The sequence below is a fragment of the Gavia stellata genome, chromosome 2 (assembly GCF_030936135.1).
Source record: "Gavia stellata isolate bGavSte3 chromosome 2, bGavSte3.hap2, whole genome shotgun sequence".
NCBI lineage: Eukaryota > Metazoa > Chordata > Aves > Gaviiformes > Gaviidae > Gavia > Gavia stellata.
In genome coordinates, this window is record NC_082595.1 from 57,184,551 (window position 1) to 57,328,729 (window position 144,179).

General features: G+C 39.0%; 3 protein-coding genes across 5 annotated transcripts in view; 2 read left to right on the forward strand and 1 right to left on the reverse strand.

Annotated features, from left to right (window-relative positions):
- Positions 1-13,442: 13,442 nt before the first annotated feature.
- Positions 13,443-94,206, forward strand: FAM184A (family with sequence similarity 184 member A). Of its 3 annotated transcripts, XM_059835565.1 has the most exons (18): positions 13,443-13,610; positions 42,038-42,892; positions 45,835-45,970; positions 49,724-49,905; positions 50,506-50,703; positions 54,583-54,705; positions 58,450-58,611; positions 59,416-59,541; positions 59,733-59,879; positions 79,530-79,742; positions 80,873-81,026; positions 81,441-81,568; positions 83,845-84,029; positions 84,519-84,665; positions 87,617-87,734; positions 88,434-88,538; positions 92,160-92,362; positions 94,100-94,206. In XM_059835565.1, exons 1-18 carry the CDS (start codon positions 13,443-13,445, stop codon positions 94,179-94,181), a joined length of 3,432 nt encoding a protein of 1,143 aa, XP_059691548.1. In that variant the 3' UTR covers positions 94,182-94,206. The 3 variants fall into 3 exon arrangements, with proteins under 3 accessions (XP_059691548.1, XP_059691549.1, XP_059691551.1); XM_059835566.1 differs by lacking the exons at positions 13,443-13,610; positions 84,519-84,665 and having other exon boundaries at positions 42,239-42,892; XM_059835568.1 differs by lacking the exons at positions 13,443-13,610; positions 84,519-84,665; positions 88,434-88,538 and having other exon boundaries at positions 42,239-42,892.
- An 8,012-nt stretch (positions 94,207-102,218) lies between these two features.
- MCM9 (minichromosome maintenance 9 homologous recombination repair factor) overlaps positions 102,219-144,179 on the forward strand; it is a 49,112-nt gene continuing 7,151 nt past the window's right edge. Inside the window, exons 1-10 of the mRNA XM_059835509.1 lie at positions 102,219-102,528; positions 106,398-106,714; positions 108,580-108,661; positions 109,607-109,807; positions 112,781-112,906; positions 114,140-114,259; positions 137,132-137,306; positions 139,246-139,448; positions 140,432-140,635; positions 142,149-142,231. Coding sequence (XP_059691492.1) covers positions 102,219-102,528; positions 106,398-106,714; positions 108,580-108,661; positions 109,607-109,807; positions 112,781-112,906; positions 114,140-114,259; positions 137,132-137,306; positions 139,246-139,448; positions 140,432-140,635; positions 142,149-142,231 — 1,821 coding nt within the window. The remainder of the gene's footprint in view (positions 102,529-106,397; positions 106,715-108,579; positions 108,662-109,606; positions 109,808-112,780; positions 112,907-114,139; positions 114,260-137,131; positions 137,307-139,245; positions 139,449-140,431; positions 140,636-142,148; positions 142,232-144,179) is intronic.
- On the reverse strand, positions 123,041-134,504 carry ASF1A (anti-silencing function 1A histone chaperone). The gene is made up of 4 exons (XM_059835601.1): positions 134,233-134,504; positions 130,437-130,552; positions 125,812-125,988; positions 123,041-123,519 (listed from the first exon to the last, which is right to left on the reverse strand). The coding sequence occupies exons 1-4, from the start codon at positions 134,339-134,341 to the stop codon at positions 123,307-123,309; spliced, it is 615 nt and encodes a 204-aa protein (XP_059691584.1). The 5' UTR covers positions 134,342-134,504; the 3' UTR covers positions 123,041-123,306.

The window sequence follows — 144,179 nt, forward strand, 5'->3', positions numbered from 1 at the left end:
ACCTCCTGAGGTCCTTCCTAACCTGAATTATTCTTGGAATGCTTAGAATTACAAACCTGTCTGGGTATGATTACTTTATGTCCTAACTACTTAGCAGAAACATACTTATCTTTTGGTTTAATAAAGGAATTTTAGCTGACGTGGTCTATTGACTTCATGTCTAATGTTAAGATTCCACAAGAGCTATTCCACATTGTAAGAGCTGTTAGACAATGGAATTGCCAAAAAGGGGTTTGCGCTGACACCTGGCCTTCCATGTGAAACCCTGGCTTTTCCTTGCAAGTGGCACGGGGAAGTAAAATTCATGAAATGAGTTTTGCACATAATAATGCATGAAATTGCTTTCATTCTTAGATGCGCTTATTGCCTTAAAAAAGAACTACAGAAGAGTAAATTATGCTAAAATGAACTAACATAGGCATATACCAGTTATTTCTGAGTGATATGTAATCCTGCTTTTTAGCAGTTGTTTTACCAGAAAACATTACAAGTATAATTTCTCAAGCAATTTGGAATATAACTTTGGATGCATTTCTTTAAAGCCAGTCCATTAATTTTAAGTTTAAATTTGTAATATTTGTGTGAAATATGTTAGTTTTCAAGTGGAGACAGTGGCACTACAGTAGAAATGTTGCAGAGGAGAAAAATAGCTTACAAAGAAAATAATAATGAAAGAAATATTTTAGAAGAAAATGATGGAAGACTCATTCATTATGTGTGCAAGACTGAAAAGGGATGAGTGACATTCTGCAGTACAGAGGCACTGCTGTACAGAGGTACAGAGGCACCGTTCATTCCTGAAGTGTTCGGGAAGTACAGAAAATATCTCAGAGAGAATGAAAGGATCCAAGAAAAGAGAGAACTCTCTGCTTCATTATATAATAGTGAGGTTGTAATACTTGGTGAACAAGTAATGTAAAATTATTATAGGGATTTCTCACTTGTTAAGATGTCAAATCTTGATTAGATTAGTATTATGTAATTAGTCTCCTAGATCTGTTCTTCTTCTGTACACTTGTCTTGGGATCATAACATGAAACTGATATCAGAAAGAACTTCTAACAGCATTGTAAAAATAGTCTTCTCTAGGTGATACAGATGGAATGGAAGATCTGAAACTGTCTTTGAAAGAGAAGGATGTTCAGTCTCAGTAGCTACTCTGGTATCCTGCCAAACAAAAAATAACCATTGCCCATACTCTAAATCAGCTCTACACTATTAGAACAACTGATTCTTTGAAGTGCTAGGTGCCAGTTAAAGGGGTTTGTCAATGTTTTCGATACGGAGCTGGTACAGAATACCAATGCTGATAGTTTACTTGTTCCTCCTCTAGGAAAAATGATGTTTGGCTAGTTTTGGATTCTGTAGTCCAGGACTAGTATCTGGTGAAGCTGGCCTCACTGTGCTCACTGAGGAGGAATAAAATGCAGAAGCTGGAGGAATTCAAACACACGTTAATATTCTTCTCTTCAGCCATGTCAAACCCATTCCATTTTTCATACTTAGTTTCTCAAATATGGAAATAATTGGAGCTGCAGAAATAATCATCTCTCCTGAGTAAACATGCATCTTTTCTGCATATGGCTTTCTCCTCTCTTATTTTTATAAAAATGGTGTGACAGAAGAACATGTTTTCAAAAGCACATTACATAAAATATTTAAAGTAATTTTTTATAAATGGATTTTAAAGTTACTTGGTGTTTGGCATAATATTTGTTTCTTTAGCATGGATCTCCTAACTGATACTGAGAGAGACAGAAGTGTGCTACATAGCACACTGTAGAAATTCTAAGATATAGGCATAGAAGTGAATTTGTATTTATACACAGGTACAAATGTATAATCAGCTGTAAACCTTATTATTAAAAAAGAAATTAATTTAATTCAGCTCATAATTGAAGGTGTTGGTAGCCCATTGATGGCATAATATTTTTTTTAAAAAACCTCTTTTCCAGCCATCATACTTTCATAAGAGAAGTAGTTGAAAATAAGCATCTTAATATTCTTTTTAGTATTAAGTTCATGGATTTTTTTTTTCCTAAATAATCTGACAAGGCTAAGCAAGTTCTCTCAGCTGTAATTTGGAATTAGATTTTTCTTTCTCCAAGGGGAAGTTTAGCATGGAACTAAATACCATGACATATTCCCATTGAAATGGATTTTCCTTTTTCCACCACTGAGGGAATGCACCTGCACACTAATTTGGACTCTCTTAGCTATTGTGTAGCTCTTTGAATGACACTAAAATATTTACAACGAACACAAAATGTCCTTTAACTAAATATTTATGGACTAACTAAAGTAATTGAGGACTAGGATCAAAAATAGGCAGTACTATAGTTTACTTCATTCTCCATCATTGAAAATGAAAATAAATGGAAGGTAATTTACAAAGCAAACACAATGAGAAGTGCATGATAATCCTGTAAAGCTGACTGGTAATTCTGAAAGCTGTTTTGTGATGAAAATTGAGTTTGAGTGGTGGGCACTATTTCTGAATCAGACACCTTTATCCCTGAGTGATGTTAGATAAGAGTTGAGCAGCTGAATTATGTATTATTATCAAATAAATATTAATTTATTGCATGAAGAATTAAAATGCTCTTTTAATTAAAAAACAGCTGTGTACAGATCTTCCAGTAGTTTTCAGACTTTGCATATCTACCAGACGACAACAAACTCTCTATATTCTTTCCCCAAATATGAAGTACATCTTTTACTAGACTTAGATGTTCCAGATTTCTCAAAAATAGAACCAGGATTGTGCCACAGTCTTTTTACTACAGGAATTTTATTTTAGAGTACGAGTATCATATTCCTGTGCATGTCAAGTAAGTTGCAATGTAAACTGGAAATCTGCAATTACCTGTGTATTTACATAGTGTAGTTATGAGCAATAATATAAATTAATGTTTTATTAAAGTGGCCTTCCACCTAGGCAAGCACAAGTTAGTATTTTTCCCCCATACATATGTGGGTTACATGTGGCCCTAAAGGTCTTCTGTAACACTAGGATATTATAGAGATTTATCTTTTAGAATCAAGGGTTTTTCCACTGTTTCTGCAGGAGATGATCTGAGCCTATTTTTATTACAATTCCCGCTCTGGCAAATTTGACATCTCTCCAGAGTACACACTGTATGACAGCTACATGGAGTAGAATCAGTCCTTTACTTCTCAATATCTACTTGGCCTTGCTCTCTGTTTTGGGTGGACGCCAAATTGAGAGCTACCTGTTTCTATGATGGACGCATTTGTGCTGCAGCAGAAGCTCTGGTTCAGAAAAAAGCTTCCGAAAGGCAAATGATTTTGCCCTAAATTAAACCAAGTGTTAGAGATTTAAGATGTCTTTATGAGGACTGATACGATTTATAATATATGTGAAGCTACCATACAACCTTTTTCCCCAGGTAATTTCCCAAGATCCTCTCTAGGTAGTCATTAAGTAAGGAAGTGTAGTCTGGCATCAAAAAGCTTCTGTGGCAAATAGTGCAGAAGCCAGCTGCACAGCGTATGGGAAGGTAGAGCTTTCCATAGATGTGGAGTTTATTTGTTATAGGAAATCTTTAAAACAGTAATCTGGTTTTAGTGAATGAAAGGTTATCCTCAGTTACTATTGCATATGCACTACAGCTACAGTTTTAAAATCTTATAAGCAGAAACCTGGCACTTGAAATTACACAGATACACTTCCTAAAGTACTTTAAAAGAAGCTAGGGAGTTTTAAAGACAAACTGGACTGTCATAAACATTAAAATTACTGGATTTTCTTCAAACTTGGGTTTGAATATTAAGTTTGAAAAGCCCACAGATTTTAGATTCCAAAAGATTAAGGTGTAATTATTCCTAGTAGCTTTATTGTGCTTTTTGGATTTTCAGTCTCATATAATTCAAGTGGTTCTGATAAGCTTGGCAAGAAGAAAAAAATCAAAACACCTTTAAACTAAGATTAAGCCCTATGAATGTCATATCTGAATCATATTAGAGAAAGCCATGCATAACTTAACTGTGGAGAAATAATACCCCTAATTAAAACAAAATCAAAAACCTTTTATCTTTCTGTAAAAGGTTGATAAATGGGATCTCTTCAGTTTAACTAGATCAGCTGGGAAGAGGGTCATTGTTACTAAATAATGAATTAGTTTTTATTTCTCTGACTGATTCCCATTCTAAAATTCTCTGAAAGTTATAGTAGGCTTGATAGCAAAAATACCTAGTAGAAGTACATTTCTGCATTTGGCTGGTAGAGTTGTGTGGCAAGACTTTTATCAGGTGAAAGCTGATCTCAAAGAGATTACTTGAATACTCAAAGCTAGGCATGTACCTGCTGGACTGAGGCTCTAATCACCAAGCTTACTCTAACTGGATGAAGATTTTGAGTGAATTCTTTTTCTTGCCCTTCAGGTTTCCTACTTCAGGGGCACCACATCACTTCATCACAATCTTTGACTTTAAGAAACGTTTTGTGGAGTAACTCTTGATACTCAAATGCTGGGTTTTATTACTTTCCTTGCTAAGTGTTGTAAATATTTTAGTTTCATTTAGTTCTAATCTTACAGATCAGGAAACAAAACATGGATTTATGTGAAAGTTGATAAAACTCTGCTGTGAGTAACTAGCTCAGCATACAAAGAGCAGTAATAAAGATTTCAAAATTATTCGTTTAATATCTTACAAGCAAGTAAACTAGATTTTATTATAGTAATTAGGGAGACTTGTAACTAAGAACTAAAGTAAAAATGAACAATGATGTAAAAAATTGCCATCAGTGATATGTAATCTTTACAATTTTGCCCTAGTGTTCATAAATTTCAAAAGATGCTCAAGAGCGTTTTATATGCTATGTGTGGAAAAACATAGCTCTTATTCACTTGGTCTAAAGTGCCTGTTCTTAAACTTAATAAGCAATAATTTGTAAATTTAAGGACAATTCTGGTCATAGAAATCATCTGTATCTTTTCTCTCACTCTCAAGAACATATTTCAATAAATTATTTACAACCTTTTTCCATAATAATTAAAAATACACACATTTCTGTGCTAATAAACTAGCTTGATTATGCACCAAACAGGATACTATGCCCTTTATGAAATTTATATGCATGATATACTGAAACACAAGTTTATGCTGATTTTGGGAAGCATGTATTTTAGCTTTCAAAGGTAGCCCATTCTCAAAGCAAGTCTCTTACCTTGGTCCAGAATCAGGCCTGCGCAACACTAATCCTGATCCCTTCCAAATTTTTAAATATTGTTGAGGGAGTTGGGTTCCTGTCAAGAACTGGGAACCCAACATTCTGCTGAGTGAAAGCTGTGTTGCTGTTGATTTGAGTTTGAGCATAGTGGGACATTTTCAGGCCTGATGCACTTGAATCCAGATAGCTGATGATCCTGTAGTATTGACTATTCAAGTCAAATCTGGATGTCTGGCAAGCAGGTCTCAAAACACCACCTCTGTGAATAATAACAGTACAGTCACCACATAATACGCACGGTCACCAGAACTTACAGTTATAGCAGGTTATATTATTCAGGTCAGATAAGCTTTGCTCTTTTTCCCCTACTCCTGATGGTTTTAGTTACTGTATCAGTTTCAATGGACTACACTACAATTAAGAGGTATGCCTCTTGATTTTGACAGGTTAATTGAGGATCAGTAATGAACTCAAAGTGCTCTTATCCCCTTAACCACAATTTTTATGAAACACTTCTATAAAATGGAACTTTGTCAGCAACCTGCATATGCAAATTAATCTTAAAATATTGCAGTTTTCAATAAATTTCATTTCAAAAGAAGCCTTCAACTGTTTGAAAGTAATAAAAACTTTACAAAAGCCATTTTTATTTTAATATTGACACTTATGCAAAGCTTTTGGGGCTTCGACACAATTTTAGCAAAACCATAAATCCTCCACTGTTAATTTTCTGGAAAGATGCCAGTCTATCTTTCTTCCTTCTTGAAGCATAACCAAAATCCTCTCTAGTCTCCAAACCTTTATGCTCAAATCCCCCAAAATACATTGGCAAGATGCAGCAATTTGAATTCATATGTGTCAAGGAAGAGACCGGCGATAACTATGTGGACCAAAAAAACACTGAACCAATGTTGGAGATTAATTAGCCACATTCAAAGTAAAACCCTTCAAGCAACCAAACTCTCCATTTCCAATACCATCATAGTGAGAAATACAGATTATAAATGTTGTCTCTCTTGCTCTGCAGAATGACCCTGAGGGCAGGATCAGAGCTACACAGCCATCTGTTTGAACTTTCCTACTGGAGTGCTTCTGTGGCTGCTTCCAAGTGATCCTGTTGGTACTGACAGAGAAGGAAAACCTGAGCAGTCCTGGTGCTTTTGGTGCCTTTACCTGCACTGTAGATAAGATGTGTCACTCAGTGCAGTGTTCAGTTGTCCCATCCAACCTTCCACTGATGACCTGAAGAAGAAAGAAATACCTGCATTTCATCCATTATGCCTGTTGCAAGACTGCATGAATTTTATAGGCATCCTCAAGTCTGAATGAGTACACATGTGGGACAATATGAATGCCAGCATAGAAAGCAGTGAACTAAATCCTTTCCTAGCTTAACTCTGTACCAGTGCTCCTACAATGAACAGGTATCTGATGTTAGATCAAGCTGCTGAGAGCAGTGACACTTAAACTGGAGGCTGTTGCTATAGCTGCTTTTTCCTACTGATGATTTTTTCCCTGTAGATGAATAAAATTTTTATCAGTCAGATTTTTTTTTTATATTTTAGCCTATAAAGCTGCTTTTCCTCCAAAACGAAAACGAGTGCATTACATTTCTGTACAAGTCCAACATATTTAAATAATGTCAGGACTGATCTAAGCAAGTCTTACTAATACATCAAAATAATGTTTACCGGTTGCTACTGGAAGGCCATGGCAGATCTCCTTGTGTTTGTCTCCTTTTTGAGTTCATTGTAACATTTGCATTAAAATAACCCAGCCCCACTCACAGCACTCCCTTGCATTTAATTCTGTCCTTAGAGGAACATTACAGAAGTTAGCAAGGATACTTAATGCATCCCTGGAAGAAGCTCCGATAATATACCAAAGGTCACTGCTCCTTTCTATAGGAATGCTTTCATCCTTATGAAGATAAATATGAATGTATTAATTGAATTAACTGAAATGTATTCATTTTTTACTCTGAACAGTCTCCTAAATGAGTTATTGTAAGAGGAGCGTAAGAATGTAAAAGAGCAACCATCTATGATAAAGACCTTCAAATTCAACTGTTACTTAATACATCAATTTTCGTCCTATCTGCCATTTTGTCCTTGAGCAAAGCCAAAAACACTTTCTAACATCCTTGGATAAAAGTGTCCTAGGCAGCTGATTAAATTTATATTCCAGTGTAGAAAGCAAGACTGGATCCCTCCTCTGCAGTAGAGACGTCAGCATAATAAGAATTATGCTAAATTTAGCATATATTGATAAAATTGTGTTTTCATGTACAGAAATGTGCCTACAACTTGAGTTTGAACAGAGAAATTAAATGAAGCTTTCTTTGCATCCCTAAATTTATTTGTAGCATAAATCTAGAAAGATTAACTTGAAACATTGAGATCAGGATTTGGTCTGCCTGTGTTCCAGGGACTAGAAAACAAGGTTTTACACAGGTTTTGCAGGCAGGGATGGCAGTTCTTTTAATGTCTGCCAAATTCCCCATTAGGGTCCTGCTTAGCAGACCTGGTTCGAAAAGCAAGTTCCTTGGCCTACTATTCCTCGCCATAAAGGCCAACCCTGCCCCAGAGGGCCCAAGCTTACACAATGAGACCTCTCTGTTCCCTTCCTCCTGTCCATTCACCATTCTTCTCAAGTACTTGCTCCCAGTGGAGCTGCCAACTTCCCTGGTTTAGGTCTGATTTTTTCTATCTGAAAAAACATGCATAATTTGAAAAAGGAGAACAACATAAAATGAGAAAAGTTGTTAAGAAGAAGCTTGAAGCAGTAGCTAATATGTTAAATCTTTCCAGGTGATGTGAAAGGCTATAAGGACTATTATATCCTGTTCAAGGACTTTATTGGCAACTTAGAGCAAATGCATACCATTTATCCCCCCCCAAAAAAAAAATCCTTGAGAAAAGGCAAAATGAAACATTACGTAAAGTAAGAAGGCTTACTTCAGAAAATATATTTTGTCAGCCAAAATGACTCCAGAAATGAAGTGACTAATTACTAAAAGCCTGAGAGGTTCCATAGTATTACATGCTACATCTTGATGCAGATGGCTGGCACAAAATATTCTGTAAGGCTACTATTAACACTTACAGAGTATTTTCAGCATGAGCTCTGGCTTCATAATGACTAGTTGTCTTATTAATTTTCTGTCCAGTGGTGAGCACTGATAGGTTTAGTTCTCTGTTTTGACAGGAAAAGCAGAAGAGTAGGTTTTTTTATGTGTCTGGCTACTTTCTCGATGTTGGTAAGTGCCTTACTGTCCTGGTAGATTAGCAAGGGACTAGACTGAAACAGCACTTTATAAAGAAGAAGTTACGAATTAATAGAAACACTAAGATTCCTACTTAACTGAGGATTCATCCAGTTTTCCCCATCTGTGCAACTAAAGAGAACAGAAATGTACCAGCTAATCTTTTCTAAAATAAGAGAAAAAATATTTTATACTAGGTAGACTCTTAGAGCATCTTTTACCCAGCTGTATCTCAGCAACTTCCAGAAAAGCAGTAAGTGATACGTCCAACACTTACATTGTGTGACTCCCATCTCTAAAGGACAGTCATGTGTAAGCAGTGGGACATTTTGCCAAGGTGTTAGTTTTCCTTTGTTCCCACTTCTCCTGCTGCTTTTTTTTCTTTGTCTGTAAAACAGATCTGTGTTTTCTCTGTAATTTTTGTTTATTTTCTTTAAAATATGGCTTCTGTGCTACAAAAAAAGTGGATCAAGCTTAAAAACCAAAGTTAAAATAAATTATAAGACAACACAAGTATTAAAAACAAGAGCTGTTTCAGAAGATAGAGCCTTACAGCTTACACACTCATTATCTACAGCTAGCAGAAGAAGCCCTTGTTACTTGTACACTTTCAAAACAAAATTGGTTTGTATGATTTCTTACACAGAAATCTCAGCATCATAGATTAATCTCAGCCTTACCAATGAGGTCTTTATGTTAAAGTAGGACATCATGGGCTTATTCAGTTATTACATTCCATCACGTTTGTTTGGACCAGAAAATTAAAGCAGGAATGACAGATATGTTTAATCTGTATTGTTATTTTGAGTATTTTATACTATTCTTTTCAATGGTGAATTATTACTTTATGAAAATAATTAAACCTGTATATAAACTTAAGGTATGTATATAATAAATGGTTAGTTCAGCGTTCCAGTAGAAATAAATAGACTTTTTCTTATGAGTCTCCATATTTTAAGTATTTAGTTACTGAATACTTGCATAATTCAACGATTCCATGAAAATTAAAATGAGAATTGTGATATAAACACCTTTGTTCATGCACATGTGCAAAAAATTTGAAAACTCACTGTTCAGGATTGTAGCTGCAACCTTACAAATTAAACAGCAGAAACCTGCAAATACCAGTAGGTCAAATTTCTTGTTAACTGCCCTTTCAGCAAAATCTGCCGACTTTCTGACATCTTCAGAGTTGTCAAGAAGCATTATCACGAAGCAAGCTTAGCCCCTGTAACACTTTCTGTCTATGAAGAATCAGAGAGGGAATTTTGTGCCTATGGCTTGAAAATAAGGCATACAGTGATTGCACACATTTATCTCAGTCAAAGCTGTGATGAGATAAATAAAGTTTTTTTTGTACACATGGAAATCTGTAATCCATAATATTCCCAACAGATTGAGTGTACACTAAATTCTTTCTTGGTTTTGCAAACCTCAGTAATGATACTTAATAATTTTAGATAACATACACACATACCAGAACATATGACCATCAAATATGCAGATAAATAGGCAGTAGAATACAAAAAAAGTACAGGTAGATTTCCACGTAGGCAGTGTTGTTGACGTTACATCAGAAAAAGCAAAACTATAAAGTCATTGTATGTCTTGCACATATGCTGCTATATAGGCATAGCAGATACATAAAAATGCAATTTTAAAGCATGTGTTTATTCACTAACAGTATTTTCAAATCTATAAAAAAATCTTCCATATACATATACCAAGAGCACTCCTACACAGTGCCTATACTCACATGGAGACACTGGATAGATACAAATTGTATGTCACTTACGTAAGCCCATGGTAATAGAGACACCAAAGATTTCACTGCGCAGCTTTCACAGCAGTGATACACATCAAGAGCCCTGCCTCATTCCATTGCTTTTTGCACCCTTCCGCAAACCCAGAGCACTGCCTCATCATTTGCCTCTGGATAGCCTCAGCCCAAGCCCTGTGAGACTTTTGGACCTACAGATCCTACTACACTGACAAGACATGAAATCCCATCAAGGAAAAAAAGCACTAGGATCCTGACTGTTCTGCTGCATAAAGCCTCTTCTCAGCAGCAACCCTGAAGAAAACGGGCTCTATGCTGCACATGCAGACCTGAATGGAAGAGAGGTTCTTAGCAGTCACCATCTGAGCTCTAACGGCGTAAGATGTGTAAAGAGAAGCTTGAAAACAATTTAAATATGAAAACTACTGCTAAAAGGCACATGAAATACTGGCAGAGAATATTTAATCACTTTTTCGATTTAAAAGCACCTAGACAAAACTTAGTATTTAGCAACTCAGTACAAGAAGGAGACAAAAATTAAGCATATTTGACTGCTTTGTCCTAGCAGATGTAAGTCACTTCAAAATGCTTCAAAACAATTATTTGGGGCCAATATAAACCACAACAAATATGCATACTTCTCAGAAGAAACTGAAAAAATAAAACAGTGAGGCTTTTTGTCTCAGAATAAATGTTCATAAATCCAAACCACTCTAATTTATTTGAAAAATAAGTCTACCCAAAATATTTAAAATGTGTAGATTAAAATCAAAATAATGCTTTCTGTAACTTTTGAGATTTCTAGGAGCAAAAATAAATTGAGCCAGCCATTCCTTAATATCAGAGGCATTATTAGGTACACTAAAGGAAGTGCCCTTTTGCACAAGAATTAAGAAGCTTGCTTAAGGTCACACAATCAGCCAGACACAACCGTTGACTGTAACCAAGTCTTCGCAATCAGTCTGCTGCTTTAATTAGTAGCTTGACCTTCCTAGACATGGACAATCACAGTCTCCTCTGCCACTGAATTATTTTTTAAATTGAGAAAACTGAATTAACAGTATGTGCTATTCATGGATGTCATCTATGGACATAGATTTGAAACAGATGCTCCTAATATTCATTCTTCCCCTTATATTTCATTTGTATGAATCACTGCCTGGGTAGGCACCATCTGTCCTTTGTTCTCTGTTGCCAGAATGGGCCACTTCAGAAGGAAAAAAAATATCAGCGTCCGAATTTCCTGAACAATGCAAATTCTGAGCTTAAGGCAACACAGCTACTCAAAATAGTTTGGGTTTATTACATCTTTCAATATAAGACTCTTTTTCCAGAACCTCTGTAGTTCTGGCCCTTTTTTAAACACCTTTCCAGTGCATTGGCAGATGGAAATTACAGACCCCAGATCTCGATACAAGTATTTCTGTTGCACTCTCACAGACACTCAGTACAAAAGTAGCAACGTCTAATTGTACCTTCTAGTTAGTGTCCCGTCTATACATCAAAGAATTTAATTTGCCCCATGACCTCAGGCTTGCACTGGCAGGTCATGTTGAGTTGGTTGTTTATCGTACTGTATGAGCATGAACCTCCATAAGCAAGTGAGACATGCTGCTCTGTAAAATGGATCTCCTCTTATAATTTACTATTCCACCTATTTCTATCATTTGCAAATTCTAATACTTTTCTCCATACCCTCATTGAGAACAACAGATTTTGCCATGTATTTTTGTAGTTTACCTCTTTGGTATTTCTGCCTACAAAGAATGCAGGCAAAGAGATTTTTAGAGCAGAAAAGAAAAGCAGTAAAAAGATAACCTACTCAACAGAGAGCACCACAGACTCTGTAAAAGATGAGTGCAGAGGCTGTTAATCAGGAAATCAAATGTGTCCAACCACATTAATATATCCTCACAAGGCCAGAGCCTGGCAAAGAGACATTAAATTGTTAAAGAGGGTGGCTATTCTCAGGAGTTGCACAGAATGGAAACAGAAGAAGAGAGCAGTCAAATCCAACCTAAAGGACGTACTAAATTCAGCTGTGAATTCCTTCTGGCAGGGACCTTTATTCCGTACTCATCAGCTCACGGGCCCGTAATCGCGGTCTGCAGAGGCTGTGTCTGCAGCAACGGGAGAGACTGGCCAACTCACATGAATGCCTCCCCCTTCACCTGGCCGGGTCACCGCACGATCTGTGAGCACCGTGTTGCTTCTTCCCCCAAAACTTGAAGTAATTGTGCAGTCAAGTGATTATCTAATTTGTTACCTACTTCAATTTTAAGACGCTACTTGCCCCTACCACTTGCTACTGTGAGAAAAGGGCACTTCGTCGCAGACCAATACGTACCCAGGGGCCAGCAATACCTCACCCACTATTCACCCATGGACACCGGACTGTAGTATCCCTGGCGCCCTTCCAGTGCTGGGGAGCTCTGCCCTAGCCCCCCCCGGCACCCACTGCATTTTCAGGCCTCTCACTGAGGAAAAGGCTTAGGCAGTTGGCGTACAGGCCCCGAGCCCTGCCACAGAGGGGCAACCCTACCGAAAACCTGTACCCCCCTCCCGCCCTGCGCCTGCCCAAACCGGGGCGCCCCCGTTGCGGAAAGGGGCTCTCTCCATCCCCGCCCGCAACAGCAGCCGCGAGCAGGAGCCGCGAGCAGCCCCCGAGCAGCCGTTAACGGCTCCCGCCGCCGCCAACGGCCGGGGGGGCGGGGTAGGGCACGCAGCGCGCGCACCGGCCGCGGGAAGGCGGGAGGCGAGGCCCCCCGGGCCGGCGCACGACCTCGCGCGCTGGGCGGCGCGCGCGGCCCCAGCTGCTCCGAAGGCGGGGAGGCTGCGGGCGGGCGGGGCCGGCGAGTGACGCGGGGCTGCGCGGCGTAAACAGCCCGCCGGCAGCCCGGCACGGTCGCCGCGACGCCGCCGTTCCCGCCCGGCCTCCGGCCGCCCGAGGGCCGGACCGGACCGGCCTCCCCGCCCGGTGTCGGGCGGAACGGACGCGGAGAAGAGAAGCTGGCGCTCCTTCTCGCAGCGGCCCCGAGGGGCTGACGCCGCAGCCCGGCGCGGCAGGTGGGGACGGCGGCAGAAGGAAGCGTCCGAGACCGGTCTCGGGGCGGGAGGAGTCGCCTCGGGCAGCGGTTCGCGGCCGGTAGGGCCGGTGCCGGCGGAGCCCGAGCGGCGGCGGCGGCGGGGGCCGGGCGGTGAAGATGGCGACCCCGGGGATGGGCTGGCAGCAGCCGCAGCACAGCTACGGCGGCGGCTCCGCGCCCGGCACGGGAAAACTCGGCTCCGGCTCAGCCCCGGCGGGGCTGGGCGCCGAGCACAGCCCGGACCTGCACTTCAAAATGAGCAAGAAGATTGCCCAGCTCACGAAGGTGAGGGAGCGTCCTCCCCGCCGGGCAGCGGGAGGCGCGCCGAGTCCTCTGCCGCCTTTTATTTCCTCCTCTTCTGTTTTGTTTCCCTTCGCTCCTTGCTGTCGCCTAGGCAGAGGTGTGCCTGAAGAGAGGCCGGGTTTCAGGGCTGGTGTTAAATCCGAGTGAGATGCGGCCGGGTTTGTACCCCGAAGGCCGGGCCCGGAGCGGCCGCCTTGTCCCGGGAGCAGCCTCGGTCCCCGGGGGGCGGGAGCGCGCCGTGCCGGGGACCTGCAGGGGAAGCTCCGGCATACCGCAGGCGTGGAGACCGGGAACAGCGGGTGTTAGAGACGAACCGTTCACGGGAACTGCCGCAGTACTGCTCCCAGTTAGTTGTGTCCAAATTCCGCTTAGGACAGCCAGGTGTCTCGGTGTGGGGGAGGTGTCCCCGATTGCTAGGCTGATGCTTGCTATTTAGTCTATTAAAATTGTAGCTGCTTTTCTAGCGCTTTTGTCAGCCGTTCTCTGAGTCTTTTTAAATAGAGACATTCAAGTAATGCTTACTCTCCTTTTGCTGAAGAGAAGTACTGTAATTTAAGGTGTCTGGTAGCATCTTAAATGCCTTCGATGGTGAGGGCAAAGTGTGAGAATATCTCTGGTCTTGTATTGCTGATTGAACAGTTTTCATTATGTCATCCCCAGTATAGAAAATGGACTGTGTTTTTGTTAAAGGCTGTGGTCAAACTACACGGTGTTTTAAAAGCATATTGTTAAGGCTGGTAGGCCCCATGTTTCAGATGTGATTGTAGCTATGATTTACTTAGGATAACTTAAAAAAATGCTTTGGTGCTGTAATCTCTCTTATATGACACTTAAGCCTTAGGTGAATAGCATTGTTTAGGAAATGAAAGGCAGATTATCTTTGTTAGAAAGCAGAATAAGTAACTTCTGTCAAGAATTACATAGCTGAAACATTTAAAGGTGATTTAAAAGCACTGTAGGAACTGCTAGTATTCTTCAAATGAATGCTAAAATGGATGAAGGTGACATTTTGTTGGAACTAAGAATGAAGACTGCTGGCAGTCTCACAGTGGAGACAGTTCATATTTATGCACAGTTGATGCACTGTTGACCAGTTAAAAATAGTGTTTATTGTGGAACACCGTGCACCTTAATGTATTGGAAAACTGATGACTGAGGGGTATTTTGTCTTGTCTTTGGAGTCCAATTTTGTTATATGTTAACATCGGTGGAACTAAAACTGTAATTTCATAAGGAGAAAAGTAGAATTAAAATAAGCTGAAGAATCACTTTAGTTTTATTCCATGTGCATACAGATTATGAATTAAAATATTAAAGATACTACTACAGACTTGTGCTCCCTGAAAGGTACAAAAAGCACCTGGAGACCATAAATGTATTTTAGACTTACTTTAAGGCCTAGTGCATATGCAAAATAATACTTTCAAAGAATAATTTTTATTTGTGTCCTTTGATGTATTGCCCTTTCTTTCTCTAGGAATTTACCCAGCAGTTTATAGTTGATTTCAGAAACAGTGTTCCCCTTCTGTTGGGAAGTCATTTGTGTATACCCGTGAGTTCCACATCACTGGGCATGTGCCCTTCTGCTCTCTGAGTTACTACGTGTCAGATATCTTGAGGCAGATGTGAGTTAAATATGGATTTAAATGCATGGTGCTAGAATATTTTGGACTTCTGTATTGGAAAACATGAAGAGAGTGAAAGTAAATACTGTGGTTTTTCATAAGTGGGTTTTTTCATGATCCATAGTAGGTTCTTCTAAAATTTTAGAAATTGTGTGCATGTCTGTCCTGCCAAAGACTTCAGAGTAGTGCAAATAAAAGCTATCAGTTGTCTTCTGCTTGTGTATTTAAAGCAACTGTAAACTATGTGCTTGTACAAGTTTACATGTGAATTAGACTTTTGCAGGACTGGAATCTTGTATTTGTTTCTCAGTGACTTGCAGATTCTGGTGATGTTTTAGTTTGTGTGTTTGTGTTCTGTTTTCAAGTTTTAGGGAGAAAACTTGGAAAATCAGCTGATCTTTATATTGACTGAAGGTCTGGAGTGAAGAACAGTATTTTTAGATGTAAAATAGGATGTGTAATAAAAATACTTCTCTTGCACCTACTGCTACAATAAAATTAAGAATTTAAAGATTGAGATTAAAAAAGTATTGTATAGCATTAATTTCATTGAGGTAGAGGTGCAGATTTTGACAGTTCTGTAGTTAGAGGGTTCGGGTCCTACATTTCTGTTTGTCACTTGACCTTTCAGAAAGGGAGGCTTAAAAGAAGTATAGAAACTTCTGGGTAAAGTATAATCTAAGCTTTCTAACCTGCTCTAGAATCTGAAGCCTGATTTGATAGATGGCTGGAGAAATTAATCCTTGAGAAAGGACTCCAGCTACAGGGGAAAAATATAAACATGATACTTAATTTCTGTAAGTGAGAGTTAACTGTCAGAGAACAATTAACTTCACTTTGCGGAAGATTTCTGGAAATAAGCTGATGCAAAAAAGGTATTAGGATATTTCTATGAAGGTCTTGTGACCAAATTCTGCTGTTCTAGCTTTGTCAAATGCTTAATAACGTACGTGGATAGAATGCCTCTTCAGTAATCTAGGAACTTCTTATTAAGAATACCGCTGCTTAATTGTGCTTCTCATTGTTTAATGTCTTTATATGTAAGACACTTCTCACACACCTTCCAACTGTTTTTCCCATTTATTCATTTTTTTGTCTTCCTACTCTTCTCTAAGACTGCCTTGAAGATGTAGTAAGTCTGTCAGTGGATTTAGAGCTGAAGTCAGGTGCTTTACCAGGTCAAAACAAACCCACCAGTATAGTCTAGTAAAAGGAGATCTAAATATGCATGCGGCATTGCCAAAGGGATATACATAGTTAAGTTACCCAGACAGGTTCTGTCTTCTGACAAAAGAAATGTGGCTCATTAGTTTATTTTTGCCTATCCTTGTACAGTTTGTATTACGAGCTGTGAGTAGCAGCAGCAGAAGATGCTTTCCCCACAGAAAATGCACGTCACTCATGAAGTAAATGTGAAATTCCAAAATTAGGATACCTCTGTTATGTTTTCACATTGCTTAGAGAATCTGCTGTTTCAGTCAAAATAATGCAGGAACACAAAGAAAAAGGTGAAATTTCTGTAATAACCAGATTTAATCAGTAGTTCAGAGTGAGGCAAAAAAGATACAAATCCATTTCAATAAGCACAACACTTCTGAAGTGCTTAACTATGTTTTTACTTTTGAGGGGGTGGGAGAGACTTACTTGATTTGACTTTAATATGCATAATTCACAGGGGAAGGTAAAACAAGTAGTTAGAAATGCAGCTTTAAAAAATAAGATGATATTCCACGTCATGTTTAAAGACTGCGGTAAATTCTAACTGAAGCAAATTTAGGTCTTCCTCTTCAGTGTAAGCTCCTTATTTTTAGGCGTTTTGAAAGATCTGTGTACCAGTTTGGGGATAGCATCTGACACAAAGATTAAAGCCAACAAGAAATAAACTGCAATTATGAGATTGCATATGTGTGTGTGTGTGTGTACTACTGCATGCTGGAGTGCTAATGTAGTGTTGAATTATGCCTGCTGCAGATGAAAATATGCAAACTAATAAAATATATATGCATAAGACGACTGGAATAGAAAACAAAAAGCAAGTTGCTGCTATGCTTGCATCAGTAGGGGAGAATGGGATTATTTTTTACAATTGCCAGAAGAGTACATGTTCAAGCTTTTTTTTTGTCTGCGTGAGCTGTAGTTTGCAGCTTGAGCATTTGTGATTAAGAAATCCATATCCTAAATGTGTCTGCAAAGTCTGTTGTGCAAGCTTTGTGACACTAACATAAATAAATAAATAAATCTTTGACTTCTACAGAATAACTGCATGATCCATGCTGGGATTATACAGTGAAAGTCTTCAGCATTGATTTGGTTGCAAGATGTTGGTTGCAGAAATTTTACATTAACTGGAAGAAGAATCTGTTAATGCCATGGCAGATGATACATACCCTACAGTGAGAGTTTCTATCTATTTAATAAAAAGAAAAAACCTGTACAAAACTCTGATGTTTTACCCTGGTACATGCTTAGAGCTGGATAGTTCAGTTCTGGAAAGGTTCCAAAGAACTCAGCTAGTTCAAAGGCTAAGGCAACAAAGTTATCCAAGGCACAGCATACTTCAGTAAACAAGAAACTAGAGTCTGGGACTCCTGAGCTTCAGGGTCCTACATCAGCTTGTTGTGTAAATTTGGGAAACTGTTTGGTTTTTGTGTTTTGTTTTTTTTTTTTTTAATTATTTAAATTTCTCCTTTGTTTTTCTTTCTGTCTTCCTACAATAGAGAGAAGTACTTAGAGAATAGATGTTAATGTAGTAGTTAGCCCAGTGAGTTGCTTGGGGATGTAGATAGTAAATTTATTTCAAAGAATAAAGAGCAAATTTGATGATCCTTAATTCAGATGCTTATGATTCTTACTGTGTAGACTTTTTTCTGGGATGGTTAAAGGTTTCCCTCAGCTATCGCAGAATGCAGTGCTATGGAAGTAAGAGCTATAGGGTTTAAGTTATATTAATGATTCTTACCAAAATGTTTCCAGTGAAACTTCATCAGTTTTTATTTGGAAGTATTCTGCCTCAGGAAATAAAACAATTAAACCTTTTGCAGGATGTTCCTTGTGCATAGGATTATAAGAAAACTTAAAAGAAGAGCCCTTAAAAATAGGGAAGAAAAGAGAATCTAAAAAACCCTGTAGAGCTGTTTTGATGTTAGCTGTCGTCATGTGGTAGTTGATGCCATTAACAGTTTTGTAAAAACTTGCGTTTTAGTTTTTTAAGCAACCTTATGTCATCTCTCCAATGTGTGTTAACATTGGCAGCAGGCCAGTATTTGCTAACAGTTCCAGGATTGCATGAGAAGAACTGAAATTTTGAGGTGGGTGTAATTTGAGTACATATTTGAATGTCAGAATTTTTGCATATGCTTCTGACTGGTGATGTGGGAATAAATGTTATGTTTTGTTATTACATAAAAATAGTTTTCAAGGACTAGAAGGTATGAAAATGTAACATTAGTTATTCAATTCTTTTACGTTTCTCTGGAGATACTTAATTTTGGTTTGTGGTAATTATTCCGAAGATAGCTGAAGTAAGTTCTCTGAGAAGGGAGACACTCCAGGTAGGAACTGAGAAAGTTAGAGACAATATTTCTGAAGCAGGTATCTTAAAATTTTTCTTTTTTAATTATGCTAGTATAGTCTCTCCATCTTCCTTTTCTGACTGTGTCCATGTGGTGTTCTGGCTGTGTCCTCATCCTGCAGTAGTTATGGCCTTAGCAAGGGATATTCACAGAAGAGAAGTTTTCTGATGGTATAGGGACAAATATGGGACAGGGTAAAAATGGCATGTATTTAATACCATCTGGTATAGTTCAGAAAAAGTAAGTAGAGCTTTCAGGCTCTCAAAATCTTCTTCAGACCTTAAGTAAAATCAGCAGTTACTGTCTTTATCTGAATACTTGCTGATTGAAGCACTTAGAATTGCTTTAAAGCAGCTGTGGCTTCTAATTTAGACCTGAAGAGGTCTTTCATACCTTCCATGTTTTGTAGGACAAAAATTACGGAATTTGGTGCTTTAGTTAATATGCTCTTTGTCTCTGAAAAGAGAGATTGGGGATCTAAAAAAACCAAACAAGTTGACAGTCTGGGAACTCTTATTTAATGCTGTTTTTTCCCAATCAGGATTAGTTGAAAAAAGTTAATTGTTCCGATACTTTGAAGACCTCAGGACCATGTATCCCTTGAATACTTCTTCCATTCATTATCATTGCACACCTATAAGGTGAGACTGCAGGAGTGCTACATGGACCTGATAAGGGTATACTTTCGAGCTCAGTGTTGTGGTATGTGTGAATTAGGTCAATGACTTTACAGTCTTTTGTCACAAGACATCAAGAAGAAAGAAGCAGGACAAGAATGAAATATTTTTAATATTAAAAAAAATTACTCAAATGAAATTCCTTTCCCCTCCACCTGCATAGACTTAATGGTTGACTACTAACTCAGAGTTCTTCTGAGACCGCTGACAGCTTAATGTTCTAAAGAGATTTTCTGTATATGTGTGTAATTGAAAGTGTGATGTTGTTGAAAAACTGGTCACATATTCACATAAGCTACTAGTCTAAAATGGCTCTTTAATCTGCTCATGCATATATTGGCTTCTCTGAGATTGTTTTGGGTTTTGGTGGGGTGTTTTTCACATTTTACAAACATCCAAAAGAATAATCAAAATGAAGAGACAAATAAATTGGGGGAGTGGATTAATAATATGATGTGGCACTTAGGGATATGGTTTAGTGGTGGACTTGGCAGTGTTACATTTACAGTTGGACTTGATGATCTCAAGGATCTTTTCCAACCTAAATGATTCTATATGTATCCTCTTGCTCTATGCTTATTCTTATTTATTGCTATAATTAAATAATACAGAATTACAAGGAGCTGGAAAACTGTTAAGATGTCATCACTCTGACATGTACTTCGACTGTTAAATCTGATACATCAGTACATTAAGGATATTTAAACAAAACCTGAAAGATGAGGATTTTAGTACAAAGTTCAATGTTACCGACATGTCAAAATTTAAAAAGAAGAAAGAACTTGCAGGCCGTAAATTAATCCTGATATGACAACATCCATAAAGTTTAAAATCTGTCAACCTTTAGCTGCTTTTTACATATGATGATATAAATCCTATGAAAAAATTAAGAAATATTTGAAATTTAGTTTGATTTTTTTTGCTGTTGTTACAGTTTTCCAATAAGTACTGCATTATGAAAGAAGGCTTTTGCTATTATCTTGATTGAGATAAAATCAAGTAAGTGCCAGTTCAGAGTTAAGAACATAAGACTGAAATGCTTTGCTCCAGATGCAAAAGTTGTAAACAGGAGAGTCTTTTATGTATATTTGAAAAAGAAAATCAATGGGTGTACCATTGTAATTGTACAATGTATTTATAGATTAAGTTCTTTGTACACTTGTAAATTAGCATGGATACAGCACTTTGAAGTACTCAGTCCTGCAAGGAGTTTTGATTTGTCAAGTCTTATAAAAATATATCAGTTGAAGACAGTCTTTTTCTTTTTTTTAATTAGTATCTGGCATACCATGAAAGTGCAAAGAAAATGTTTCAAAGTTATGAGTCTTGCCACTTCTTTAGAAAAAGTCAGATTAAATTGCAATCTTAGTCATAGCGGTTCTGTACTTTTTTCAAACACTGTGAAACTGTATTTAGTAACAGCATTGTTTGTATTTGGATATTTCTATATTGTCATGCACCCTATTGGTGTAACGTACTTTATTTTTTTTAATGTATAGAAGTACAGTTAGATGCATACTGCATCTAATAGATGTGTAGAAATGTTATTTGTCATAAGTCATTGTATTGGTACAGTAACTTCCAGCCTGAAGTTGCTTCTAACCACTGAAATTCTTTCAATATCTCATTCTCTAAACTTAGGCTTTGGCTTTAATAAAAATAGTAATTTTGTCAGTGATACTATTGTTTCCCCACCCCCCACTCTCCAAGTCGCCATTGAAAACTTTACTCTCCTGTTAACTATGTGAAGGAGAGGGGCATTACCTTAAATAGTCACTAACTTTTTCTTACTGTTTGCAGGCTTACTGCTAAACAAACCCAGCAAATCTCAATGTAACATTATGAAATCAGATGTGTATGTGTCTTGACTGATGCAAGTTTGGCAGTAGTAAGCCAGGTTTCTATGTATTCTTCTAATGACTGGTGTCGTACCAATAACCAAAGGCATTGCATTCCAAAAATAACCAGAAGAAACAAAAACAGTCCAAAGCTATTCACCATCTTGTCCTACTTTAATGCATATTACCTGGTTCTGTTTCCTCAGTAAGGCTTTTCAACTGAATCTATAAGGCTATGAGGAAGAACAACCTTTTGCTGAGATTGTCACTTGGCTAGGTTGAAAATGACAGCCTTTAAAAATAGCTGCTGTTAAAAAGTTCATGAAGTCCTTCTTGTTCAAGATGCTCCCGTTAAATGAAAGACAACCTTTTAGCTAAAAGTATGAGGTGATTATAAGAAATACTTGCTTTCTATTCTCATTTTTATGAGGTTAAAGTAATCTTTCCAGCCAGTTTCCTAAAATTTCATTTCTAGAAACCTGAATGGTAATGTGTTTAGAAAACAGGTGTTCTATAATCCAGAGATTTTTAATTGAACAGTGTTTTTGCTCACAACATGACTGAAAGCTATAACTTTTAGTAAAGGGTGTCTGACACTGTTTTCTCAGATCTAGTGTTTTGCAGTATGGATGCTGATGTGTTTGGATAGGTTGCACTAAAATGTATTTAAGTAATCTCCTATGACTGTCTTTGTCCTTTTAAAATTTGACAAATGAAAATAGTGGTAAATTATTTCTGTAATAAAGAAACACCTTGAAAATCTATGTATGTCTGTCTTTCCAACATAAGTAATGTTGGCAGTACGGGTTAATCTATACTATTTACATTATTTATTTTTAAAAAAAAACTTTTTGTTTTGTGCCACTGAGTGGTAAAACTTTATTTGAAATTTTTGATCCACTATTTTGTTTGGGTTGTTCACTAGCTTTCCACATCGTATCTAACATTATAGCGTTAACTTATAGTTCCATTAAGTTTCTATGTCACTAAAATCAGTCAGTCTTTTTCTTCTTTTTTTCTTTTTTTTTTCCTTTTTAAAAGCATATGGCCGTTTGCTTTATGCTGAGATAGAATTTGCAAAAATATGTTCTAAAGCAGAGACTGGACTTTGACATGAAGGTCAGTTTGTGTTCTTTGAGCTGGTCTGGGAATATTGTGTTGCTGTTCTCTCTACTCCCATGATTCTTGTCTTTATTTCCATGCTCTGTTTCACACTTTGTCATGTGTACCTTTTCAATCTACAGTGTAGACCATTCACAATTTGGTGTATTGGGTGTATTCTGCCTTGCATCACCTCCAAATACCTAGATTGTAATTCTTGTCATTTATGTTTGGGCAGGCACTGCTATATTAAGTATCCTTGCACCTTCTGTACAAGCAAAAAGCCTGAAGCAAGTTTCGCGTCTGTTGGTTTGTATTATTTTCCATAGCTATGAGTTGATACTCTAGAATAAACTGCATTCCAAATCCCAGATTGGTTTTTTGGGCATAGCTGTTTGTGTAATAGACTTTTTTCTCTAATGGCAATTTTTTTTTTTTTTTTTTCCTTCTCAGCCTGTGCTCCCAGTTTCTGAGGGAAACTAAATTTCCTGCTTTCAGAAGACTGTTAGTTTGGCAAAGTTGGAGACAGAAGTAACATGTGCTCTTACTGTGAAATATGCTTCTGTTTGTGCCTATATGAAATTCTGGTAAATGTGGCCCCTTAAAGAAAATCTTATTGAAGTCCTGACTGATGTGCCCGATTTTACTCTAGATTTATTACTAATTCTTGAGCCTAAAGGGATTCTTATAGGTACTTATAGAAAAGGGAAGAATTTGTTTAAGTGTACAGAAAGAAGTAAAGAAAAATCTCTCATCCAGGAAGCATAAAAAACCCAGTAGTTTGTCAAAGGTTTGGAAGTAGACTCAAGTTCATCTACAAGAACTGTTTTTATCAAAGAACGTGATATATTTTAGTGAAGTCTGAGGCAGTACTTGCTTTTCTTGGAAGACTTGTGAAGCGGAGCCTTGTCTAACGTTTTGCCTGTCGGTTGTGTTGGAACTGTGTTGGGTTTTTCTCCTACCCCGTTTTCGCTCCGTTGCCGCGGAGGGTGGGGAGGGTAAGCGCCTGCCGCTCCCCGTGGTGCTGATCGTAGGGCGCGGCATTCGGCGAGCGCCTGCCGCTCCCCGTGGTGCTGATCGTAGGGCCGCCTCGACGTTTTAGCTTCACTGGCACTGATATCAAAAGCAAGTAAGTTTTATTTGCTGTTATGCAAACCAGTACATTTCCCTACTAGCAAGATCTCTTTAGAGGCCCAACTTACATAACTGCAATTGCCCAATCCTTTTATGTACTCAATGTGGTGAGCTATAACATTGATTACACTGAATACTATGAAGGTAAGTGCAGTGAATTATTTGTCTGAAATTTTGTGCTGTGCCATTTTGTAGTGGCATCCCAAAAACCTGACAAAAAGACAAAGAAGTGAAAATAAAAACAAGCACTCGTATTTTTCAGGTAGTTCTGTCAATTAGCAAATTAAGAAATGTTTGAGAATATTTAAATGAGGAGCAGCATTTTATTCATATTGTCAAGACTCTAAAAGAAGGGTTCAAGTTTGATTTCCTAAAGCTGACTTAAGGACTACACAACACAAAGCTTGATGATTTCCTTCAGGATCTATACTTGGTTTAATTCTGTTCTGAAATAACTGCATTCTTACCTTTTTAAGGATTTAAAAAAAAAATTGGAAATGCAGTAGTCTTGTCATAGAATTCATTAAAGGTATGTAATCTATTTCTGGACGTTGCCCAAAGTATCTTAGATTCAAAAGCCTTTGTAGCTCTCAAAAGAAGAGGAAATTGTGTCTTGAAATTATATGCTACTTAAAAACATTTATTTTGATGATTAATCAAAATCAGTGATACAGGTCTGTAAGATGACTACCTTTTTCAACCTGTTTCTCCACTTCAGTGTTGCTACTTCTTGTTTTGGGAAGCTTTGAACTTAATATCACTCTGCTGAGAGAAAATTCATTTGTTTGTATATGGAACAATTCTTATAGAGTGATGATCTTTGCTATGTTGTTTGTTTGTTTTGCCAAGGGCAAAATTATCTTCTCAATGCAAAGTCACAGTATCACAGAATGATAGGGGTTGGAAGGGACCTCTGGAGATCATCTAGTCCAACGCCCCTGCCAGAGCAGGTTCACCTAGAGCAGATTGCACAGGAATGTGTCCAGGCGAGTTGTGAATATCTCCAGAGAAGGAGACTCCACAACTTCTCTGGGCAGCCTGTTCCAGTGCTCTGCCACCCTCAAAGTAAAGAAGTTCCTCCTCATGTTTAGATGGAACTTCCTATGACCAAGTTTGTGCCCCTTTCCTCTTGTCCTGTCACTGGGCACCACTGAAAAAAGACTGGCCCCATCCTCCTGGCACCCACCCCTAAAGTATTTATAAGCATTAATAAGATCCCCCCTCAGTCTTCCCTTCTCCAGACTAAAAAGACCCAAGTCCCTCAGCCTTTCCTCATAAGAAAGATGTTCCAGTCCCCTAATCATCTTTGTAGCCCTTTGCTGTACCCTCTCCAGCAGCTCCCTGTCCTTCCTGAACCGGGGAGCCCAGAACTGGACACAGAACTCCAGATGTGGCCTCACCAGGGCAGAGTAGAGCGGGAGGATAACCTCCCTCCCTCGACCTGCTAGCCACACTCTTCTGGATGCACCCCAGGATGCCATTGGCCTCCTTGGCCACAAGGGCACATTGCTGGCTCATGGTCATCCTGTTGTCCATCAGGAATCCCAGGTCCCTTTCCACGGAGCTGCTCTCCAGCAGGTCAGCCCCTAACCTGTGCTGATGCATGGGGTTATTCCTCCCCAGGTGCAGTACCCTACACTTGCCTTTGTGGAATTTCATAAGGTTCCTCTTTGCCCAACTCTCCAGCCTGTCCAGGTCACGCTGAATGGCAGCATAGCCTTCTGGTGTGTCTGCCACTCCTCCCAGTTTTGTGTCATCAGCAAACTTGCTGAGGGCACACTCTATCCCTTCATCCAGGTCATTGATGAATATATTGAACAGGACTGGACCCAGTACTGACCCCTGGGGACCACCACTTGTTACACGCCTCCAACTAGACTCTGTGCCACTAATCACGACCCTCTGAGCTCTCTCTATCAGCCAGTTTTCAGTCCACCCCATTGCCTGTTCATCTAACCCACACTTCCTAAGCTTGTCTATGAGGATGATGTGGGAGGCGGTGTCGAAAGCCTTGCTGAAGTCAAGGTAGACAACATCCACTGCCCTTCCCTCATCTATCCATCCAGTCATGCCATCGTAGAAGGCTATCAGATTGGTCAGACAGGACTTCCCCTTTGTGAATCCATGTTGACTACTTCTGATAACTTTCTTTTCCTCCAGATGCTTTGAGATGACACCCAGAATGAGCTGTTCCATCATCTTCTCAGGGATGGAGGTGAGGCTGACTGGCCTGTAGTTTCTTGGGTCTTTCTTTTTGTCCTTTTTGAAGGCTGGAGTGACATTGGCTTTCCTCCCATTCTCGGGCACCTTGCCTGTTCTCCAGGACCTTTCAAAGGTGATGGAGAGTGGCCCAGCAATGACTTCTGCCAGCTCCCTCAGCACTTGTGGGTGCATCCCATCAGGACCCATGGACTTGCGGATGTCCATTTTACTTAATTGGTCTCTAACTTGATCCCCCTCAATCAAGGGAAAGTCTCTGTTACCTGCAAAGTCTGGGATTCCTGAGGGCTGGCCGGAGCAGTGAAGACTGAAGCAAAGGCCTTCAGTAACTCTGCCTTCTCTGCATCATGTGTCATCATGGCACCTGTCTCATTCAACAGCAGGCCCACATTTTCTCTAGTTTTCATTTTGCCTCCGATGTACTTGAAGAAACCTTCCTGTTGCCTTTGACATCCCTTGCCAGGTTTAATTCCAAGGAGGCCTTGGTTTTCCTCGTTGCTCAGCTCTGAGAACTTTCCAATTCCAGCATTGTTTCACAGAGCCTAAATACCCACAAACTGATGCAATACAAACGCACTACCATAAAATCCTATAGGGATCTCTATACCTGAAACGCTCAAATCAAATATGCGAATATTCAATAAATAAATCTGTAGGAAAATGCAGCTCGGAGACAAAAACACAATTTGGAGTACCCTTTGGCCTATCCTGTTTTTAGATCTAATCATATAGCAGCTGTGTCAACTATATTCTAGATAGATGATTAGAAGGGAAATGTGATTCTTTCTCACCAGGAGGCAGAATGGGGAATTTGTACATCTGTCACTAAATATTTTTTCTGTTTTTTTTTCCTTCAGTATGCTTCTCAAGATTTAACTGTCTTAGGAAATTGCCTAAAGCTAACTGTGCTACAGATTTGTAGTGTTTTTTTTCTGACATAACCTGACTGGTAGAAGTTAACAACCAAGAACTGAAAAAGGGTTTTGATTGGGTGTTGGTACTGCCACACCTCTCCCAGCACAAGGACATTGAGTTGCAGTTGCGAGTATAGGCTAAACCAGTCTGTAACAGGAGGAAATAGTTGAATCAAGTGGTATGCAGAACAAACACCTAAACTAATCTTGTTCATTAGAAAGCTGTGAAAGGCTATTTTTGCAAGTCTGTCTTTTATCACAGTGGAATTTTCAATCTCTGAAAATAAGTATACTTGAAGTAATTTGATTAATTTAAACTTTTTAATTCAGGTCACTGATTTATTGCATGACAACTCAGGGATTATAATGCATATGTCTTTTCTTATACACTTGTGTTTGCCTTTATAAATGGTACATTACCTGCTGTATGAGAGTCCAAGTAGACTGTATCACATGTTGAAACAGATGAATATCCTGGCAGTTACACCTTCACCTCAGTTTATACCATCCCTGTGCTTGTTTTCTAAAGAGAACTGCATTGCTTCCAAACAGAGACTACGTCATACAATAGATAGCATAGCTGATTTTTTAGGTAATTTTTGTCTATTCTCAGGCAACTGGGACAGGGTGGAAGCTGAACCTACAATGGAAATTTCACTTCTCAACATGTATAGGGTATGGGGGGTATGGCTTAGAGAGCTTCAGCATTAACAGCTCATTTCATATCTTGCTTTCTGAAGTATGGTATAGTATTACCAGACATGAATCTTCCACGTAATGTAGCTTAGAGCCTTGTAAGGCAGCCTGTATTGCTTTCCTTGCAGATGTTCACAAAGCATTGAAAATGAAAGTTTTCTTTTTTTACGTCACCTGAGAAACTCATACGATCAGGTTTCTTTAGCTTGTGTTGGTTCTTGGTTTTTTGGTAAAAGAGTAAAAAGTAAGTCTAATTCCTGGTTAAGTGCAAGGAGGTTTATGTTTACTTAATACTTCGGTAATCAGTCCTTTACTGCTTTTTGCTTCTTTTTAGAATGTTGATGTTTGGGGCTGGGGGGGTATGTTCCGTCTTTATTATGATACACTGGTGTCACTAATATTCCATTTTAATGGTGCTTCAATTAATTCGTTGCAAACGCTGCACTGAGTTCTAGTGCATTTTGTATCCTGGTTCTATGATTGAAGACTACCCAAAATATAGGAGGTATATTAGGAACTTAATGAAAACCCTATGGCAAACTAACAAATGCAAGCATTTATTTACGTTTTTATCTGTAAAAGGAGACATTTCTGAAATGTACGTAGCTCTGTTGGTATGCACTGAGCTTGTTCATTTTTAATGTTTTTTATCATAAGTAACCTTTACACTTTCATGGAAGAGATGTTGTTTTGAAAGCTGTATTGTACACAGTCTTTCTAACCCTAGATTAGAATTAGGGAGAGGGTCTGCTAAAAGCAGAACAGAAAGCTAGGTATCAAAATATGTTCCTTTCATTAGAACCATTCCTGACTGCATTATGGGAAGAGGAGTGCATTAATTGCTGGAGATACTTATGCTTACTGGTTTTTAAGAGTGCTATTATTAAAAAAAAAAAAAAAACCCAAAGCAGAAATGCTATTTGCTGGCTAAATTGAAATCAAACTTTGAAAAAGTATTTGAAAACTTCAGCAGATTGCTTGTTCACTGCTAAATGTTTTAGTTTGCAAAGCAAATTGTTCTGTACTGTTTCTTAACAAGTTAAGACATCCTTTATAACTCTATGGAATTAAAACTGGTGTATTGGAAGCTGTGTTGTACATACAATGGTCTTAAAATGTACCTCAGAATAATTCTATGAAAGTGTTCTTTGTATATGGCTTTCTCAAATCATTCTTAAGTTTTCTCTTAGCTAATGGTGTATTTTGCAATATGCCACCAACTTAGCTCATTTCTTTAAATTTCATTTTTCATATAAAAATGGAGATTTTTACAGTAGTAGTCAGAACTAGGCATGTTTGTTTGAGAGACAGAATATATATGTATAAATTGATATGTGCATGATACAGACCTGTACCTACCTCAAGGCCAGAGGCCTTGAGCTAATTATTTAATGTGAAGTTGGACACAAATGCTCAGTAGATTTTTTTTTTTGCGATTCTGCTTCTATGTGATTTATGTGTGTTTCTTGATTTAAGATTTCCACTATTTTCTCAACTGCTGAATTTTCAAAATATTTTTTTTTACGTATGTTGGAGAAAGAAGACTTCTTGGTTTTCCTTTAATCCTCTTTCTCTATCATATTAGGCATCACAGATTTTTTTTTTTTTTTTCCTTAGGACAGCTTTTCATGCCCAAAACTTGAGGTCTTGACAAGGATCCTTGTTTGGTATGGGGAATTTTTGTTGGAGTTGGAAAATTCTGAACACATATACCTGTATACTTTTGTATGACGTATTGCTGGAACAGTAGGAGTTAACGTCTTCCATTGAATGTGGAATAAAGGAAGTATTGTAAAAGAGGCAAATCTAGCAAATAGTTACAATTTAAGTACCCTTAAAAAAACCACATTGTATTCCAGTTGCCAGACAGAAGCAATAGTAGAAGCCTTTGTTACAATTGCATAGGACGGCTTTTTAAGAACATTCAGTAATGTAGCTCTCCAAAAGAATAGATCTAACTGGATAACCATAATAAGAAAATACAGGTGTTGGACTGGTAACTGAGCATTCAGATGGAGGAGCCACAGGATTCCCCTTACTATATTTAATGTGAGGAATGGAAAAGAGATGCTTTAGGACAAATCAGTAGAATTGTATGCTTTTACCAGGACATCAATTTTGTTGTAGGTCTCTAATGGAGATACTACAATTTTCCAACTTAAGTATACACAATCTTTCTTTTTTTTTTATTCTTCTTTTTAATTGAATGGTTCAGAAAACCTGTGGTAGAAGGAACTGCACAAACTTTAAGTAACTTGATAGATAGAGACTAGGGAAAAAGTGTATTCAGTCTTTTTTTTTTTTTTTTGTGGGACTGTTTATAGGAAAATTAAAATTAGATGCATCTTCACTGCTGTTTGTCATGTGCCTGTGTGTTTTCTCCAGGTGTATTCTAGACAAGTAGACATTAAGGTAGACTGAAAACTAGCTGAACTGCTGGGCTTAAAGAGTTGTGGTCATGAAGCCCAGTTGGAGGCCAGTCACTAATGGTGTACCCTAGAGGCTGATACTGAGGGCAGTACTGTTTAACACCTTTGTTAGTGACCTGAATCATGAGACAGAACGCACACTCAGCAAATTTGTAGACGATACAAAACTGGGACAAGTGGTTGATAAAACAGATGGGTGTGCTGCTATTCAGAGCTGGACAGGCTGGAGAAAGGCACCGACAAGAACTTCATGCAAAGGCCTGCATCTGGGGCAGAATAACAAGTACGTGGTTGGGATCGACTGGCTGGAAAACAGCTTTGCAGAAAAGGCCCTACGGTCCTGATAGACAACAAGTTGAACATGTGCCAGCAATGTGCCATTGTGGCCAAGAAAGCCAGTGGCATACTGGACTGCATTAGAAAAACTGTCACCAGCAGCTCAAGGGAGGTGATCCTACCTCTCTACTCAGCACTGGTGAGACTCACCTGGAGTGCTGGCTCCAGTTTTGGGCTCCCCAGTATGAGAGAGACATAGACGTACTGGAGCAAGTCCAGCAAAAGGCCACTAAGATGATTAAAGGACTGGACCATCTGTCATACTAAGAGAGGCAGAGAGCTGGAACTGTTTAGCCTGGAGAAGGCTCGGGGGATCTTATGAACGTGCATGTATACCAGATGGTAGGGAGTAAAGAAGACTGAGCAGGCATATTTTTAGTGGTGCCTCATGAAAAGATGAGGCAATAGGCACAAACTAAAACATAAGAAGTTCCATTTAAACATAAGAAAACACTTCTTTTGCTGTGAGGATGGTCAAATACTGGAACAGGTTGCCCAGAGAGGTTGAGGAGTCTGCTTCCTTGGATATATTCAAAACCCAGTTGAGCGAGGCCCAGCATAGTCTGTTCTAGCTGACCCTGCTTTGAGCAGGGAACTGAACTAGATGACCTCCAGAGGGGCCTTCCAACCTCAGCCCTTCTGTGATTCCATATACATGTTGTTTCTATAATAGTGTGTCAAACCTTTAAGTTGTTGGCGTGAAATGACAAAACTTATAGCCAGTATTGTGTAAATACTGAGAGGTAGCTAGGAATTATAAATGTTTTTCATTGTATGATAGATACATGTAGGTTACTGGAAAGTATCCCAGTGGGCCGCTGCAAACTTGTCCTAGATTCATGTCAGGCTGAGCTTTGAGAATAAACTGTCAAGTGGTGTGACTTGAGCAAAAGTGACTGTGCCACCTTACTTGCTTACTTCATAGATTTGCTCCTGTAACATAAAAAAAAAAAAAAGAAGAGTGGAAGCTTAGTGATCAATCCTTAGTTTGAACATGAATTTTATTTTTTTGTTTAAAATCTGGATAATTTTTTCCAGAGAAAGGGAAGAGAAGTTACTTCAAGTTAGTATGATATTTCTGGGGAAGTGGCTCAAATTCTTCAACAGTTATTAAAAATTCCATGAATAGACAAGTTTCTGGCTGGAGTTTCCTTTTTTCATTCTGGAAAATTAGTATTTACCATTAAACTGCCAGAGATGATTTGTAGTTAAGGCCTTCCGTAAAGTGAAAAATGCTGTAGATAAAAATACTGAGTTGGGAGCTTTGCAGTGTATGCTTTTCACTAGTATTTCTTTCCTGCATAACTGCATACTTATTTGGAAGGCTCCATGCCTTTCCTTCTCTTAAACAAGCTTGGAAATTAGAGAGACAATTACGAGCAAGAAATGGACTTGTTTTCCAGTGTGTCATTCAAACCACTGGTAAGGAATTCCTCTTTGCTCCACAGAGGCTGCACGATATATTCTTGTCTGACTGGTCTCTTCTGCTGTGAAGAACCACTAGATACTGGAATTGTGTAGAATCTGCAGAAGTTCTTGATGAAATAGGAATCAAAATAGATCAAGCATTGAGAGGAAAAGACCTGCAGGCAGAGAGAGTGTGAAAATGAACTTTGTTTTGATGGGGAAGAGAAACTGGGAAGATGTTTTCTCTGGCTTGTCATACAGATGGAATACAAGAAACCTTTTTCTAATGTTTTCGTCAGCTCAACACTTGAGGACTCATCAGTAAGAATGAATAATAGGATGTGTAAGTGATAATAATGCTGACCATGCCTTGATTTCAAGTTTATAAGCAAGCTAAGAGGAAGAGAGATCAACTTTCTTTAGTGTCAACTTCATTTACAATTTATTCTAAAAATAGTTGTGACGTGTTCAGGTGATGGCACTCAAAAATACTGCTTTGGATAGCCTCTAGAGCAGATTTGAGAGGGAGGTGCTTCATTTTTAGTTTACATTTCCACAGTTGTTGTTCTGTCTCTACCACCCCTGCTTTCCCCCTTTCTCCCTTGCCAAATAAAAGAAAAAACAAATCCCTTTCATTCTAAATAGTTGAAGTTTTTAATTCTAGCTTCATTTTCCAATATTAGTGAGTACTTCCACAAAAATTATTTTTTCTTAAAAAGCAAGACAACTTGTCTTACATACTCTTAGTTATTTAAAAACTATGTGTTTCTAGCTGGGCTATGTATGGAGAAATACAAAACCAGTCCATGACCAGACAGCTTTTCACCATAAACATCTAGCGAAAACTAAATGTTTAAAAACATGACACTTCAGATGGTAAAAGTTAATAGGGGGTTAGGTTTGAAGGTGGACTAGATTAACATTTAAGAATAAGTTTTTAGTCTTGAATTATAATGAAAGTCAGCGTGAATGATAAAGCAGGGAAATACAATTTTGAAGGAAACAGGACTGCGTTTTTTTAGACTTCGGATTGTTTTGAGTCTTATGACTTATTTTCCTATCTAGTACAAATAACTACATGACTTCATTTTTATCAGAAAGAAATACTTAAGTTGGTGAAAGTACAGATGTGATTGTATTAAGAATAATTTGGCCAAGTCTAGCCAAAAAACCAGGAGACTTAAACTAGCAATTATATTGACATAAATGATACTGATTGTGTTAGACATTTTTATAGTGGCCCTTTCAAAAAAAGGATTGATTTTAGAACAAAATAGAGGAACTTAAGCTTTGCTTTCAGACAATAAATTTTCAGCTGACTAATCGTACTCCTTTTATAGGAATGTTTTTTTCACTCTAAATTAAGAATCTGTATGTGTGATGGATTTGTTGTTGAAATACTTTTGCAGAAAATTTCAATTTCTATTCATCCTTTTAGGCTCTCGTCACTTCAATATCAGTGAACGTCATCCTTTAAACCATTTGATTCCACTGAAGAAAACTCACTTTTTAAGTGCCATCTCTCATACATTTTGCACCAAAAGACTGGTTTTCTTTTCTTAAGTGGATGCTGTTTCAAGGAGAAATATGAACTGCTTTTTGTTAAGAAAAAGAAAAAAAAGTATGCAATGTTGAATTAGAAAGTGTATGTTTTCCTTTTAAAAAATGTAGAGAGAGGGAGGGAGGGAGGGAAATCTCTGAATGAGATTAAGTCTGGAAAAAAATTTCCAGCTTCATTAACTGTGGCTGGAATGACCATTAACATGTAATTTGATGAAACCAAATACAGAAACTGAAAAAGGAAAGGAGCAACTTACTATGGCTAGCAGGTAATTAAAGCAGATGGAAATACTGCATCTGTATTTTTTCTGTAATGTAGTTCTGAAACAATGCTGATGATACAGGATGAATCAAATAATTTTTAAGTCATAGTGTTGAAGTAGTCTGAGAAGCTTTGTAAAAAACTGCTGTATTTTGACAATGTTTGTATAGCAGAGCTCTCCTTATCAATTATGCAAGTAAGTGGTTTAGGACTACTTATCTTGATTTACAGGTATTGGCTGAGTTAAAAAATAAGTACTGATTTCCAGGGAGACACTATAAAACACTTAAACTGGTTTCTGCTGGTATTTGCTCCCATTCTGACTAAATTTTGAAGCTTTTTTTTAAACACTACTTTCGTCTTTCAAAACAGTCTTTCTGCAATGTGTTCGTCAGTTGAAATCTGTCACCATGAAAATATTTTTCATGTCATAATCAGATTTAAACTTCCATCAAACTCTGTTCTGACTTATTCTGCAAGTTGGTTTTACATTTTGGCGCAGAAAGCAAACTTATATGCAGTTAATAAAACTAAGTGCTTCTTAGTCACGCAGGTAATATACTACTTAGAAATAGCTGTAGTTGAGAACAGCGTAATATGAATGCATGGAATTGGATTGTTGAACGCTGTAAACTTACGTAACTCCATTAGACCCAGTGATGCAAGTGTAGAACAGCTGAGCATTTCTGTCAGAAATAGATGTCATGTAGTAGCCAAGTGGGGGATTACGTGCCAGGTCATACAAAGCAGTAGTGATGATGTCTCCCCTATAACTGGAGAAACAGTCCTGTATAATTTGGTTTATAGTAAAGAGGTGTGCTTTACCTGTATCCAGCTGCTTCTCATCTTTCTGTCAAGGTCTTCAAGTTTACTTTTTCCTCCTGTAAAAACTGTTTTGGTTCAAGATTGTGCAGATAATTCTGGGATGTTCTGCTCCTGAAAATTAGTTAAATTGAATGTGGCCAGTAGGCCGTCCATCTGCAGCATTCTTTAATGGGCATTTTAGACAGTACTTCTAGTCAGTAGCTAATGTTATTCAGCTGAATAGCCAACCCACGTCTCATAGTCCTATGTTATTATCTTCAAATAGCTCTTCCCATTTAATCTGTATTTCTTGTTTTTGTGACATCACATCTGCTTGCTTTGCACCTGAGATTTTGCCTCAACTGAAGATATTCTGAAGGGTGTATTGTATTTGGGCAGTGCAGCATTGTATCTGTCTGTCATGCCTTAGCCAGGCCATGATTCTTTTTAAAATCCTATGTAAAATGAACTTGTATTTCATCAGTGTTTAAGTTGTTTGCTTGTTTTCGAAGTAATTTTGCTATGAAAATCCTGAAAACCACATTGGAAGAGTTTTCAGGATATAGGGCCTGCATGTTGTATCTAATATTTGTTCTCCTTTTTTCTGCTCTTCTATCTTCTCCTTGTCTTAACAGGAATAACAGCTTCACCTGTTCCCCAAGCTGACATTCTAAATTGCATATTGGCAAGTAATTTTTCCTCTTTTTCCCTTCTGTCAGACATTGCGTGCCTTCCATAATTACTGCCTTGTTTTCTGGAAGGGAAAAAACTAGATCTAAGGGCTCCTATTTTTTACTGTATTTTGATAAATATTTGTAAGTGATATCTGCCCTTATTTCCTCTCTCTTTTCTTCCTCAGAAACCTGGGTACAGTTATCTTATCTGGCATGCCTTAACTCCTCACTGGTACAAATTCCTTTGCTCCATTGTAATTTGTTCGGGTGAGGAAAAAACCGCACTTGTCCATTTTCTGCAGCACATCCAAGGATACCCATATAAGAAAAAATAAATGGAATTTCTGCTACCCATAGCAGTATGCCATCTGTTCTGCAGTGCACCCCACACATCCAGTCAAAGACCTTGGTCTACTGAATGGAATGGAATTTCCCCAAATATCTATTTCTGTCAGCCTCACATGTGTGCTAATGTCTCTGTCAAATCCCCTTTTGTCCCCCTAAGGTAGTATTGACTCCTGGCAGCAGACTGCATGGCTTCTGAACTTGTGAACCGCATCTTCCTGTTGTTGCTCGGCATGTTGGTCTATAAAATGCGGTGCAGATAATGTGCTCCTTTTGTTAAATCTTTGATTGCAGAGTGCTCTACAGCTGTAGATTTACCTGCTGGCATGCTTTTGATTTCTGTTACCTGGTTGGCTTGTTAATGGTTATTCCTGTTCCTGGATTTGGACAAAGTGCGTATTTCCAAGATAGGCTATTGTAACATAAAGCTCCTGATGAACTCCCAGAAGGCCTCTCATTTGTTGTCTGGTACAACTCTAGGAGAAAGGAAAAGGGCAACAGTGATGGGCACATTGACCATTCTGTCCTTGTGCCAAGACATGCTCTGAGGTGTGGTGGCTTCTTCAGGTGAGGACATCTCCTACACCATGATTAATTGGAATGTGGCATGCCTTTTTCTAATAATTAAATTTTAAGGTACGGGCCCTGCAAACATTTATAAATATGCTGAGCTGTAAATGCAGATGGATCTTTTCATGCAAGTGAGATTTTCAGGCAAATACTTAAGAAGAGTCGATATTTCGGTGTGGGTCATACACAAACAAAACACAGGAGGGATTGTAAGTCAAGTAGTTAATGTGATATTGATCTGCACTTGGCAGTTCAGAAAGTAGAAATGGGTTATCAGCACATCACATTACAGGTACTTGCGGACCACGTGTTTAGGAGCATGAGGAAAGCGTCTTTACGTGTATGTGCCCCTGTGAGGCTTTGTGCCTTATGTATATGGTATTGAACATCAAGAAACCTGAAAGTACAAAATAAATGTTTTTCCCCTGTTTAATTATCAGCTTAGATGTTAATAAACAGTGCATGTCCTCTGACTTACCAAGACTTCTCTTTTATAGAAAATGAAGTGTGAATGTTTAGCCACAAGTGTGAAAGTGAAAAATGGTTGTCATTTGTTTTCATTCAGAAGTTGAATGTTAAGTAGAAGTGGAAATCTGTTAATGTTCTATTCCTGGAAATAAATTATGCTGAACTTCATGGCATCGTTCTCTAAATATTAGAGATTACTTTGGAGAGCTTGTTGCTGTAATAAAAATAATTCAGTATTTGTTTTCAGCATTTCTAAAGGAGTAAAGTACTGAATTTTACTTAGATATAAATTGAGCTCATGCATGAAGACTGAACAGCTAAAAGATATTTTCATAATACATTTTCTGTGGAAGTATATTTTTTGGGGAAAAAATTTCAAGTTCTTGCCCTCTATGGCTTTTATCTCAAAGGAAGACTGGTATAGTTAGACCAGCTCTTCTGGGGAGATGGTATTGGTGGGGGACACTACTTTCACAGCTGCAGACTATATTTGTCTCTTCCCTGCTCATCATGCTGTGCCCCTATAATGCAGTGGCTCAAGCATTTAAGAAGACTTGCAGTGAACCAGATAGCTGAAGAACAAGTGCCTGCCTTCCACCTTTTCTGTGATGTCGAAGCAATCCTGGCCTAAAGTTCTAGGCTTGTTTCTGTTGTGTTGCCAGCCACGAAAAGGACTGGATTGACAAAGCATCTGTATTCACAGTATTTTGCATAAGGGAACAAAAAGTCTGTCTAGATAAAGGGATTTATTCTTTTTAAATAAAAAAGAGAGAGAGGTGGACATACATAGGTTTTGGGGTTGGGATTTTTTTTGTATATGTAATATGGCTTTTTTAAGGGGGGTTTCAGATTTAGCAATAACTTGTTTTTTTCCCCATGCTCTGAGCAGAGTTGTATCGTAGTTACAATCTAAAGAAAAAAAAGTCCTATTGAAAATGCAACTTCAAAGGTTATTATATGAAAAAATCTTCAGAGCTTATCTTGTGGTGTTCACTGTCTGGTTAGCAATGCGTGAGAAGGAATAAAATGCTGTGTTATAATTGTCTGTCTACTTTGTATGTAGTAATTAATTTCTAAGAATGTACTCTGCAATTGTGGACAGGTTTTCTGAAAGACTGTTTTAAGTAACTTTGAAGTATTTTCTTGCATTACTATACTTTTATAATGTACTAAGGAGCAGAAATTTGGCCAATAAAAATAGTCTTCTGGGTTTTAAATTGGTTATTTATTTCATCATAAATTGATCTTTCATAATATGTACATTTTAAATGCTTAAATATAACATATTTCTCATCATTTGGCATTATTTGGCCAACAGGAAGAAAAGAGGAAAAATTAATGCAATACCTATTGTACAAAAAGTATGATCATTATGGACTATAGTAAAGGATACATTTCTACATAAAATTAATTCGTAATAATGCCTGAAAGTTTTTTGATGTTTCTTGTTGATGTTGTAGACTAAACTTTTCTGTTTGCATTCCACTGAATCTGTGGGGTGTGACTTTTCACAAGAAAACCCTTGTTACTGTTTCCCAGTAAATCTTACTACTTCCTGCATCTAGAGGTTCTTATCTACCCACAGATATCAAGGGTAGGTCAGGCTCTTCGGTCTGTGTGTTCCAAGTCATCAATAGGTTATGCACAAGCAATTCCTTGTTGGCACTGTAGTTGTGTAGTTCATTAAATAGGTGTGCAGCACTGACAAAGTCTTGGGATGTCTTTGGAGGCTCTGGTGTTTCAGACTAGTGCGTGCAGGCGGCATCAGTGCTCACAGGCAGCAGCACCCCAGCAGCACTGGGAACCACGCACTTCACCTGAACTAGGTTCAATGTAGTGCTCTGACCCAGGGACCCGCATGTTAAGTCTAAAATGAAGGTTTGCCAGAGACGCAAGGTCGATGTTTCTGTGAGATGTGCAGTAATGTTTTTTTCTCATAGGTATCAGTTCCTGTTTCCATGTAAAATTAGAGAGAATGGACCACACACATTTTTGGAGATACTTTCAGTGCTGCAAAATGTATTTGGCACCTAATACTAGTGTTAAAGTGAATTACACATTTTTAATTAGAAAAGCATTCCATCATGACTGAATTGCTGGCAGGAGCAGATGACCAAAGTGCAGCTGACCATGCAAGAGTTGGTCAGCTCTCCAAACCATAACATCTGGTTTGGAGTCAAAAATATTTCTCAGCCAAATAGTAAAACTTTCACCTTTCAGCCACAGTGTTGAACACTGATTGTTGTTTGTATTACATGTAGTTCAAGCCACCAAAGCTAATGCAGCAACAGACTTCCTTAACCTTACCACATAGAATACAACTAAAAACTCCAATCCTCAATTATTGGCATGAAAAAGGTTATTACTGTTATCGTTACTAACTTACTCTGTTGTAGTTCTTCAGACCAAGGCATGTAGTATTTCAGTAGATTCTTACTAATAATTAATTATATTACTGTTTTGTGTAAAAAGGATTAAGGCCTTTAGCTGGTAATCTCAGTATTCTTGGAGAGCGTATGGGTCTCTCTGTACCTCTAGAATAATATGCTAACTGAAAATGCAGTAAAGCACAATTTAATTTTTTTTCTGTCACCTGATAAGAACTGTGATGTGTATTATGCATTTAGAGTGGAACTGGAAAAAAAAAGAATTACTCAAATGAGCAGTTTATGCTTCTTAGCAATATGCAGATGTACTGAAAAAGCTACTAGTGTTTTTAAAAGCATTTACAAGCATGCTTAGGAAATGGCTCATGCTCTGATTTAAAAATAGAGTGCAAAACTTTTGCAACCTTACTGCCTTTCAATTTTCAGAAACTTACTTGAGCAAGAACTATTTATTTTAGCTAGAACTTTAAATGTATTAATTTGTTCCAATGTATTTCAGTTTCTGCTTTCATGTCATTGAAATGCGGTTAGGTTGCTTTTGCTTCCATTAGTACAGACTTTTTTTTCTATGTTCCTATGCTAATACAGTGCATCAAATTCTCAAAGATAAAATTTGATATAGCTATTCTATTACTTTAAAAATACTGAGTTTTATAATAGAGTAATTTGGTAGAGCTGGAATTCAGGGCGCTGAAGAACATATGATACAACATTAAGTTGCATGCATTTTGTTTTCTTTTTAAGTTTTCCCTAAGACACCCATGTCCTTCATTTAGGAAATGAATGGTGCTTATTGAATTTGTAGGTGTTCAGTGCTTTTTGTATGGAGTAAGTGAATGATGAGAATTTAAAGGTACCTTCTGAATCTGGCATTGTATACAGGCTTATTTTTCACTTGGAATTTTCGGTGACAGTCCCATTGCCAAATCATAATACCCCTGAAAATACTTTATGAATTATACTTTCTGCAGATTATAGTGCTGCATAAGCTGAGATTGGAATGCTGCCTGAAGTGAAGAACAACATTATGGCACTTTTACGCACAAAGACAAGAGTCAAGGGCTGTTTTGAGCATGGGATTTGACCTAGTGTTCTGCAAATACTTATTATAATAACCTTATCATAAGTGTGGGTTTTTATAATACCCTTTTATCTACATTGTCTAGCTTCTCTAACCAAAACTAAGGCCTCTTCATAGAAGATATTGCATGTACATTTAAAAAAAATAAAATAAAAACCTCAGTTTTCAAAGTATTTCTGATATGAACAAAGGAGTTGAGCACTGGACACCATTTAAATGATAAGGAAACTAACCTTTGGGATCCCATAGCTGAGACTGTATGTTGGTGACAGGAGGGAGGTGAAAGCTTTGTGGTCAGAAGTTACTGTTGGCACCACCAAAGACAATGAGAATATAAAAGGTTGAAACCTCGGGTGAAGGGCATTGCAGTGATAGTTGTGATTCTGCTAACGGAATTACATGTGGTTTTGTTGTCATGTTTTGCAGTGTATTGGAGGACTTTTCTGAGTCTCTGAACCGTGAAGCTCTTTCGCAGTAGAAAAACCTACTTTTTCTAGGGAGGAAGAAAGTCAAAAGTCTACCTGCTGCCTGCAGAGATATTAGCAGCATTAAGAACAGTTTCCAAAACCACGGAAGAGCTATTTTTTTCCCCTCTTTCATTAAATAACATGTACACATATTAGAAAAGTTGAATTAGAATAACGTAAGTTAAACTGGGTTTTGTGATTTTTTTTTTAAAGTTATTTCCTTGCTATGTAAAGATGAGTGAGGCTGTTTAGTTTTTTCTTTCCATCTGATACTGTTTCAGAACTTTTTTATTTCTTTTCTTTTTTTTTAATCTAAAGCCTGCCCTTTTAGGTTTTCTGGCACACGTAACAGAATGGTGTGTGTTTGTTATTTCAGACAATAAAATTTAGGATACAGTGTCTGGACTCTTGGGTTTTTTTAAAAAAAAAAAAGAAAACAACCCCCCCAAAAAAACAACTAAACCACCACCCCACCCCAAAAACAGAGCTAGTTATATTACATGGGCAAAATCTTGAATCTCCTTTCCCTTTGTGAGAACTACTTTGAGCTTTGTAACTTGTCTGAGCACATGACTGTAAACACTTTCTCAAGTCCAGAACACAGAGGTTCTGTGCTTGGTGCCAGGAGAGTGATCAGTTCTGGGCCTTTCATGTTTCTTGGCCCTAAGAGCAAGTCAGCACAATCTTCCTCCATTGCCTAGTTGAATGCTAACGAGGAGAGGTATGGGTTCTGTCCTCACCAAAAAAAAAAAAAAATTCCCAAAGGGCAGCTTTTTTCTAAATTCTCTGCTGCTTCTTGTTGTCCATTTTTGTTGCTCCTTGTTCATTTTTAAGACACACGAAATATACTAATTGGAAGACTTTTTTTCTGTTCAGATGTGTTTTATAGCCCTGTGACATATCTGGGAAGTGTGGGTATTTGCTGGAGTTCTTGGAGCACAAAATATTAAATAAAATATTAAAACCACTTATTGCATGAATAGTTTATTCACTGATACATACACATACACATGCATATGCATACACACATACTTACCCGTATCTCTGTATTGGTTAGAGTACTTCCTAGTTAAAAACCAAAAAGACAGCCTACCATGTTCTGGTGAAGCTGAAACACTGAATGTTAGCAGCTTTGCTGGTATCACAGCCTTCTTGAGCTGCTTAGCTCCCTAGGCTGTTGACTGCCCTGCCAGCTACTTTTCTGTTCAGCTGACTTATTAGCTGGAAAGTTGGTGAGCTTATGGAGGGACCTCAGACCTTAGCAGATCCACATACACAGGATGCCTACTAGATAAGCTGTCAAAACTGAAATTGCATCTGGGCAGCCATCAGGCCTACAAACCAGAACAACCAGTGTTGGCATTTTAGATGTTTCTAAAATGAACTGTTTAAAAATAGTTAGCATTTGGAAAGGAGGAATTTGAGATTTGGATTTTGTTCTGATTTAATTTCATGTTGTAATGTATAATTTGTGTGTGTTACTCTCCGACAGAGAACCTCTGTTCACATTTCTTTTTAGGCTATGCTTTTAATTATTTTAATGAAATATTTTGTTTCTCAACGCATTGAATGTGCTTTTTTCTAGTGGTATTTACAGCAACAATATGCATATAAAGGCAAACCTTTCATCAGGAAAATTATAGGTTAAAAAGTATAGAAAAACCATTCTATAAGATGTATAAGATTGTCATGACTAATACAGCATTTATGCAGTCACATTCGTAATAATATTTGGTGTCTTATTTGTATCATGAAAACATGCCAGATTGTCAAAATAACTTTCAGAGTGCCTAGGTAAACAGAATGCCTTTTCTCTAATATAATATTATTTCATGTTGGTAGGTAATATATGCTTTGAACACTAAAAATGATGAACATGAAGCTGCTATCCAAGCCCTTAAGGATGCTCATGAAGAAGAAATTCAACAAATTCTTGCAGAGACCAGAGAGAAGATCTTGCAGTATAAAAGTAAAGTTGCAGAAGAAATGGATCTCAAGAGAAAGATCCAGGTTTTAGAAGAGTCGCTGGAAGATCATAAAAAGATGAAACATCAGGCCTTGACAGAATTTGAAGCCTATAAGGATAGAGTTGAAGATATGCAGCTTTGTGCAGAAGCTCAGCATGTCCAACGTGTAGTCACCATGTCAAGAGAAGTAGAAGAGATCAGAAAGAAATTTGAGGAAAGGCTACGAAGTTTCATACAGTTGCAAGTGCAGTATGAGAAGGACAAGCGTACAGCTCTGGAAGACTTGAGAGCTGCCCACAGGCTTGAGATTCAAGAACTTCTGAAGACTCAACAGAGCCAGAATGCTACTTTAAGTAAGGGGCAAGAAAAGCTAGAGGAATTGCATAGACTGGAGCTGGAAGACTTGAACAGTAAAGTTGAAGAGTTACGGCTGGAAAGAAAAAAACTCATTGAGGACTATGAAGGCAAACTCAGCAAAGCACAGTCCTTCTATGAACATGAACTTGATTCTTTGAAAAGATCTCAGCTTTTTACAGCAGAAAGTCTACATGCTTGCAAAGAAAAAGAAGTGGAACTAAGAAAAGAATTTCAAAACCAGGAAAGTATGTTACGGAAGAACTTAGGAAAGCTTAAAACTGAATTGCAAATGGTCCAGGATGAAGCTGCCAGTCTACGGGAAAAATGCCAAAAACTTCAGGTGGCTCTTGGTACAGCAGAAAACAATGTACAGGTGAGACCAGTGATATGTTGTTCCCAAGACTGTGAATTTTCTTCTCCTGTTTGTGCTGTCTTTCCATGAGGCTGTTAGGTTGAGGTGATTGGAACATGTAAACTTACTATTCTGTCACTCATACTTGATTATCATCTACTTACAAATTTTTTTATTTATTCATATTTTAAAATGTATTTTATGTGTTTATTTTTCCCAGACTGAATTAGTACTACTTTATATTCCAGTAGAATCTAGAAGCCCCTACCCAGGGGAAAATTTTGGTCTCCTTCCTTTCAGCTGTTCATGAACAGAACTTGGTTGTTCTAGTCATAGTACCCCAAGTATAGTGTACTGAATAGAATACTTAAAACTGTTACCACTTAAAAAACAGGTAAAAAACCCCAAACCAAACCCTGTTCCACTCCACCCAAAGAAAGAAAGAAAAAAAAAAAAGGCAAAAAGCTAAGCAGTATTTGCATCAGGTCTCCACATAAATCGATCCCCCCCCCCACCCCCCCAAAAAAAAAAAAAAGGATTTAGGGAGGGAAGGAGGATGTTGGTGACTGGTACCATTTGGCATGTTATGCTGGCAAACTGAAATGCTTGCTAGAAAAGTTGAGAAACCACTTATCTAGACTGTAGAGTTTCTTGCAGAAAAGTATTTGACAGGAATGTCATACAACTGACGCTATAAATACAATGAATATTCTGTATTCAGTGCAGTCTTGCTTGTAGTGATCATCAGTGACTACCTGGCCTAAACATGTTGGGTCTTAAGAAAAGTAGGTTTGTGGGAGGTGAGAAAAAAAGACGAATTCTGAATTGTTCTAACTTTTTTATTATAACCTCTTCAATGATGTTTTTACAAGCAGTAGCTGAAATACATTTTCAGTATGTACTGGTTTTAGCTGGGGTAGAGTTAATTTTCTTCATAGTAGCTGGTATGGGGCTATGTTTTCAATTTGTGGTGAAAAAACTGTTTGATAATACAGGGATGTTTTAGCTGTTGTTGAACAGTGCTTACACACTCAAGGCCTTTTCTGTTTCTCACACCACCCTGCCAGTGAGTAGGCTGGGGGTGCACAAGAGGCTGGGAGGGGACATAGCTGGGACAACTGACCAAAAGGATATTCCACACCAAATGACGTCATGCTCAGCAATAAAAGCTGGGGGAAGAAGAAGGTGGGGGAGGGGGACGTTTGGAGTTACGACATTTGTCTTCCCAAGTAACCGTTACATGTGATGGAGCCCTGCTTTCCTGGAGATGCCTGAACACCTGCCTGCCGATGGAAAGGAGTGAATGAAGGTCCTTATTTTGCTTTGCTTGTGTGCACAGCTTTTTCTTTACCTATTACACTGTCTTTATCTCAACCCACAAGTTTTCTCACTTCTGCCCTTCTGATTCTGTCCCCCAATCCTACTGGGGGGTAGTGAGCGAGCAGCTGTGTAGTACTTAGCTACTTACCAGGTTAAACCTCAAGGCAGTGTTATTTAGATACTAAAGTTTCTTGTCCTTAAAGAAGGGCAAGACATCCCAGATATACAAAGACTGATTTTTTTTTTTTTTTTTTTTTTTTTTTTTTGGGGGGGGGTGGTGGGGGTTGTTCAGCAAAAAATAGGACTGGGTATGCTGGACTTGAAGGAAAAGATTCTGTGAAATTCTGCTCATTTTTTGGTAGCTGTGCTGAGGCCTGAAGAATAGTAATTTCTGTGGGTAATCTTGAGTATTTTGTCTTTTGCATTTGTAGTTCCTTCCCAAGTTTCAAAGCCAAAAGTACCTTAAATGTGATGGTCATAGCAATTTTGGAAGCATCATTGAGTAGAGCTGAGATGGGCCATAAGCTTTTCTCATTTACAATCTAATTCCAGCCCATCTTTTGGACTATCCTTCCTTGGGTAACCGCTACAGGGTATAGTGAAAGAAGACTGCCAACTTTATCAGATGTTAAATTCAGAATACCTTTTTCCAGTTTCCCAAGGGGCCTTCCAAAAGTTCGTTTCCAACTCTGTTCAGTTAACAAAGCACGACTCTTGCCTTTCAATTCACTACACCAAGGAGATGGGGTTTTGGCAAGCTGCAGTGAAGAGGAAACCCGTTGTATGTTGATCATTCCTGCAGTAAAGGAGTGCCTCTTGGTTCCAAAGAAGAGGAAGAGTCTAGTAAAGTATTCGCAGCAAATTTTAAAGTCAGGTCCTGCTCTGATCATTGTGGATGAGGTGATCAAAGGCACAATCTCGCCACTTCTGGTGTCCATGTTTCATTGCACGTCCTGTCCATTGTCTTCCCCAATTCTATATCCTGCTTTACTTTTTAAAATGGCCCTTTATTATTTCAGTGACTTGAGTGACGAGAAGTCTAGCTTTCCTTTTAAAACAGAACAAGATTTCCTTTTATTTCCTGCATGGCTGAGAACACATCATCACACTACCCAAGATATGGTATTGTGAATCAGTACATCAGACTTAAAAACATACTAAGAGTTTGATTTAACTAATTGCCTAGCTCTCATTTTATGTATATCCATGCGCAGCTTAATTTTTGTCAGTACTAAACACTCACTGTTGCAACAAGGGACACTGTAAACTGCTGTGAACATACAATGTATTCTTCAGTGTGAAGAACTCTCAGATACCAGAAACCAGGTTTCTCAAATTGGCCCCCAAACAATGTGGACCATTTTGCCGTTTTTATTTTTCATATACATTTTTGAATATTGTCACATTTCTCTTACGCATTCTTGTCATGCCATATATCCAGTATCTTGTAGTGCTTCAACAATATTTTTGGAAAAACACATAATACAAAATGAATATGATGGTAATATTACAAGATTTCAGCTTTTGTATGAATAAAACTTGTTTGCTGAAGGGTCTTTTCTGTACATTTTAACCGAAAGCTCATTTAAATTTAAACATGATTGTATATAATGATAACAGGTGTTATACTGTATTTTCTCTAGGTTCTTCAAAAACAGCTAGATGATGTGAAGGAGGAGGAGATGTCATTGTTAAGCAAACACAAAGAAGTGGAAAGTGAGCTAGCAGCTGCCAGAGAGCGCTTACAGCAGCAGGCCACTGATCTTGTTCTCAAAGCCAGTATGTATGTCAGTAACTTAATCTGGAAATGAATTTCATCTGTTTATTCTAGCCTTTCCTTTTTCTGTTAACCTTGTGCAGGTTTAGAGTGCCTAAAGACTGTTCAATGCTGTCCATAGACATTTCTCACAAGTTTTGGGGTTTTTAACTGTTTTGATACCACATGTATTGTACTTATGATTCTTTTTTTGTGTACTTACTTGTGCAAATGTTCTACTTTGTATGGCATGTACACATTTTCCAGGCCTTGGAATTTCTTGCCTTAACTGCACTTGTACAGAATGCTTCTGCTGTGTATCTGTTTTCCATATAATCACTGAGACCTGCTCCCTCTTTCTCCATCCTTTTTCAGTTGCCTTGTCTTTTTGCTGAGACTGCTGTACTTTGCTGTACACCTACTATCAGAAGACTTGCAGCTTATCGGTTAATAAATCTGTTAGGGTTTTCTTTATAGCTGTTTTCTTGACAGTGTTTTCCCCAGTTATATGTTCTGTGCTCGTTGACATATGGAAAGGCATAGAAAATGGTTTTAAGATTTGCCTGTACACATGCAGGTTTTAACTTACTGGCATTGTCTGTCTAGTAAACTGCTTAGTGGTAGGGCATGGGCCCAAGTACTTGAACTTGCTTAACTATGCTATAGGTAGGACTGTAGGCTAAAAATAAGCCCCGGCTTATCTTTGACCTTGTACAATGAGACCAATCGGAGAAATACCTGATTATTTTCCACACAAGTTAGCACAAGCCCAGGGGCCCTTCCCAAAAGTTGGTTTGGGTAAGATCACCTTGTTTTGAAGGCTGGGATGTTGCCAGACTGTGCCAGTCAGCATTAGGGCCAGAAAATACTTCACAGCATTAACTTGGTAATACTGTAATAGTTTACTATTTATAGTACATACTATATACAATATTATATTTACTATTACTGTAATAGTTTGCTATTACAAATGGCTACATGTGGCATAGCCCTCAAACTATGTCTGTGAATGTGGCCTGTATCAAGATTTATTTCTGTCCTTTAAATAATTAAGCAGTTCCTACAGATGGACTGAGTGTGTCTGCTGCCTAGGAGAGCTTCACACCTAGGACAAGTGGTATAGATGAGCTAGCTAAGGTAAAGGCTAGGAATAGTCTAAGCTATATGTTTGGGCAATATAGAGGCCAGCAGAGACCCAAGACTGCAAGGTCTTACTGCATGTAAATAGCTAAAAGGAATGGACTTCCTGCTAAGAACATCTCAAATCATGAATCTCAAAGGGGAGACCCTTGAAAAAGTTATGTGTGAGGCATTCAGAAAAATTCATGACTTGAGACTGTTGGGGGAAAAGAAACCTGTTCTTGTACACTCCTTGACCATTGCTGTTTCCTTCCCTAGGCAGAAGCATGGGAAGCATTCAGCAGCCAGCCCCAGATTCAGTGGAAACAAACTTAAAATATCCAGGCTGTTTTTCCATGTTACTGATGGCATGGAGTCAGCTAGCCTATGAGTCCAGCACTGGTCTCCTCTGGCATTGAGGTTTTTAGCTTTACCAGAAATTCCAGTGTGTCCACACTGTTACTGAGCTCAGTGGCACTGTCAGTAGTACATCTTTGCTTTACAGCACCTTGCTGTGCAACAAGAACCAGCAGCCCTGTTCACAGTTGTGCTACCAAGCCTTTACCATGTGGTATAATTGATTACCAGCCTGTTTGGAAATGGTTTCTGACGCTGGCCCACTGCCATCTCCTTTGAATTTCAGTTCACACTTGGAAGTAAAAAATCCTGCCCCAAAGAAACTAAATTCTTATACTTAATTACCATACAAAATATTTACTCATTGTATTGCAATTTGAGAATGCTGTATTAAGTCTATTATCGGAAATTAATATATTCTTCTTCCATTTATCCTGACATTCCAAACTTGAAGGGAAACTGCTGCGTTTCATACCTTCTGTGTAGAGCATGAGGAATGGGAAACCTGTATTGTGTGTCAAAAGCTCTAGATCTGTGTGTGTGTGTGCTTACAATAAGATATGCATATGCATAATACTTCCTGACAAACTTGAAATTCTTGTACAATTATTCTCCTTGTTACATTCTAAAATCTGGGTTTGCAAATACCTTTCTTAAATGGCTGAACTTCTGAAACATGGTAGTTTTTGAAATGTTACATGAGTTAAGTGTACCAGTTATCTTAAGTTTTTCTCTTCAGTTTTAGTTTTATCAAACAAAAATACCAAAATGACTCTTAGAATTTTTCAAGCTTAGTACAATTAGAGGTGAGCATCGTTTATAAAAATACTACTAATTTTGAAGCATTTTTCATGGCCAAATTCCATTATACATGCCACTGTCCTTCCCTTCACATCAGTGTCAGCAGGCAACAAAGGCTAAAACAGTTTCCTTTTTGGGTCATGTCTTGCTTTAACTGCAGATGGAAATGAATCTGGAGGCTCAGTGGTTTTGTCTTGTGAGAAACAGTGACACACAGTCCACTTTCTTAGCTATTTCTTAGTAACTTAAATTTAAAAGCAATACGCTGTTATTAAAACTCAACTAATCTGTCATTGTTTGAAGGTTGTAATAAAATGGGGGGGGAAGTCTCTCCTAGACGTGGCTACAAAAATAATAAAAAAAATTATTCTGAGTAAATAATACAGTTTCTTATCTGGATGCTTTCTTTATGTGAAACTGTTAAGGGTCTCTGTATAATGCTTGAATGTCTTTTTAGTTACTACTTCATTTTATCATATGCTAATTTTTAAAAGGCATATTTCAAACATATCTAGGTCATGCAAATTATGAAAGGGGTAATAGGGTGTTTCTATCCAAAGAATCCATTCCAACGTGGAATGTCAGCTTAGGTATGATTTCATGATGCTTCTACAAAGATGTTAAAATAATGGGACAATATCCCCTCTCTTGTCTTTCAGTTGAACAAACCCAGAAGCATCCTCTTTTCCAAAATAGTCTTCTATCCCCTCCTAAGCCTTTCCTAGAATAACAGGAGTTTCATTGCTTTAGTCAGTTACCTAGTAGTAGTATTTTCAATACTACAGTTATAAATTCAGAAGAACAAGGACAAAAATTTCTCAAGTCATAAATCTTTTTCCACTGGTGATGTGAAGGACAGATGATTATACTATCTAGCTTTGTAGATTTTTTTTTTTTTAAATATATATAAGAAATTAAAAGCAAGCCTCTAACTGGCAAGGATTTAGATACACTTTACTATGGAGAGAATGAGTTCTGTTACATCTTTTAGTCATATCCCTATAGCAAAATAAACAAAGCATAATTCCATAAGTTTTACGTAGCTTAGCCGCTCTACTTAGCATGCTGGTTAAATTATGAGTTTGGTAAGACAGCAGCATCTTTACCATTAGACTTCAATGTTCTGCTTTCTGTTGTGTAGCTTATCATGGGGTAAAAATGTGTGGTTTTAGGTGGGGTAGGTTATTCAAGACAGACTGTCTGTGTTCATACTATTGCCTACCTCTGCTTTCTCTTGGACTCAATATGCAACTTTGAACCAGGAAAATTGAAACTAAAGGAGCCCCAGCACCAAGCACTCTAACTATTGCTGGACTTTTTACAATAAAACTAAAAAAGGGAGAAGTGGAGGGGAAGGTAAACATTGCAGTGAAGATAATGGAGATCCATATGAAAGCTTCTGCTAGAGTTGTACTTCTAGAAATCACTGAAGTATGAATGTGTACTTCAATTATGTGAAACCAATGCTGTGAGGTTTTAAAGACCTCTTTTGTTTTTAGGTCACATTGGAATGCTTCAAGCTACTCAAATGACTCAAGAAGTTACAATCAGAGACTTGGAATCAGAAAAGTCTAGATTAAAAGAAAAACTATCTCAACTGGAAGAGGAAAGAAATTTATTACAAAGCAAAACACAAAGTCTGGATGAGCGACAAAGGCAGCAAATCCTGGCCTTGGAGAAGGTTGAACAGCTTATTGGTTTTAGTTGAATAAAAATAAAGGTCTTAGAATTCTCAGAAAAAAAACTTGATTATGTTTTAATTTTTGTTTTATGTGACTGGACTAGGACCAGTAATAGTATGTTCCAAGTATATCTCATGTAGCAACATATGATGAGTAATGTAGAGTGTAAAGTGAGAGTAGAGGGAAGTCAGATTAGATGATGTTCAGACTGCTTTGGACGTCTTTTAACAATGTAGTTTCATTTATGACCTTGTGTGTAGATGCCTAGTATCTAAAGTGTCTCAGTAAGGAGAAAGGTGAAATGGTTAAAGAACAATTAAAAAAGCCATTCTCTGAAAATGTGCTGAACACGTTTGAAAATACTGAACTGAAATTTTCTATAGATTTTAATAGGTCTATATTGCTTTGCATGGATATATGGAAACTACCTTTTTGGTTATTGAATTATTTAATCAGTGCTTAGTGTTTGCTCAGTTTGTTTTGTATGGAAGTTAATTTTTGTAGATTTATGTCACCAGTAATGTTTTTGTATCTTTCCTCCTACTGTTCCAATTTTACCAAGTGATAGTAATAATTTTATTTTTCTCTGTCTCTTACAGAAAGTAAATGAAGCAAGGGAGACACAACGTGAATATTATGAGAAGGAGCTGGTGAAATTGCAAGCAAGATTGGAAGGAGAGGCTGCACAGTTAAAGGAGGCTCATTCCAAGACCTTAGAGGAATTGGCATGGAAACACCATACTGCAATTGAGGCTGCACACAGTAGTGCTAATAAGGATAAAAAAAAACTGCAGATGGTAGGTTTGTGTTTTCTTAATAATAAAAAGTATTGCAAAAAGCAAATGTTAGAGTTTGAACCTTGTACTGCATGGTTTTGTTGTATGGCAAGTTTTATTTGGAGATACCCACAGATCTGCTGCGCCTCTCTGAAGAAACTGCTCAGCCTTTTTTAAAATAACATATATATTGCCAAAAAAAGAGCATTTGTACTGTCATTTGTCTGCAAACAGAAGAGAAATTCTCAACTCAATACAACTTTCTTTTCGAGTATAGTAGGTGTGTTTTTCCAGGTTTTGTGACCCATATTCAGAAAGGGTGGTATATCACTCAAGATCGGTTCTTCTGGAGGAGATGAAAGATTATGTTACTCTAATACTTATCTAAAATTTTCATTAACAGTCTAGAAGTACAAAAAGATATTATATTAGTATGTCACTATATGCATACTCAGAAGACGAGAACAGCTGTTCCTAACTTACATCATAAAATTATGCTAACTGTATATCAAATATTCATTTACCTTTGACTGGAATCCTGAAACTGAAAGGCTTTTTTGTTTCTCAAAATTGACCTTTTCTTTGTTGGGATAAATTTTGAGGACCAATTTTGAATTTTCCTAATCTGAATTTATTTCCTAATCTGATTATATGTACATTATACACAAATTTTGCCTTATACAGTAAATACAGGATAAATAGTAATTGTTTGTTGTGGTTTAAGCCCAGCTGGCAACTAAGCACCACACAGCCGCTCGCTCACTCCCCCCCTGCTCCAGCGTGTTGGGGGAGAGAATCGGAAAAGTAAAAGTGAGAAAGCTCGTGGGTTGAGATAAGAACAGTTTAATAAGTGAAAAGAAATGAAATAATAATAATAATAAATTGTAATGAAAAGGAAAATAACAACAACAACAACAACAATCAAGAAAGAGAAATGATGCAAACGAAAACAATTGTTCACCACCCTCTGACCGATGCCCAGCCTGTCCCCAGGCAGCAGTCCCCCGGCCAGCTTTCCACCTAGTTTATATGCTGACCATGACATCATATGGTATGGAATATCCCTTTGGTCAGTTGGGGTCAGCTGTCCCAGCCGTGTCCCCTCCCAACTTCTTGTGCACCCCCAGCCTACTCGCTGGTGGGGTGGGGTGAGAAGCAGAAAAGGCCCCTTGAGTCTGTGTGAGCACTGCTCAGCAGTAACTAAAACATCCCTGCTTTATCAACACTGTTTTCAGCACAAATCCAAAACATAGTCCCATACCAGCTACTATGAAGAAAATTAACTCTATCCCAGCCAAAACCAGCACATTGTTTAATTTAAGGCTTTGTTATGCTCCTCTGGTGTGTTCACAGGAAATGCACCAAGACAGTCAGTTGTAGTTAGTGATGTGCACCTTAAACTGATATTTTTTTTAAATGTAAATTATTTTACTAGTGTTGTTTATTTTGAATAAATCCCAAAGATTTTCTCATGTCTCCCAGTAATGGAAGTAGTTCTGAGACATACATGCATCTGATCTTTCAGGTTTACTTTCTTTGTAACTTGAAACGTGCCTGTTATTAAAACAGTCTCTTAAGGGTTTCTGGGAATATTTTCCTTTTACTTCAGTAAGGTGTGGGGTTCTTTTTGTTTTGTTTTTGTTTGTTATTAAAATAATATAGAGAATAAAACAAAGGATATCATAAAATGTTTGTTCTTAAATGATTAAATCAGTTAAAATAAAGAACAGCTCTATAAATGTGAAACTTGATTTTAGCAAGGGAAAATTAACTATGAAAAGATGTCAGGGTCAAGATCTCAGTAAATCTTAATCAGCATACTGTCTCCTCTGTCAAACCTGTCTTGCTAAGCACATGTTGTGTTGTTTGAGTAATTCAAGAAAGAAAGAGTCAGTCTCAAATGTGGAGAAAAGTTGAATTTAGTATGAGGAAGAAGCATGGTACAAGGAGCCTTGGGATAGAGGACATGAAGATTTATTGGGACTGGAAGACTGGAAAAGGCATTTGGGGTTTGGAAATCTTGGAGAAAAAAATGGAACAGAAGAGAATACTAAAGAATTATAATAGGACTCAAGAAATGGCTTAAATACATATCTTTGCTTCAATTCTTCCATTACAAAATGAGCTATAAAAATGGCATCAGTTCATAGGAGGATTATGAAAATAGAGCTGCTAATAATTTTGCAGTACTGACAAGTAGCCATACTGACAAGTATCATAAGAGAACTAATTACTCAGTTATCAGAATAAGTTCTGAATAGCACTAGTGAAATTTGCAGACAGCAGATTTCACAGTGCGAAGAAGAAAAATTGAGCAAGTCTCATTTAGCAAGCATCATTTGTCCCATGTGGTGATTGATCTGGGCCGGGTGAGGAAACATGCACTTGTTGAGTTACGCTGGATGTCAATGTATTATTGAAAGCGTAACCCTCTGTTTCGTCACTCTGTCCAACCTCTACCATGAAAAAAGAGATTGTGCAAGCAGTTTATACACAAGTCATTTACATTGACCCTAATGGAGCGTTGGAACTAACAAGCTACTAAGCTTAATATGCTTACCACCCCCAGCAAAACACTTGAGGAGTCTCTGGTTTTGGTTGAGGAAGGGTTGGCCTCCGTTGCTTCTGGGAATGAGCTGGACGACACTAGGTTGCTGTCTTCCAGCTCCCCGGTTTTTCTTAGAGTTTTATACCTTTTCATGACAGTCTTTTTCCACTTGAATTCTTCAGCACTTAGCTCTCCTTGTCTCCACAGTCTTACCAATGCCTGCAGTTGTACTTTTTGTTTCATGCATGGCTCTGTTCAATGTATTTTCATAGCTGTTTCTGAGATATTATTGATTTCTTAGAAATCTGAGCCCAGAGCTACACAGGGGCGCTGAATTGATGCTAAACCTTGCATTACAGCTGAAATCGTAGGAGGGAGTTAATAAAGGAGCCTCTGTAGCTGCATAGAAAACGTTGAAGTCTTATATTACCTGGCTCTGGAGCACCTTACTTGGCAACCTTAGTTTTCTCCAAGACGACTTTGTGGTATAATAAATTGTGTAGTATACTCCACTGAAATATATAATAAAGCTCTTAATTTTAGCATGTTTCCTGTTAAGTATTTTGTGACAGAAATTGTTCTTCTGAAAATATATTCTGAAAATTAATAAAGCTGAAGGATAAATTCATAGTTTTCCTTAAAAAAAGAAAAAAGTTTCCAACAAATACGTATACAACATAGGCTCATGTAAGAGAAATATAGTTCATCCAACAGAGTTGTTTTTAGAATTTGGCTATTACTCTATAGAGATTGAATGAAAACAGAGGTGTTATTTGAGCCTTTCTATATAGTTGAACTTGAAGACTAATTTGATTCTTTCGGTTCTCCATAGATTTTATAAATATGGTGTGAGGCTTTTTTCGTTTATTGTAACAGCCTGAAAAACTTCCCAAAGCTCCATCTGGATTTTAAGCATTACTGTTTTCTGTGGGGATTATGTGTAGGAGAGAGATGGGTAAAGGCTAAAGGATAAGCATATTACCAGTGTAATTTTATAAAAAGTGAAAACTGCATTCTGTCAACGCAGACCGAAAAACTGTGAAAGTAGATCTAGTTTTCATAATTTTGATAATTAAGTGCAAAATGAAACTAATAATTGAGAAGAAAGTCCTGTTTGTCTTTATTTTGTGATTAATCAAGCATGTTACATTAGAAAAGGAACTGAAAAAATAAGGCATCCATTGTAAAAGGAAATAAATGTTCATGTTTTAACACTTTAAGGAAAGGACAATTCTTGGTTGAGATCAGGAATATTTATGCCAGGAGGAATAACTTCGATGTGGTGCATCTGTACTTTGCCATGACCATATGGCAAGTATTTAATGTTTCTTCCATCCTTCTTATTTCTGAAGGAGTTGGAGCAGCAGTTTGAGAAGGAGAAACTGCATTTGGAGGATGATAAGAATCAGCTCCGACAGCAGCTGGAAAACCTGAAGGAAGAGCTGACAACAAAACTGACTTCTGCCAATCAGGAGGCAAGGGTTAACTTAATTGTATCAGCTAACGGTCCTGTGCCCTAGACCACATTTCATCAATAATGATCTTGTGCTTAGAGTCCAGTATGGAGCTAGGACTACACTGTTCAGTCTGTTTAGTGCCTTATTTCTGTTTAAAGTGGAGTATTCTTTAAACATGATAAGTTACTTGATGGCTTCTAAGCACTGATTTTGTTGTCCTTTTACAAAATTAACAAAGCAAAAGAGACTGAGGTACAAAACAGTTGACGTAAACAGCCTTTCTTGTTTATAACTCTGCTTATTTTTTCATTAGGTACACAGACCTCTACACAAAATACCTCAGGAGGCAGAGGGAAAATTAACTGTGTTTAAACCCATATTTGTTCACAATTAACATATTGTAAATTCTGATCAGCTTCCTGACTTGCAGATGATCTTCATATATTTCCATCAAAAGATGACATAAAAGACTTATTTATAAAAGACCCAAATTATTTGCAATGTTTTGATGGATGCAGTCAATGTTAAATGTATCATATGTCAATACAGTTTTAATTTTTGAGTTTGAAATCGCCACATTTTCATAGTATAATATTTTTAAATTAGAAATATATTCTTACTGATATAAAAAACATCAATCTATTCTTGTCTGAAACTTTTGCCTTGTTTCAAGAAAAGAATTCATCAGCTTCATTGTTCAACAAGTCATAGGATTTCAGTGTGTGCTTGAAGACAGACTTAAGCACTAATTTAAGTACTTTTAAGTACTTTTCTGCAGTGTTACTTTTCATTACCATTTTCGATACCATACAAGTTCTGGAGTTGGCAGGTGTTTGTCTAATTCTGGTGGCTTGCAATTTGCATAAACGTTAAACTTGCGCTAGAACAAATTGCTTGCTTTTAAGAAATGGGAAAGATTGTCCTTCTGAAAGTATATGTTAAATTATTGTTATTATATTAAAGTATATATTTTATAGATTAAATATTATATATTGATATTACTATATCAGTACATTGCTATATGAATGTTAATGTATTAAATTATTATATATTAAAGTATATATTCTGAAAGTATGTATGAATATATTAATATATACTTGCAGAGTAGTACCTACCAGCTGTGTATATATACACTCCAGATAAGACATACTACCAGAGTAGTTGAACATACCATCTTTAGAGCTCGGCAGCACTCTTGATCAGTCAGTCGTGAGTACCTGTTAAACAGGAGACCGTACTTCTTTCTGATAGTTGTGAGTGCCTTTGCCAGTACTTCAGACCTTGGAGAAGGTGTAAATTGAAGCTGGAATTGCTCTTGCTCTCTTAACAGTATGCTTACCTACATCAAATTAATGAAAATGTGATGTATTTTGTTATATATGTTAACAAAATCATACATGGGTTTATTTTTCCTTTCAAAATTACAGGAAGTTTTGTTATTTCTTTTCAGTATTAACTTCTCTGTATGTTAACTTTCCTTGTTGCTGGATTAGATCTGAGGAGAGCACTATTGTCGTTCTGTTGTCATTCAATGCTGTAGGTTTTAAATTAGTTACTCTATCAACTTCTCTTGGGTTCATGAGTAATAAACTTGCTGCTTCTTTGAAGGAAATCACTTCAAATGTTTTCAGAATGAGTTTTCATTATCTAATGGCTATCAAGTTCAGGCTTGGAAAATTCATCAGTACACTGAATTAAGAAAACAGAGGCATAGCTAAGGAATAGAAAACTCTAACATAAACTAAAATAAGGAATTAGGGCCAGCTGCTGTTTAGTAATTGAGCTTATTATGCCAGGATAAACGTAATACAGTGTATTTTGCGTACTGAGAGAATGAGAAGGAAGCATACATGCAATAAATTTGGAGTGGGTGGTAAATCCACTCTCTGTAATACAGAAGCGATAAGAGTTTCTCAATGTCTTCTGTGAAATGTCTGGCACATCTTTAGCTTAGCTCTTACATTTCTACTGCTGCTTCCTTTTTTGTTTGTTATAGATGTCATTTAACAGTAGGCATATATTTACTACTTTCTGTGGATGTTAGCTTAGTTCTAGCTTCCCTGCTGAGAAAGCTGAGTTTGAACCTATGCCATCCTCTTTTCTTTTTGACAGACTTTTTGATAGCAATTATCTTAGCTAAAGGATGAGGAAGATTCAAGCCTCATTAGGCTTGCTCCTAGTACCAAGCTGCTTAAGAACAGTGTAATCTTAAATACTTGCCAGAGATTTTTTGAGAGTTCAGGTTAAGTCAAGATACTGACTTTCTCACGTGTATCTCAGGATGAGGCTGGCTGTTTGCTGTATAGATTTGCTTCTTTTCACTGTAGACCAGCCAAGACTTCTTAGAAAGTCTCTTGTTTGTGTCACTTGACAGAGTAGTCTAAGGACTGGCCATCTGCATGCAAAGGATTTCCGATGATATTACTAAGGATCGTTTTAAACAGCTTCCAGTATTGCTTTGTCATCAGTAGAATAGACCTAAGCCCTATGGGTGGCATTCCTGCATGATGTTTCCATATCCTTTATAGATCTACAGGACTGCTGTTCACGTTTCATGCAAGTGGTGTGCTACTACCAGCTGCATAGACAGTGGTGCACTTCGAGGATATCAATACAGTTTTAGGGGCAGTTTTTCATGTAGGGATTCTCCTTCAGGTACTAGTGCTTTGCATATAATGCAAAGGAGCACAGAGACAAGCACTCAAGATTACATTAGTTCTCTGAGATCTGTCATGCCAAAGAAATTTGGGATTCTTTGCTGAGAGGAAAGGAGGAGTCCCTCTTTTTAAACACTTCATGAGTTGCATACAGAGGGAGAGAGTTCTGGGAGGTGGGGGGGTGTGTGTATGTATGTGTATATATGTGTGTGTGTGTGCGCCTGTGTATGTTATAAACAGAATTTTCATATAGATATGCTAACAAACAGAAAGAGTAGTTACAACTGTTACCAGTTCATACCTGCAAACCAAAGTTTAGTCTTTTCTTGGGACACTTGTCCCATTGTGAATGAATTTATTTCAACATGCAAAAGCAATGGCATAGACAGCTACTACTACAAAAACTTCAGTTGCCATTAGCTTCTGTTCTTTGGTCCCCTCTGCCTCCCATTATTCTATTTTTGCAGCCTACGTAGTTAAAAAGTTTTTCCTTTCCTATAGCTGGTGAACAATGTTCAATCTCTAATATTTTTACTTGAAGCAAAGCAGTATAGTACAGTCATTTTACAGATGGGGAGCTGAAGCACAGACAGAAAAAAGTGTATTGTTACACAGCAGTTAAGGAAATGATCCCATTATACTCTACAGATATTGGATTGAGGTTTAAACAGGCTAATTTATGGACAGGTAGCAATCTGAAAGCAGAGAAGCATATGCCCTAGCACAAGTTAATTTATCCATTAGATTAGAGTGTATATATTTTGAAAATATTTTAATTTGCATAAAACATGCTTTCTCACAGTAAAGTTACAGATAATTTCGGAACTTTTATGTAACCTTTTTCCTTGCAAAATGCTTCAAACATAAGTTGGATTTTTTTTTTACTTGTAAAAATCCTTTAATTGAATCTTTGTTTGATTTTAGAATATTACAGGAATTTGTCTTTTAACATAGAAACATTAATTGACATTAAAGGAGAACAGGCTGTGCAAATAAAAATTTGCCTAGGTTGGAATTGGAAAACACTGGAAGAAAATGAAACTAGGATAACTTGGCTGCCATAAGTAATAATTACAGAAATTACAACTTTGTTTTTATGTCATAGGTGTGTCGTCTACAAGACCTAGTACGAAAAAGTGAACAAGGCCTTGGTACTGCAGAAGGACATATCTCCAGTCTTCAAGAAGCTCAGGAAATACTCCAGAAAGAACTAGAATTAACTAGAGCAAGACTGCGAGAGACCACAGATTCATTGTATAGCGTTGAGGTAACCATAATATTGGAGAATAAGTTGTGCAAAGTACAGTCACAGTGATTTTGGTCTTGTTTTTAAAATGGCAAGAAGTATTATAGTGTAGATGTTATTGAAAGAGCTTCATTAAAAGAGAGATTTCTCTTTCTATTTCAAGCAGAGAGAAAAAAACGTGGAAAACTAGGATGAGTTGGTTCAGGGTTGGTTTTTTTTGGTTGGTTGGTTGTTTTGGGTTGGGGTTTTTTTATTTGTTTTCAGAACACTTTTAGTATTTAATGGGTATTGCTGCAAGCACATCTTTCTGTGGTTAATACAAATTGTAGCTGCCAAAGTATGTCTATACAAAACATATCTACACTTGGATTATTCAGAGGCTTAACAGTATTTTATGAGAATGTAAAAAGGATATGTGTTACACCAGTGCTCTTCCAGACAGTTTCACGTCTTGGTGCAAAAAAAGATCCAGAGCTTACTAGCTCTAGAATTCATTGAAACCTTTTTAATTTTTTTTTATGCATGCATACCATGTTTTCCTCAAATAATGGGCACAGTCTTCATTTCAGGCTCAAATTTAGAATTTCAGAAGATGCTTGAGAATAGTTTAAAGATATATCCTATGATATCTTGAAAGTAAGTAAGAAATATCAGCAGATGTATAGGCCTTAACTGTGTGCAATTAGGAATTATACATGGAAAAAGCTACAGTTCAAGTTTTATAAACCAATTGTAACTGACATTTTTGTTATAAATACACTCGTTTAAGGTTTGAAATACTTTTTTGCTGCTGATCAGTCTCTATTGTGAAGTTTGTGTTTGCAGGGAGAACTAGATCAGGAGAGACAACAGCACGAGGCAATGATTGCTGCCATGAGAGAAGAGGAAAAGTTCAAAGTTGACAGAATGGCTCGTGACTTGGAAATAAAATGGACAGAAAATCTTCGGCAAGTATTAATTTTTTTCTTTTATTCTTTAATAAGAAATGAAGTATGTATTACATGCAAATGTAATAGCAAACGTAAAGCAAAAGTTTCTGTTATTATATAAGCTTTTCTAATTATTGCTGAGTTGTTAATTCTTTTTCACTTCTTGCACAAGGTCCACTGCATTTTAGTTATTTGACCTTTGCTTTTAGACAGGAATGTAATAAGCTTCGTGAAGAGCTGAGGCTGCAGCATGAAGAGGATAAGAAGGCAGCCATGACTCAGCTGTTGCAGCTGAAAGAACGTGAAAAAAATGCAGCAAGGGATGGATGGCAGAAAAAAGTTGAAGATCTTTTAGACCAGGTAACTATGGTCTCTGAGAATTGAAAGGCCATTACAATTTAGTTGCTGGTGGTTTATTACCAATTAACTACATTAAATTGTCTTTGAAATGAAATTTGTCAGCATAATGCTTTTAAACCTAATCATTATCAAACTTTAAGTAATATATGAAGATGCCTTCTTTACACTAAATATGAACACAACTTTTTACAGTTTTTTGGGGGGAGTGGGAGGGTGTTGACAGTCTTACCTCTTCACTACAAGATTTTTTTGATTCTCTGTTTGCTCACCTATTCTATTGTAAATATTTACCAATGCTAATTGTTCGGACTTGGAGGTATCCCTTATCTTTACAATAATGACACTGTACAAGTCACTGAAAAATCAAAACATCCTTCAGTTTCTGTGACACATTTATTACAGCTATGTCTTCTCTTAAGTGATTTTGAACATTATTTTGGGATAATTTTGGTAAATACTGAGGTTTTTTAATTGCAACTCGTATTTATAAACGCAGTTATGTTAGACAATTCACAGAAAATACTTGTTTTGTACTTTTTCCAAACCATAAATGCTGGTTTTATTGACTACAGTTTGAAAGAATAGCTGATAATGAACAAATAAATTTTAAAGTAAGAGAAACAGATTTTGGAACTCATTAAATGACTGCAATTTCAGGGTGTTATTGTGGGACGGCTTTTAATTTGCTGTCTAATTTGAGAAGTCTAATAACTGAACATCCAATTGATTATACAGCTTCTTATATGAACAGATAATTTATTTTGCTGACAACGGAATTTAAGCTTGTAAAATTTTGTGCCTTAGGCTCATAAAAGCTGGAGGTTTTCAACGTTTTTGGTCTGTTACTTTTTACAACATGAATGTAATGGGACTTGGACTCATTTGATTTTAAGTTTTACTTACTGCCTTTACCTAAGCTTCATTTACTCTCTTTAATTCTACCTAGAAATAGCATTTTCTCTAGGAAAGTACAATTTGAAAGGGATATGTTAAAATTTCTGTAGTTTTGACATACATTTAAAATACTTCACTTATCTCTACCTTTTAAAAATACCATAACATATCTAACCCACAGTTTCAGAATGAAAAATCAGTATTTTGCAAATGAAGAGGTTTTTTCTGCGTATGGAAGAAATTTTGGAATCAGAAAGCTAACTGTAGTAAGGAGAACTTTACTAGAGAATTTGCAGACATAGGAAGTGGTCTGCATATGAAACATGGTTGGGGTTTTTTTTGTTCATTCCTTTAACTGTACTGAAGAGCTGCACCATTTCATAACAGCATGTGTGTTCGGAGGACTAATAAGAAACTAAACCCTGGGAGTCTTCACTTTTTTTTCTCTTTTATCAAGCTGTTGATTTCCATACCAGTGTTTGAGTTGGATTGGTATTTCATAAAGATAGAAAAGTTATTGTTAGTTGTAGGGAATTAAGCTTTCCCTCTGAAAGAACCTACATTTTATCCATTACACCTGGAGGAGAGAGAATTCCAGACCGTAGCCTACAAGATGGGTAACTTAACTCTTAGAGAAATGGGTTTGTAGTAAGTTCCTCCTGATTGCAGTACACAAAGGGTAGTCTCTGAGAGTTGCACTAACCTGAATCATGGAATCATAGACTTAGGTTGGAAGAGACCTCAGGAGGTTGTCTAGTGCAACCTCCTCCTCAAATCAGTCAACACTGAATTTGAACCAGGTTGCTTAGGGCTTTGTCCAGTCAGGTCTTGAAAAACCTCCAAGGATGAAGATTCCACAGCCTCTCTGAATAATCTCTTCTGGAGCTTAATTACCCTTATAGTGATTTTTTTTCTTTATATTTAGACAGAACCGCCTTAGTTTCAGTTTATGATCATTGTCTCTCATTGTCCTGTTGTGCACCACTGTAATGAGGCTGAGTCCACTTTCTCTGTAACCACCTCCTAAGTACTAGAAAGCTATTAAGTCCCACAAAACCTTCTCTTCTTTAGACTGAACAAACCTAGTTCCCTCAGAAGGGCATATGTTCCAGTCCCAGCCATCTTGGGACTTCAGAGCGCTGGGGCGACTGGCTGAAGGATCAGGAGCATAGGTAATGTTTTCCTCAATCCCTTCAGTGGCCAGGAGAAACACTGAAAGGAGCCGGAAAACACACCTGGTTAACACATGGCTCAGAGGCTGGTGCCATTAGTGGAATTTTGGGGTTTTTGACCATGGGGCAGTTTACATGTCACCAGGCCTGGTGGCAGCAGATGGAGTTAAACTGTCCCCAAGGGGGAAAAGGATTCTCGCTTATGAGTTGACAGGCCTCATCAAGAGGGCTTTAAACTAGATTTGAAGGGGGAAGGGGATGAAGCCAGGCTGCCTAGAGAAGAGCCTAGGGGTGGCATGCCGATGTTGGGGGAGAAATTGATAGCCCAGCTCAAGTGCATCTACTCCAATGCACACAGCATGGGCAGCAAACAGGAGGAGCTGGAAGCCATTGTGCAGCAGGACAGCTATGACATAGTTGCCATCACAGAAACATGATGGGACAATTCTCATGACTGGAATGCTGCAATGGATGGCTATAAGCTCTTCAGGAGGGATAGGCAAAGAAGGAGAGGCGGTGGGGTGGCTCTGTATGTTAGGGAGTGCTTTGATTGTATAGAGCTCAACAATTGTGATGACAAGGTCGAGTGCTTATGGTAAGGATGAGGGGGAAGGCTAACAAGGCAGGTATCCTGCTGGGTGTCTGTTATAGACCACCCAACCAGGACGAAGAGGCGGACGAAGTGTTCTACAAGTGACTGGCAGAAGTCTCACAGTCACAAGCCCTTGTTCTTGTGGGTGACTTCAACTTACCTGATGTCTGCTGGAAATACAACACAGCCGAGAGGAAACAGTCCCAGAGGTTCCTGGAGTGTGTGGAAGATAACTTCCTGACACCACCTGGTAAGGGAGCCTACCAGGGGAGGTGCCCTGCTTGACCTGCTGTTTACAAACAGAGAGGGTCTGGTGGGAGAAGTGAAGGTCGGAGGCTGTCTTGGGCTTAGCGACCATGAAATGGTAGAATTGTCAATTCTTGGTGAAGTAAGGAGGGGGGTCAGCAAAACCACTACCATGGACTTCCAGAGGGCAGACTTCGGCCTGTTCGGGACACTGGTCGAGAGGGTCCCCTGGGAGGCGGTCCTGAAGAGCAAAGGGGTCTAGGAAGGCTGGAGGTTCTTCAGGAAGGAAATTTTAAAGGCGCAGGAGCAGGCAGTCCCCATGTGCCATAAGAAGAGCCGGTGGGGAAGGCGACTGGCCTGGCTGAACAAGGAGCTTTTGCTGGGACTCAGGAAAAAAAGGAGAGTTTATCACCTTTGGAAGAAGGGGCAGGCAACTGCAGAAGAGGACAAGGATCTCGTTAGGTTATGCAGAGAGGTAATTAGAAAGGCAAAAGCCCAGCTAAAGCTCAGCCTGGCCACAGTCATAAAGGATAACAAAAAATGTTTTTACAAATGTATTAACAACAGAAAGACAGCCAAGGAGAATCTCCATCCTTTATTGGATGCGGGGGGGAACATTGTCACCAACAATGAAGAAAAGGCTGAGGTACTTAATGCCTTCTTTGCCTCAGTCTTCAATAGCCACACCAGGTATCCTCAGGCTATTCAGCTCCCTGAGCTGGAAGACGAGGATGGAGAGCAAACTGAACTCCCCATAATCCAGGAGGAAGCAGTTAACGTCCTGCTATGCCACCTGGACACTCACAAGTCTATGGGGCCTGATGGCATCCACCCAAGGGTGCTGAGGGAGCTGGCGGAGGAGCTTGCCAAGCCGCTCGCCATCATTTATCAACAGTCCTGGTTAACAGGGGAGGTCCCGGATGACTGGAGGCTTGCCAATGTGACGCCCATCTACAAGATGGACCGGAAGGAGGATCCAGGGAAGTACAAGCCTGTCAGCCTGACCTTGGTGCTGGGGAAGATTATGGAGAGGCTCATCTTGAGGGTGCTCACGGGACACGTGCAGGATAACCAAGGGATCAGGCCCAGCCAGCACGGGTTCATGAAAGGCAGGTCCTGCTTGACCAACCTGATCTCCCTCTATGACCAGGTGACCCGCCCAGTGGGTGAGGGAAAAGCTGTGGATGTTGTCTACCTGGACTTTAGTAAAGCCTTTGACACTGTCCCCCACAGTATTCTCCTGGAGAAGCTGGCGGCTCATGGCTTAGACAGGTGCACTCTTCGCTGGGTTAAAAACTGGCTGGACGGCCGAGCCCAGAGAGGTGAATGGAGTTAAATCCAGTTGGCGGCCAGTCACAAGTGGTGTCCCCCAGGGCTCAGTTTTGGGGCCGGTCTTGTTTAATATCTTTATTGATGATCTGGATGAGGGGATTGAGTGCTCCCTCCCCAAGTTTGCAGATGACACCAAGTTGGGCGGCAGTGTTGATCTGCTTGAGGGTAGGAAGGCTCTGCAGAGGGATCTGGACAGGCTGGATCGATGGGCCGAGGCCAATTGGATGAAGTTCAACAAGGCCAAGTGCCGGGTCCTGCGCTTTGTTTGCAACAACCCGATGCAACGCTACAGGCTTGGGGACGAGTGGCTGGAAAGCTGCCTGGTGAAAAAGGACCTGGGGGTGCTGGTTGACAGCCAGCTGAGTACGAGCCACAGTGTGCCCAGGTGGCCAAGAAGGCCAACGGCATCCTGGCCTGTATCAGAAACAGTGTGGCCAGCAGGAGTAGGGAGGTGATCGTGCCCCTGTACTCGGCGCTGGTGAGGCCGCACCTCGAATCCTGTGTTCAGTTTTGGGCCCCTCACTACAAGAAGGACATTGAGGTGCTGGAGCACGTCCAGAGAAGGGCGACGAAGCTGGTGGGATCTGGACAGGCTGGAGCACAAGTCTTATGAGGAGCGGCTGAGGGAACTGGGGTTGTTCAGTCTGGAGAAGAGGAGGCTGAGGGGAGACCTTATCGCTCTCTACAATTACCTGAAAGGGGGTTGCAGAGAGGTGGGTGTTGGTCTCTTCTCCTAAGTGACTAGTGACAGGACAAGAGGAAATGGCCTCAAGTTGCGACAGGGGAGGTTCAGACTGGATATTGGGAAAAATTTGTTTACTGAGAGAGTGGTGAAACACTGGAAGAGGCTGCCCAGGGAAGTGGTGGCGTCACCATCCCTGGAGGTGTTCAAAAAAACGTGTAGATGTGGCTTTTCAGGACATGGTTTAGTGGGCATGGTGGTGTTGGGTTGATGGTTGGACTTGATGATCTTACAGGTCTTTTCCAACCTTAACGATTCTGTGACTCGGTGTGGTGGTAGCTCTCCACTGAACATGTTCAAGTTTATCAACGTTTGTCTTGTACTGGGGCAACCAAAGCTGAATGAATTAGAGGAGGAGACAGAATGTGCCCTCCAGGTGATGTGCAACAAGTGCCAAGTCAAAGGGACTGATCCCTTCCCTCAAACTACTGGCTGCTGCTACAGCCCAGTATGCTGCTGGCATTCATTGCTGTCAGGCCATCCTGCTGATTTATGTTTAGCCTACTGTTTTAACTAGGTTATGCAAAGCAGATCTGTAACCCAGCATGAACCAGTGCAGGGGTTTAGTCCATCCCATGTAAAGGACTTTGTATTTGTCCTTGTTGAATTTTGTGAGGTTTCTATCGGCCCATACCTATAACCTATATAGGTCTCTCTGGGTGGCAGCCCTACCTTTCAATATATTGTGTCCCTTCCACTGCGGTGTGCTGCACCTTCTACTCTTCCCATTTTGGTGTCATCCACAAACTCCATGAGGGTACTCTGTTTCCTCCTTCAGATCATTGATAAGGTACTAAAATGAATAGGTCCTGGAACAGATGCCTTAGGAACTCTTCTTGTTACAAGCTTGCAGATAGAGTGAACCATTAACTGCTACCCTTTCAGCCTGGGTATCCGGCCAGTTCTCATCTATCTGGTAGCCCACCCATCTGAATTGTAATACAATCAGCTACAATGATGTTAAAAATCTTGCTGAAGTCGAGGTCACAAATGTCCTGTGCTCTCCCCTCATCCACAGATCTAGTCATTTCATCATAGGAGAAAATCAAAGATAGTGTTTTCATTATGGAAGAGAATGCAAGATTTTTGCTGTGTGTTTCATAATCCAAAGATTACTCTGTACACTTTGGTTGTGTTAATCTAGAATGATGCTATTCTGAGTGGAAACTGCATTGGGCCGGCTTTGACATGACAGGAACCACTGCCATAAGCCTAGCTGTGCTTGGCAATCTGTAAATATGCAATAAGACTCTTCACCCCAGAGGGTTCATGGTCTAGTTTAAACAGACTGGAGACAGAGACAAAAGTGAGATTATTCTGCTGTTACATATCTGTATCTATATCTATATATGTGTGTGTATAAAAAAAGTTAACAATATTGGGAAGAATTCAAATTTCAGTCCATGAAAAGGATATCTGTTTATACCTGTCTTCTTTCAACTACACTGAACTAGAACAGTCTAAGATATTGCAGTAGGGGTGTAAAATTGTGAATTTGTTACACCCAGGCCCAGTCTTCATCAGTGGGAAGATGCATTTAAAACCCATTTGAAAGGCATGAAGTCTGTGTAAGAATTAGGAGGAGAGCAAAGATCCAACTCCTCAAAAAACAGGTTTAAATGGCTGGAGAGGAGTGACACAGTATAGTTACTTAAACTGTAGAAAAATACATTGAATATGCCTATCTTGTAATGCTGCTGACTGGTGCCGGAAAAACTGAATTAAGAGACACAGCTATAAATGGCATCAATTTAAAAAAAAAAAAAAAAATCAAAACATTTATGCCCATAAAGTGTACTAAGCTGGTATTTTTTTAATTACGTTATACTAATCTGCAAATTTCTACCTTCTACTAGTTGTTGCACACTTGACAGGTGAGATCTAGCTCTTGCATAAAGGCAATAGTTTTGCTTTTATACCGGTAATGCTAAGTGGTCCCTCATAGAATGCGTGTAGGATTATTGTTATTCTAACAGTATAGCTTTGTTATGAGTAAAATAATTCTCTTGAGAGAAAATGCTACTCATTGATTAAGTGCTTAAACACATTCTTGCTGGTTGCAAAGCATCACTTACCATCTACAGTTAAATGTGGTTGGTAGGTTAACTAGATCAGTGTCTAGAGACCAAGTGTGTAGTTCTTATCTCTGATATGAGAAATGGTTCTAGAAGACATCAAAAGAAAGTGCTTTTCCTTTTTTTCCTATAAATTGTACTAAGTAATTTTACATCAATCCATGTGAGAGTTTCTTCATGAAATATGTAGTGAATTCGTATGTGCTAGGTCTTTTCCATTTCTCTTCACTGTGTAATGGGCTTTTAACGCTTTTCTTAAACATTTTACTGCTGAGAAGGCTTCAGCCATGGATGAAATAGCAGGAATTTTCTTTTTTAAAGCATGAGCATGTTGCGCAGCCTTCAGTTCTGGGCACTGAAATGTACAGGTTAAGACCTGTATTCTTCTTATCTATTTCTTCTTGTGATAAATGTTTCTTTCTGTAAACTGAATCAAGTATTCTGATTATGGGTGGGCTTTTCTATATTTGAGCAAATATTGATTCTCCCATCTTCCTTACTTTCCAGTAAAACATGTGTTCCAGTAAAATAAATGTTCTTGTCAGTGTTTTTTTCCATTCTTATGTAGCTTCATACTATTACGTGACCAAACATTAGTGTGACATTCTTCTTCCTAACCTTGTCAGCTGTTCGCACACAAAGATACCATCTTCTATTAATGAAATACTGGAAGTAGTACAGTAAGAATGAACAAAAGTGTACTACATATGCTTTGGTAGCTGTTGTTTATTTTTCCTGCTTCAAAGATTCTCTCCTTTTTTGAAAAAAAAAAAATGCAAGTCTCCTATTCAGAGTTTGTTTCTATGCTGGTGTGTTCCTTTTTAAACGATCAAAAATGTAAATATATCAAAATGTAAATATTTCCTTCTGATGTAGACATTATTTAAATTGTAGTTGTCAGAAAATTTCAAGCTCAGTCTTAAAACCCTGGCCGCTAAGTATGTTCTTGTTCGTGAAGTGCAGTTTTGTAGGCAAGTCAGAGCTGTGCACATCTGTAAATGCTCATTGACCATTGACCAGTCTTCTACCGGAAGGCAGTTATTGCTTGGTCTTTATTTGCCTATGTGGAGGTGCTTATCGCAGAGCTGATGTACATCCACTTTAGCAGAATTGGGAAACGCTAGTTTCTTTCGCCAGCGCAAGGATTACTGGCCTGTTCCACAGCCTGGGTAATCCTTTAGAAGATTTGCTTTTGAAGGGATGCTGGAAATTTCTACAAGGGAAAACCTGCACATACCCTATATCTGCTTCCTGAAAGAAGGGAGATAAACTTTCAGCACAGAATCATTTTACGCTGCTTCCTGTCACTTGATATTGTCCTGAACATGCTGTGTAAAGGCTTGTCTGTCAGAAACAGAGAGGAAGTAAATTTGAAGTAACTTCTCCATCCTGCTTCTCTTCCATCGTTCTTGTATTCAGTAATACTAGTAAGGCTACCATGACATCTAGTGGATGGTAAAGGATTTTGGGCAAGATTTAAAAAGCACTTGCAAATCTAAAATGCTGAAATCCAAAAGAATAAAAAGAAAACTCATACCAAAGAGGGAGCAAAGAACAGAGGGCACCTGGAATGGAGTTCAGGGTAAGGTTTTGTGTCTCTTCTTTCACCTGTAGATATTTGTTGTTTTTCCAAAGGGGCATTGCTTTCTGCAGCTCTTGGAAACTTTTCAGAAGTGACTACAGCTCTCAAAACTGTGTTCTTAACGGGACTGTGCTGCAACTCTTGAGGGACTTCAGAGAATCAGAGGAGCTTTGGGAGTTTCTGCCTAGATCCAGTGTCTGTATACATCCTGCCACTCACCACTGATTTAGAAGAATCAATAGTCCTGTATTCTAAGTGGGAAACGTGTGTTTTAAGCAAGTCAAAAACTATTGTACGTGAGCATGTGAATAATCATGTAATCCAAAGTCACTGCAGCCCTCAGAGGGCCATCTGTTGCAAATGCTTCCCCCTGTTTCATGACTGTCTGTACTTCTCAATAAAGAATCACCCTTGTTCTGGGCTCCCTGTTCTATGCAGAGATGTGATCCTGAAGATTGGTTGGTACATTTGTTCTGTCCACATTGGTCATTGTAGTTTTGTCTGAAGCTTGAACATGAAAACAAATGCCTGACATTCAGCTGTACTACCTCTTTTTCTGAGCTTTTAGATGTGGTGAGACCATTCAGCCCGTACTGCGCTCTCTTCATTATTTTACTCTTTGTTTAAAAGATTCTGAATGTAACAGTGGAAATTCATTAAAGACCATTTACAATTAAGAGCTACTCAGCATTACAGACAAACAAAAGCAACAGAACAGATCAGAGTTTTCAAAGTATTTTCAGTGGGATACAGTAGGAGCACTAACAAATATTGGCTTTGTTGCTCTGTTAAAGAATAAATGTGTTACTGGACTTCTTTTTCATCTCTCTTGGTTTCTTCTTAATTTAATTTTTTTCTCATGGTGTTGTGTTTGTTCAAATTTGAAAATACATTTAGGCTGATGTATGAAATTACAATATCTTCATATCCAGTGAAACCTGTCTATCTGATCATAAACTTCTAATTGGAATTTAACAGTACCAGTTTTTGTTTGGCAGTGTTTGAGTTAGTAAATCTGGAGGAGACTGAAAGACTTTATAATTCTACCTGTCAATGGATGAAAAGAACATTAAATTCGTAGTACAGTATGTAATTAATGATGCATGAGTCAAAAAAGAGTTTAATTTGGTATTTGGAGTTAAGTTTACACTTCCAAAACTGGTAAATAGAAATCTAAGCCAAATCCAACAGTAATACCATTCCCCAAATAGACTTTTAATCCTATATCTGTATATGTTTTACCCTTAAATGTACAATAAAGACTCTGGCAAGAATCTAGTTTTAAAACATTACCCTTAGCCTTTTTGCTCCGGAAGATAGTTGCTCAAGTAGCTTTTGTGTAAGTTCAAAACCAGTGAAAACAGTGGACCTTGGGAAGAATGAGAGATAATTTATTAGGCGGGGCAAGATTTGTTTGAGATTCAGCAGATGAATAAAATTCTAGATTAAGGGCACTTCTTGACAGATACCTCTGTGCTCCAGGAAGGATTAGCCAAGATGCATATATAATCTTTAAAAGCCTGACAGCATTATGACAAATAAGTAAAATGAAATGAAGCTCTAGTACCATTCTAAAAACTTTAAAAATTATCAGGAGATTCAAATGATCCTCTTTTTCCCCTGACCACTGAACCTGCAGTTTGTCAGATTAAAAGCGTATAATCCAAAATCCAAACAGGTAAAAATATGTCAAAATGCCTAGGCATTTTGCTTAGCAGTTTGATAGACTCCTACAACTGGAAAAGAGAAGAGCTCCATCTTTTTAAAGCAACAGGATAAGTATTTCACCTTGTGATAGTCTGGACACAGCACCTTCACTCAGGGTTGCTCCAAAAACAGGAGGAAATCAGGACCAATTAGATCCCAGAGACAGTTACACATTTCAGAACGCCTTACATATGCTTCCTTTTCCTCAACAGAAAACTTGTGGGTTTCGAGAGAGAGGGAAGAGGCTCTAAATGCTGCTGCTTCTTACCAGTCAGAGAGGGCAAACTTCTGATGCAGCTCTTCCATTTGTAGCATGTCACAAGCCTCAAGCCAAGTACAAAACATTGCAGTAGGAAACAGCTGCTTTCCAAATCTCTGCAGAGAGTCATCTGTCGCATAAGCACTGCACAGCCAGAGACAGTACAGCTGCTGACAAGTCTGTCTTTCTCTTTGAAGACGTATCTCGAGGGAGAGTTTTGAGGTGGTTGTTGGTGTTATTAGCTGGATAAAAGGGATTTATGCCACAGTTCCCTTTAGCTTCTTCGGTAGGCATCTCCGAAACTAGTTTCTTCTGCTAACATCTGATGGATGCACATAGGTGTTCTTCAGAAAGGTTAGCAGCATCCATTGGAGGTCATTCTTAAAATGAGGCAAAGACTGCCTAGCAATCCACATCTGCTTTGATACAGCAAATAAAGTTGGACCTTCCCCAGTTAGGGTCTCAGGTATTACACAAGAATTCCTGCTGCCAGGATTATTTTGAAAATTCAGTAAACTGTATACCAAAGTCAGATCTTGACACAATTTGACATTGAAATATCAATGAGAAAAAGTGTTACATAACTGGTCTTTGGGTGACATGAAGACTGACGCTGAAATTCAGTGTCAAGCCTCTGTAATCTGGTTGAAAGTAATTTTTAGCCCAAGAGAAACAATGAAATGAGAGAACTTGCATGGATCCAGTAAGTTAATGTTCTGCAGGAAACATTGCAACTGAATGAAAATGTGAAAATGTCAGTGGTGCAGTAAATTTCCGTCTTGAGGAAAATGACACCATTTGATCACCAAGTATGGCCCCTGTGACAGTTACTGTGATGAGAACACGAGCAACTGTTCATTACAGTAAGCAAACCCAAACCTTGAATAGTTTCACATCTCTAAATCTATGCTTTACTACAACACAAATTGGTCCAACTGTATTGAAAAGTCAGCTCTTTTAGGAGAGATGTTGAAATAGAGGTGGGAATACAAATCTTTCCCTATGTATTGCATGCAAGGGCTTTTGGTCCTGCTGAGCAGCCTGCAATGACCAGTGGGTTCTAAAGATGCAGCAACCTCTTTGCCGTTCCTCTGGGTCATGAGGAAGGTTTCTTGGTTACATCAGAGGTTTAGCTGTGCATATGCTGAGGGTGGAGAAGACAATGCTTCTACTGAAAAATGAGACAGGAAAATCAAGTGAAAGCAGGATAGCTAATACATTTATGCCAAATAAAGATGTGTTTTCAGAAGTTCCTATACTTCCAAGAAACAAATTAATTCATTTATACATCCTATATCTGTGAAGCCTGATTTCAAAGAGAATTGTACAAGGGTTTCTCATAGCACAATAATATCACAAACTGATAATCTTGAATTCCAACCTGAAGAAATAGAGTGACAGTTAAACCCACGTTCTCCCTTTTTTTCCTCATTACTTCTCCCCATTATAGAAATACAGAGATAAATAATTATGCCTGCATTCTTTTTGGTTCTCATCGCTTTTTCCCCAGATCATGGACCTTGCTGTGGCAGTAGTCATGAGGCAGTTTTGAGTTTTTATGGAATTTCGTAATAATACTTCCAACAGACGTATTTTGGAGTTCTCCATTCTGAATGTGTCCTGCATACTTTTCAATGTGGAGCTGCATCTGATTATATTGCTACACATTTTGCTGGCATCAGCCCCCATACCAACTGATTAGGCTATATAATTCTAATGTACTATTCGATCATGTATGTATTTTATGGAAATTATTTACTGTCTAATAAAGGATGAAAATAATAAATTGTGGTCAGGTTTAGTATTAATCCTAGTGAATACCTGTGTGTTTTCAGTGATGATTCACCACTAGCTGTTTTTGAGATAAAGTAAGTTGGTTTTAGTCTTTTAAAATATCCTTCAGTAATAGTGTATAAGCACATGTTTTGATCAAAATCTCATGTGATGCTAAATTGAATACCATTAAAAAGTCCTCTTAAGTATTATTTCTGTATTTTTATTGCCCAAGTTTATAGTGTTGTCAAAGCAAGAAGTCAGGTTTTCTTTAGCAAGGCTTTATTCCATTGTTATGTTGACTGAAAATTATTTTCACACTTGAAGATTTTCTTGATTGACTCTTAAATCATCTTTTGCAGTCTTTTTTCCAGGACTGATGTTTAGCTAGCTGTCCTATAATTAAATGCTTTTGAATAGTGATACGATACTTAGACTTCCAGATTTATAATGTACTTGTGTATTTCAAGTTTTGTTAGAAATCAATCAGTTGTATTTACTGTATATTCAACATTGCTGTGTGTCTTTTTAGAACACATAGGAATGTCAAATATAGAAGTTCAACTTTATTAAAAAATAACTTTTTTTATGTTTGTGCATGGTTGTCTTTTTGCCAGTAAGATCCAAGCATTTAAAAGTTAAATTTTCTGCATAAGATAATTACTGTTTCACAATCAGGAAATGTGGGTTACAGAAAGATTGCTTTGAGTGAGGTAGCCTAAGAAATCTGTGACAAATCTAAATACTGAACTTAACTGGAGAGTTTTGGTGCACAGTCTTCACCAAAAGTTCATTTTAGTTCTGTCTGTTTTCCAAATCGCTAGAAAACCTTTAGATCTGGTGAAATCACATGTATTAAAATTGTTAGCCCATCTTAGTACTTTCAGTTACAAGATCAGTTTGACAGCGAAGCAAGCCCAGTTTCTTTCTGGGTGCAAGAACCTGTTATTCTGCAAGCAGCGGGGCAACTCTCACTTTCTTAAATGGCCTTTTTAATAAGGTGGACCTCAGAATATAGCTTCCCAAAAGTATTTTTACTTGGAATTTCTGTTCAGTGTAGAACATTACTAACCTCTCTCCTTCAGGTGTAAAATCTAGATATTTCTTAGTTGTACTACAGTGGTGCCTGGATATGTCTGTCAAAATTAAGTCCCAAATGTTCTAGAAACTGAACATTTATTTAGCAAGAGATCATTCCTGCTCTTAACAGCATCCCCCCTAAACAAACCAGACAGATGGGAAAGGAAGCACAGAAAAAATAGGTGGATTTGTTCAGATCGGTACTGTCAAAATCCAGTGTTGAAATCGGAGCTGTTGGATGCCAGTCTGTTGTCTTGTCTGCAGGAGTATGATGCCTCCTAGTGCTACGCCCTTGCATAGAAAACCGTTGCTTGTAACTGCTACAATTATAGTACGATAATTTTGGATATTCCATAATAATGTATTTTTATGTTGTGCCTTTTTGTAGAGTCAGGAGAATGAATAATAATTTCTTCTTTTTGTGTTTTGATAAAATATTGTCCAAAAGTTCCCAACTATAGGCTTCCAAGCTGGTGTTAAAATACCTGCCGTCTCGTGGAGAAGGCCATCTTCTTGACTGACCTGTGCCAAAAGGGGAAGTTGGTCATGCTGGATTTGAAATTGCTCTCACTTCATTTCTGATGACTGTTGTGTGCGTGTCTGTGTGCCTATCTACACCATTCATATATATATATATAAAAAAACACACAGGCATTTACAAATATATATATGAATGATGTATATGATTTGTACGATCAATAATACTTCATATGGAACATTTACTTGGCAATATGTTTTTTATTTTTTTGTTTTTCTTTAGCAATCAACACTAGTATAAGTGGTACATTAAGTCATGTTTTGCTGGAGACTTTCAGGAAGAATCTTTTATGTACCTGTCTTGTTCTGAATTTTAAGAAAAATAAAGGAAGTATTTTAATATAAATGTGTCTTCATTACAGACTAAACTCGTTTTCTGCCCTTTAGCACTGAAATTTGATCTTTAATATTATGTGTTTAATATGGTTGTGATATTTCAGAGGCACAGCTGACTGTTGATTGAGTCTTTATGTAACATCTTTTCTAATACTAATGCAAATTCGTGTACTTGATGATTTCTTCCCAAAATTATTTGCCATATAGAGAAGAGAAAACAGTTGGATAATTTCAAAAGTGTTCAGCTGCATAACATATAAGTATATAGTAACATTATGTTGAAGAGAGAATGCTATCCTGTACGTTCAAAACATATCACAGGAAAACGCATCATTCTGTTCTGTGTTCAGTAGTTTATATACTAAGCCAAAGCAACTTATTAATTTTTTTTTCCAGATAGTTTTCAACTTATTTTTCCTTGATCAAATTATAATTAATGTTCTATGTTTTACTTTCCCTTCCTTATCCCTTTTTCTTTACTCAGTTGATTTCTGAATGTTTCCCCTTATTCCTGTGATCTTTTCTTCATAGCGGCACTGTCTCGGTGAAGCTTTGCATAAATCTATCAGCAATGTAAGTGATTTGCACTTACAGCTTGTAAACAGGGCATGTTTGCACTGATAAATCTGCATATCCTGTAGTACTGCTTTAGAGCTTTAGCCTGTGAAATAGAAGACATGGTAATATTTGAGAAGGGAGGGTTTGCCGCTAGTTCTCAAAAGCTTGTGTACTGCATCCATTCATCTGTGTAAATGTATGTATCACTGGACATCAAACACTACGTACATGGTCATAATATAAGCAGCATTTTTATGTCATTGTTAAAGCAAGCAAGCTTGTGGGCAGTGCAAATGTGTATTGTAGAGCTTTCTACAAAGCATGAGACTGATGCTGTATTATAATTTGCAGTTTTGCAGTGCAAGTCATAATTGTAGCTAAAATATTCTATTTTTTATTTTCAAAATTCTTACTAATGTTTTTAATGTACTGAAAACCTTGGATCAAAGTATTGAAAGTTCAGAGGACAGTGTTTAGAGCTGTTTTCTTTTGAATCCTCAATACAGGAGTATATAGAAGGGATGCTCCAAAAACATGCAAAGGGAGGCACTAATTTTTTCAAAAATGTACTCTTAAGGATATCAGTATATGTACTGAACAATCAAAATAATGTTTAAAATTATGTACTCTTCTAAAAATAACTGTCAGTTTTTTAATCTTTGATGTACTTTCAACAACAAAAAAATCTTATTATTGGAAGGTAGACTAATCTGACTTGCTTGTTAGAATCATTTAATCCTCATTGTCATTTATTTTCTGTAAAGTCTATTGATGCAAAGAGGCATCTCCAGAGATTGGCTCATTTCAGGCTGTGATTTTGCAGTCACTTCAATCTGGTGGAAGTGTGAACTGCTCTTGAGAAGGGTATTCCTGATCTCTTCTAACATGGCTTCCTGGCCAGATGTCAGACTTCTCTTGGTCTTCTCAGTTAAAATGTTTTCTGTGTTTCCAAGAAATAAATGAAAAGAAAATTGTTCTGCCCTTGGCCCATGCTAAAAATGTCCGTAAATGATACACTGAGAATTACCAGAATTTGGAGCAGGAACTTAAGTGAGAGACAGATTTAACTTCAAGCCAAAAATACATTTTTTCATGTCATCTTAATAAAAATTTGGCTAAGATACGATTTGAATGTTATCATGAAAGGCTTTTTAGAGTATGCTGATTAAATTACCTGAGGTTCTGCAGGACTGAGCAGGACTTCCCCTAGAATTGTACCTCCTGGTGGCCATGGTGAACGGGACAGGGCAATGGTGAGAAGCCTGAGGGACAGAAACATGGCGGAAGGGACGAGTAAGAGCGGACAGAACATCTGTCCAGTATCTCAGTGTTTCTGCCACAGGCATTCAGAGGAGGAGGAAGAGGATCTGAGTGAAAATTGTGGGATTTCCTTCATACGAGATTTTTAAGCAGTAGTTTCTGTATAGAATTCCCACCTAGTCTAAAGAACTGGACTGAGTAATCTCTTCAGACTATCCTAACTGCACATTCCCATGATACTAAAAGTGGAGAAGAGCAAAGGAGGGCAGGAGGAGGGGGAGAGATACTGGAGTATGGGATGGATGGAAGACAAGGAGTAGAGGGGCTAGAGCCAAGTCGCAGTAGTGATCTCAGGGAAACAAATAAAAAAAACCCCAACAAACCTGAGAGTTTATGGATGGTGGTTAAATAGGAGCAGAGGTAATGTGAAGAAGCGTAAGAGATACCTAAAAGCCCAGGGGAGAAAGAGACCTCCAGACAGGGTGTGGTTTTTGCTAGGTGTAGTCTGGCAGAGGAACAGGAAATAAAGGCAAGGCTTACAGGTGAAAAGGAGGACCCAGGTGGGTATGAGGTTACAGAAAGGTGGGGAAAGAGAGAAGGGCCCAACAGTGAACATGGGATGAACTAGAGTAGATGGGGATGTGAGTAGATCAAAGGGGAGTTTAGATAAGATAGATTTTTCTTTTTCTGGAGAAGGAAGACAATAGCACATTGCAATACCAGATGATGCTACACAGATGAAAATTCAGAGCTGGCCGTGCTGGCAGTAGCATGGCGCAAACTAACCGCATCAGTGGAGTGAGTTGCTAGGGTTGAAGAGAAAGACTACAATATGTGGTTGCGTTATTGGTTCATCTGACCAGCATGGCAGCCCTGGCCATGGTATGCTGAAAGAGATCGTCGAGAAGTTCTGGGGCTTCTGAGGAAACTAGAAATCCACGATACAAGAGGGAAAATTTCGTATAGATAAGTAACTGGGTGAAAGATAGGTATTAAATACAGTGTTACCACAGTGAAGGTAGATTATCAGTGGAGTTACGCTGATGTTCAATATATTTTCTTTTGCAGGTTGTTTATGAATAAGTAAGGTGGGAAAGTTTGCAGCTTAGAAAAATTATTCAGGGTGGGAAGGACAAAGGCTGTCTGAAGAATTATAGAATAGCTGTAAAAAGCCAAAGGACTTGGCAATGAAATGGCAGATGAAATTCAGTGAGATAAATGCAAAGTGATACACAAGGAAAAAACCAAAATTCTAACTTCTTGTGTATGAACCTTACCTTGACCTGTTACAACTAGAGAGTAGGTTTGGGAACTATGATACATAATTCCATGAAAACATCACCTCAGTGTTCAGTAGAGTCACAAAAGCAAATAAAACATTAGGAATATAGGAGAGAAACAGAGAACATAACATGTAAAAACATATAAACTGCTATATAAAACCAGAGTTTACTCTCATTTTAAATACCTTATGCTGTTTTGGTCTCTTAACCTTAAAAAGAAGTAATAGAAAGAGGCAAAAGTATGAGAAATGTGATGGTAGATAGGAAATAGCTTTCATATAAGGAGTAACTCATTAAGCCAAAACTGTTCAGTATGGGAAAGGGAGTAAGGAGGGAAATGATGGAGATCTACAGAAATATGAGTAGAATAGAGTAAATGAAAAGGGAACTTATTTTGACTCCTTTCCATTACACGTACTAGAGGTAGTTATGTCAAATTGGCACGTTTATATGGAACTTACCACAGGATATTGTGGATACTAAAAGCTTTTATGGATTCAGATAGTGGTTGTATTTAATTAGTATTTCTTCCATGAATTTGCCTCAAAATACCTCTTCTGGTTTAAGAAAGATTGCTGGATGCTGGTAGACTTCGGAGTCAAGATCCCTACATTTATGCCTTGGCCTTGTTTTCCCTGGGTAACCCGGGTTGGCCATTTCTGGAGGCAGACCAGGAGATTAAACAAACTTTTGGTCTGACACTGTACAATTTGTACGTGATACTTATATTTAATGTACTTAGTAAAAGGTTTTACACGTATAGTTCAGATTACAGAATGTAGTATAGGCCTTCACTGTACTCCTTCAATTGTAGCTAATCTGTTTCAAAGATGTCTGAAGATGTCTGATACAGTATACTTAAAAGGTAGGGTATATATGCCCAGACACAAAGACCTGGTGAATTTGAAATGCAGCGAGCCATGCTAATTTCATTCAAATTAATTTGCTTGTTTTGTTTTAATGCTAATTTTTGTTTAAGTGTAGCTTTTTTCTTTCAAATCTGCTTAAGCTGTGTCCCTCTGAAAAAAAACCCCACATGTTCGACAATAATGTTGATGCTGCAAGTTGTCCTTGGTATGCTGCTATTAATTTTTTGTTACGTGGTGGGTTTTAATGTTCTGTAAATCAATAAATTGATGTGCAATGTCGTTATTAATTTGTCATAATTGATTTTAAGATACGCTGAATCAAATGACACTATCAGACTTTCATTTATAATTCAATTTTATGTAATGCTCTGAGGCTTGGAAAGTATCCTTACTGATTCAAATTCTTTGTCACATGGCAATTTTATTTTTCCTTCCTTTGAGTCACTGTAGCAAAATTCTCTTTTGGTTAAATCTTGTTCCCAGAATTGGACGGTATGTCTCTCACGTTTGGCTCTAAAAGAAATACAGGTTTAGTATTTTCAGTCTGAAAAGTTGCTATTTGATGTGAAGAACAAAGTATAACATTATTATAAAAAGAAAATGGGACTTTTTCAAGGAGTACAGTGTACTCTAATGTATTAAAATTCTTGTTGGATGAAAAGCATCATTTGTAAAATCAGGTATTTCTAAGAAAATGAGTATTTGTGACTCAGATTGCTTAGATCTTGAAAACCAGCAGAAAAATCACTCTCATAGAATTACCAAGCTAACAAAAAAAAGTGTGTGTGGGGGGGAATCTGTCAAGTGTAACATTTTATTTGTGATGTAGAGTGGTACACTACCATTTTTTTTTTAAATGAGAAAATCACCAGTAAGATAGGACCATACCGTATCAAAAGACACAAAAATCAATCAATCTAGATATCACAGGCTATCCTCCCCTATCAACTGCAGGATTTTCCTTACAGAATTGATGTGATGTTCCCCTGAAGAATAGTTTATCTTAACAATCAAGTGTTTGATTTCAGCCCTTGATAGTGTCATTTTTATTAATCTTTATACAAAACCTAGAAGTAAATTTTGATAATTCGGCCATGAGCAATTGTGTTATAGGTAGTGCTGTAGTAGGAACTGACAGATGTGATAACCCTTACAAAACTATTTAAATGTAATTATTATATCTCTGAGATATAATATTAACAACAAATTCAGGAGATGGATGACATTGCTTATCTGTCTTTTAGTTAACATTCTGGCTTTAGAACTTCAAGTGTTTTCTTCTTTTGAATGTTTTTTCAGAGTCGATGTTAGTATTAATGACTAATGGATATTCGCTGTTCTGTTGTGGGTTAGATCTCCTTACTGAAGCAGAACCTGGAGATGCAGCTTTCCCAGTCACAGAGCTCTTTGCAACAGCTACAAGCCCAGTTCAGTCAGGAGCGACAGAGGCTGACTCAGGAGATCCAGGAATTAGAAGAGGAGCATCAGCAAAGGCATAAGTCACTTCAGGAAGCCCATATCCTTGCCTTTCAAAACATGGAAGAAACAAAAGAGCAAGAACAAAAGGCATGTTCATATGGATATTCCGAATTATGTAGAGAATGTTGCCATTTTAGCAATTTACACACACAGTTAGTAAAGAAAAGTATCTCCAGAACTACTAAATTTCCTTTTCAGTTGATGTCTTACAGTAACGTTTTTATCCAGTTAAATCGGATTAAGACATATTGAAAATCATCTCTAATACCGGCATTGTTTCATGTCTTGCTTTATACTCTACCAGCATATGCATAGATATAAAACTATTATCAATACACACATTTCTTTACAGTAGTTTGTTATCTATAACATTATATTCTAGTTTTGATTTAGAATAGGTTTCTCTGGATTTTCCGTTATAGTTACCTAATTGCACGTGTGTTTTCTGATATTACCTGTCAATTGACTCCTTTTGTAATGTATTTTGTATTTTCATTATGTTAAAAATTGTATAAACTATGTTCTGCAACTTGCAAGGTAATTTTTATGTCCAGAACAATGTCACACCCAAGATATTTTTTTAAAACCTTGACTAAACCAGCATTAAAATTGAAATTTTGGCAGTGCATGTTACTTAATAGGGTATGTGTCTTAAGTTGTTTTTAAGTTCATATCAAGAGTGTACCTTTGCAATCAATTTTCCCGTTGTCCCCACTTAATGTACTTCCGTTCACATCATAGACTGGTCTTGGAGCACACAAGGTAGATTCTTTTTGTTTGAAACGAAACTAGAAACTAGAAACCAGGAACATTATGCTTCATACACTTCAACAGGGAATAAACATGGGTGTCAATGGGGAGCAAAAATCCCCAAATGTGTATTGCGTGCACATTAGACCCATCTATGGATCTGCACCTTATCACGTTGCTTACTATTGTAAATATATCCATAGAGTGGGTTTTTTTCTCTTTTCCAACTGTGAGCAGAACAGAGTTTTTGTGCACAGGTAATCTTGATAACCGTCAGCCACTGAAAAGAAAAAATATAGCAGTAGGATAACTTAGCGAGAGAAGAAAATATGAGCAATATTAGTGCATTTTTAATAATTTCTAGAGTATGCCAATGCCTGCTTTTTGTTGCCAGTTGTTTATTGTTTAATATTTTATAAATTCCCTGAGTTGGTATAGAATAAATTTTGTCAGTTTTGATTTCATAGGAATTAGAAGAACGTTTACAACAGAAGCACTCGGAAGAACTTCAGGCACTGAAAGAAACACATAAACAAGCCATGGAAGGTTTCAAATTGGAGATGGAACAGGAACTTCAGACTCTGCGATTTGAGCTGGAGGATGAAGGAAAAGCTATGTTAGGTATACTATTTTCAAATTTGCAAGTGGGTCCAAAACCATTATTTCTACTCATACAAATATACATACACATATATCTATGTACGTGTGTGTGTATTATAGTACTGTAGTGTATCTCAGAGTCATTCAGTGTTGACCTAATTGTTCCTCTTAAAATCAGTATAAGCTTTAACAGGTAAGCCCAAACTGTTCACTTTTGAAAAATCTTGCCCTTAAGTCTTTTTAAAGAGTAAGCAACCAAATTTCATGATGGAGAATGTTTCAGAAAGTAACAGGAATAGAATGACAGGACAGTTGCTTAGCTGATGTAAACAGTGTGTGTTAGGTCAGCAGCCATACTTGACAAAGCTGGACTGTTACTGCTAATTAATGTAAACGTTTGCAAAATAAACTTTTCTTTTTGTTCATGGTAATTAGCTTCCTTGCGCTCAGAGCTAAATCATCAACATGCAGCAGCAATTGACCAGCTAAGGCACAACCACCAACAAGAACTGGTAGCTGCCAAAATGGAGCTTGAAAGAAGCATAGAACTCGGCAGGCGACAGGTAGGCAGCACTGCTGGCAACTGACTGTAAAACTGCATAATCAGTATTCGTTTTCTCTTAGCTGGAGGCAAGAACTGTTGTGAACAAGTAACAAACACGTAATCCTTCAAAGTCAGGCAGCACCAGCAGATAATGCAGCCCTACCAGTTTACCTAAACTTCCTTGCTTAGCTTTTTCTTCCTTCAGCAAACTTCATTCAAAGCCTAGTAAAGGCTCCCATATCAAGGCAGTTTCCTCTCAGAATTGTGCGGCCATCTGGGAGCACACTGGCTTGCAGTGGGAGGAAAGTGCTGATTCTCATAAAATTCTACTTGTCCTCAGCTGCCAGCAGGACTTAAAAAGGAAAAAGCTGTTTCTCTCCGAAGCTTAAGTGATATGGCTAAGACACGGTCGCGTAAAACCAAATGATTGCTTCAAACTTAAGAGGTAGCTTAGTATTTATTTTTTTTCAGGAGCCAAATTGGAAAAGATAAATTAGCATCTAAAGAAAGCAGAGAAGACAACATAACAGCTTGCAACTGTTTTTTTTAAAAAAACGCACCCAAAACCAAAAAAACCCCAAACCAACCCCCAAATCCCAAAGCCGGTATGGACTACCTTTGCTTTCAGCAGCAAACTGATTTGTTCACTTTCATCTTTCATTTTTCACTTTATACACCATCAGTTTTTCCAGTAGTAACTAAAAATTCAAAGCTTGATCTCTACTGAAAGGAAGCCAGAAAGAAGCCAGGAAAGAAGAGGACCAGAAAATTACTGCTTTATTTGCCTATACAATAGGCTTTTTAGGATTGATTTACTGGTAGTCCAGCACCAAGGAGGTGGAGTGGTTTTAGAAATATATTAACAAAGGAAACAGGTTTAGCTGGATATAGCCTCTACAAAAAAACAGAGACAGTCAAAGATGAGCCCTTCTTTTTCTCTTCCTTGCTGGTTTAGAAGTGTGAGCACTAGAGGCAAAAGTGTGGTGCTGTCAGCAGTGATCGAGAACATGCAGGATTCAGGAGGATGTCGTTTCAGTCGTGTGTTCTTTAAGCCTAGAGTGAGACACCTAAAGGAGGTGTCAGAAAAAAAAGTTTAAAGTACAAGAGCAAGTGTTTGATCCAAGCAAATGCCATGTACTTTTGGCCTCAGTACAATGATCTGCTAAGCACGAGCTTTAGTTGTACTGAGGGCAAAGCAGTTGTGTTTTCCTGTGTTAGAATGCTCATCAGTTCACAGCCTCAGAGCTGAACTAGATGCAGAGAGGTCTGAGCAGGATGATTATATTTGCTACTTTTTGAAATATTTAAATATGTGGATATAAATTTTCCACTGCTTTTTCTTATAACTTTAATATGGTCTTTCTATAGGGAGGTAGAGAGTTATTTTTAAAGGTCTGTTATTAAAGATGTCCTATAAAATTTGTGCATTAGGATATGTTTGTATTTCCTGGATGCATGAAGGCACAAACCACAATTATACATAAAAATACTTTGAAATATCTGCTGATTTTCTATCTGTGCAAACTATACAGTCATTAATTATTGTGAAACTGCAAGAAGTGGAATAGATGGAAATGGAAATCTCTGAGAAAGGTTGATTTTATTACAGACCTTTTCTAAACTGAGGAGAATCATTATCAAAACCGTTGGGATGGGTTCCAGATGAGTTTCTCCAATGTTAACTTCACTGGAATTTCTTATGCAAAAAGAATTACTTTTATTGATTTATTGGACACAATATAAATATTATATAAACTATTTAGCACGTATTCTGCTGTGAGATATTTATGACCTTTATATTTATGTATACGTAAGATAGGCGACTTCAGAATCATAGTGTTCATTGGTGCAGAGCACACATCTTAAGCTATTTTGCCCCATTGTTTGGGGCTGTAAATGGAAAAACAGTTTCTCGATATTGTATGTTGAAGAGGTAGAAAATGCTACATGCCCAGCCCCCTGGTTCTTTGCGGTATCTGGGGGGTTTTTTTGGTGGGCAAAAGGAAAATGTGGTGAGCTACGCAAACTTTAAAAGGCAATGACAATGATAGGTTTTAAATATTCTCGTAAATGGAAATTGTTTGTTACATAACTTTGATTTCTTCTTTATTTGTACTTGTACAGAATAAAAAACCACCTCGGTTTTAATTATAATTTGTGTCAGCATCAAAAACTGAAAAAATTGTCTATTGAATGGAAAATTCTGCTCAGCTATTCTCTTCCAAAAGCAAGTATTGTGCTTCTGAGACACAAGTCTATTTAAAATATTTTTTGCTGCTGCTACTTATATCATAGGAGAAAGAATTTTTATGCCGAATATCAGATCTACAAGATGAACTGAGACACCGAGACCATCATATAGCTGAACTGGACAAAGAGATTCTGCATCTTCATGAAAATATAAGTGCATTGACCAAGGAATTAGAGTTTAAAGGGAAAGAAGTTCTTAGAATACGTAGTGAATCCAACCAACAGATCAGGTATGAATTTTTCCACTCTAAACTCAAATTTGTATTGTTTCACATATTGTTTTACTTAAGAGATTTTACCATTTGCAGCTTTTCATTTATCCCCTTAATCAAGTGATGTTATGTATCGTTTAGTCTTCTTTAGAAAAAGCTATGCCCATTACTGGTAAAGTTAGTGAATATTTCCATACAGTTAAGCTGCATTTCAGTGATACATTTTGGCATATTTTAGTAACAGTCCACTCAAGCATTGGGTTTTGGTGTTCTTTTTTTTTAAATTCATTATGTTTTTTATTTAAAAAGCATTAAAGGAGGTGCATTGTCCATGAAATAAGCTAGAAGACTGGAGAACAGTAAGTAGTGGGTTTTGATGAATCAGTAATTCCTTCTGAGTTGTCTGATATTGTGTAAAAGCCATTGGAAGCATGGCAGAAAATCATGTTGAACGAACGAGTCTGATTTCAGAATAACTCTTTTCTTAACAAAAAATAAATTAAACAGGGTGCATGAACAAGATTTAAGCAAGAAACATGAGAAAGAGCTGGATGTCTTGACAGCAGATCACCTCAGAGAGAAACAAAGCATGCTGGCAGATTTTAATAAGACCCAAGAGCTGCTCAAGGAAATTAATTCAGCTTTACAGATTTCGTAAGTTTTGATGTGTTAAAAAAATTTGTATGTAGCTGCGTTTGAGTGAATAGTTTATTCTGGTGTCCATAAGTTGCTGAAGATATTGCAGAGATGCAGATGTGCAATCAAGTACTCAATGCAGATGTACCCAATCAAGTACGGGGCCTAATCTTGCATTCTTTAGGCAACACAATTCTTTAAGCTTTAGGGGAATTTAGTGAGATAAATTGTTAGGGATTTCTGACCGAAAAATTTCAACTAGGAAAGATATGAAATCAGTACAGTTCTTAGAAAATTGGAGAAAACATTACTTCAAATGTTTTTTCTCAAACTTTAATACATCTTTTTGGAGAACACAAGAGTTTCTTCAACAAGTTTATAAACAGTACAATATTTGTTATTAAGAAGTCCGATTATAGCACGTGAGTGATGCAAACATTTTCAGGTTTGCTAACATGAGGAAAATTAGTGTCTGAAATGGATTATAAGAGCATAACAATAACAGAATACTTAGAGTGCCTCTGAGTCAAAATGCCACCTGGGGTTAGAGCACCTCTGGGCAGAAGTGGTGTAGTAGCGTGTTGTCTAGCCGGTGTTTTCCTGTCTTCCACGTCCTTCATTCTTTATCTCTGTCTGTGATGTAACCCATTTGGTCAGGGTCCATTGAGGGCTTCCTGACACAAAGTTGTCACTGAGGGATTTGTATTTGCAGCACAAAAGATTTATGGCAAAGAAAATAATTGCTTCTAATTACATGATAGAAAACTTCTTAAAGTAAACATTAATTAAAAATGGACAATAAAGCCCAAATGCATCTAATTCTTTCTTGATAATGAGCACTCAGAAATTGTCTTCAAATAAGATGGGTATAAAATTCTAGTTCTTCTCCCTTGTAATCATCCACATGCACACCCTTTTGCCCTGATAAATGTGGTAACTTGCCATTCAGTAAATTAGTTATAAACTACCTCCTGTTTACTGCCTTTATCTTGTATGAGAAACATGCCTATGAGCAGCCACCAGACTAGGTTTTGGAACTGTTTACCCTAACTTTATTCACCATGAAGTTGTTTGTTTTTCAGTGTCCTGAAATTTTCTGAATTTAGTTGGTTCCCTACTTCTGGTTCTTCCTCAACTTAGAGCTGCGAGGAAGCAGCCACTGGCCTAAAGAAAGCAAACATTATCCACTGTGACCTGACCTGGCTTTCAGTGTGTTATCTCTCTCTACTTGCACCAAAGCAAGGAGCTGTAAAAAAAAAACAAAAACGAGAAGAGTTTTATGCAGCTATTTCTTAAGTAACGGTTTCCAGGTTCAGCCTCACCTAAAGCATGGCCTTGTGAACATTTATGAAATGGAGAATCTATCTTACAGTAATTGAGAGTGGGTATCATTAATTAGGCTCTACAACTAGAGTCTTTACATTACATATTATCTCTTTGAAACAGAAAATAAACAGCTCACTGAAATATCTGAAAATAAAAGGGCAGCTGTGCATAGCTATGTACTATACTCTGGGGATCTGTATACAATAGCTTAACCCAGCATAAAATGTATACACAAAAATTAAGCCAGCTGAGCATATTTCTGTTCTGCTGAGTCAAATGCCTTTTCTGCAAATAAAAACAGTCATGTTGTTCACATTCATAATGTTTTATGTAAATACATTATAGAATCTCCTCAGATTATGTACAGGTCATTTGAAGGTTATAAATACAATTTAATATGAACTTTTTTCAGATTCATCTCAAAGTAAATTGCTTCTGAAGGGAAAATATTTATCTAGAGTTAGAAATTATGTCTACTTCCAGGTGTCTTGTGGAATTAAGTTTGAGCTGACTTAGACACCTTAAATTCATAGATTTTTCTCAGGGTTTGTTTGAGATTTTTCTTTTTAATTGTTTTTTTCATTAAGTTTGTTAAATTTCCTGAATCTGTTCTGAAACTAGGTTCACCAATCTATGTGAGGGCTGAATATGTGAGACAAGCATTTTAGTAGTTTCCTTTGGAATAATGTTTAGCGTCATGAGCATCATATTTATGTTTCAAAGAGACACAGTCATTTGAAATTGTCGTGTCTTCAAACCTTGTTCTTTAAGAAGAAACAAGGAGATTTATGCAGTTACTTGTACAATTCCTCTCTCAGTTGGCTTATTTCACTTCTCTCCTTTAATGCTTTCCCACCAGGCATTTCAAATTTCCTTCTATTTTTTTCAAATGTTTATCAATTGTTACATTTTTCTTAATCCAGATATCCTAATATCCAAGTGTTACTGCTTTTCTTTTGCAGTTCATTCCTTTATTTCATCTCTAATGGTACTGAGTTGCTTTTGTGGAGAGGAGTTAGTTACCTATTAGTCTTCACTATTCTTGGATATCTTTGTCCCAGTATGTTCCACATGAACTGAGGAAGACGTTGCCAGCCTTGTCTGTCCATCCAGTTTCTTCAGTATCACAAGCATGCATCTTTATTCTGAGTAGTCATCTATAAAAAGAACAATGATACTGTTTGTTTTCCTCATCAAGAAAGCGAATTGCTAGCTTTTAAAATTTACGTTAATATTAAATATAATGCAATGTCATCCCTATATTTTACATAAGAATCAATCTTAGCTATGTCTTCTGTAATTCTACTGTCCATATTATGGTTTTGAATGCCTTATTTTCAGTTTGACTTCCAAGAGGCCTTTTTTCAAACACCTAGTACTGCATGCACAAGAAGGATGTTAAGTTTTTAGAATTTTGCTCAGATTATTAGTTACTGGAGCAAAGGTTATGGTTATTCTTGGGGTTTTTTTTAACTAGCTAAAACTGAATGATAACATAAAAATTAATTTACTTCAAGGTGATAAGAAAGTCATCTTCTGTTTTTACTCCCTGAACTCTCTTTTGTACTAATCAAAGATGTGTCTATTCACTGATCATTTAACACTGGGTCAGGCTAAAGAGGGTATTCTTCTTTCCTATAAAGTTTAGAAGAGATGGAAGAAAAATATAAAAACAGAGAATCAAGACCAGAAGACTTGCAGCTTATCTCAGAACTGAAAGACCTAATTGCAGAGCGGGACCAACTCATAAAGAAATTGATTGTAAGACTTTTATGCTCTCTTGGTTTATTATCTTGACAGATATAGAAGTTAATCTAATTCAGAGTGTTTGAAATGTATTTAAAGAACCAATCCTGCTAGCATGTTATTCATATTCTTTAACACATATTCCTGTGGTTCCAATGACTCATAATAGTAAAACTAATTAGCTACAGAAAGTTTTGCACAATCAAGCATAATACATTATTACAAAAAAAAATTCAGTATGACCTTGATCAGATGTCTCCTATCTCCAATCCTGGAATAAGGCAGCCATGTAAGCCATATAAGAAATAGTCTCTTCTATGAGGTTTCTAAGACCGATTTCCTGATCCACTGAGTTTCCCAAAGTTAGAGCACAAAACCCTGTCTCAGATTAGTTTGATTAGATCCTGATTCAGAGGCAAGAAGGAATGAGGAAATTAATTAGAGATCAGAAGTTAACTATACTGAGTCTTTCCCAGTCCATAATCCATTAGGCTATGCTCACTCTCAGGAGCATAGAACTGCAACAAAACTGCATAAATAAAAAATATTTCGTATTTATATATAATAAAATATAAAACATATTAAATATTAAATGCAATTTTTAGAATTACCAGTTTCTTTAGAAATGTAAACATAAATTTATTTGAGATCATTTTATAGGCAGATTTGGCCACTAACTGATTGAAATGCATAAACATTTGTTCTTCTTTTTAGGAGGACAAAAAGTTCTATCAGCTGGAGCTAGTTAACAGGGAGACTAACTACAACAAAATGTTTAATGCAAGCCCTAATGTTGGTGTTATTAATCCATTGGTGAAGGTATGTTCCATGGACTTCATTGCTAAAGTAAAGAAAAAGAAATACAAACTTAGGATATAGTAAAAAGAAGAAATACATGTATATGTGTGTGAGCCTGCGTGTATACATATGTCACTCTTAAAAGACATGTTCAAAACAAGGAACATAGTTTTCCATTTGTCTCTACTTATTTTTGTGTAGGTTTGTTTCTTTTGTGTTGTTGAGAGATCCACTGATACTGTTTGCTAGATATGTATGACATAAAACACAGTTCGTTCTCACAAAACTGCAAAACCAAAATAAAGTGACAGGCAACAGAGAGCAGGACTGTAGCATATAACAGAGAACAGTGTCACCCCTAACTAGTTTTAGTTTCAAAATTTTTCTTGGTTGTTTTGGAAAGTGCAAGGGCAATTTCATTTTTCAGGTGGTGCTCAGGATGGAAGACCATTAGAAAGATAGAGGGAGAGGGGACACTAAAGGAAGGGAGTAAGGGTAAAAAGGGGAAGGATAAGAGTATGAGAAGGGCATGGAATGCGTCTGAATGGAGAAAGGCAGAGTAATACTGGAGAACTGGAGTGACAAACCAGGTAGGGACTGTGGGGGCAGCAGGAGATAGAAGTCAGCCTAGCCTTCTCAGTTATTGTCACCTCCTATACGAGTGAAAACACTTCAGTAGCAACCTTTTCCAGTTCACTCCATCCTGCTGAATAGCAGCCAGTGAAGGCTACTGTACAAGCAGGCATAGTAGCCTCCCTGTCACTTCAAAAGCCAGCAGCATTCCTTCATGAGGAACGTGAATAGACTGCGGTAGGGTACCTTAATTCTATTTCTTTTCATCACTTCAGGAGTAAGAATGAGTCCTCTGACAATTCCTTCCTCTGTGTGATAACCCATAGGTTATTTCACCTGCATGGAAAGGGAAGAGATTTGTCCCAGCTGTAGAGACGGAAGAACTCGGGAAGGTTCTGAAGCAGAGGGTAACCCAAGGGGCACAACATGAGCAGCTCAGATGCCCGAGAGCTTCAGTGATCAAGGTTCAGGCTCCGTTATTTAAAAGGAGGTCTGGCTCCATTATTTGAGATCAGGCTGTGTTATTTAGCTAAGCCTTATTGTAGTTTCACATCAGATCAGCGTATTTCCCACTTCTGCACAAACTCTGCTGCAAATTGTCAATATTCTCCTACATTTTTCAGGAGCCCAGCAGCTCTCAGACGCTTATCTGCAGATGCATAACTTTTATGCATAACTACATAAAAGAACTGAGTTTGGGCCCAGTAGAGACAATACCAGGACTGCCAGATATAATCTGAATGCTTTGTTTTCATGTGATAAAGGTTGTTTGAAAATTTTGGAAGCTTGTCTGAACCACTCATTTATAAAGATGTGAAATGTAACCATCAAGTATATAAGCTTGTGTTTTGTGTGAAATCTGAAGTGTTTGGGAAAAGTACTTCAGCATCAGATTTCCATAGTGATAATTCATATATTTTTATAATATGCTTCTATCACTTAAAACTGTTTAGGCTTTAAAACCATCTTGTATACCAGAACATTCTGATCTCTCATTTCATGAGTTGTGGATTATGTTATTTTATTTTGTCAAATCACGTACTGTGTTATTGGAGAATGAATTACAAAGAAACTGGAAATCTCATTCTCTTTTCTTTTTTGTAATAAAAAGACAGAATTGATGAGTTACTACAGGCTTTGCATATTAATGCAAAATTACAGCCATTGCAGTGTGCATTACAGCTTCTCTAATTTATGCAATGGGTCTGTTTAGTGTTACATTGTTACATCTGAAGTTTCTTAATACTTTGCATGAATTTCATGGAAACAATACACACAATTTTGTCTCTCCAGATTTGACTGCTTCAGAAGCATAGATTGTTTTATAGAGAGTAAGATATAAGCGGTAGTATTTTTCTAAGCACTTACATGCATAATACACATTTTCCAGAAATGAGCCACCTATGAAGTACACAGATTTAACTACAGTGTGTTTAACACACAGTTTTAATTACAGTGTATATTACTTTGCAGATGTATTTTACATACTTTTGGTTACTTCTACCAAACTACTTTTTCCACCATAACGTTATTTCTTGCTTCTTCAGCTACTACAGAAGAAGTAAAGTGTATGGGATGATCTTAGTTTAATCCTTTGCGGCTAATGATCTTTCACTGTGATGCTTAAAAAAGACTTTTTTCTATTATAGCTTTCTGTTAAATTGTTGGGGTTTTTCAATTGTATTTTGACAGACACATCCACCAGTGTGGCTGCAAATCATAGCATTTGTATCTGCCAACCCTGGAGAGGTCAGGCACTGAAATCAAAGCTAGCAGAGAGCTAAACAAAAGAAAGTACGAACAATAGGACTCTCTGTCTCCGTTTGAACTCGTACCCACCCTTGAATAGAGCAGCTCTTCTCTTTCAGGTGGAATTCTGCTGGAAAATATTACATAGAAACAACATGAGATTCCACTTGTCTTTCACTTTATCTAGTTCAAATTTGTGTAGTTCATAAGCCCTTAGGGGTTTTTTCTCCTCACTGCTTTGTTAGGGTTGCATATATGTAATTGAATGAAAGTATTTCTTATATATTCAAATAATACATAATTCATGAGAATAAATGAATCCATTCATTCAAAAATCCTATTTTTGGAAAGAAGGCTTTTAAAATACTAATATTTTATTGTGGACATGGAATATTTGATAGAAGTCAGAAAATACACATGGCATTCTGTCTCACAGCTATTCTTAAAAAGCTATAGAATTATTTGAAGCATCCTTCTACATTAAAAGACCTATAAAAGTAGAGAGGATAAATACTGATTCCTTGATGTGGTGTGTTATAGAGAGTAAAATAGCGATATAAAAATAAGGTTCTTCAGTATTTTGAGTCCCTTGAAATACTATCAGTAGGAGTATAGAGAGTATTAAGAAAAGAGAAATGTTCAGTTATGCCATCTGGTGTCTAGAAGTGGCAGCTGTAGTAGCATTAGAAGCCTGGCTTTTTCCTTGTGCAAGAAACTGAACTCCTATACAGTAATCTTTTTATCTTTAGCAGTATCGCTATAATGGTTGCTAACTATGAGGGCGTAATTGCTTTAAAAGAAATGTAGCTGCTTTTCTAGGTTCCATGTTCCAGTTACCAAAATGTGCCTCAGTGATGGGGTGAAACCTGTTGGAGAGATTCACTTTTTTCATCATTGAAATTTACTGTAATTACGTTTGACAGCAGAGCTGTTTCACTGATAATCAAGAAAAGATTGAAGTAAACATGAAAAGCTTAACAGACTAAATGACAATTTTGTGGAAAACGTGCTATCTCCAATGTCTTAAACAGAACAAATTGTTATATTGGAAGATCTCATACAATATACTCATTGATTATTGCACTGAGTCTTAATAACTTAATCATCTTGATCAGAAATTTGATTTTTCTGTGAAAAATTTGTGGTGTTCAGTTCTGGTCAAAGCAAACAGTAAAAATTGGAAAAAAAGCCCGATCTGTCCCAATTGCTCTCCTTCAAAAAAAACCCCAAACCAGCCATCAATACAACTTCTAAATTTGCACATTTCCTCATCTGTCCTGGTGCAAGAAGCCTTCCTTACATTTGTTATTTTTAATGCAGCAAAAGAAGAAGAACGATAAATCAACAAACAGGTTTGTGAGTGTCCCCAATCTAAGTGCTCTGGAATCTAGCGGAGTGGTGGGCAATGGACATCCTAACCGCCTGGACCCCATTCCTAACTCACCCATCCACGATATTGAGTTCAACAGCAGCAAACCACTACCACAGCCAGTGCCACCCAAAGAGCCCAAGACGTTTTTGAGGTGAGCACTGCCTCACCAATCTTTTTTTTTTTTTTTTTTTCCCTTAACTCAGGAAGATTTTGCATTTCTATTGAGCTGAATCCCACTTGCTTTATGAACCTTTCAGAGGTACAAGTACTCTTACGGCATTTTTTTATTTTTACATTATATTTGTAACCTCTTTATAGTATTCCTTTTTATTGTAGACCTTGTTGAAATGTGAAGTGTTCTCTCACTTTTTCATAAGTCTTGAACTTTGAAAACCTCTTTAGATACTTTAACAGAATTCATGTGCTTCCAATTGTTTACATATATGAACAATTGCTTTAAATGTTTGTGTTATTTACTGATTGTCATTTAGGAATTGATACTAGCACAGAATTTCTTTTATTCGGTATTATGTGATAATGTTTTTTATGTAAGAAAACTATTTTCTGTGCTACATGAATGTTTTGTGTTTCCCCTTTCCTCACCCTGTATCAAATTGTTTCATAGGAGTAACCTTTCTGCAGCAACAGGAAATGTGTGTGCTTGGATGCTTAATGCTGAGCTTCCAGTGATCAAAACCACCATTAAAGTCTCATGTAATTCTCTCACAAAATAATATAGTGAATTGAATAACTTAAAAATGGCATTTTAGAGGCAGGATTTTAATCTTTCGGCTTTATGTGCCTACATATTATATGCACTGAAGTGCTGTACTCTATATTTAGTAGGTGGTGATCCCTTACCTCTAAGTTGGTAACTTAAAGCAATCTGTAATTACCAGTTCCACAGTTGGTTGTTTACTCTCTCCTTTGGTTTAATGCAAAAGACCACACACGTAGCAACTATTAATTATAAAAGGAAACAAATAATAGAATCTAAAATAGATAAGGGAAAACAATCTATTTCAAGAAAACAATCTTTTTTTAAAGAAGTACCATTGCTTATTTTTACCTGTGCATGTGATGTGCATGAGTGCGCTCAGGTATCTATAACATGCATGTGCATGAACTCATGGACTGTGATGCTGGAGTTTCCATTCTAAATTGTTTTGTGCTCTGTATTATCCAGTAATACAGTAGGGATTATGTTATTACTATTTTTTATTGATAAAGGAACTTAGTTGTGTAATTAAATTTAAATTATTCTCTCTTGCTTATTTTATGAGAATTTTAAGTGTTCAAGGGGGAACCAAATCTTGTTTGCAGCGCAGCAGTTTCTTTTTTCCTACTCTATTAGCATATTTTAAATGTGTGCATGAACAACAATGCAAGTGATATTTGTGATCGGTGTTAAGTATTAAACTAGTGTGTATTTTTGTTCAGTTGCCAACCAGTCTTTGTGAGCACATGTCTACAAATATGATGCTCGCATCATATTTTTGAAAATTAACTTTACCACAGGAAAAGGATGCTAAAAGAGGACCTTCTACCATCACGCTTTTCCAAGAAAACCCTCCCTTTTTATTCTTCCTGAAAACCTACAGCTGTTTATGAGATTTTAAATTTTGTTTCCCAAAATATTATTTACACACCCTGTAATGTGGCTTCTGAACTGACTTGTCCGTGCTGCTGATGCTCTCCAATGGAGTGGATGATCACAGATTCTATAGGGAGACATTAAATCATGTCCTGAGGCACACTGATAATTAACTCATGGAAAAACAGACTGCGTTCTTTACTGAATATTCTCTGTGGGTTTTTTTCTCCTGACATTTGTACTTTTTGTGTAGTTGTGGGATAATTGGTTTTTTTTTTCTTTCTGTGAATTTAGCCCTCCTCAGACTGACGCTTCACCAGTGGCTTCACCAGATCCACAACGCCAGGAGTGGTTTGCCCGATACTTCACGTTCTGAGAGACCATTTGTTCTTGTGCACAGCGTGATGTGGACTGTTTATAAGAGCATGACCTTAAGTAAACCCTCATGTGAACAAGCTTTCCTGTAATTTGTCAAACACTGTGAATGAGAAAGTATTTGTCTTTCTGATTTGAAAATGCACTGTATTTCATGTTATATTTGTTGGAATCACTTGACATGGTACTATATAATGTGTGTAATTATAACTATTATTTTTATTTAAAATGGAAGAATCTTTAAACTTTGTAATTACTACATAATAAATTTTGGTAGAACAAACATAATGCTTTCCCCCTTTTTCCTATAAATGTGTTTTCTTTGATTTCAAGTAAGGTTTTTCCCAAAAAAATAAAGTAATTGCATGATTATTATAACTACAATTTAAATTGTAAATGGAAAAAGTACATATATCTCACTCGCGCTCCAATTTGGGCAGGATATGTTTAATGCATCCCAATTCTATTCTGTTACTTTGTAGCAGTTTAAAAACTGTCTCTTTCTAACATCTAAAAGGAAGAATGTGAAATAAATCAAAGCTAGTGTAGCTGCTAGCCTTCAGAGCAGAGTGATTTTGACAAGAGGATGAAAAAAGCCACAAACCAGGAGCTATTCACTGGGGAGGGGGGTTGACTCCTTACCTGTTGCTCATAAGACATTGCCATCTAGTTATAATCGAACATTTTACCATTGAATTTAAGCAGAAACTGTTCCCAAAAGTTATGTATTTCTTTTACGAATATTAACAAAAACAAATGAAAGAAAGAGGGTAGATTTAGCTTAGATACAAGGAAGAAATTCTTCACCATGAGGGTGGTGAGGCACTGGAACAGGTTGCCCAGAGAAGTTGTGGATGCCCCAACCCTGGAAGTGTTCAAGGCCAGGTTGGACAGGGCTTTGAGCAGCGTGGTCTAGTGGAAGGTGTCCCTGCCCATGGCAGGGGGGTTGGAACTAGATGATCTTTAAGTCCCTTCCAACCCAAACCATTCTATGATTCTATGAGATGCTTGAAACATTTAGAATACTGTACTAAGTATCTGCATAAATTAAGAATCTATATTTTGAGCATATAGTCCTGCTTTGGATAAAACTCATGTCTGAAATGAAAAAAAAAAACCAAACCACTGAACTTTTTCCTATTTATACATACTACAGATACAGTTCTTTCATTAAAACTTAATTACCTTCCCTTGTCTATGTTAAAGTTTTTTCTTCTTCTTAAACTGATACATGAAAATGTTTTTTCAGCTAGTGAGCATGATTCTCCAATCTACATCTTTTATGATGCCAGTGTTGCTTGAGAAATTTGCTGCAACGTATAGAAAACTAGAGCTTATTATCTTTTTTTATATTTTTTCATTCAAAGATTACCACAAAGTAACTCGCACTGGTAGTCTCAGGGAGAAAATTGTCTCTTTGTTTTATGAATGTATTTTTAAGCTGAATCTCTTATCTTTTAAAAGCAGGAAAAAGTGTTTGAGTTATTTGAATAAGGTTTTAGTTAGCATATACAAAGGTCTTGAACTTTAATATTTCATCTGAAGCCCTAACTACATCCTTTTTTCGCTATATGCACAAAGGTAAATACCCAGATGAAGATACTTGCTAATTTCAATGAGTTTTATATGTAGTATATGTATAAATGAAAAATTTGTATGTTTTCATATAAACAATATAAAATCTTCTAAATGAACATTTTAAAACTTCTATCTTACAATTCAGTGTGAAAACTCCACTGAAAGCTGTATTCTGGTGATGCTGCCGTGGATTAAAGATGTATACAGCAAATTATCTGTAGCTGGTGGACTCAATTGTAGGTATATGCAACTTTTTAATTTTAGAAGAAAGCCATATTGGGCAAAATGTCAGATTCCTTGGCTGTTACCCAAAATAAAATACACTAGCTCATTTTGTTATAATGTTCTGAAGTGAGTGTTGCGTATTTTTTCTTGCATGCTTTGCAAGGGCTCAGCCTTTTTTTCCCATCCTCCACTTCACTTGTACATTTTTACATATGGAATTAATAACTGAACAGTAATCCAAAGATGATAATATCTGCATTTACTTTACCTATTCAGTAAAAGGTGTGCCCATTGGTTTTTTGCTAATAGGCATTTGTCTTTCAGAAGGGAGAAAGTTAAGCAGCACTCAGTTACCGTGTCTGCCACAGTCAGCAGCTGTTCTGCTACCCAATCAGTCTCTTAAAAACCAAACAACCAAAAAAAGCCCAAAACCAACTGGAAGAAACTAGGAAAAAATTTATTTTCTACCAAATGGCATTGAGAGCTCTGTAAAATGTATTCCTAAAAAAAGTTAGTATCTAGCATTTGGGATTAATACAAGAACGTGCATTATCACAATGCCATTCCAGTATCTGGTATTCTGGAAAAAGCTGAAAGTGCACCTATTCATGAGTCCAGTTGTGCAGAGAGTTCTGCAAAGTCTCTGCTCACACATGCATGCAGTCTTTCCTAGCTCAACAGACAACTCTGAGGAAGGAGGTACAGAATTAGTGTGAAGTTGCATGGTAGGTATCATTTACAATGGTGGGAAAATCTTTTGGCTCTCAGGGGCTCCCACTCTGCACTCCAACACATTAAATCTCATTATCAGCACTTAGTATAACTAATTCTCCTGGCCCTTTAGTTTTATTCAGAAAGAACATTAAAAAGTCAAAAAGCAAACAATAAAGAATGTAGTATTTTAATCCTTACTGTGTTTTCCCATGGAAGAAGGAAGTACCAGGCTGTACTTGACACACGGGCAAAATGCAGAAGAATCCAACATTTTATCAGAATGTCATCATAATAATTAGTCTCAAGGCTGGGTTTGGCCCTTCAGTCTGGATTGCTCCATTTATTTCTGTGATAAGAGTTTGAACACCAGTGAATTTTCCAGGTTAGCAGAAAACTGCTCTAGCTGACCCATCTGACATGTTCTCATAGCACAGGGAAGAATTACATCCCAAGAACTGCACGGCTTTTTTTCTGCAGCAGGAATTGTACCCAGATGGTATACTTGGAAAAAAAAAAGCCCAAAGATGATTGAAAACCAGGCTGCAATCAGTGCCAACATAGAAATTGCTTCATCAGATTGACTCCTTCCTTTTGCATTTTTTCAGTTATTTCAGCATGTGTACCATATTTACCTGAGACTTCAAGGAAAATATGAGTCCTATGAGAAGTACTAGCAATAAATTACATGGGTCAATATTGTAGATTTTTTAACATTCTAATTTAGTCTAAATATATTTTCACTTCTGTTTTTCTCATGATCTGTTACTTTGGAAGAAAAAACTTGGATTATTTTCTAACTGGTTTGAGTAGTTCTACATTTAACATGTACACATTAAAATTAAATGTCTTAGATTTGTAATTTTTGATCACTTTAAAGAGTAAGAATATCTATGTATTATAAAACCGAAGAATATAGAATATTTTGTCTTTTTTTCTTTTTTTAAGATGTACCTATCATCTTTTCTTCCAAGATGTTTTCTATAATGCTGCAAGAATCTTTGTTTTCATTCTTAAAGCAGAATGTAACTTTTTCACCCTCAGTGTAGGTAGTCTCTAGACCTAAACTTTCCTGCTTTTTGAGACTAGAAAACTCTTTCCACAAAGGACCTCCTTTGATGAGTTGCACTCCAAAACTGAAAGTAGCAGTCTCTTTGGGGAAAAATGCTTCCATTCCTGTAACTGAAGATGGAGGGATTCTGACTTATAGCCCATGTTGCAGCACTTGCCTTTCTGGGGTGGCAGCTGAAAAAATTGGGGTCCTTTCTTTAAATTGTTAACAAATACACTATCCTAGTAACCATGGCTAGAAAATCCCAATATTAACTTTTGACTAATAGTCATTCCCTTTTTTTCCAGTTTTAGTCTTACTCTGAAACTATTTAAAAACTGTAGGACATGAGGAAATCCTAATGAACATCAGGAGACTTCACTCATAATATTAGAAATCAGACCTGTTCATGCTGTCAGAGCAATCTCTTGCTTGCTTAAGGTTTATTGTAAGTTACATGTGAATTTTGTTACATGATCCCCTTGCTATCCACAGGTAATGCACTAATTCTGCACTAAGAAAATTAGACCCCAAGTTCTCCTCCTTTACTGTAATTTCCTTGCCTTAGAAGAAAAATGACTGAGTTACATCACTTACTTAAGAAAATAGTGATCTTCAACCTCCTCTGCAGTCAACAGGCAGCTTCAAGGGTGAATCAGCCCACTTTCCTCTCTTGGTTGCATAAAGACTGTAGAGCAACAACAAATGTAAGCGCCTCTGTTGCCTAAATTTAGGTGTGAGGAACCCTAGCCAATCATTTTTTAAAATTTTTTTTTTAACCAACATTTGCAAAAATACATCAGCTTTGAAAGATGCAAACTGACTTTTCTTACAGGAACTCTGTCGCTCTTTTCCTGGTATGTCCAATGCAGTGCAATACAGTACTGTTACTGTTCTTCATAGGCAAATGCTAAACCTTTTCTTACTACAGTGAAGGCAAAACTTTAATTCATAGTATTGTTGTTTAGCTACTTCTGGGTGTTGGGCATTGTATCAGTTTTATTTGTGTACACATTCCCTGGCAAAATCTTTAAATGGAAATATGACTCATTTCCATGTACAATTATATACAGAAATCAGCTTGCAGTTCTAAAGCTAATTTACTTTGCAGTGTATTTTAGTCATATAAATAAACATCCATTTCTTTAGATACGCTACAGTAATTGGAAGTAGCTGTGGATAGTACTGGGATCATGTAGCAAAACCAGGCAGCCAAGCTGAAACAGAACTTCTCTTGGGCGTGACCGACCGCTGAACTCCATTTCTCTTAGTAATAGAACTTGTTATTTGCTGGGCTCAACATCGGGCTCTTTTACTGCACAACTGTGTTAACATTTCTCATTTTCAAGCACATACACAATCAGACAACTCAAGCTTTGTTGACTGTACAAACTGCACCGCAAGTTCCTAGGTTAACGATAGGACCTATGAGGTGAACTACTGATCCACTCTGGAGTCCTGCACAGTCTTAAGGATGAGTTTATAAATCGTCTGTCGCTAAGGCAACTCAGTTATTTTCAGAGTTAAGCATGGTATAGAGGCCTGTTCACAATAAACAGCTGGCTGAACACGAGAAGCAGCTGCTGCCAGCAGCACTGATAGCCATGTTGCTAGGGAACAAGAAGAGCCAAGCTTACGAAAATAAAAGCACAATTCAATAATGACTTCTGGAGTAGCAAGTCAGAGAAATGTGATTTGTGATTTCAAGCACCTGCAGTTCCACCCCAGAAGCTTTTGCCCAAACATTCCAAGACCCTTCCCTTCTCTGCTGGCCAAACGTTCCACAACTTATGGATGGCAAGATCCTCAGTATAATTAACAGAGATGAAGTAACTGCTGTAGCTTTCTTTCTTACTCACTAAGATCACATATTTAAATATGATTGGGAGAAAAAACATGTTAGATATTCAAATTCATTATTAGTTTAATTAAGACAGGTAAAGCAGTTACTTTACATATTGAAGGCCATACATCATAACTCAAAAATAAAGGATCTAAAGGATATTTTTTGTTTGAAAAGCATTGATTTTCCCTTCCATCAACTCTAAAAATTTGTATTAAAATGCAAATTTTGTACATTTCTTCTGATATCTTTTTATTGCAGAACTATTGGCACAGTTCTTACACCTTGGTGATAGTATGGCACACTTCTGGTTAAAATCTTACATGAGCAGTCATTTTTGTTTTGATTGCTTATCAATAATTCATAATGAATACAAGCCAACAATGGGAGGTCCTGGCACTGAGGAGTTCAATAAAGAAGTTTTAAGACCCTTCAAACATTTTGAAGTTAAGGGGACATTAAGTTATTCTCTGTGATGTCACAAGACTTGAATGGATTTTTGAAAAAGATGTTCAAATAGATTATCAGAGGTACTGAGAAAATACACGTAGTAATTCAGAAGACAGTCTGCTTAGACCAAATTCAACAGGGGCAGAATTCACACATGGAGGCACAGCACTTGTTGGAAGAGCCCACGCATGCTGCAAAGGAACTGAAGAGGAAAGAAACGGGCATCCTGCTGGAGAAACTGGGATCCAGTTTCACTCCTTATGCCTGGAGCTCAATTTTGAAACAGAATTAACGATTTAAAAGATAAAATATTTCAAATAGTTGAAGCATGTCACTGGGTTGTCATACGCACTGAGAGAAAAGAACATACAGGTACGAAACTATTCAAAACACCACACTGTGAATTCTGGGCAAAAGCAAAAGCTTTAGAGCCTCCAGCAAACCCTGTTTTCTGGCTATGCTAAAAGTAAAATCCCCACCTCCTCAGACTTTGCTATGACGTGCCCTCATGAAGAAGGGGGAATGGACAGGTTTGTTAGCTCGCTTTGAAGAAGCCGAGATTTGTAAACCGCGGGGCGGGGGATTATGGGTTGCAGGAGGCAGCAGCAAATACGAGCCTCAGCTACCTCGGGGCTAACCCTGCTGTACAGCACCCCTCCTTCCCCCCGACCTGCCATCCTCCCGTGTTGTACACAGGAGCAGCGTCCCTTTCTAACGGGGGAACAGGGACAGAGCCGTGCAGGCAAGCAACAGCGCGCAGCACCGTCGCAACAAGAAGCCGTCGGTGTATCTTCCGTCGGCGAGAGGCAGAGCAGCTGGGACACCTCCCGCACCCACGGAGCGCACCCCTCTCCCCGCAGGGCGCCGCGCTGCTCGGCGGGGAGCCGGGCCCGCCGCCCCTCACCTGCTCCCGGGGTGACCGGCGCCCCGCAGTCGCGGCGGCCCTGCGGAAGCGGCGCGTCCCCACACCACGGCCGCTGAGGCACCTGAGGGAAGCGCCCCCGCTACCCGCCCGGCTCCGGCCCCGAGGGCTGCCGGCTCCGCGGCCGCTCTCCGCCCCACCGCCCCGCTCGGGGGCCGCCGGGTCCGGGCGTGGAACGGCGCGGAGGGGGCGGGGACCGAGCCGCTCCTCCCGCCGGGTGAGGGAGCTGCGGACGCTGCCTCCGCGCGGCGCGGCGGCGGCGGGAGCGCGGCCGGAGGGGCGGCGGCGGCGGCGGCTGGCGCTGCAGGTACCGAGCGGGAGCGGGGCGGCCGCCTGGCGCTGCCCGCCGCCGCCTGGCGCGTACGGGGGCGGCGCCGCACACACGCCTCGGCGGGGCCGCCGGTGTGGGCGCTGCGAGCACACCCGCAGGCCGTGCCGCCCGGAGGCCGGGCGGGACGGCACGGGACGGGACGCGCCTGGGGCAGCGCTCCGCAGGCGGGCGGCCGAGGCGGCGCGCTGCCGGCCCAGCCCGGCCCCGCCTCGCCGCACAGCGCAGCACCCTCCCGGCCGCGCCGCGTTCAAAACTTGCCGCGCTCGCGGCGGTGGGGCGGGGGTGGGAGGCCTGGCTCCGCGCTGCGGGGCGCCCCCCGCCTGCCGCCGCCTGGGGCGGGGCGGGACGGGACAAGAGGCTGCCGCCTCCCCTCACCCCCCGCCAAGCGAGCGACAGAGCGGGTCACCGGGCGGTTTCGCTTTCTGACATTAACAGGGAGACGAGCCCCGCCCGGAAGCGGCCCGGTCCCCGCCACCCTGCCTGCACCAGCGGGCGGGCGCGAGAAGCGCGGCGGCGCGGAACCTGCCTCCCGCCGCGGGGGTGACTGACTGACTGACGGGGGGCGGGACGGGGACGGGGGGGGGGGGGGTGACTGACTGACGCGGGGCGGGACTGATTGGCTGGCTGGGGCGGGGCGGGGCGGTTGGTTGGCGGGAGCCGACTGTGGGAGGCGGCGGGCGGCGCGTGGCGGCGCGAGCCGGGCGGCCGCCGCGGTCCCGCCGGGCAGCCGACAGCTCGGAGCGCCTCGAAACGAGGGGCCGTCGCCCACGCTCATCAGCCGCGCACGCGCCAGCCCCGCCCCGCTCTCGCCCGGCTCCGTGGTGGGCCTTTCCGAGCGGAAAGTAAGTTTTCCGGTTGGCGCCGGACCTCGCCGCAGAGCCGGGCGTTGTCGCCGCTTCGCCTCGCCTGCCTGCCTGTGGGCGCAGCATGGTGCTGAGCGCGGAGCAGGTGAACCTCATCGGGCAGGTGTTCGAGTCCTACGTGCTGGAGCACCACAGGGACGACATCCTGGGCATCCTGAGGGAGGCCGACGACGAGGCGCACTACCCCGTCGTCGTCGACGCCTTGACGCTCTTCGAGACCAACATGGAGATCGGGGAGTATTTCAACGCCTTCCCCAGCGAGGTCCTCCCGATTTTCGACAGCGCGCTGCGCCGGGCTGCCCTGGCAGCGCTGCAGGCCGCCGCAGCCCCGCCGCAGCTCAGCGCGAAGCAGAACCTCCACGCCAGGGTCTCCGGTGAGTGGCGGGGTGGGGCGGCAGCGAGGTCAGCGTTGCCGTGTCCCCTTATTCTGTAACGAACTGTTGGGGGTCACGGGAAGGAGCAAGTTTAATTCTTGCCATTTCAGCGTTCAGACCAATGAGGAATAGCTCGTCTTTATGAAACAGAAAAGAACACATGCAAACACATGGAGCTGAGTAGACCAACCCAGAAAAAAGCTGTGGTCATCCCTGATGGCGTGCGTGCAATGGTTGGCGTTTGTTGCTGGGTCAGGACTTACGCCAAAGCCTTTCTGTGGCAAAAAGGCTCCTCACCTCAAATCAGCGTCTCACATTATTTCTCTTGTTAGACAGAAGGTCTAAAGAAAAAAAAAGTTGAAGGGGAAGATACGTAGTTTGTAGGTTTTCTTGCAGGTTGACTTCCTTATCGTGTCAGTTGGCTCATGGTCTTTATTGGCTCCAGCCATCTCCCAGAAGAGGCAAAGTCTAAATTTTGAGTTGTCTTGTAACAATTTAATCTGAAATAGTCAAATTTTATGCTTAACTAATTGTTATAAAATTACTTGTTGTGAAATTGGAATGAGCTGTTGGAAGGCGTAATCGTTAATAGAGGATTTTGTCCTTTTTTTCACTACAAGTTGATAGGCCATTATTCCTTATTAGTAGGAAATCTTTAGTAGCTTTGAGGTGTGGTAAGTGTGGGGTGCAGGTTCTGGAGTTAAAATGCCTGTTTTGCCTGTTGTGGGTAACTGGGTCAGTGGTGGCACAGTCCCTTCTGGTCGCTGTTGGTTGTAACTATTTGGAGCAATAGTCTGCAAAGCCAAGAGCTGGCGACCTGTGTTTCCCTCCCCTGCCCAGTGTTGGAGGGGTTTATGATCATTCAGTCTCTTGGCAGCTTGAACTTGCATAAATCACAGTTGTTAAATATACTTGTGTCCCAGTAAGTTTCATTACAAATATTGTCATTAAAATGCATACATCAGAAATATAATTAGCCTGTGGCTCTCTCAATGCTATTTTCTCAAGGTTTTAGGGGAAAAAAAAAAAAAAGGCTTACTACTTGTTTAGGTGTTACGGAGCTTTTATACAACTGCTGAGTATGTGGTGTAAGAGGATGGCCTCTACTAAAATTTGAAATGTCAGGTATTTCCTGGTACCTATAAAGTTGGAGTGAATGAAAACTTCCCCCCTGGTGTTCCAGGATGTGTTTTCATCATTCAGGGCTTCAGCATGAAAACCGGGTTATTTTTACTCCAAGTATGATTATTTTATAAGCTACCAGGAAGTATTAGAAGGAGTAAAGCAAGGGGCAGATGATCGCCGCATGAGTAGCGGTGTCTTTAAGACATTCCTGCTATTATCGGCCTGTTGCTGGAGCTGACTGTTCCTCCCACAGTGATGTTTTGTCTGACTATTCCCTAGTCAACCTCAGGCAAAATTAGCCACGTTTGATCAAGTAGTTTTAATAACTGATAAAAGTAAGTCTGACTGATCAATGATGGCAAAAGTTAGTCGGCAGACTCACAGCCTACTCCACCACTAAACAGGAGGGAAACTGATGAAGAGCAGGGGGTGGTTATCCTCGTGCGGTCCAGCTGGATCAAAAGAACATCTGTCCATGTAGTTTGGTTTATGTTCTGTACCACCAAAAGGCTGGCTGCTGAAGAAACAAAAGCAATAAGCTAAATGATCTGTAGGCTTTTTTCCGCCCAAATTTTCCCATGATACTGTTACCTTTTAAGTGGATGCTGGGTTCTGATTACCTTCAGGATTCTCATCTTGGATTGCCGCTTCCCATTCCCACATCAAACTGGAACAAGGAGAAGGTGGTACGCTCTTCTTGGTGGGAGCGGCAAGCAACTACCTGGAGTGGGGCCGAGGAGATTTGCGTGTCAGGTTTGGACTGAAGTGAGGAAAAGTGGTTTTGCTTATGCTAGGTATAAGAATGCAATCTTAGCACGCTCATACCGATATGGACAGGGCATCTAGGAATTCAAAGAAGGACTTGGGGAATGTGAATACGCAGTGATTAATAATGGATGATTATCCCAGGTTCACTGAAGAAAGTAAAAGATTAAGTTCTTTATCTGAATTTTAGCATTGTAGGAATTTGATTGTATAACTTCTCCTTTTGCTACAAATCCATTAAAAGATTTTTCCTTGCTTACAGTTAGCCTAAGCGCTGCTGTGTCTGTTACTGATGGCCAAGCTGCTTCTATACACGCTATTACTAATATAGTAAAGCTTATTCAAAGAGGCACATACTGAAATAAAGTCTGTCAAGCAGTCTAATATGATCAGAATGAAGGCTCTTTTTTTCCCCATCCAGACTCTTGTCTCTTCAATATCCACAGAGATGATCATACCATATATCCTGACAACAGTGCTGCAGCTCTCTCTAGTGTAAGATGTGTTGTATTTTGCAGAAGTTGTTGAGCTGCACCAATAATGAACTGGGAAAAAAAGATGCCAAAACAGTTGGAAAAATAATGGATTTTATCTTTCTTTACCTGAACTGAATAGAAATGCAAACCTGTGGGAGAAAAAGAATTTTCGACAGGTTTGGTAGAATATGCAAATAGCTTTGTTACAGTCAACCAGAAAAATTTTTTTGCAGTTCTACATAATACTTTCTTTTCCCTTTCTACTTCTTTTTTTTTTTTTTACTTTATTCTTTTACCTTTTAAAATTAGTTTAATATTTTGAAATATTTTCTTTAAACAAAAACAAAAGGTCAAACACTTTGCTTAAAAGCATGAGAACAGAATGTTTCAGTGTCTGAAATAAAGCACTTGGTTTTGAAAATACTGAAATAAATATGATGTCTTTTTTTTAGCAGCCAAAGCTACTAAGAAGATTTGACTTAAATGCAAAAATAGTTTTGATCCCCTTAGAAACATCATTTTCCAGCAGATTTATTATTTTACATCTCTGTTTCCTAGCTCTATTTTGGAAGTAAAGCTAAGAAATTATTTTAAGAGCAGGTAATTTCGTTTTAAGTTGATAATTATTGGTATCTTGTAGTTCATATACTGACTTCTGAAGAGGCAATATTTTGATGCTATCCTCAGGTGTGCATTTCAGAGACTTTTATTTTTATAAAGACTTTTTAGGCTGTTGAAGTAGATTAATCTTCCTGACGATTTCAGCCACTGTGGTGCTAAACGATGGCCACACAGGTGAACGCTGGAGCAGGATCAGTACACCACAGAACTGGCCGTTGGGGTGGAACTGAAGGAGGGCAAGTGCCACGAAAATGTTCTGTCACTATTCATTTGAACGTAGAAGTGAATTTGCTTTGGTTGTGTTCATAACCCCTTTATATTCTTCTTATGCCATCTTCCTCGTGCTTGAGGCTTACTGGTATGCAATGTGGATTTAAGATCAAATGCTCACAGACTATGAATTTTCAATTTGCTTAGACTTGAGAATTCACACAAGATTAGGAGTTACACTTGTTTAAATGTGGGAATAACATTGAACCACAATTAAGTAGCATAACTAAAATTTTGTAATTCAGGTAAACCAGTTGTAGAATAAATGTCATTTGCCAAAAGATCATTTAAATTAATAAATAGGTCTGAGAACATCAGGAGCCATTTCCACGAATGGAAACTGCTCATGACTATTCAGCCCTTGGCAAGAGCAGGAGAGTAAAATGGCAATATTTTCTGTTAGTGCTCAGCGTCTGATGTTTTTCACTATCTGAGGCCAGTGAATCAGATTTATGGTACAACAGATGAATTGTTGAATCACATTTATGAAAAAATAATAGCAATGGCTACTGTTAATGTGTCTGGCATTTTTTCTAGTCTTTCTGTTTAACTGCATTGTAAGTCCATGTTTCATATGAATAGCCTTATGCTGCACATATTTTTGTTTAACAGGTTTGCCTGTTTGCCCAGAGCTGACTCGAGAGCACATTCCTAAAACCAGGGATGTGGGTCACTTTTTGTCTGTTACTGGGACTGTCATACGTACCAGTTTGGTGAAAGTTTTGGAGTTTGAACGGAGTTATATCTGCAATAAATGCAAGCATGTGTTTGTCGTCAAGGCTGACTTTGAACAGTACTACACGTTCTGTCGTCCATCAGCCTGTCTTAATGAAGAAGGCTGCAACTCAACGAAGTTCACGTGTCTCTCTGGAACAACCTCTTCTCCTACCTGCTGCAGAGACTATCAAGAAATCAAAATTCAAGAACAGGTAAAAAAAAATAAGATGGAGAAAAAGGGGAGGGTATTTAGGTTATGGATGTCTCAAGAAGAAAAAGAATTAACTTACTACAGAAGGCGTTTGGGGGCTTAATTTCCTGCTGGAATAAGGTAACTCCGCTAATTTTAGTGAAACTGTTCATGTTTACGTCAGAATTAAGTTGTTGATTAGACTTACATTATTAGGTAACTCCATTCCAGATCATACAAAACAACTGGGATGAGTGCCTAGGTTAAATTTCCATGCTGAATCCTTATAAATACCAAGTTTGTGTTGTTTCTCTAAGGACTAAAGCTAGCTCAGTGGTGGCCAAGGCCAGCTGTAGCGGTGCAGTATGGTCAGCACATGGTGTCTGCAAATGTCTGTTCCCTTCAGCCAATATTGGATTCAACAATTATTGAATACATGCTCCTCGCAGAATTTGCATTCGTTTTTCTGAAGGTAGCTCTGGGTGGAAGTACAGCTAAGCTGGAAGAGTAAGAAATAAGCGAGCCTCTTTTTACTGTAGTGCATGACTAAGACAAAACTGGCACAAGAAAATCTACGCGGTATGAAAGTAGAGAATAGGGTATATTGCAGACAATGTTTCTGTGTTTATGTTCAGTGTCTTTTTCATACATCTATTCTAAGATCTCTTCAGTTGTTTCAGGTTTTTGATTTTATAAATTAAGAGTGTGGTGGTGCCAATCTACATGCAAGATTTATGAAAACAGAAATGCATTAAATTAGAAACGAAACTCTTTAAAGTTCAGAACAGCAAAAAAGTAAGGGAATAAAACTATTTCTAGGAAATAAGCCCTATGCTGGGTGTTTATATTATGATTGTTTCTGACATATGGTTTCTATAATTTATTTTTTTTGTTTTACTGTGTGACGCACAGATCTCCGTGATGGGAAGGATTTTCAGTGGCATGGGCTTATTAAACACAGTAAAGTTAAACTAGGAATGAATTTCACTCGTGTTTCCTACTGAGCTCTGCAAGTAACTGTGTATGTGCCACCAGTACTGACAGTGATGTGAACTGCCTGTGGCCATTTAGATAATACATAAGGATGAATTAACCTTCCTAGGCACTAGAGAGTGAATAAATCTAGAATTCTAGCATGTATGACCTGTGCTGCAGAATGAAAAGGTACTTCTGATCATTGTTCTTGTGTAGTGGATATTCTAAAAACTATTGCAAGCTTTAAGTATAAATGGAAAGATTGCTGGTTGGAAATAGACTGTGACAAGATTGCATAGACTTTGCCCTGGAGAAAGAAAAAGAATTGCAGGAGTTACTGGCACATTTGTGAATATACATTTGACTGGTTGAGTGCAATTTGTTTTTTCCTGTTGTTGATATAATCGTTGACACCTAGGTGTGAACTTATATCTCAACCTGTCAAATTATGGTTAAATACCCGAAAAATACAGAGAATAATCTTTCAGTATATACTTCCGTGAAGGGTTATCTAACCCATGGACATGCTTCAGTACCCAAAGTAAACTTTGCATATTGAAGAAGTGTCTAAAAATACCTCAAATTATTAAAAGAAAATAAAAAAATCAGCTCTTTCAAATGACCTCTCTTAGTGAGATTTCTTCAGCAAGATACTGAAATCACACAGCACCTCCCGGGATTGAGTACCTTCAACTAATTTGATACCCAATCGCATTTCCATTAATATAAGCATTAAAGTTCCATTATTAAGTTCATGGCAGCAGTGGCATGTTTACTGTGTAAGTTTTGTGAGAAAAAGCAAGGACTGACCTCAGTTCCAAGAAAGGAATGTAGGTCCTTAAGCCAGAGCAGCTATATATGGCTTTTGAAAGGTGCTGTTCTTAAGAAGCGCATTTTCTTCCTGTCTCCTAGGTTCAAAGACTGTCTGTTGGAAGCATCCCTCGTTGCATGGTGGTTGTTCTAGAAGATGACTTAGTGGACAGTTGCAAGTCTGGTGAGGATACGGCCTATATTGCATATGTTTGTACCACAAGCATTTTTATTTTTCCATTTGAAATGAATCTTTGCCAAGTAGGCTGTTAGTGCTGAGGGCTTGTTGAATGAGATACGTTCATCTGTCACATTGCTGTTTCAGCTTGGACATTAGCATGGCAGTTGAAGACTATTCTAGAAAATGTCATACATCCCCATGTTATGTCTTGACTGTTTGACAAATCAGTTTCAATAAGAAATGTATTGTGACCTATGGAAGGTACGTTGAATCTTGTTAGTGTGAAAACACCAAAACTCTTAAGGAAAATGGTCCACACCATCACACAGTGTGTGGTGCCCCTCTGTAGGTTCGGAGAGCTGGGTAACCTGACTTCCTGTCTAAGGAGCGCTGCAGGTGGAAAAAGCTACTTGGCATTCAAAAAAGAAGCTAATTGGCAGGAGGATGTATGAAGAATGGACTAAAAATTCTCCGATAGGCACATCCCCACAAGAAATTAATTTCTGGTTGTACTTTCTTAGAAGAATACTGTGGCCAGAATGTTAACGAGTGATTCTGGCATTCATCACAAAAGTTACCAGAAGTCAGATAAGTTTTGACTAGATTTTTTTGTGTAGTAAATCTAATTGAAAGAAGAGCTTCTACAGTTTGTTGTGAATTCCTCTTTTAGAAAAGAGGAAACAAGCAGAGGTATACCTTTAAGAATTCACCTACCTTAAACAGAACCAGAAAGACATAGCACCTTCCTATCACAGGCATAAGGAATCTACCTAATGTTTGTTTTAGACTTCCAGTAACTGCAGGAGGTTTGCTTTTTGTTGTTGGGTTTTTTAACCTTATTAACTGTAACACAGGATCTCAGTTGCATTATTATGCATTATAGCTAACTGACACATCTGCATATATGAAGTCAGATATTATTTTACTAATTTTTGTTGTTACCACCAGGAGATGACATCACAGTGTATGGAGTGGTAATGCAGAGGTGGAAACCTTTCCACGAGGATGCACGCTGTGACTTGGAGCTTGTTTTGAAAGCCAACTATGTTAAAGTAAACAATGAGCAGCTAGCAGGGGTTGTAATTGATGAAGAAGTCCGCAAGGAATTTGAAGACTTCTGGGAAAAGCATAGGAATGATCCCTTAGCAGGTTAGTAGTTGAAAGATTTCGAGTAGGACACATGTTCAGATATAGATGAAATCAGGAGTGAAATACAGTGACTGAACACATTTTTCCCCCATTATCCTGTCCCGCCACCTGTTCCTCCAAAAATGTATTTTTTCCAGTACAGGAATATGAAATTCTTTCTTTAATATTACTGGGGAAAAAAGTACCAAACATACTGCATTAATCTTCCTTCTTTTGAGCTTTCACAGAATCACAGAATGATAGGGGTTGGAAGGGACCTCTGGAGATCATCTAGTCCAACGCCCCTGCCAGAGCAGGTTCACCTAGAGCAGATTGCACAGGAATGCGTCCAGGCGAGTTTTGAATATCTCCAGAGAAGGAGACTTCACAGCCTCTCTGGGTAGCCTGTTCCAGTGCTCTGCCACCCTCAAAGTAAGGAAGTTCCTCCTCATGTTTAGACGGAACTTCCGATGACCAAGTTTGTGCCCCTTTCCTCTTGTCCTGTCACTGGGCACCACTGAAAAAAGACTGGCCCCATCCTCCTGGCACCCACCCCTAAAGTATTTATAAGCATTAGTAAGATCCCCCTCAATCTTCTCTTCTCCAGACTACAAAGACCCAAGTCCCTCAGCCTTTCCTCGTAAGAAAGACGTTCTAGTCCCCTAATCTAGTCCCCTAGTCTAGTCTTCTTTCTAGTCAAGTGTTTTGTGGAACATTTATTAATAAGAAATGAGAAATAATAGAAGTATCAGGGGAAAAAAAGAAAAACGTTTTATAATCAAGAAAGAAAAAGCATACCTCTTAGAAGAAATAGTGCAGACCAGATCTGCTTTTAGTCAGCATAGCTGTTGACTCTGGGGCGAGAGTTCTGACTAACTGTCTCTGAATCCCAAATTAAGCTGTGAATCCTTACCACAGAGCTTGGCACATCTCATCTTTAACCTAACTCTTGGATGCCTAGACTCTTGATTTAGGTGCTGTGGAGCCTCCTGTCAAATATGGAGAGAGTCTCCCAATTCACAGCGGCTTCCAGAACAGCTGGAGTGTTTAGTACACTGGCTCCTAAACTTACCATGCTCTGCAGTCAGCCACCTAGGAATTAGCAGGAGTTGTGTATGGATCTCTGTCCCTCTCCATAATCTCCTGAACCACAGGGAAGCTCAATGGACTTTTTAGGATCTCTGTCACTGAACTGTCTCAGGCTAACACTGTCTTTTAAAACCCTGAAAAGAGCTTAGTCTTTCTCCTTAAAAGACAAACGGGAGGAAAAGCAGGTGGGAATGTTGCCCATGTCAGCTTAAAAATCAGAGCACTCACGTAAGAAATTGGAGATCTTGTCAATGGCAAAGATTCTTCAGAACTGCATTTCCTGGAAAGCAATTTAATTGCTAGTCTCCTGCTGTTTGGAACGAGAACATTTCTTCCTCTTGCTATTTGGAATGAGAACATTTCTTACCACCCTGGTTAGAACTATTCAGAAAGTAATTCAGGATCCTCTTTGAAGGATTTCATTTAATCTTTCATTCTCAGGACAATTTTTGGAAGCCTGCAGGGAGCAATGTGGTTTTATGCAATATTACCGATTCAGAATAAATAAATTAATATGAAGTGGCTACAAGAAAATTGAGGTGAAAATTAGAAGGACTCTGACTGCCCAAGATGTCTGTTTCAGGCCGTTTTTCTGAATTTGAGTCTCCTCAGGTAAGAGCAGAGATGAAATTTGACTGAGGAGTCTAAGGTATAGGCTGTTTCACAACAGGATGTATGTACATTTACTGTTTTTCAAGAGATAATGGTAGTTACTACTGCATTTTATGTCAGTCAGTTGCTGATGCTGTTGCTGTGTATTAGGTGTCCTGAGAAAGTCTACCATGGCAGGCCTCTGAAAGAACTTATGCAGGTGACTTTATTTTTTCTGGATACTCTGTAGGAAGAAGCAGAACTGCTGAGCTGCTCAGCGCTGACAAGGCAAATGAATCTGAAGTCAAATAGAGGCAACTGTGGAGATAAATCTTGAGTTATGCTATAGCTGACCAAAGTTCTTAAAATTTCATTTTTGGACAAAGATGTGTTAATTGCCTCAGAAGACCTCCACAAGAAACACATCTGCCTCAAGTCATCTATTAGGTGCCTACGTATTTTGCCAGTACCATGTACTTGCATCTAAATTTAAAACATTAAGTTAAGAACTCAAAATTGGTCACTCTGTTTTATTCCCTAGCAATGAGAGTAATGTATGGCATTAAACCTGTGATCCCTTACGTGCTTAGTATCAGAATCTAGAAGGACAGAATTAATTCTGTTACACACCTTCCAAGCCAACAACATTATGATAGCAGACTGAAATATTCTGTTGCTGGAAAGGGACTATGGTAGCGAGGATGAAAGGGTCAAAGGAGACCTTTGGCAGAGAAGGGTCAAAGGAGAAGGCGATTCAAGACAACAGTGAGAAAATGAGCCATGCTATAGGTGCACAGGTTTAGGGCAAAATACTTCAAGTGTTAGATGTTTTCTTAGTTTTCTTAAATGTACAACATACCAGTTTTCAAGGGGATGTTTTGAAGTCTGGAGACTAAAGTTTTGTCCTTCATAGCCCCTACACTTTAATCTGTGAAACAAAAGAATTTCCATGATGGCATTTCGTTTCTGCCTTTTGTCATGATAACCAGACCATACATTCCTTTAAATCCCAATAGGATTGGCTTTGCTGCTTGTGACTGTGGAAGACTAGACTTATTGATAATGAAGGAAGTTTGGATCAAACAACTGCTTTGGATCCCATTTGAAAAATAAAATATTAATAATAAAAAATCTCCTCCCTGCCCTGTTCCTCTTGTTCAGGAAGCAGGCCCAAATTATTTGTGAATGTATGTAGGACTGTGGACATAGGAAGATTATTTGTCAGTGTACACAGGACTTTAAGTGTACATGGGAGTCCATGGGAAGTCAAGTTTTAGTCTTAGGGCTGAATGCCATTTTTTGCTCCTGTTCTAGGGAGGAATGAAATTTTGGCTAGCTTATGTCCTCAAGTTTTTGGATTGTACCTGGTGAAGCTGGCTGTAGCCATGGTGCTTGCTGGTGGTGTACAGAGGACTGATGCTACTGGAACTCGAATCAGAGGTTAGTATTGTTTCTAATAGTATCGCATCCTTTCTAACTGTTGTTCCCATCCCTGTCTTCGCCTACATCCCTCCCCTGTCCAAAATCAAACCAGTAGGGTTTCAGAAGCATAATGATCCCATTTTCTTGAGTGAGAGCAATTTTTGATTAATGCTGAGTATTCTTCCAGAATCTCAGACAAATAAAGTGGGTATCTAGACTTCCTCTTTTTATTTTAAATTTTCGCAAATAAAACCCAGTAAAAGTGGGTGTTCAGGATTCCATTAGGTAGAATATTAAAGGCAGTTGTTTTAGATAAAACATAAACTATTTTTTTTATTTTATAAGTGACGTTTTGAACTGATTTCTAGTAGAATATTCCCAGCAGTATTTGGCATCAAAGGATGGAATATTAATGTTTCCTTAATGTGGATCACTATAGTACATTGAAAGGAAAAATTAAAGGATTCATTTTACTTCCTAATGCCAGACTTTTCCATCTGTGATTGTCAGCACATCTCACTTAGTTCTGTTACTGTAAGTTACCTGCCTGCTGATTCTCCTTCTGTTGTTATTAGATGGCAAACATGCCGTATGCCAGGTGGTACGCAGGTCATAATCTATGTAGGTCATAATAATTCTAAAATAATACATGGGTATATACAAATACAGGATTTTCTTAACGCTCCAGCAGCTAAATAAGGTTATAGACTTTATATTTGAATTGAAGTTGTATTAATGTTTTGTAGAAGACAGTGAAATAATTTTAGAGCACTTCAGTGAGATTGTAGTAGCCAAATTATTTACTTCTGTAATTGCATTGTTTTGATATTACTAAATTTTGTAACTGTTGGCAATGTAACAGAATTAGTTACGAAAAACAACCTGCTGATTTTATTAGTCCTTTTCACAATAATTGAAGTAACTGAATAGTGGAATGATAACCAAACCCTGGTATCCTTCTGTTTCGCGTTCAAGAGTGAGATGAGTCTGAGAAATGAGTATTCTAAAATGTAAGAACTCGCATTACAGGAAGTATGTCAAATACCTCCTAATATTTTTAAAATATTTCCTATTCATATATTTATCGCACCAAATAAATAGTACAGTCTTAAACAGAATTACATATTGTAATGTATATGTAGTACTAAACGTTAGGCGAATAATGAGAAGTATTATTTAATTCAGAGCATTTTGTGTATATCTTTCTCTGTATATGAACTGTCTCCTCCTACATTAACGTTTTCCCCCAAGGTGAATCACATCTTTTGTTGGTTGGAGACCCAGGTACGGGGAAATCTCAATTTCTCAAGTATGCAGTAAAGATTATACCACGGTCTGTGCTTACTGCAGGAATTGGATCTACAAGTGCAGGTATGTGTTTCTTCAGCTGGAACACTTTACTTTTTTCACTGGAGTATGTTTATATAGAGGCGTTCTACATATATGAACATAGGTGCTCAGGTTGTATGAGCACAGGTGAAGCAAAGAACTGCTGTGGAGGCATATGAGGCTTGACATGACTCTCTGCAGAAGGGCAGTCCTGCCCCTTCTTCTGTATCAGTGGAGCAGTGTGATGAGCTTCTAACAGGGAACCTTACAAGCCTCATCCAGTGGCACCTCTCACTGCTTTGCTAGCAGAGGGTGATCTGGACCTGTATTTTTAGTGTTATTCCCAGCTATGACAAATCTGAGATCTTTCCAGAGCTCACACTGTGAAGGGCTAGCATCACTTGGTTTCTCCTGAACAGATACTCTCCTCTCTTCTGTTCTTTTATATGTTCTGGCTGGGTGCCAGTTTGATTTCTCCTTACTTTCTGGAAATTCACCCCTGTGCTGAGGAATTATTTCTGATTCATAAAGATGGTTTCGGAGAGCAAGCTGGGGTTTTTTGTTGTTGTTTTTTTTGTTTAGGTATGTCCCAGCTGGCTCTGAATGCCAGGTATCTTTACAAGCTCTTTTGGGGACGATGTGCAGGGTCAGATTACGTCTGCAAATGAGTTTATTTGAGCAAATGACTATATTACTAGTACATTCAAAATTGCAAAATAATTAGGGACAAACCCCAGTGTCTCAGCTAGCATGTGTAACTTGCTGCTTTTCATTGTATGTCTAGGAAATGGCATTATTTATACATGGGAAAAACAGAGAATAAATCTTTCCCAGTTCTGTAGCTATGTGTACATGTATATACTTGCTCTTCCGTAGCTGTGGAAGTGGAATGGGATGTTGAACATAGACACTCTTGTGTACCCGGAACTTGTTAGGAAACACACGTGCCTCTGGTTTTCCGTTCAAACTGTTGACAAATAGGCCTGGAGAGAAGCCAGAGAGAACATTTTGGCTCAGCATAAGCTTTTCTCCACCTTTTGTTCTGTGTTAAGAACTGAGAACAGGCTGGATAATTTAAATTTTGCTAGGGGACTGACAGTGACCTGGAGTGAAATTTTGCCCTGTATTTCAATGTGACCTTGCCCGCTTTTGTCAGTAGTAATCTCCCTGTGTCAGCTGTTCTTGGCCTCTGATGTTGCTGTTGCCTTTTTCACCACATCTCCCTCCTGTGCTTCATTTTCCATATGATCTGGTTTCCAGCTCAGCCATGATAGCTAGGTTTGAAGACATTTCCCTGAAAACCAGTATTGCAGTTTACAAGCTTACGTGGAATGTGTGCCGTAGAATCAGCTGTAATGATATGTGGAGATGGAGTTTCATCTTGTGAAAGGATTGTCTCGGGTCTTTAGATCATCTACATTTAACTTAGATATTCCTTATATTTTAAAAAGCTTCTCTCTCTCCCTGCCCTCCCCGTCCTTCCTGAAATCTGACAGCAAGTGAACCAAATTTCCACATTAAAATTCTTTAGGACCCTTATCACAAGTAAAACTTGAGTCCCTAGCAAGAAATCTTATTAACCCTAGTTTAATTTCAGGGAACCTTTCCATGACTAGAACTGCTGGACTAAAGCATTAATTTCTAGCCCAGGAGTTTGGATGTAGTTTTGAATTATTTTCTTTGCCTTCCCTGTGCAAGGAGTGTCTTACTTATGAATATGAATAACTGTACCGAACATTGATTCTGTCAGCTTGCTCTTCATGCAGAAGCTCCAAATGATGAGTTTAGAGAACTATTAAATCGCTTTACTTTCCTTGTTGTAATTGCACGCTTCAAATTACCAGTTTCTGCTTTCTTATGAGAGTCCTAATGCACATTTTTCCCGCCAGTGTACAAAGACTAAATCCATAAGTTCTTTCCTTCCAACTAGTTCCTTCTTTTACATAAAAGCAGTCTGGATTGCAGTTTAATTGCTGGCTCTGGGATTACAGTCCACATAGGCCAAAAGACACACCTGAGATTTGATAAACCCTGGAGAAGTGCTAAAAGCTGTCTTACATTTGGATTCCTTTTTTAGAGAAAACTGCTGATATTTAACCAACCTTTGGTAAGATTTTGTGCATTAACACATCTTGTACCCTTTACCCATCCAGTACTGTTTTAGGGTATGAGCTATTTATCAACTATAGAATTAGAATTCTGCTTCCAAAACTGTCTGTCATATCAGTTTTCCCTGGTTTTCTGTACAAGCGTTTCTTGGTACCAGGACAGTGTATTAGATCATTAACATTCTCCTTGTGCCAAAACTCTCTTTCTTTCCAGCTCCACCTTAGGTATCATGTGCTTTGAGAGCCCCTATGATCCTTTTGGGGTCCTGCAGTGTCATGTGCCCACTGCAGCCCGGTACACCATCCGGACCTAACTGGAATTGCCTTGCAGAATTTCAGAGAACAGCGACCTAACTCTGCAGCTTGATTTGCTGTTGAGCCTCTGCTCTTTCAGTCAGGTTCCTGCCTCCCCCAGTCCTTTTTAAACAAAGTCTGTGCTTCATCAGATGTGTTTTGCCTGATTCAGAAAGTATGACCCAGGCTAACACCCTGCTTTCTTGTTCTAGTGAATCAATACAGAAGACCTTCATCTTTCTGATCTCACCAACGGGCTTAAGTTGCCTGCTTGCTGCAGACAGCCCTTACAAATGACCAGTAATCTATTCTCTGTTTTGGAAAAAAACGTAATTTTACCTACACTTTCTGGATAGTGTTTCTGAGTTCACTTGTTTTATTAGGTCACCTTTCTTGTGAACACTTGGTAGAGATTTTCTGTTGAGACTTTTATGAGGAAGCAGGGCCCTTCCTCCCACATCTCTTTAATTAAAGTTGGCAGCCAGAATGCCAGCCCACATTCAACAACTCAATGGCAAAAATTTCTTTGACCGCTCTAGGACTTTCTGATTTGTAAATAAAAGATGGGGGAGCCATCTGTCCCACTGTCTGGTTCCGTCTACACAGTGTTTAGTTTTTGTAAAGGCCTTGTTCATTCTACCCCCCCAGCCTCTCATCTGAGAATAACAGGGAGTCATTCAGGTACCTTTACTTTTTATAAATTGATACATAGTTTTCCAGAAAAAAAAGAGACTTAGTGAGGTTTAACAAATTCTCTCTGTTGGTTCCCCCCTTACGAATGAGTTTAACCAACTGTTTTGCAGTCCCCAGAGCCATAGTGCTGCTTGTGCATAATTGGATGAGATAATCAGTAGTAAGAAAATATTTCATTTTCCCCTGGAGCTTGAGATCTGCAGTGATCAATTGAGTGGTGTGTTCAACTCCATGGGGACAGGAACCAACATATGCCTGCTGCTGGTGGGTCTGGACCTCGTGGACATCCAGGCCAGAGTTAATTCTGCTGCTTCCTGGTGCATATTTGGCTGTTCACGTTTCTGCAAAGTTTTGTTTGGTGTTGTGTCCCTCCACAGATGGACTGCTTAAAGAATTTTGTGAACTGTATTTAGAACAGCTTGTCCAAAAATCTGGGAGACTATCAGCTGTTTCTCCAGCTCTCCAGTTCTGTAAAATATGCCTTCCTGAGCTGTATGAAATACAGCCTCCTGGCCTCTCCTCTTACAGCCTCTACAGGGGCAACATCTAAGGTTGTCCATATCATGCCAACAGCAGTTTTCTACTATGGTTTTTTGTTTTCATTGCAGGCAACTAACTCAAGGGGAAACCACCACTTTTTCATAGTAAGCCTCTCCCTGCTAGGCAGGCTTCAGATGCTAACAGTTGTCTCTCTTCTGAGCCATTAGAAACCAGTTCAAAGTGGCTGAAGTGAGCCCTCCAGCTATGGTTATGAATAGAGTATGTGGTGTCAGTATCCTGAGGTAAGCCAGAGACTGAAACTGGAGACATTTTTCCCTGTTTGTAGATCCCCAGCTGTCCCTGGGCATTCCCTAGTTGATACGACCAAAGCAGTGCCAGGGAACATGCTAACAGTTTTACAACTGTGAATCCGTACCCTGGCCCTGATCAGGTTCTTAACAGAGATGCAGCCTGTAGCCCACTCTTTTCAGATCTTCACTTCTACCACAGGATTCTTCATTGTTTCCTGAATATTCATAATTGTACATGGACTATCAGCATGTACCTTGACAATGTTTTCCTGAGTGCATGGCTTCATAGGCTGTTCCTTAAACAGCTGGGCCTCAAGTTGAAGAGGCCTTAACTCTGTAGGAAGTCTGCTAGACTTCTTGAGGGAATGAATTTTGAAGTTGTGATGAAACCTCGTGAGAGAGATGCCACTTCTGTAACATCTCATCTCTTGCAGATCCTAAAATTCCCTTATTTCCTCTCAATAATGTTGCTCCAAGATGGCTTTGTCCTGAGACAGAGCTTACCTTGACTACCTGCATACGAAAGATTATTTAGCCAAGTAGATACCCGTCTTCAAAATTTTGTCCTATTCATACATCTGTATGTGAAGACCTGTAGTTAGGATGGACAGGAAATCCTGCAGGAGCAACATCTTTGTCATGTGGGCTGGAGGTTTCAGGTCTTACGCACTTCTGGCGTAACAGGTCCAGGCAGGCCTTCATCAGACTTTTTTGTCCTGCTGTTGAAATGGCAGGCATTTCAAGCAGTTGATTTTTGGATGGATATCCTATGTCTTCAGGATTCCCTTTACCATACCATAAAGCCCCTACTTCTTCCCAGTTTGTATCAGTGTAGCTCTGCCACACCTTTCTAGTGAGATAGGACAAACCAGAGGACCCCCTTATGTTGAAAGGTAGGCCTCCTTATCTCGTGGTCCAGGGGTGTTTTGGGGGGAGACCCAAGAACTCCTTCAAAGTTCCTGACATTTCAGCCAGTTCTTAACGCTGCTGTTAACATGTAGCTGTCGTCTCTTACATCTGGTATAGCCCTTCTGCAGCACACACACCTCCTTCCTTTGATTTTTCTCTATCTGCACGGAGGCCAGTCACATCCCTCGTGCCATGGACAATGAGTACCCAGCCATGCCTCCAAGCCAGCATTACCGAAAGGTGGAAATGTTGATGTCTATCCTCCCTCCATCCCCTCCTGAAAGGGCCTTTGCTTTCTAAGTTCCAGATACAAACCTGAGGTTTGCCTTTAACAAAGCCTCCCTAGTGACTCCAGCTGACTCTTCTTCCTTAGACATTCTTTTTGCCTAGACCAAAAATGAAGCAAAAATCCTTCCACATGTCTTCTGCAGCCCAGCTCTCATATCACACACTTAAGAGCTGGTGATCTTGAGAAGCAGCTCTTAAGAAGCAGAACTTCTAGCTGGAAACATAAATACAAATGGGAAGGCCTAGCATGAGCAGTCCCACACATGCTGCCAGCACTTACAGGTAGTTGTCAGTTTTGTTGCATCTTCCCAGTTGGCACTGAGCAGAGCCCTCCAGCTAGCAACAATAGGAACAATTAATCCATTGTCTCTGGACCAAACTTCTGTGGCTCTCAAAAAAATGAGAGAATCTGCAAGCTTGCAGACCACTGTGCAAAGGGGTAGTGTACTTAAGTATGTGAAAGGTGTCCTGCAGCTGCCCAGACAGAAGCCACAAGGTTTAGTTAACTTTGCTCTTTTTCTGTCTCTGGTAAGTGAGGATTTGCCAGGAGTGTACGTGGTGTACATGAGGTTTTTTCCTTCCCCACCACCATTTTCAGATGGCAGTGGACAATCTTTGTACAGCTGCAAGTGGCTAGCCTCCAGTCTGAGCTGAGTTCCAGAAAATCAGCAGTTGAGGCCCTACAACAAATAGACTGTTGGATCATATTTGTCTTTGTGACTTTGTCACTCACATCTCAAGAATACAGATTGTCTGGTGAGCTATAAACTAAGCTACTGTGGTTATTGCAGCAAAGTTCTGAGTTGCTGCAGTCTTGAAGATTGGTAGTAAGGGTTGGCTTTTTCAGCGGAGCTTTGTAGAGCTACTGGAGAGGTTAAATTTCACCAGCCTCCATTATGATGAAGCTGGATCCTTCTTGCCCGCTTCAAACTCAGAGTGTCATAGTAATTCAGACTGAAGGTGATGCATGAATAAATCACTATGACTGTAAAATGAAGGGACAAGTTTTTTTCAAGCTAGATGTAAAACCCCCCACCCATGTTTTTTATCCCTAATGTTACCTTGTCTGATCCAGTTACTTCTTTGTACATTAATAACCTCTGATAAGCGTTACAACCATCTTCTAATGGAATTGAGTCTATCTAGCCGAGGTAAAAATACAATGAGATGCATTACCAGTCCTGTCAATAGAATCTGTAGCATTCCCTTGCATCTTGGTGGTCTCTGCAAGTGGAGGTTCGTGGGAAGGTGAACTCATCTTTGACCTTGAAATTGTAACACTGTGCTGCGTACACTAGATATCTGTTTGTCATGCATATAGCCGTGCCATCTCAAAACTTTAAGAGATCAGGGACAAGTCTTTCTTTACAAAGATGCCTTATATGCACTATATCTTATAATACCACTAAGTTTGTGCTGTGATGTTGCCCAATGATCAGACTCGAAGCCTCTGAAGTACTAGAATTTGGTTTCTCACATTCCGTGTCTCTGGAATGTGATTTTGCCAGGAAATGCGATACTCAGAAGACAGTATGTATGGACTGCTAAGATCTGGACAAAGTTGTAGAAGACCTGAGAGGCATCCAGTCTCTCAAAAAGCATAGAAAGACCATTTCTCTTGCAAAGATCATGAGGCGCTCTCATGAGGTATGGTTGTTCTTCTCTAGTTTTCACCAAGCACAGTAGGGTTATTCTTTTTGCTGTAATTAATGGGTCAGCTGCATCTAGGATGTGTTAGTATATCAGGTAAGGTGGTGCCAAATTCTACTGCAGCATCATGCCATCCAGTCTAGCTTGAAGTTTATTGCACCCAAGTTCACGCGCGCAGTTGACTTTTTTCTCCTAAACAGAACAAGAGATCTTCACTTTCTGATTTCTCCAAATTATCTGGTTTGCTGGTTGACGCAGTTTTGCTGACTGCATTTTGTAGTTGATTCTGCAATAGCAGTAGTACAGTTTGCTTCCATCCCTTTGCGGCATATGCTTCTAAGAAGCCTTCATGCTACTGCTGGATGGATTCCAGTTACACCTTGTACTTGATCATGTTTTCATTTGAATCTTCAATAGGTGCAAGGGTTTGAAATACTACTATGGTAGTAGTAGCCTTAGCTCAAACCAGACTTCATTAGCCTGCCAGTCTTTTACCAGATGACTAAGTTATTTACATGCTTACATTTAAGAGATAAGTAGACTTATAAATAGAACAATAAAGTGTATGAAAAACCTCAAAATGTCACTGTAGACCTTGAAGTTGCAATATAATTGAAAATCAAAAGATCTTTCTTAAAAGTTCACATAATTTCAGCCCTTAAGTGAAGCAACTACTAGTTTGGGGGACCAGTTCTTTGTGTTAAGTCATAAAGATATTAGAGTGTTAATATTTTTAAACTTGCCAATCGTCATTTTAAACAATTACAGAGAGATTTTCAAGAGCACACATTAGAACTAGGGTTCCAAATATTAATGGATTTCATTAATTTGTTCAGCTACCATATGTACTGCTGAGTTTCCATACAAGAAGGAAATGTGCACGTACATTCCTTTATACATGTTGGAAATTAAGACAATTTCACTCATGATGTGGAAAGACAGGAGTGCTAACTGCTTGGGACATCTTCATCCCTATTAGAGAACACAGAAAGAGAAGAGAAAGTGTTCTATTTTTATTCAGAGCCATACTGTCAGTCATCATGAAATTTACCGTTTTTTAAGGGCCTGGAACCTACAAGGGTTCACAGTTTGGGCAGTTACTAGTAACTAGCAGAACTATATTCTTGTAATCTGACATGACAGACTACAATTTTAAATGCACATATAGTCACAGTAAATGTGTAAGGCTGATGAGGAGTGGAAGGAATAACTCAATTGTTAGTGTCATATTAATGTCTTAAGTCCTTACAATTTACTGCCTAGTTCTTTTTATCTTCAAGGATGCCTCAGGTAATAGGTATGTCTCAGTTCAAGAGCTTCAGGGCAGGCAATGTATTCTTGAGTGTGTCATGCCTGCCACAACAGGGTTTGAATCTTGATTTATACCAGTGCATAGGATTGCCTTAAAGGGTAGAGAGAAAATGGGAAAGTTTTAAATTCCAGATGTTTCAAAAAACTGAAAGCAAGCATCTAAACTTCTTATGACTAGTTAAAAAGACTACAAGAATAAAACATACCTGAAAATAAATATACCAACCCAGCAGTTGTACATAATAATCTTGCAGAAGAGCATTTTTTGGATACTCATGCTATTCCTTTTGATACTTAAATTTTCTAGTAATTGCTTGAATCTTTCCAACCAATTGTGTATGTTGTTAGGGTGGCTGAAAAAGGGTTCTTTGAGATACCCACCTAAATTCACATGAAATATTGTCCTTAACAAACCACAGTTTGACTAAACAGCAGCAGATTAAAAAAAAAAAATCCTAAAATCCAGTATAGCAGATGGTAAATCTCAAATTGCATGCTTTAAGTAACAAGTATGTGCCTTGAAAGGAAAAGAAGCTTGCACCTAAAATTATACTGTGCTGCCTGCTTTCACAGCAAGAGGACATTTTTGGACTTTTTTCTTTGCACTTCATCTAATGACAGTTTTGTTCTTAAGCTGCTATTAAAGGGCACTGTATTGGTAATCTAGATATCAGAGATGAGGACACGGCCTTATTCCTTCATTTTGCCTGAATGTTTTAACTTCCAGTTTTTTTAGCTTTTAATAGTGCTTACAAAGTAAAGGGGGAGGGGGGAGAATATGTATACTTTAATCAGGTTTGGTTTCGACCACGTAGAATAACACATTAGAGAAAAAAGGCAATTACTTAAAAATAGTTGTATTTATATTCCACAATTTGCTCAAATACTGTTTGGGTTTTTTTTTTTTTATAAACTTTCTACAGGATGTTTTAAAACAAGTTCTTCACATTGCTTGTCAACTATGTACTTATGGAATTTGAGGGAAATAGTTCTGGTTGTTTTTTACAGTTTAACGCATGTACAGTACCAAAATGATGGTGGTTAGTCACATGCAGTCCATATGAGATTCTAACATAACATTTAATGAATTTTCTGATGTTGACCACCCCTTTGATGCTGAAGGTAATGCATCTGTAGAAAGCAATGACTGTAGATTTGGGTTACTGCTCTCTGCATCTTCCAGTTTTTCAGTGTTGTCCTCCCAATTAATGTGGAATCTCGTGACTCTGGGATTAGATGCCAAAATATTCCTTTGAAGCTGGGAGAGAAGAAAATATATGGATTATGTAATGTGTACATCTCAAACTGGAGTTCACGTGCATATAGATTTTTTCCTTTTAGTCCCCATAGCCTTGTATCTGTAAACCAATTTGTTTAAAAAGGTAACACAAATGTGAATTTACAGCTACTATCTATGGATCAGAAACATGCTTACAGAAACGCACCTCTCATTCATTTACTTTAATATCCTACTCAGCTTTCTTGAGAGGATATTTTTAACTGTGCCGTGAGTTCAAGGCTATATGAGAACTCTGCAAGTAAAGTGTAAGTGTTTGTTATTTTAGCCAGCTTTCAGTAAAGCAGATCACTACCCCCACAAAGACTTTTCAAACCAGAGTACTTCATAAAATTTTGTATCAAGTTTATGGTGTTTGCAATAATTGTATCAATTCCATCAACCGTCTGTTTTCATTTAAGGGCACAACCTTTCCTTAAATTAAGTTACCACGCTTTAGATTGATTTCACTAACTGAATTTTAATCTGTCTACTATAGTTTCAAAGTAAAAATATTACTTAGATTTGGAAGATACTAATATTGTGGAGTGGACATGCCTAGACATTAGTCATATATTTTATTCTCATTGCTGGCCTTCATTTTCCTTTGAAAACATGTTGTATTTGTTTAGGTATGCAGCATAAAAGGAAACACTCACTTTCTCTTAATCTTTCACCATTTTCAAGATAATATATAGTTAACTCTGGAGGATGGCAACTTAACCGCTATTGGCCACTCATGAAAGTTAAGACTGATCACAGGAAAAGTCTGCTTTGGTAGTAATGCTGATTTTATTCTCCAAGGAACTGCACACTCATTAAATATTTCCCAATCCTGTATGCAAACTAACAAGACCATTTCTTTTTTTGAACCTAGGAGGATCTATTACCATCAATTACAATTAAATATGTTTAATAACCTTCTATTCTACTTGTATGTTTAAATTCTGTCCCAAAGTCACATTAAGGACTTCTTATACAAATACATGATAGCTTTTGCTGTTCTTTTTCAGAGAAGCAGAGCTATTTTTTTTTTACATAAGCAAATCAGAGAATTAAGACAAGTAGTTCTAGGCATTTCTAAATTCAAGTGCTTAAAGGGAGTCAACATTCTGGCATTCATACCTAAAATAAGTATATGATTTAAAAGGAAAAAAAAGGAACAGATTATAAGGTTAAGAATCCTTAAAATTAACAGTAATTTTGAATTTTGAGAACTTAATTTTCAGGGATCAGATGTTCAGTAAGTTAATAATAGAAAATCATTAGTGACTTCTAAAAACCAACTTACGTACCAATTCAGTTTAGTTACATTTGAAGATTAGTTTCAGGGACTATGGGGGATTATCTTTGTACTAGTCATCATAGTACATGCATTATCCCATTCATTTCTTCATACATCCAGTCATATAATTCATGCAAACTTGAGAAATAACAAAATTTTCACCATCACACAACTTTGGAACAGAAGTATGTACACACGTATGTCAGCTTTCATGAAGAGAAAACTCAACTCCACAAAATCTTCCACGAAAACAAACCCAGATGCTGTATGGAACCTTGTTGGTTTGTACAGAGTCTACCTGGGTAAAGTATGTCACAAGATTTTGACAGTTTTTGATGTTTAATTGATCTTCCTCCTCAAGGTAATAGGTTCCAAATAATTCAATTTCACATCATCTTTTAATTTAAGTCCTGGTTTAATTTTTACCATGAAGGATTTTTTTTTTTAACTTAATCTGTATAATTCCTTGGTCAGGTTGTCCATCGACTGAATAATCATCCAACCTGCTCTTAACCAGGTTACCCATCTTCTCATTTTATACATAACATGTTCTTCAGTTTGCTTGTTACTGTTCTACAGAAACTGCAGCTCTAACGCTAAAACAGCTGGATAATGACTGTGTTAAATTAATACTTAAAACTTAGCTCCAGGTTGACTGTCCTAGAAAAAACATTCTTTTTCTGAAGAACAGAGCCACTTTGTCAACAGTGGTGCAGGTAGAAGGAACCCAACGGTTTAGTTCACATAGTCAGTGTAAAATAATAATGCAGTCCAGCCAAGGTTTCAAGCTGGTGGAAACTGTTGCAGGTTTCTCAATGTTCTCCAAATTTATGGCAACTACATGGCACTTGTAGTTTGTCCCCCCATGTCTTTTCCATTATTTGATGCTTAGTTCTATGTACTTTATGGAATCACTTGAGTTTTGTTTCTTAAAGACCTCTTTCTATAATCATACCTGTGATATATGACAAGAACAAAACGTGCCTTACCTTAGAAAAATCTGGCTTTACTGGTGGATTCTCTCTCAGTTCTGTTTCGGTATATTCATTGTTTACATAGTAGCCGACTCTAATAAATTCTTGACCTCGATAGGTGCATGTAATTAGCACAACTGTTACACCTACTGCATCTGCATCTGGAATAAGCCCTGGGTTAGGTGCATCAGCCTAAATGTGCAAGGGAAAGATGGATTGAAATAAAATTGATGCCACATGCCTATCTAGCAGGCAATCTTAAGTAGTATGTCTTAGCAGCTGACTAGTGACTGTATTTAAAATTGTTCTTCAAGTTAACCAGAAAACATACTTGCTTTCACAACATCATCAACCCTGAATTTAGGACACTATCTGCTAGAGACATAATTATTTATAATACAGTAATACCGTGTGCTGACATTTCTCATGGGTGATTAGACAGCTTTGATACAAAACTGCTTTTAAATATATGATCACCTGAATTTTTGTTCAAGCAAGTGTAATAACATCCCTCCAATTCTACAGTGCCATTGTTGTCCAGCCCATCTTGGTAATTTAGTACAGTAAGGTTTTTTTTTGGTACCTTTGAGGTTGAATTGGTCTGTATGTGTGTTTTTAACAAGACTAAACCCTTAAAAATACAGATTGCAATTTATACTTCAGCAAGAAGAGCAGGGAAAGGCTACAGTGAGGTTTGAGCTGTCCCACAGATTTCTAGGAAAGGAATAAACTACTCTCTCTCACCTCCTTCCACATGCCTATGTTTGTTAAAATGTATGCAGTTAAATGCATCATCACTTTAAGACATCTGACATACTTTGAGCCAGGATGCAATCCTAATTAATAGGCAACTCTTATAATCTTCCTCAACGTCCTCACTTACTGTGGCTCTGCGGTTACTAATAATCAATAAAATTTGCCATGTAAGATGTGGCTCGTATCAGTCCCTTAAAAGGCTTCTTAATTACACATCTATTGATAAAATGGGATGCCTCATTCTACTATAGGATTTAAAGTAACAGCAATCTAAGCATAAATGAAACAGCTTCCTATTTACAATTTTACATGAAGATCTGAAGCCAACAACGAACACCCGTGTTGCAAGTACAAGTTGATATTAACAATGTATGTTAGAATGGTTCAGGTGTAATAACAAATCTTGCCTTAGGACAGAGGATGAATGAGATTAATTACTGCTGTCCCTCTCATCCCTAGTTTTCTGTAGTATTTATATACTCCAGCACTGTGAAATTTGGGAGCTAGTGGTCATTCATTCATCATTGGCTTCTGTTCTTTACTACTTCAATTCTAAGCCTTCAAACACATCTAGCTTTTTATAAGAGGCTGTAGGCACTCTGCAGAAGAATTAGATGAGTCAGACCTCTCAGGTACAAATACACCAGGGGAGGAGAAGCAACCAGGGAATCAAGTAGAACACAACTTCCTCCAGCCCTGAAGGGAATAGAAAATAACCAAATGGCTTTACAATTTGCACAGGGGAATGGAAAAGATGACCAAGGAACAGGACAGGCGTGGAAGCTTGAAGAAACCACAAGAACTGCCAATACAGATGAAATCACTACTTTAATTCAGTAGGCTTGTTCTAACAGTGCCCAGGACCATTTCATTACTTTAAATTCCACAGTGGGCAGTTATAGAATAATATATTGCAAAAGGACACTATTCCATTTAACCCCCCATGAAACTCAACTCACACCCTGATGTGGGATTTTAGTTCTTCCAGGCTTCCATTGTCATTTTGTGTTCGGTAATATCCTATGATACAATCGTGAACCCAAGGGAATACTCTGTTTTAATCCTACTTAACTCTCAAGCATCGTTTTGCTGAGTGCAAAAAGCACTGAACACTGCTTAAAACTTGTTTTCTTTTCTCAAATTTTGAACTTCCTGCCTTGGATGTCAAACCTCCTAATTGCCAGGAAATAAGGTGGAAGAAAAAAGAAGAGCTTGCTATATGACCAAGTCATAAGTGAGGAGTTGCAAATAGATACTTTGGTAGGCAAGAGACAGTAAGATTAACTTTTGCATAAAAATAACTGTTTTCATATGCCATTCTTATGCTAGAAATTACGTAAGAATTTTATGAAATACTCAATGTATATGCTGTCTTGAATTATCTTGCTTTTCCACACGATACATTTATTCACATAGCTATTACTGCAGAGTAGCTAAGTTAGTGTAAGGTCATATCCCCACTTAAAGGTAGTAAATTATTTATCTGCCTATATTCTCAAAAAGAAGTTTCTATGAATTTATTACAAATCCCCAAGTACATAGAGAGAAGGAATCAGGTTTCACTACTTACATCTTGGTATTTAGAACCAAATAAGCCAAGCTGTGGGCCTTTAATATTGAAGTATTTTTAAATATTTTTTAAAAAAAAAAAGGCTGATTGTGTGAGTCTGAAAAGCACAATAGTTTTCCATCTTTCTGTATGTAAGGCTGACATCCCAACCTGATATATAGCTTCTTTTCAACAAAGGTAGTTTTATCATCCTTGGTATTTTATCTGGGTGGTACTCCATTTTACTTGCTGTTTCAGCCATTTTCCTATTTAGAAAAATCTACAGCATATTATTAGCTGAAAATTTTATACACCTCTGCAAAGGTCCTTTCCTTGTGCTGTCCCTAGTGAACACAATCTCTTTTTTTAACATTATACGCCTCCTGCAGTTCTGTGCTTTGCCCCATTCTGGCCTTCCCTTGCTAGTTCTCTCCATCTCCCAGGCTGCTTCAGTTCAGTGAATAAAATAGCTTCAGCCGTCAGCAAACGCTTATTGCGGCACTTTGGTTTTTGCTGGCCTCCTGTGCACACATTAGCTGAGTCCTACCCTCACCTGAAATCCAGTGCTTTTGAAGTCTAATATCCTTAGACCAACAGTACTTCCATAAGAAATAAGAGGCATACTTCTAACACAGAAGGAATACTGACTCTCTTACAGGACCTAGTCCAATCTAAGCAAAACGTCTACATACCAACTCCTAATTTAGCTGTAGTGTCATTTATAGCCAGGATACAATTGATGAGTCCATCCTACCGAAACTGCAAGACCAGTAAATTTAATTTTCAAGGCCTTCCTAACCATACAGCCAAAACATACCTTTTTAGGCATTTGCCTCCTGCTCCTTCCTATCACCATCAACAATGAATCTTCGTAACTTAATTGAGAGCAGTGCATCTTTTAAATTAGAAATGTAAACACCAGCTGATTTCTCTAGATATAGTGCTACAAGGTAGCCCCTTTGAGGGCAACAGAGGATCACCTATTTCTGACCCATTAATGCCATAACCTATAATAGCCTGATAATGGAAGAACTGTTCATAAATTATGCATTTGTTACACATCTGCTTTATTTGTAGCGTGGAAAAGTTAGGCCCAGCTCCAAAACCAAACAGAAATGTTTTAAGACTGATTTGCATGTATGCAGTTGATAAATGTAACCTCCAGCCTAATCCTAGTCTTTTAGCCTGTCCTGTAAGAAAAAAAAAGTTTCCTGGAACTTACAGGATTAATCAAGATGCCTCACAAATGTTGCTATTATGTTTTAAAACAGAGCAACTGTGAGAAATAAGAAAGTATGTTCATTAGCACTTTTTTTTGTTAATGCTCATAACTCCAGCATGCATTTGCCATTAAATAGTGAAGTGAATTCATAGTATTTGGGAAGTAGCACGGTTCTTGTACAATAAGCCATACTCAGTTTCAAACTGATTTTTCTGCTGATGGATTTTGCTCTCAGTTTACAAGACAAATACTAGTATTTGATAAATGGAGAAAAAAGTGAGCTAAATCATAGTTTTGATAAAAAACCCAAAACCAAAAAACTTCTGTAAGAATTTAGACAAGTCTGCTGTAGTTTTTTCCCCCCCTCTCACTGACTTAAAATGGAAACTAGAATAGGCTAGTAAGCTATCATAGTGCTGCTCTTTCCCTGTTTTCCTTCTTTTCATGATTCCTTCTTAGTTACTTTCACAGCAGTATTTTATAGGACTGTCACATGATCCAGACTTCGTCGGACAGTCTTGATCTACATACTTGTGTCCCAAATGTCTGTTATCTACCATTGGAATTATGTCTTCCTTTACAAATTGCTGTATTTTGCTGTGAATTAGCATGCTTAGCCAAACATCACGGTTGAACATTTATCCTGCCAAACAGAAATGAACTCTTGACTGTTCTGGCCAAGTTTTACAATGAATTTGTTGGCCTGATCTTCTGAAGATGTTGTCTACATTAACCTAGTGCTCCTGCCACCAAATGCAGTAGAGTTAAGCCTGATGGTGCTAGTGTAACCCATGTAACTGGCACTCTTGATTACTGAGTAATCTAGGATATATTTATAAGCCAGACTGGTCAAAATTATTAGTGATATAAGCACTATTCTCATAGCCACTATCTCTAATTATTGATACCACAGATGAAATTATTACCATGGAAGTATCAGGGGCAAGAAATATCAGCTGATGAACAGACTTTAAAGGAAGGTGTATCATACCTGAAAAGCTGACTGAAATATTTTTCTAGCTTACCATTATTTTTCAAGTGCCTCTTAGTTTGATACAGTCATCTTTAAACAAATTAACACAACCCTTTTAGAAACAGTTAAATCAAACTTACCTGAAATACAAACATGTGTCTGCCCGCAGGAACAGGTCCTACTAAAACAGAGTCTAACACCTGATCATACTCTTCACTTTCAGCTGAACCCACATAAATTATTTTCCATTCCAAATCTACAGCAAAACAAAAATAAAAAAAACCCAAACATTATTTATCATTACAGTTAAGGGTCTTCCACTCTTGCCTATCTACAGTTTTGCATAGCCTAAAATTGCTTCTTTGGCAACGGGCCTAAAATAACAAGGACCTGTCTTTATTGGGGATATTTATCGATGCCTGCCCCAGTCGTCATGAACCAGACCACCCCACCATCTCTCTCTAGTCAGTCGGTACTGCAGGAATCCCTCTATTTTCATAGCCGGAATAATTTTCAGATTTTATACAGAGGACAGGGCCCATTTACTTGTTGGGAGCTGTGTTCAGCATTTTCTCAAAGTCTGTCAGAATGGCTGCAGCACAGGGATGATGCCTATATACACCTGTAACACACTGCATGCCTTGAATACTGACTCACCTCCCAAAAAGAAATTCCCACCTTCCACATCTACACCTCACAGCTTAAATTATACACATCATGGAAGGTAGTTAATTGAGTAAGAAAACCCGTTGTGTAAGCACCAGGCACGCTAACTGTATGCCACCATTCTTTCACATGTAACTTGTGTAACCTGAGAAGTATATAAAATTGTCATGCATGATTAGATCGTATTCTTATTGAAGATATTGGTGCTTGGACTTTACCCGCATCCTGAAATGGAATTACGGGCAAAAAAAACCTTAAATGTAGCATTTTGCTTCTTAAAATAAGGCATCAAAATCAAACATTTCTTACAATTCTTTTTTTTCTAACTCACCCTTTCCACCACAGGTGTTTGAAAGTTGAAACTGCAAGTTAGCACACATTAGCTCTTCACTTTCACTTTTTGATTCAAAAACACAGGCATAAATACACCTATGGAACTAATCTTAAGACAGATTTTTGTTTTTTTAAGCAAGAGGGAAAAAAGATCACCATTACAGAAAACTATGACTAACACTTCTTTTTTTAAATGAAACCATTGCTTCAAAACTGTACCTTAAAAACTTACATGGTAGATTTTGTATTTTTTTCCTTATGAACAATGCCCTTATTGTCTATGCAAAAGCACAAACCTGTACCCTCTTGCATTTACTTTACTACTATGCTCTGCAAAATCCAAAGGTCTACATTATGGTTTCTTGATGCAAGAATGGAAATTAAGCTCAAGAAAAACTTAGCACTTCAACAGAACTTGGCTGCTTTAGGATTGCAACTCTCTTTCCTCATTAATTAATTCTTCTTGCTTACCATGTTTAACATCAATGCAGGTTTTGGGGGTTTAAGTAACATAATTAACAGGGCTTGGGAAGGTATTTTACTCCTCCATACAGCACAGCACAATTGGCCAGGTACTGTATCAAAGGTTTTATTTACCTTTTAAGCATGTGGTACTAGCTACTGCCAGTACTGCAGGCTACTCATCCAGGAAAATTAAGGACCTCTTCTGTCAGCATCTGAGTGTAAGTTACTACTTACAAGAAGTGAGGACTTAGGCTAAACCACTTAAGATTATGACACCATACTGTGCCATTGTTCTAGGAGAACGGTTCATTCTAAACCAGTAGTATTTAGTACTAAAAAAATGGACTTTTTAAAAATAAGGTTTAAATTATATGAATTAAATAAATAAATAGGTTGATCCAAATGCTGTTTCGGTATCTTGATACAGAATAACAACTTAAAAAGAGGGCTAGAGTTCATGAATTTAGTTTTTAGATCAGTGGTACACAGGAATGACTGGAGAGAAAACAGCACAATAAATAGACCTATTACCACAAGAAAGCTAAGGAAACGACAGCAAGTTTTTCATCAAGTGTAGAAAGGCTATGTTTAATCTTATTTTTAAATGTGAAAGATGGCAGTGCTCATCCTGAACTTATCCTGTAGTCTAACTTGCATTTAGTAGGGGGAAGGAGGCTGAGTTTGCATTAGACCATCTATAATTCTTTTCATCCCAATTGTCCGGGATTAACTCTTAACGTAAATCCAGAGAGTGAGAAGCACGCCACATACAGCTGTGCACAACTGTAGGGAAAGGCATACTGCCTTATGCGAGCCCCTGTGACGGGCACTGGCGCCTGCCACAGCAGCTGCCGTCGAGGGGTCTGATGCTGTAGCTCAGATGAGGCCAGACTGACTAAGGAGATCCAGTCAGCAACCTGGAGATGGGCAGGGAGCAACACCCCGCTACGGGCAGCTCCAACTGACGTGCTGGTCAGCTGTGAAAGGGCAGGAGACTAGCGGCAGAGGCCTAGAGGAAATCCCAGGCTCAGACGAGACTTCCTCTGAAGTTCCCGCCAGCGCGGCTGTCCCTCCCAAAGGCGGTGGAGGAGAGCACGCCAAGCCGTCCACGCCGAGCGCGCTGCCAGCAGGCCGCCGGCACGCACAAGTAAGAACTACCACAGAAGCAGGCAGGGTGAGACAAGTCTAACCGCAGCGACAGAAAGCCCGCCGGCGTTCGCACCCGCGAACTCCGGTTTTCCTTGTGCCTGCCTCGCCCCTCAGGCCGCCGGGGCTCCATGGCGAGCAGGCGGCCCCGGTCTCCGCCGGGGGCCAGGCAGCTGTCCTCTTCCGCTCTCAGGCAGCCCCAGCCGAGCGGCCTCCTCCACCTCAATCGCACCGCTGCCGGCGGGTAGGAGCGCGCCGCTTCCCCTTCCCAGCCCGCCGCCGGCTTCCTCGCCCCAAGCCGCGGCGTTCAAAACTCCCGCCCGAGGGGCGACGCGTGGCCTCTCGGGGCGACTCCTGCAGAGAGGCGCGGCGCGGCGCGGCCTGCCGGCGGCCCGGCGGGCGGCGCTGCGGAGCGCCGCCGAGGCGAAGGCGGTTCGCGGCCCGCCCGGCTGAGGGGAAGGCGGGAGCCCGCCGGCAGCGCGCCGCGCCCCTCGGCGGGGAGCACGGCCGGCGCCCCCAAACTCAGGCCGGGGGGGGGCCCCGCGGGGCGGCGCCGCCGGGGCCGCCCCCCGCTCGGGCGGCAGCCGGTAACTTTCGAGTGACTTCCAAAAATAGTGTCTGGCGGCCGGCCCCCTCCCCCACAGGCAGGGCTCCCGCAGCCAACGTGCCGCGCCGCGCCGTGCCGTGCCGTGCCGCCGGCCCCGCGCACCCGCCGCGCCGCACCCCGCCGCGGCAGCCAGCTGCCGGCACCCGGGGGCGAGCCCGCCCGCCCCTGCCTCCCCCAGCGATTTTTTAATTATTTTTTTTAAGTGTTAAAATGGAGCACGAGGCCAACAAAACGCTCGCTGCGGAGCGTCTTCCGCGCTGCGAGTAACGCCTGGGCGTAGGGGCGCCGGCCGCGCAAGAGCCCCTCTCCCCGCGGGCGCGGGGATGCGCGGCAGCCGAGCCCGGTTAACCCTCTCCCGCTCGCGCTCCCCCCCACGCACACACAAAGCTGGCAACATGGCTACCACCACTCAAACAAGTTCCTCGCAACTTGCAGCTCGCCTCGCCGATGGCGCGGCGCGGCGGGGAGAGGCGGCCCCGGCGCGGCGGCCCGGGCAGGCGGACGCCGCCAACTTTCCCCGCCGGGCTCGGCGGGAGCGGTTCTCCGGCGGCGGCTCGGGCGCCGGCGAGCACATCCCTTCGGCTCGGCTCGGCACGGCGATGCGGTGAAGGAGAAACTGTTAAATTGCAGGAGCAGGCCTGTGCAAAGTTTAAGCCTTAAACCCCCCGAAACTAAGAGCCCGGGGTTACAAAATCCGTATCGGGAAAAAATCTACTCACCTTCCGACAGGTCCTCTATGCACTCAAATGTGATTTCGAATTGGAAAGGATTGTAGAAAGGAGAAGGATTATCCAACACCACTACATTGTTCACCTGAACCTTTGCCATATTTTGAAAAAAACACAAACAATAGGAAGAGCGTGTTCACGCAGCACAGTGAAGTCCAGTGTGTTGGTTTTTTGCAACGCACAAACCCCCGTGCCAGCGTCTGAGCGAGGCTGCAGAGCTGCGACTTGCAGAAACTTTTTTTTCCCCCTTTTATTTACACCAGGAACACTCCACACTGTTTGCAGCTTTCCTATTTCACTAAACTACAGCCCATTCTGCCCTGCTCGCCGCCAGCGCCCGCCCGGATTGGCCGCACGCCGGGCTAGGGCCCTCCTCCCCGAGCACGGCGGCCGAGCGGCAGCAAGATGGGCTCCGCCGCTCCCGCTCGGCCCTCGGCGCCTCGCCGCGGCGCCCCCGCCCGGCGCGCGGCGGAAACGGCCTGCCAACGGCCGCGCGGCGCCGGGCGGGGCGGGGCCGAGCCCAGCCGGGCGGAGCCGGGGCGGGCGGGAGCCCAGCGGAGGCACCCGCCCCGGTGGGCTTCGCCCCTCCTCGCCCCAGGGCCTCCGCCATGTGCCGTGCGGCAGCTGCGTGGGGTTTTTTAGGCTTCTTTTTTTTTTTTCCTTTTTCTGTCCCCAGAGGTGGCCGGGGCGACGCAGTGAGCTGGTTTCGCTGGGGCTGGGTGCTGATGGGGTCCCGGGTGTCAGGGCCACCCCGGCTTAGGGCCGTGGGGCAGCGCGGGGGCCATCGGCTTGCAAGAGGCCAGGCCTGCAGGGGAGGTGCACCGTCCTGGTCAGTCCTGCAGCACCGACCTCTCGGCCAAAGGCGGTGTGGAGTAACAGGGAGCCCAGCTGGCACCTCGCTCACTGGGGTGCTCCCTGAATTAGGGGGGGGGGTATGCTGGCGGGGTGCTGGGCACCCCAGGTGCGGACAGACTCTCTGCACGGGGCCGAGTTCTGCCACGAATCCACCTCGCTGCTGCTAGAGAGGTCCACCCTTAGAAGGGCAGTGGAGGGATTGGAGTGTGTCTTTTACACAGCCATGCTGTCAAGAAGCCATCCCATTTCTATATTCGGAAAGAGGGCTTCGGTAACATAAACTGTAAAACAACACGTATCCCTGTGCAGCAGCAGCAGCAGCAAGCCCAGAGAGGAGGCCATCTTGTGTGGCAGCAGGAGGCCTGTAGAGGAAGCCATCTTGTGGCTGCCACACACAAGGGATAGGGAGGAGTGACGTGCTGCTGTAGCTCCAGTTTACATGCCTCCTGCCTCTGTGGGGGCCGGGGTGTGGGCTGGGAAGAGCAGAAAGTGCTCAGGGTTTGGTGGGGGGACAAGTTACGTACCCTCTCCACAAGAGGAGATTCTGTGTGGAAATAAATACAGAGCCAGGCTCTAGTAATGTCTGCAAGGAGCCCTTGAATGTGGTGGAATACGCACAGCAGGAAGACGTATAGGAGCCATCTTCCCACCTGCATGGAAAGGCAGAGCCCTGCTGGCAGGAGCAGAGTGCTGCCAGATCTGCAGCAGGCGAGAGCACAGCATTGAGGCGCGGAGGCCGTTGCCCTTCAGCAAATCTCCAAGCCCGTGCAAGGTTTGGAAAGTAGATGACGCCTTTGTTTTGCATTTACAAAGAAATGTCATCGTCTGATACTTGCCTGATCTGTTGCTCGCTCAGCTTTTTAATAACATTCTCCATGTGTCTGACACAAGGCTAGAGATTATTTTGCTTTTTTGTAATTCTGCTATATGAGTGACTGCCGGAGTTGTTCAGTGCAGAGTTCAGGAAACCAGGAAAGATTGGACAAAATGGAGGGGATTCCTCACAACAAGCTAAAGTACACGTTATGTTATCAGGAAACATACATTTCCAATAACTTTTTGCTGATTGGGAACAAATGTGGTGGGCTGTATAGCGATGGGCTGCATAGCATAGCGATGAGAAGGCCTCAGCAGCCTCTCCTCCCTGAACCAAGGGAAGTTGCGGGGGTGGATTCTTGGGCACGTTTTGCCGTAGCATTCCAGGAGATTTTAGGCTGGTCACAGCTTGACAAGTAGGGTATTTTGAGCTGAACAGTGGAGTGAAAAAGTAGGACTAAAGATAGGGAAGAAGCTGGGTAATAGGCAATAGAAGGTTTGAAAAGAACGGCACATACTTGATAATGAGCGGCCATTTTCACAGTTGTGCAGAGTTTCTGACCTGCCATGCACCCGGTGTTGTGTCATGTGTAGATTTACTGATCTCTGCTGTAACTTTTTTTTTTCTCCTCATTTCATCCTTGGGCATCTTTGAATTTTCATTTTTGCTTAATGCTTAGAAGAAACCAAAATCACATAAAGAAATTTAATTGCCTTAGTTTAAAGTGAGAATTTTTCTGCACTTCTTGGGGCCAGGAGTTAAAAGACAACTTGAAGTAACATTTTTTTTCCCAAACTTTGTTTTGCAGCTCCAAAATATTTCTCTGTTTTAGTAGTTGATGGGGAGGAGGAGCTGACTGGGGCCGTTCCATAATTCTGCGATCTTTGCATTTGCCCTAATTTTCAATTTGAACTGGCAGATTTAGTCTTCTTACCCTAATCACTTTTGTTCAATTAACAAAGTCCTAAAACAAGTCACTATCAAACATGGGAAGCTTAGCAGAATCTGCTCCACAGATCCAGGCTAACCTGCCGAATGCTAGTGGGACTTCTTACCAGTAGCTGTAAAGTAAGTTACATGGTAGAGGTATGTGGTGGAGTTAACCTGCTGTTTTGCCTTCTGTTCGTGGCACAAGCCAGTGCGCCAGGTCCCTTTCTTTCGCTCAAGTGCATTCCTGCATTTTAAGGAAAAGACTGACTGAACTAATTGATTCTTCAGGTTTGACAGTGACTGCTGTGAAGGACTTTGGGGAGTGGAACTTGGAAGCTGGAGCGCTGGTGCTTGCAGATGGAGGCCTTTGTTGCATTGACGAGTTCAATAGTATTAAAGAACATGACAGAACGAGTATCCATGAAGCAATGGAGCAACAAACCATCAGTGTTGCGAAGGCAGGGTAAGTGGCGTGTTAACATATGGGATAAAACAATATAAGGTGTTTCTCTTGTACTTCCAAGTTGGAGGGAGGTTTGTCATGCTGATTAAATATATCTGTTTTCTTTGTTGTACTTAATAGTTTTGTTCTCAGGAGTATTCTTAAACAAGACAAGTCAACATTTCAAAGGACAGTGCACTGGACTGTGGAGGTTGCAAGCGATCAGAATAAATACATATTCTCTTCGCTGCTGGGTTTTCAATCTACCCCTGTAGACCAGGGCACTTTCCTGAGAAGACTTGGTGTTCTTTTTCTTGTCCTTTGCTGCGAGTGGTCATAATAATCATATGTGAAATGAGGAACTTTGTGAAATTTTTATTGGAACTCAGAAAGCAGGACTTCATTTCTCCGAAGTCCAGTAATACTGCATGGTAGCAAAAGAAACCCAAGAGATTTCCAGGCTGCTGAATTTTATATGTTGGGCATGGCATAAATATAAACTCCTGCTTACTTTCAGTTCCTCACTTTCTTTTTCAAAGTAGTGTGTGTTCAAATCTGCTATTTCCCCCCCTGCCACTTTGATCTTTGAGCTCAAATCTCATTCTGTCAGTCATATGCAGCTCTTGTCCAGGCCCAAATAATTTCCTGGCTGGTATTGCTGAAGTCTCTGCTGCTCAAAAGGCATCACCCTTTCCACATTCCTCCTTGTCACCTTCAACTCAGCTCTTGCTCTAATCACATCTTCTTCACTCCTTTAACTGATCATATCCTTTCTTTATTCTGATTACCTCCACTGAAGCTCTCTTTAGCCTCTTTGGTTTTGAGCCATTTTTAACTCCTTTAGGTGCTTCATAACTCAGCTCCTTTCTGCCTCTTTCTTCTCTGGGATTTTGCTGAACGTTTTGCTGTTGCCTGTAAGACAGATATAATGCATCTCCTTTTCCCTCTGTCACGTAAAGGATTTTAGCCATACTATGCTGTGGATGTAATGACCATGAATTTGACTGAATTTACCCACTCATCATAAAAATACCTTCTAAAGTGGTTCTTTTTCTCCCAAGTCAATTCTGATGCATCCCCTGTAAATATGCTAGGCAGACAGCGGACAAGTAATGCCGTTCTCACCTGGGAGAGTAGTAACTTGGCATAGATAGGTTAAGCACTTTATTAATTTAAGGGCTTATTTTGGTGCATGGAAGATAAGGGGTTTTTGCCATTGGGTACAAGCTAGTAGAAGATCTGTGGTCCTTCCTCTCAGTTACAGAAGAACTTTGGACGTGAGGCAGCAGTTACTCAGGAGCTGACTAGAAATAGCTCGGTGACAAACCAAAGTTAGAATACTTCTGCTGCTGCCTTAACTGAAGGGATTACATTTGCACTACCAGAATAAAAATAATCTCTCCCCACATCTAAAAACACATGCTAGGATAGCATGGTTAAGCGATGAAAATGGCTGTTTCCCTGGAGAAACAGTTGATATGGCTGCCATCATTGTTTGGTTGGATTCATATTCATAACATGTTTACACACAGGAATAAAACGTATGTTTATATTACATTTTATTTTACTTTCTTAAAATGTGAATTAAGCTAAAATGTTACTTTCCATCATAAAAAAGTGTTTCTATACTGAATAAATCAGCAAAGCAATATTTATTTCTGAAAAGTTGCGTTGGTTTTCACCATTTAAGGAACTAGCTGTATATAGACATTACTCATGGCAATATTGCTTAGTTACTTTAGGTATCCTGATCACTGCTTTTCTGTCTAGTTTCTATTCTCTGACTGAGAAATGCTGTATGTATGTGAATAAAATAATTGTGTATATTGTTTAGCTCTGATGGTCTTTCAAGGTAAGATGTGGTCTTTACAACATAAAAATGTGATAACTTTTAACACTTTGGAATCATTTCCCCTACCCAATTTAACTCAACCATAATGTTCACCATACTTTTCTCTAGCTTGGTGTGCAAGCTTAATACAAGGACAACTATCCTGGCAGCAACAAACCCAAAAGGCCATTATGACCCTAATGAGTCTGTCTCTGTCAACATAGCTCTTGGCAGTCCCCTGTTGAGCAGATTTGACCTGGTCTTAGTATTGTTAGATACAAAGAACGAGGAATGGGACCGCATCATTTCATCTTTCATCTTGCAAAATAAAGGTAAAGAGTAGTCTTTTTAAATTATAAGGTGGGTTTGGTTGTTTGGGGTTTTTTTGTAATTTCCCCACCTTTCAGTTTAGTTTGTTCTTCTTGAGTCTTTCATATTAATCAGTGTTTACATTTTTGCTATGGTAGTTTCCTGCAGTACGGTTGTTTTTCAAGTAGGAGTAAGATAGAGATCACTAATTAATTAGTAGGGGTGAGATGAGAACACTGTACTTTTACTTTATGATCATTTACAAGAGATTTTGGCCCAGACTGCTCAGTAAGTGGATAGTTTCCATCTTGCACCTTTACCTTGCTTGATGTGGAGATCCTACACACCATGCAATTGTACCTGCTGTTAATGGGAAACTTAATTCAGACAGAACAAATCTGAGCTGCATGTGCTGCAGGCCCAAAGATTGAACAATAGTGTTCTCTACGAGGTGTTCTGTGCTCTAGAATTAGGGAAGGCAGTGTTATTTGATTTTCACCAGCCCCTTCTCCATCCACTTCAGGAACATGGCTTTGATCCCCGTTAGGGAAGAAGTGGTTAGAGGAAACTTCTTCAGCTAGCTTCCTTCCCTTCCCAAAATTTTTCCCTGCAAAAAATCTTCAGAATATGGCAGGTAGATTTTGGCTCCTACAAAGTAGGGAAAATGGCCAGAGGCAGTACATGCATTCGTGTAGCATTTTACATTTTAAGAAATACTAGAGCACTTAGGTACTGTACCATCTGGTGGGCAGTGAGTCTGACAGCAGTTCTGTTGAAATTACTGGAAGCTTTACTGTGGATTTTGATAGGGGAGGGATTGGATGGTACGTAAGATTCCACACTGGAATTTGACCGAGTCCTTGAGGACTAGTGTATAGACAAGCCAGTATGCCCAAAAAATACAGTAATGTGTCTTGTGTAGTCACTTGTCTATTTAACAGGAATTCTTCAGAAAAAACTTGATGTCTGTTGTTGTAAAATTACTGACTAGGCAGTTGTTATGCAGGTTACCCAAGCAAATCAGAAAAGCTCTGGAGCATGGAAAAGATGAAAACCTACTTCTGCCTTATAAAAAGTATAAAGCCAAAATTGTCTGATGAGAGCAACCTGATCCTTGTACGCTACTATCAAATGCAGCGTCAGAGTGACTGCAGAAATGCTGCTCGAACTACCATTCGCTTATTAGAGAGTTTGATACGCCTTGCAGAAGGTAAGGCTGTGGCAATTTTATTTTCAGGCTAACAGTTAACCTTTACAAAATGACTAGATCAGGAGTACAATTATAGCCAGTAAGCAGAGTAGCAGCTTTTCCATAGAGGTAGGGATAGGTGATTCTTGTACTCTTCTGTCTTTCTAATCTAAAGAGATTTGGGGTTGGAGATTTTGAATATGGGAAAGGGTGTTGTACTTAGATTATCAAAATCAATTTTAACGTTGCTGTTCTCATACCCATAATAAAAACTAAAACCACTGGAAGAAATCGCATTCAAGAGAAAAATCTCAGAAATCTTTGAGAAAATCTCAGAATCTTTATGAAAAGCAATCTCAGGATTTATTTTACTTCATTTGAGTCCTGGGTTGCCATTCTACTCGGCTTGAGGAAAGGTGTCAAGTAGTTGCTTCTATCCTAAAATTAATAAAACATCAAAAATAGTACATTTTTGTTTCCTTAAATATCAGTAATCAAGTCTGTATTTTGCAATAGGACTTCAACATTTCCAACTCTGAGTTCAAATCATATTTCATTTATAAGAACAAAAACAAAGAAGCAGTAGGTTTCTGTCTTAACATGATTTTGCTTTATAAAGTGGCATAGCAAATGTTTTCAGAATGAATTTAAAAGAATGTACTGTATTTTTGTATAACAATCATAAATGGTCTTTATGCTTTTATATGCCAGTCAGCAACGTAGTACTTCCTGCATCAGATGTTTATATTTTGTTCTCCATTTTGGGGGAAAAATTATTTAAATGAAAGACAATCCTGACTTTTAGGGATTCACATGTTGTTTTCACATTTAGTGTTTCTTCCATTCTTACGCGTTCACATGATTGGGGCTTTTAGTAGCATTTTGTTCTTCCAAAGTATTATGTAGATGGCATTAATTAACCCGCCTTTCTCTTGCTGGATAACAACTGTGTGTGTTTCCATCGTCAATTAGGAGGAGAGCTTCATGTGGTAAATTATTTGCATTATATCAATTTACAAAAATCAGTTTTGTTTTGCTGACTTAAGAAAAGGAAGGAAGAAAAAACTAAGCTTGTGTAGAGAAAAGCATATTAAATAATACAAAATTTGTGACACAGACCAGTCAGAGGAAATCAAATCTTTTCTGACCTGTGATGAAAATTAGACTTAATTTTTTACTTTATGGTGATGACAGGTACCTATATGGATAGGGACGTTTCATATCACACTCTTTGTTGTGATATCCAGCACTTTACATTTTTTCACTCTGGCATTTTGAGCATCTTTATTCAAACTGTCACTGTAAGTGTAATTCGGAAGTCACATTACATTCTTTACTAAGAAAACTAAGCCTTCCAATTCCTGTTGAAATGTACACTAAAATCGAAAGGATTATACTCATGTTTAAGTTAGGCCCATACACAAGTGTTTGAAGAGCTAAGAAATTTGAAGAAATATTCTGACCTTTCTAGTACAAAAAATTTGCTTTTTGACTTTGGTAACACTTGCTTTCAATGCTTATTTATTTTCAATAGCTCATGCCCGGTTGATGTTTAGGGAGACTGTGACTTTGGAAGATGCTGTAACTGTGGTATCGGTGATGGAATCTTCTATGCAGGTGAGGTTTCTTGCAGACATTGCCATTGTTGCAATACCACATTTAAGGGATTCAGTTTATCATGTAGATATATGTCAGCTCCCTTCATCTCTTTGGAGGGGGTTTCATGGACTCATGGAAAGTAGGTCATCAGAGACCATGACAAGTCATTTTTAGTCCATCTTGATTATTAAAATCCTTAAACAGAGATTATACTGAAAAATGTCGATGAGTGATAAAGGCTTGTTACCTTTTTTTAATAGTCTTTTCAGTCTAAGTGAAGTTTTGGCATGCTATTGACTGTTGATAATCTACATTTTAAAGACTTTTTGAGCCAGAAATTGTGTCTATATCTCTGTGTTTAATAGCCTCTGATGAGTTCTTCTTCCATGATGTTATCTTGTCACTCGTTAACTAGGTATGAAAGAATCAAGTCTTTTTTTTTGAGCAAGTTACGAACAGTTGCCAAGACCTACACTTTATTTTGCCATTAGATAATTTTAAAATGTGTTGGTGGTGATACTAAAACTCAGAACTTTTGTTGCCATACACTGAAAATTGTGCATTCCAATTATCACATGGATTTGTGTAATGTTTCTATGTAAAAAGGCATTGAAAAAAATGTGGAAGGCTAGATTTTAGTTTACTATAATGTTATTAGGAATAATATGTAAAGAAAAAGCAACACATTTAGAATGAATAAAAGGAATGTGAATCTGATAGAGGCTTTTTTAAATGGAAAAGTGGAAAATAATATAGACGCTGTTACTTCACATAGGGTATTTTTAAGGGAAATAAATCTTCATGCTTTGGGGTAGAAAAAAAAATACCATAAGCAGATTATCTGAAGTTTTATGCATGGGGATTTTTAGCACATCTGAAATACTTGGTTTTGGCTCTGTCAGAGATGGTGTACTCCACTGCACGGATGACTGGTCTGATCCAAAATTGCATTTCCTATGTTTCTGTATAGGTTGATATGAATATATTCAAATTAAAGCAATTGTATATAGCACCCATTAGCTCAATGGACCTTAAAGACCTTTGCAGGAGTAGATATGCTCCTTTTTCAGAGATAAAACTCTTCAGGATAGATGCACAGTCACATATGGCAGGTAGGCACTTGTGATCTCCCTTGTTCTTTCAGTGAGGGTTGAGAAACTAATTGCAGTTTGTGCCACGGATAGTCTACTGCACAGTGTTGCAGATGGAATTTGTCTCAAAAATACTACAGGGCCTGACCTTATTAAGTAGCAAAAGATTATTTTGCTGTCTGCTGCAATTCATCTTGCACTGTTTTGAAGAGCTCAGCTTTTCAATGACAGCACTGCATCTAAGTTAAAATAAGAAGCTGTACTAATATATCCAGTTGAAACAGTGGAAGAAATCACATAAGTGTTCATTAACTGTAATTAAACCTGTAATTAACTAGATGGGAATTTGATTGGACACTGGTTTCAAAGCAATATGGTTTTGGATATAAGAAATCTGAAATAGCCAATCTGGATATAAGAAATCTGAAATACTCCAATTTTTTTTTGTAACAGATCAAAAAGTGGAATGTATGTGTATAATAATAATGAGTCTGTAGTGTCATCTGCATATCTCTCTACCTCATCAGCACAAATAAGTCTAAAAGAATTGTTTTAACTGTCGGTCACTTTTTCATTTTTATACAGCCCTGCCCTCAAGGGCTGCAGTTTGCATAACAAGCATCTATCTAATAAGAGTCAGTGAGAAATTTACCTGAATTATGACTGCAGAAGACTACCTGGGAGTAGTTGGTATTCTCATCATATTTGCTCCACTATCCATTTCTTATGAGCAAGTAGGCAAATCTGTTCATTTTTGCTAGGAATCTGCAAATTTGAGATCTGCTATTTAAGGCCAAATTTTACTTTCCTCCTGAAAAGTATAAATGAATCACTGAAACAGTTTATTTTTGAAGGAAGTTTATTTTGAAATTTGT

What these genes read in the sequence shown, in the direction of transcription:
- FAM184A (XM_059835565.1), top strand. Translation starts at nt 13,443, where the DNA reads ATGGCGACCCCGGGGATGGGCTGGCAGCAGCCGCAGCACAGCTACGGC. An exon ending in ATTCATTGTATAGCGTTGAG is followed by an intron (nt 58,612 to 59,415) that starts GTAACCATAATA and finishes TTGTGTTTGCAG; the next exon opens with GGAGAACTAGATCAGGAGAG. An exon ending in AATTCAGCTTTACAGATTTC is followed by an intron (nt 84,666 to 87,616) that starts GTAAGTTTTGAT and finishes TTTCCTATAAAG; the next exon opens with TTTAGAAGAGATGGAAGAAA.
- ASF1A (XM_059835601.1), bottom strand. Translation starts at nt 134,341, where the DNA reads ATGGCAAAGGTTCAGGTGAACAATGTAGTGGTGTTGGATAATCCTTCT. An exon ending in CATAGAGGACCTGTCGGAAG is followed by an intron (nt 130,553 to 134,232) that starts GTGAGTAGATTT and finishes GTTTTGCTGTAG; the next exon opens with ATTTGGAATGGAAAATAATT. An exon ending in GACACATGTTTGTATTTCAG is followed by an intron (nt 125,989 to 130,436) that starts GTAAGTTTGATT and finishes TTGCACATTTAG; the next exon opens with GCTGATGCACCTAACCCAGG.